The sequence below is a fragment of the Taudactylus pleione genome, unplaced genomic scaffold (assembly GCF_031769625.1).
Source record: "Taudactylus pleione unplaced genomic scaffold, aTauple2 ptg000018l, whole genome shotgun sequence".
NCBI lineage: Eukaryota > Metazoa > Chordata > Amphibia > Anura > Myobatrachidae > Taudactylus > Taudactylus pleione.
Genome location: NW_028284420.1, coordinates 5,355,901 through 5,500,079, shown reverse-complemented (window position 1 = coordinate 5,500,079; position 144,179 = coordinate 5,355,901). Strand labels below are relative to the sequence as shown.

At 43.0% G+C, this 144,179-nt stretch overlaps 1 protein-coding gene across 7 annotated transcripts; it reads left to right on the top strand.

Annotated features, from left to right (window-relative positions):
• Nucleotides 1-43,611: 43,611 nt before the first annotated feature.
• Nucleotides 43,612-134,664, top strand: ATP6V0A1 (ATPase H+ transporting V0 subunit a1). 7 transcript variants are annotated; one of them, XM_088442447.1, is made up of 22 exons: nt 43,612-43,630; nt 68,744-68,886; nt 74,593-74,671; nt 76,092-76,189; nt 79,858-79,986; nt 90,459-90,541; nt 93,425-93,551; nt 102,194-102,276; nt 103,130-103,223; nt 103,950-104,162; nt 104,340-104,490; nt 104,615-104,754; nt 105,940-106,103; nt 106,448-106,538; nt 107,577-107,695; nt 111,127-111,343; nt 113,750-113,857; nt 118,457-118,564; nt 123,386-123,478; nt 123,856-123,973; nt 126,433-126,604; nt 132,154-134,664. In XM_088442447.1, exons 2-22 carry the CDS (start codon nt 68,770-68,772, stop codon nt 132,245-132,247), a joined length of 2,598 nt encoding a protein of 865 aa, XP_088298573.1. In that variant the 5' UTR covers nt 43,612-43,630; nt 68,744-68,769; the 3' UTR covers nt 132,248-134,664. The 7 variants fall into 7 exon arrangements, with proteins under 7 accessions (XP_088298573.1, XP_088298577.1, XP_088298571.1 ...); XM_088442445.1 differs by lacking the exon at nt 43,612-43,630 and adding an exon at nt 43,988-44,171; XM_088442448.1 differs by lacking the exons at nt 43,612-43,630; nt 123,386-123,478 and adding exons at nt 43,990-44,171; nt 119,540-119,557.
• Nucleotides 134,665-144,179: the final 9,515 nt, after the last annotated feature.

Here is a 144,179-nt window from a genome sequence, read left to right as displayed (position 1 = left end):
TGCGTCCAAACTGACATCTAAAATGAAATAAGAGAGCATGTCTTGCAAAGTCTTCTATAAGCAATAAAACTGAAATAAAAAGTGATTATGGACCTGATACACAGGTGAATGCAGTAGCGGCTGCATATTTTACTGGAGTCGCAGGAGTGATAATATGCAAATGTTAGTCTTAGCCTACCTCTTCTGTACTGGTGTGCACTGAAATGTGCATGCCCTGAGATGACCACTCTCAGGGGTATATTTACTAAAGTGAAAGTTTTTAGAAGTGGAGATGATGCCCATAGCAACCAATCATATTCTAGCTATTATCTTCTAGAAGGTGCTAGCTAAATGTTAAGTAGAATCTTATTGGTTGCTATAGGCAACATCTCCACTTCTAATAACTCTCACTATAGTAAATATACCCCTCAGCGTTGTAACACCGCTGGTGCTTCTGGACAATCCACCATTTGCTCACCATCGTCACTTGCATCTTTCCATGGCAGGTGCAGTTTTTCTGTCTGAACATGACCTCTGTGGTTGTAGCTCTGCGTCTGGGAATGCAGCTGCTTTTACTGACACCGCCACGACACTCCATTAAAATGCCCCACACAACAGATTTTATTTGCATTCACTTTAGGCCACCTTCCAGTCACTGTCCAGGAATGCGCATCGCTTTGCCTCTCAGTTTCTGATACCTTCTCTCGCATATGTAACGGCACCTTAGTGCGTATACTCAGAGTAATGCCTGTGCAGTGGGGGTTTCCAGAATATTTTGCACATGTGCAGCAGCAAATAATCGCCCAACTACATGAGCATCAGCATTGCATGTGTTTTATGAGCAAATCTGAATCAGGTCCTATGTGCATTACTATTTGGGAAATACAGTCAGGTGCATAAATATTGGGACATTGACAGAATTTTCATATTTTGGCCTCTGTTCACCACCACAATGGCTTTGAAATGAAACAAACATGATGTGCTTTAACTGCAGACTTTCAGATTTAATTTGAGGGTAACTACATCCAAATCAGGTGAACAGTGTAGGAATTACAACGGTTTCTATATGTGCCTCCCACTTTTTAAGGGGCCAAAAGTAATGGGACTATCAGCTCAAAAGCTATTTCATGGACAGGTGTGGGCTATTCCCTCGTTATTTCATTATCAATTAAGCAGGTAAAAGGTCTGGAGTTGATTCTAGGTGTGACATTTGCATTTGGAATCAGTTGCTGTCGACTCTCAATAGGAGATCCAAAGAGCTGTCACTATCAGTGAAGCAAGCCATCATTAGACTGAAAAATCAAAACAAACCTATCAGAGAGATAGCAAAAACATTAGGTGTGGCCAAATCAACTGTTTGGAACATTCTTAAAAAGAAAGAACGCACCGGAGAGCTCAGCAACACCAAAAGAGTCGGAAGACCACAGAAAACAACTGTAGTGGATGACAGAAGAATTATTTCCCTGGTGAAGAAAAACCCCTTCACAACAGTTGGCCAAATCAAGAACACTCTCCAGGAGGTAGGTGTATATGTGTCAAAGTCAACAATCAAGAGAAGACTTCACAAGAGTGAATATAGAGAGTTCACCACAAGATGTAAACCATTGGTGAGCCACAAAAACAGGAAGACCAGATTACAGTTTGCCAAACAACATCTAAAAAAGCCATTACAGTTCTGGAACAACATCCTATGGACAAATGAGACAAAGATCAACTTGTACCAGAGTGATGGGAAGAGAAGAGTATGGAGAAGGAAAGGAACTGCTCATGACCCAAAACATACCACCTCATCAGTGAAGCATGCTGGTGGTAGTGTCATGGCGTGGGCATGTATGGTTGCCAATGGAACTGGTTCCCTTGTATTTATTGCTGATGTGACTGCTGACAAAAGCAGCAGAATTAATTCTGAAGTGTTTTGGGCAATATTATATGCTCATATTCAGTCAAATGCTTCAGAACTCATTGAACGGCGCTTCACAGTGCAGATGGACAATGACCCGAAGCATACTGCAAAAGCAACCAAAGAGTTTTTTAAGGCTAAAAAGTGGAATGTTATGCAATGGCCAAGTCAATCTCCTGACCTGAATCTGATTGAGCATGCATTTCACTTGATGAAGACAAAACTGAAGGGAAAATGCCCTAAGAACAAACAGAAACTGAAGACATTTGCAGTAGAGGCCTGGCAAAGCATCACCAGGGATGAAACCCAGCATCTGGTGATGTCTATGCGTTCCAGACTTCAGGCTGTAATTGCCTGCAAAGGATTTGCAACAAAGTATTAAAAAGTGAAAGTTTGATTTAGGATTGTTTCGTTTGTCCCATTACTTTTGGCCCCTTAAAAAGTGGGAGGCACATATAGAAACCGTTGTAATTCCTACACCGTTCACCTGATTTGGATGTAATTACCCTCAAATTAAATCTGAAAATCTGCAGTTAAAGCACATCTTGTTTGTTTCATTTCAAAGCCATTGTGGTGGTGAATAGAGGCCAAAATATGAAAATTCTGTCAATGTCCCAATATTTATGCACCTCACTGTATATGTGTGTGTGTGTAGGGGCTGGAAGAGCAGCTGTCTACAGCTCAAATAAAGTTCCACAAGGTAGTGGGAAAATCAGAAGAGGAGAAGAAGTTAAATAACATTCTGAAGTTGGATTCTGGACCTAATATGGCGTCCGATGTCTATGCTGAACCCAGTGTGGCAGAAGTACATAACCACAAGCAGCAATTGGTTCAAGTTGATCCTGAAAAGGTTGGCACGCAGAGTGATATGCTACCGGTGCCGAGTGTCTTGTGTGATGAGAAACGGACAAACAATGAATTGCGTGAACTAAGTAAGATGTTCCAGAATGATGTCTTTCAGCAGCAATGGGACCATAGAGATGTCCTCATTAACAATACCAGTGTACAAGAAGGGACAGAAGTATCGGAGTTGGGAAATTCCCCAAAGGTCCGTTTTGAAAAAGTGGATGAGATTCCTTGCAGTGACTTTCAGCTTGCAGTGATAGCTGAGGGTATGAAGTTCTCCAAAAGGGGCACAGGTCCAGATTGCAAAACTGTGTCCAAAGTTGATAATAAAGAACTGACGTATACAGATGGTGATTGCATGACCTGTGAAGCAAAGGTACAGGATGTACAGAAGTCTATGGAGATAGTGATGGATTCAAAGGATGAGACTCTCTTGTTGCCGAGTGTTCAGTGTGGTGAGAAGGTGACTCGATCACACAGTTTTGCAGGGCAAAGCAGAACCTTGGAGAAGGTTAATTCTGGGAGTCTCGTAAAGAATCATACTCATGTATGTGAAACAATGCCTTCATGCAAGTACAATGTAATTTGCAGCTGCTACTTCTGTAGCAGTGCTACTGATCACGAAAACAGCTGCTTTTGGAGCATCTGTCCCCGCACTGGAGTTGGATACTTAATTATTTTAGGGCCGCATAGATAATGAATAGGCCCCTAAATCACTGACAGAGGAGGTAGCTGAGGAGCTCCCTTATTTTCATTTTTTTTTTTATTTATTGTAAAGGGAGTATTACAACATCCATGTAGAAAATGTAGTTATATCAACCCTCCTAATATTAAGATGTTGCATGTTGTTATTTTGCATGCAGACTGCACCAGTAGGTCCTGTGCTGAAATCTAGGATTTGGCAATCGATGGGTGACTTTAAAATAAATACAATTCATAGACATTATAATCAAACTAGGTGCATCAAAATATGCACATACCTGTAGCACAATTTTTAATAGGGCTGGTGCAAGATTTCTTATGTCCTAGGTAAAGCTTCATCCTACTGAGCCTTCTCTCCCAGAACCCACTTCCCAGCTCCTCACACACTTGACTTTTGTAAAATAAAAATACTAACTCCTCCGGGGTAGTTAAATGGCAAGGATACCAGATGTACTGATGTCTGATGACGTATGTTGTCCAGGGGGAAAGTCAAGATTTCTAGATGGGTTCCAAATTCTAGATTTTAGAATAAGTAAAAAAAAAAAGATTTATAAACCAAATAAACCAGCAACTGATACTTATTTGATAATTTGTTAGAACCCTTTTAAATTAAAAATAAATAATTTAAGGCATAAAAATCACCATATTTTTCTTCATATGCCCCTTTTCCATCAGCATTTCTCTCACATGCCAACTAGTATCAACCAAGTTTACTCACATGCACCTGTTGGCCATCAGCTTTTCCCTCACATGCTCCTATACCAACCAGCTTTTCTCTCACATTCCCCTCTGCCCACCAGAATTTCCCTCACATGCCTGTCTGCTCACCAGTTTTTCCCTCACATAGCCATCTGCCAATTAGCTTTTCCCTCATGTGCCCATCAACTTTTCCCTCATATGCCAACTAGTATCAACCAACGTGCACCTGTTGCTGATCAACTTTTCTCTCACATGCCTCTCCAATATCTGCTGCAGTCCCCCATACATACATTCAGGGGTTCCTTAGTATTTGCAGGTAGCCCCCGAAAATAGGTGTTTTCGGCAGATATCCTAGAAATACTTTTGATAAATACTCACATGCACCTTAGTGAGATAGTAGACTGCATTCAAATAAATATTGTGTAAACTCACCAAATTGCTATTCCAAATGTGTGTATACAATAAGTGTACTTAGAAAAATATATAAAATAGGGAAATCAAGTTGTGTCTTAGTGAATAATGGTTTCACTATTGTAGGTTTCAAAGTAGAAATGATCTCTGGCATCAACAAAGACCATTGATTTACTCTTTCCATTTGGTTTTATATTGTTTCTGCAAAACTGGGAATCGAGCCACAAGCCTCCTGTACATGAATAGAAAATTCATACTTGAATAATGCCCCTCATATGTTCCCCTAGCTGCCTTTAGCTCTACATGTCTAAGCAACCTAAATGGTCTGTATCACACAAGTTCACAAATATTAAAAAAGTATATCTAAATGTATACAGAGTCAGGCCGTGGTGTGAGTAGTTATACTAAGTTGCTTTAATAGGAGCTAGTCAGTCTCCAACATAAATCACCAGAATATTATAAACCAAATACAGCAATCAGAGATATGGAACAGAAATAAAAAAAAAAAAAAACATCAATTTAATTATGCATATAAAGACATAAATAAATATATATTAATATTAGTATTAAAATTAGATAAATTGTAAAATCAATCACAGGCCAGACATGACTATGCATATATTAGGAGTAAATATTTAAACTGCTACCTTAGGTGGAAACTGTAAAGGCAAACTCAGAAAAAGACACCTGATGTAAAGTCAGGCTGTAGGTGGTGTTTACCAACTTATTGGAGATAATCAATTGGTCCAATTAGCGATGGTCCGGAATCCGCTAGGATTTAGTGCACAGAAGTATGGTGTCCCAGTCCTACAAAATAGCGGTGCAAATGCTGAGTTGTATTAGATAGTTTCCAAGTCCCAAATAAGCCGGGAGCAACTCCCCGCAGGCCAGGGTATGTCAACTGACGTGTTTCGCTATCAATCTGCAGCTTTGATTATCGCTACAAAGTTGGTGTCACAAGCTGCCGCGCTGCAAATGCTGTGCGGGCTGAATGCCGGGCAAGCGTTCGCTAAAGTCTCCTCCTTCCTCTTGTTAGGATCTGTGGTTGTAGCATATGGTTTGCAGTTCCGGCCTTAGCTGCTACTGAGGCTCTGCATTAATCACTGCCTGTCTGTGTGCAGCATCAGGTGCACACTAATACCCCTTTCAGACATACGACTCGGGAAATTTCCTGCTCAGACACGGGAATTTCTCCCGGGTATTTGGTTGAGACCCCCCTTTCACGCTACAGCGTCTACCTGGGAAATTCCCAGGAAGACCCCTTTCAGGCATAAGCTGTTTTTTTAGTTTTTAATATTACCTGCCTCTCCTCTGCCCCCTCCGGCTGCCGCTGATTATGTCATCATCATGCAGTAGGCAGCCAACCAATTACTGCAGCCATTTTATTTTATTATTATTAAATTATTTCTATCTGTCCTGGTGGTCCAGCGGGAGTGCAGGTGGCCCGCTGTGGCCTCCAGCGATCTCCAGCGCCGGCAGGTGTCCCCGGCATCCGGCTGGGGTTCTCTGTACAAAGGCATGGGGGGTGGTGAGCAGCAGCGCTGAGCGTCCTATAGGATGCTCTGCAGTGCCAACTCAATGTAAAAGCTGTTTGGTGCAGCCCAGGAGTAAATTCCCGGACCATTCAGACATAAGCAGGGTAATTTCCCGGGAATTAAGTCCAGGGAAATTCCCTGGTCAATTGAAGGGTCGGCTACCTGGGAATACGTCAGACATACGCAGCAACCCAGGAATTTGGCTGAGGCAGGCCAAATTTCCGGGATTCTCGGTATGTCTGAAAGGGGTATTATTGATTCTCCTGTCTGTGCACAGCCCAGCTGCACATTAGTTTGTCATTAGGGAGGCTTGCTCTGGTTGGGCCCTGTTTTTGTTAAATTCCAGCCAACACTTCACTCCATGCCGGTTATAGCATTTACTGTGTCTCCAGTGATATCAAGTCTCCTCGAAGTTTCAGAGTCCTGTCCTGTTGTGTTTTCCCACTACTGTTTGATCCATCCAGGCGGCCCGGTCTGCATATCATCTGCTGTTGCCACTTGTGTCATCTTGGCGGCAGCTTCTAAGGTACGCTGCCTAGTGTACCAGCGCCAGTGTCAACTCTGTGACATAGGCCGCACTTCAGCGTCTGAAGTGCGTATATCCCAATTTCCAGGGTATGCTATTTAGTGTACCAGCGTCAGTGTTAATCCAGTGACATAGGCCGCACCTTAGCGTCCAGAGTGCGCAACCCGGCGCACCATCACCAGTGTCAACCCGGCAACATTGGCAAATCCTTCTAGCCTTTGGGCACTTAACATCAGAGACTTCTGAGTCCTCAAGGCTGCCTCCACAGCCCAAAGGCTGCATCACATCTTCGGCCATCAGGCCACAACTAACCACAGCATTCCAGCCCTCAAGGCTGCCTCCACAGCCCAAAGGCTGCATCACATCTTCGGCCATCAGGCCACAACTAACCACAGCATTCCAGCCCTCAAGGCTGCCTCCACAGCCCAAAGGCTGCATCACATCCTCGGCAATCAGGCGACAACTAATCAAATCAATTCAGCCCTCAAGGCTGCTGCACGGCTGTATCCAGCCAAGATATACCAGCCCTCAAGGCTGTTGCAGGACTATTCCCTACTATCATGCCCAAGCCTTAACATTATAACCAGCCACACAAAAAGGGAATTTTAAAAAAAAATTTTGCATATCTTCTGTGACTGTAGCTATGGAGCAGCCCCTTATTCCAGCTTTAGCAGCCCAGATTCAAGTGCTCTCACAAAAGATTCAGGAGCTCTCTTTACGTATGGAGGACTTTCAGGCTTCCGCCACATATGCCGTTTCTAAGGAACCCAAAATTAATCTCCCTGATAGATTTGCTGGGGATCGCACCCATTTCCTGAATTTTCGAGAAAGTTGTAAACTCTATTTCCATCTCAGACCCTTATCCTCCGGATCTGAGATTCAGAGTGGGTTTAGTAATCTCACTCCTACAAGGAGATCCGCAGCCTCCGGCACAGACTGCGCTTCAATCCGTTGATGCTTTCTTCAATGCCATGAGAATTTTGTATGCAGATCCTGATATTTACACTCTGACCGAATCTAACCTGCGAGCTCTTCGACAGGGTACAGAAGATTATTCTACAGAGTTCCGGAGGTGGGTGGTGGTTTCTGGATGGAACGATCCGGCCTTGCATTGTCAATTTTGCCTTGGTCTCTTGGATGCCATTAAAGACATTTTGGTTCAGCATCCATCACCGAAGTCCCTGGATTACTTGATTTGATTAGCCAACCGGATTGAACGATGCCTCTGAGAACGCAAGAGGGAACGCAGTCTCTTGGTGCAGTCACCACTGTCATCCACAGGGCCAACGACTGACAAATTGAAGGAACGCATGCGGGTTGGAGGGCATCTGTTGAACTCCTGCCCTCACAGGCCAGTAAATGGGCTGGTCTAGGTGTAGACGAGGAGTTACACCTAGGCCTAGTACCTATCTCTTCAAAGAATTCTATTCTGGTTCCTGCAGTGGTGCATCTGTCTCAATCCACCCATTCCATCTCAGCATTTGTGGATAGTGGAGCTGCTGGAAACTTTATGGATTTTTCATTCTTCCAATCTCTAGGTGTGTCAGCAGTTCCGTTGCCTCAAGAAGTTCCTATCTGTGGCTTGGATGGTGGTTTGGTCGCTGATGGCATCATTAAGTTCAAGACACCACCTTCATCTCTCCGTGGGGGTTATGCACTCCGAGATGATTTCCTTCATTTGCTTCAGTGTCCTCTGGCTCCCGTTATCTTGGGTCTCCCATGGCTCAAGATCCATAATCCTGTCCAGGATTGGATTTCTGGAGATATCGTCAAGTGGAGTCTGGCATGCCATGCCCATTGTATATCATTTCCTATCTGGGCGATCCTTCCCTCAAGTTCTGAATCTCTTCCTGGTCTACCAGCTCAATACCATCAGTTCACTGATGTGTTTTCTAAATCCAAGGCAAATTCTCTGCAACCTCATCATCCATATGATTGTGCCATACATCTCTCATCAGGAGCCAGATTACCTAAGGGCTGCCTCTGTTCTCTTTCCATTCCTGAGAATAAGGCCATGGAGGAGTATATTGAGCATGCTTTAGCCAAAGGATTAATTCGCCCTTCTAAATCTCCAGTGAGAGCAGGCTTTTTCTTCGCCCAGAAAAAGGATGGATCATTATGCCCTTGTATAGACTACAGAGCACTGAATGAGATTACTATCAAAAACTCGTACCCTTTGCCCCTCATCTCTGTGCTGTTTGACCAACTCCGGCAGGCCACCATATTTTCGAAAATTGACCTTCAAGGAGCCTATAATTTGATCTGGATTAAAGCCGGAGACGAGTGGAAGGCAGCATTCAGTATACACACGGGACATTATGAATATCTTGTTATGCCGTTTGGGTTGGCCAATGACTCCAAGAGTTCCTTGGCAAATTTGTGCTCCTGTATCTAGATGACATTCTCATTTACTCTCAATTCATGCACCAGTATGTCCAACATGTCAGTCAGGTCTTACGTAGACGTAGAGAAAATCTCTTGTTTGCCAAATTGGAAAAGTGTGAATTTCATGTGAAGCAAGTATCTTTTCTTGGATATATCATCTCTTCCTGGGGCTTTTCCATGGATCCTGGGAAAGTGAAAGCAGTGATGGAGTGGGTCCAGCCTACCAGGTTGAAAGGCACCCAGTGATTCCTGGGGTTTTTCAATTGCTATCGGAGATTTATTGGCTCTTTTTCCACCATTGTTGCCCCCATTGTGGAGTTAACCAAGAAAGGTGCGGACACTTCCAAATGGCCTTCCCAGGCTCTCTGGACATTCAAGCTTCTTAAACTTGCATTCACCAGCGCTCCAGTCCTTAGTCATCCGGATCCAAGTCAGCCTTTTGTTGTCGCAGTGGATGCCTCGGAGATCGGAGCTGGAGCTATTCTCTCTCAGAAGGATCCGTTGGATGGCAAAATTCATCCATGTGCGTTCTTCTCATGCAAATTTTCCTCAGCTGAATGTAACTACGAAGTTGGCAACAGGGAGCTGCTTGCCATCAAGTTGGCTTTTGAGGATTGGAGACATTGGCTTGAGGGAGCCAAACACCAGATCTCCGTCCTTACTGACCACAAGAATTTGGTGTACATCAAATCAGCCAAAAGACTCAACTCCAGGCAAGCACGTTGGGCATTGTTTTTTACCAGGTTTAACTTCCTCATCTCCTTTCGCCCTGGGTCTAGAAACATCAAAGCTGACGCACTGTCCAGGAGCTTCACCCCAGTACAGCAGGATACTGTGGAGAAAGAGTCGATCAATCCCAGTTCCTGTATTCACGTGGCTCTGTCTCGGAACCTCGCTGAGGATTTATCTAGATTTCAAGGGGATGCTCCTCCCGGTAGGCTAGCCAATTGTTTGTTTGTTCCTGAGGGTTTGAGGATGGCCGTCTTGCAGGACTTCCACATGAAGTGAGCCTTTGGACATCCAGGCATCAATAAAACCACTGAATTAATTTCTCGTGCTGTCTGGTGGCCGTCCTTGTCTTCGGATGTGCAGGACTTCGTTTTGGCATGTGACATTTGTGCTCGTAACAAAGCTCCTTGGACTTCGCCTTCAGGACTGCTTCCTCTTTCTATACCCAGGAGGCCTTGGACACACATTGCAATGGACTTCATTGTGGATCTACCTCGTTCTCCCCGTTGCTCAATCATTTGGACCATCATTCACCGCTTCAGCAAGATGGCACATTTTGTTCCCCTGTCCAAATTGCCATCTGCTAAAGCACTTTCTGTTTTGTTCATGGAGCATGTCTTTTGTTTGCATGGAATTCCTAGTGACATTGTTTCTGACTGCGAGACACAATTCATTGCACGGTTCTGGAAATGTTTCTGCACTTCATTAGTTATCAGTCTCAGTCTGTCTTCAGGATATCACCCACAGTCCAATGGGCAGACGGAACATGCTAATAAAACCTTGGAACAATATCTACGTTGCTATGTCTCAGAGTGTCACAACGATTGAGTGTCCCATCTGCCCATGGCTAAATTTGCGTTCAACAACTCCTGCCACTCAGCATCTTAAGTCTCTCCATTCTTTTATGTGACTGGGCAACATCCTCGAGCCACTTCTTCAGTTTCTCCAATTCCTCTGTTTCATCAACAGTTTCCAGACTTCAGGGAATTTGGGCCAAGGTACATCGTAATCTCCTCAAGGCCTCTCGTCATTCTAAGAGCTTGGCAGATAGACACCTTCAGGAGGGGTGACTTGGTCTGGCTATCTACGAGGTATATCAAACTCTGGCAGCCTACTCACAAGTTGGGTCCTCGATTCATTGGTCCATTCCAGATCATTTCCCAGGTTAACCCAGTGGCCTGGGGATCAATAACACCTTTCATGCCTCTCTATTGAAGCCAGTGCATTTGGTCAGATAAATTTAGGGACAGAGTTTCTTCCAGCCCTGCTCCGGTGGTAATCCATGGTTAACAAGAATTCGTGGTTGAGAGGATTTTTGACTCTAAAGTCTCCAGGGGACGGCACAATTTTTGGTCTATTGGAAGGGCTACGATCCAGAAGAGCAGTCATGGATCCAGGAAGATGCCTTACATGCTCCCAGGCGGAAGAAGATGTTCTTTCAGGAGTTTCAACCAGGCTCTAGGGGTTCTTCAACCCCGCATCAAGGGGGGTACTGTCACAAGCCACTGTGCTGCCAATGCTGTGCAGGGTGAATGCCGGGAAAGCGTTCGCTGAAGCCTCCTCCTTCCTCCTGTTAGGATCTGTGGTGGCAGCATATGGTTTGCAGTTCCAGCCTTAGTTGCTACTGAGGCTCTGCATTAATTACTGCCTGTCTGTGTGCAGTATCAGGTGCACACTAATTGATTCTCCTGTCTGTGCACAGCCTAGCTTCACATTAGTTTGTCATTAGGGAGGCTTGCTCTGGTTGGGCCCTGTTTCTCTTAAATTCCAGCCAGCCCTTCAGTCCATACAGGTTATAGCATTTACTGTGCCTCCAGTGATATCAAGTCTCTTGATGATCTGTCGAAGTTTCAGAGTCTTGTCCTGTTGTGTTTTCCCACTACCGTTTGATCCATCCAGACGGCCCGGTCTGCATATCATCTGCTGTTGCCGCTTGTGTCATCTTGGTGGCATGGCATGTATTCCAGTTTCTACGGTACGTTACCTAATGTACCAGCTCCAGTGTCAACTCGGCGTCATAGACCGCACTTCAGCGTCTGAAGTGCGTAAATCCCAGTTTCCAGGGTACGCATTTAGTGTACCAGCGCCAGTGTCAACCCGGCGACATAGGCCGCACCTTAGCATCCAGAGAGCGCAACCCGGCGCACCATCACCAGTGTCAACCCGGCAACATTGGCTACTCCTTCTCGCCTTTGGGCACTTAACATCAGAGACTTCACAGTCCTCAAGGCTGCCTCCACAGCCCAAAGGCTGCATCACATCTTCAGCCATCAGGCCACAACTAACCACAGCATCCCAGTCCCCAAGGCAGCCTCCACAGCCCAAAGGCTGCATCACATCTTCGGTCATCAGGCCACAACTAACCACAGCATTCCAGCCCTCAAGGCTGCCTCCACAGCCCAAAGGCTGCATCACATCTTCGGCCATCAGGCTACAACTATCACAGCATTCCAGCCCTCAAGGCTGCCTCCAAATCCCAAAGGCTGCATCACATCCTCGGCCATCAGGCCCCAACTAATCAAATCAATTCAGCCTTCAAGGCTGCTGCACGGCTGCATCCAATCAAGATATCCCAGCCCTCAAGGCTGTTGCAGGACTATTCCCTACTATCATGCCCAAGCCTTAACAGTTGGTAAACACCACCTACAGCCAGACTTTACATCAAGTGTCTTTTCTGAGTTTGCCTTACAGTTTCCACCTATGGGAGCGATTTAAATATTTACTTCTAATTTATTGACAACTTTGTCTAACCTGTGATTGATTTTAGAATTTATCTAATTTTAATACTACTATTGAATATATATTTATGTCTTTATTTATATGCATAACTAAATTGATACATTTTATTTACTATCTGATCCATATCTCTGATTGTTATAGCGCTATATTTGGTTTATAATATTCAAGTTCACAAATATGACTAAAATAAATCAACTGCATACACCTATTAAGTTATTTATAGGATTTAAGTGTACTAATTCCATAGGACAACAGATTACCATTACTTATTCATTTTGGATCTTAAGAAAGTGTTTCTACATATTCAGTAGTTGGACAAATATGGAACCAGATACAAGGACAATAGAATTTCAAATTAAAGCAGTCCAAGGTCATAAACGGCCTGGTCATACATCAGTAAATATTTTAAGAAAGCATGTTCTCATTAACAGGTCAATTTATCCCATACAATAAGCGCTAAATCTTGTAGAAGCAGGCTGTTTTCACAGGATTTATGGCTGTCCTCCTAAGCTACTACCATCTCAAGATGGTGATAGTGTCAGGACCCTAAGGTTATCTGACAGAACACTCACCTGAAGTATCCAAGGGGAGGGTCCTGTGTAGGTAGTTACTCTGGAACAATTGTGGGTTCCTGTGGTTGTCTAATAAGAACAAAACAATCATTGCAACCACCTTGCTGAGCGAGGGAAAAAAAAACACTGAGAATGGGGAGCATGGCCTGACTGCTGAACGGAGTGGACGTGTTTCCCTACAACTCCCCGGATTGCTCCTCTAGTCATCCTGTTTGTGCTGGTCCACGCTGCCTTTGCAGGTCCTCTCTTCCTCACCTGACCGCATGCAGCCCCACTGGCCTCCTGTCCGGGCCCTGGGAGTGTTTTGCGGCCTACACATCCTCCAAAAACCCGAACATAAATTTTAGAGCTATGCGGACCGGTGCGGTTGCCGCTGTACATCGCCACGACCCCCCTACACCCTCCGGACTGTCAATGGCTGACTGGGACTCCAGGTGAGACTACACATATCCCCAGAGACATCCGTGATTGGAGCCATGACTCACGGGAGGTCACCATCTTCCCGCAGTCCCCCAGCCCTGTGACCCCCACTGCAGCTGCCCTCTTCCCTGGCACAGGCCCGGGACTCGGAGACCAACAAGGGACACCTATATACCTATCAGTCCTATGTGGGACCCCCTGCACTCCAGGACATGCTTGGACCCCTCCCACCTGTTCTGGCTACCTCCCTCCTGCTAAATTTGGTCCTCTGCTGACAGACTGCTTCCATGACCGCCCGCTGCAGCTGGGACATCGCTGCTGTATACAGAGTGGCTCCTACAAAATACTGGCGGCTGGGCCTCTTGACGCTTCTGCAAGTCTCGCTATACTGGGAGTCTCTCCTGCCATCTGAGGAATGCCCATTGCTTCGGCCACAGTGAGTACTTACCTGGCTCTGGGCAGAAATTATTAAGGAGCTCCCCTGTGATGCTCTTGTTCTACACTCCCTCTCCAGTTGCTCCTGGAACTTGGGGTGCCACACCTCTCTCATCACCTCTCCCTGAGCTGGCTGTGTGCACTCCTTCCTACCATTCCTACCTAACCTGAGCCTCCAACTCCGGGACTGCCTCTGACTCCCAATACAGCAGCTGCGCTGGTATATCCTGAGTCTCTGGTTTGCTAGAACCTGTTCTCTGCATCTCTACTACTCTCCTTATTGGCCCTAGCTCTGGATCTTTCAATACATTTTTGAAGATGTCGAGCTCCCCCCCCCACCTTGAGCTCTATCCCAAAGGCCTGTTCATGCAACTCTGTCCCTGAACTCCGGAAGATCACCTGCTCCTAGACCGGGCCCATCATGCACTAAAACTTCGCTCTCAATCTTCTTCTCAACCTTGAGATGTTATTCTATGTATGCACTACTTTACAACCAAAGAGACTATAATGAGGGAGAATCGCAAGATCCCTTCGGTCACCTTTAGGGATGCTATTCTCCAGATCTTTCAGGATGTTTCCCCTTTGACTCTTGCTAAACGTAGGGACTATAAACCTCTTACCACCCTGCTTCGCCATCATAACATAAGATACCATTGGTTTACCCCTTCCGCATTCTAATATGGCACCAGCACCAGTTACATGTTGCTCGATCTCTCCTTGAAGCTCAATCTCTTCTTCCAACACTGGGTATATCCGAAGAACTTGTCCCTACATCCTCCGCCCCCTTCCCCAAAGGTCTTGACAAATGACTCCATCAGAATGGTCTACTGTTTCTGCATCTTCCACTCCGATCCCTGAAACCCTCTTTACTGTTGCATTGTGTTTGTTTCATGGTGGGACCCCTTCACTTGTGAGGACACCCCCATTATGAATACTCTATACTGTAACCTCACTATTTCTTTTTGGAACTTTAGTCTATCGTTAATGTATGTACAGATGTTTATGTAGTTATACCTTGGTGAAGCTACTTTATAATTGTTAAAATGTATATCTATATATGTGCATATCCTTCGCTCCATAAGTGTTCAGATCCTGTCTATTAGTTTGTAGATAGGTCTTGCTTGGGATGATTCATCCCTCGATTCATTGCTATTCCTTGTTTATTATTTTTCATGTTTCTATTGCATTTTCCTTTCCTATTTATATGTTCCCCTCCTTATGTTGTTTTCCATTTTTACACAACTTTGGCTCACCTATACCTTCTCCTATTGTTTATGGTCTCCTTCCCTTTTTTGTTAATTTTTCTTTCTTTCCCTATACTCCACTTGTATGATATTGCACTGTTTTCTACTCGTACTTTTGCTACATCTAGGGCTTGTGGGAGGACCCTACCTTTTCCCTATGACATCACTATGAATATGCGGCCCACCTTTGCCACGCCCCTACAGGGTTTTGAACCCATTTGCTGACCTATGTGCTTTCTTAGTATATAGGCCCTCATTCAGAGCCGTACGCTCTGAGCAGAGCGCACGCTCTGAATGAGGGCCGTCCTCCATAACTATGGAGCGTCCCCCTGGACGCTCGTATAGCTGTGGGTCACCACCCACAGCCTATACGAGCGTGCAGTTTGATGGCCGCGATGGTCGTGACCATCGCGACCATCGAAACTGCGAGCCGGAGCCTGCGGTTGAGGTTTTCAACCGCAAGGCCCGGAGTGATTTTGGCTCTATCAGAGCCAAAATCACTCCCACTGACATCACTAGTGATGTCAGTGGGCCGGCTTCTGACGGGAGGCGTTCCCTTGGGAACGCCCCCGTCAGGGAGGCACGCCCTCGGCACGCCCACCAAAGGGGGCGTGCTGTCAATCAACATCGACAGCACGCCCCCTTTGAACAGACACAACGAGCGAAGGACTTTCCTTCGCTCATCGCGTCTGGCGCATGCGCACGACGGAGCTCCCGCCGTCGTGCGCATGCGCAGTGCATAACATTGACCCACTTGCGAGCGGACAGCCGTTTGCGAGTGGGTCTGAATCAGGGCCATAGTTCCCTTCCCCTCTGTCAGCACCCATGGCCTTGGGCTCTTGTGCCATCTTCCTTCTCAAACAGGGCAATCCTCTCCTTTCTATATGCCTAATGACGTGCTACTTTTGCTTACCTTTCCATCTTCAATTGTTTTCTTTTCTAGCTTTCCTCTCAACCATTGCGCATGGTTCTTAAGGTACTTTCCTTCAATATGAAGGTCCTCAACAGCCCCCGAAAGTGTAGCACACTCTTTACCACCCTTAATTTATACAAAGGAGACTTAGTATTTCTCCAAGAAACCCACTTTTTGCGAAATCTCCATCTAGAACTTTGCTCTAAAACCTATCCCACCACCTACCACGCTTGCGACTCTAGGCAGAAAAAAAGAAGCATTGCTAGCCTCTTTGCCCACCACCTCTTATGAAGATAAGGAGGGCCGCTTCCGTATCCTTGTGGGCACTCTTAACAATACTCGCTGTACTATTGTTAATGGCTATGCCCCTAACCAAGCCCAGTCTGCCTTTTTCACTAGAATAGATACCCTTCTCTACCCTTTAAACATGGTGTTTAAATGATACTATTCTTCATTCTCTTGATACAATCACCCGTCTCAATACCCTTCTTACAGATTATTTTCAATGAAATGTTCTCCCAGGCATTTCTTCCTCCACTCTCTGGTTGGCCCATTAAGCTCTTCTACAGGGGCATCTGATTAGTATAGCCTCTAGAACTAAAAAAAATACTTTCTAACTCGTACTAACTCCCTTCCCATCCAGCTCCAGCAACTGGAGTCACAACATAAACAGTTCCCTAGCCCTTCCCTTCAACAGGAGCCTGTCACTGTTCGGGATTCTCTTGCTCTCCTTTTTTCCCAACACGCAGCTAAATGTCTAAAATGGTTACACCAAACATTTTATGAAAAGGGAGATAAGGCTGATAAGATTTTGGAATCTAGGCTCCGTGCGGCACGAACTCATAAAAACATCCTCATGATTAAAAATTCCAAAAATTGCCTTCTTCACGACCCAGCAGCTATTCGTTCTAAATTCCAGAGCTTCTACAGTAACTTGTACAACCTGCAGTCTGCCTCACCCCCTGCTTCTGTCCCATTCAAAAATTTATTTCAGCTGCCAAGCCTCAGTTGTCCCATGAGGCAATCAGGGGTTTGAATGAAGAGATCTCGGAGAAGAAAATTGTAACTTCCATTAAACAGCAGAAGTCCGGCAAGTCCCCTGGACCTGAAGGCTTTACAGCTGCATACTATAAAAAATGTATGGGGAATCTGGTTTCCCACCTGCGCTCCCTTTTTAATGATGTTCTACATGGGGGTTCCTTCCCTACAGATATGCTCAAGGCCAGGATCGTCGTGCCTAAGGAGGTTAAGGACCCTCACAATTGTGCTAGTTATAGGCCTATCTCCCTCCTCAACCTAGATGTTAAAATATATGCCAAAATTTTAGGCAACAGACTTAACCAGGTCCTTTCCTCTTTGGTCCACTATGATCAGTTTGGCTTTGTGCCAGGATGTCAAGCTCGGCATAATACCCGTAAAACCATAGATATAATCCATACCATAAATTCTAGGAGGCTGTTATCCTTTCTCTCCATGCTGAAAAAGCACTTGATAGGATCTCCTGGAGCTTTATGTTCTAAACCCTACGATCATTAGGCATATCAGGAGACTTCCTGACTGGTGTCATGGCCCTCTATTCTAGTCCCTCTGCTAATGTCTCCATCAACGGCGTCCCTTACAACAGTTTCCTTATCTCAAATGGCACCAGACAGGGCTGCCCTTTGTCCCCTTTGATCTTCACCCTGGTGATAGAACCTCTGGCCTCCCTCATCTGACTGAACTCTAGCATCCATGGAGTGGAGGTTGGGAATAAATCTTCCAAAATCGCCCTTTTTGCTGACGACATGTTACTTACCCTCACTCAACCCCAGATATCTTTACCCAACCTTTACAAATTATTAGACCACTATGGTGTGCTCTCCGGATATAAAATATTTTTTTCTAAATCTGAGGCCATGCTCCACCATATCCACCACCAGGACCCTGAGGCCCTTAAATCATCCTACAACTTTAAATGGCAACATAGAAAAATCAAATACCTTGGGGTCTTTTTGACATCCTGTTATTATCTATTATAAAAATATCCACTTGCATAGCTATCTAACCGCTAGATCTCAACAATGACAAACACACTGACCTTAAATATACAACTTGCCTAGTGAGTATACAACTTTTAACCATGGGTGTGGGACACTTCTTCACTACAACGCTATTCTCTAAAACTACTTAACAAAACTAAACTTGCACAGCGCAGAACAATCACAACAAATCACAGAGTCAGGCCAACAAGAATCACAATAGACAAAGAAATAGTCCTCCATATATGTTTGCTTGACAATTCCCCATAAAACATGCAGTGTTTTCCTAATCAACATCACCTGTTGAGATGTGTCCTAGACAATTGGGAAGAATGACCAGCCTAAAGCCAATCACCCTCGGAGTATCCTTAAAGAGTATCCTGAAATTGGTGAGAAATAGGCCTATTTAATTGTCATGAAACAACACCCAACCAGAGGATGATGTGGAATCCTACAGTGCCACAACTTACTGCCAACACAACACAGTAGGTCTTAACGTGTCATACAGTTGCTGACCACTGACCCAATAGCGGCATGGGAGCTGGTAATTTCCTCAGCCATATGGGCATATAGGTGGGGTGAGGACTGGCCTAGCACCCTAATGGTAGACACTAGCCTTGTGCCTGATTACATTTAAGATATGGGCTAGTACCCAAAAGTAATCTTAGGCATGGGCTAGCACCCAAAATATTATTAGACCTACAGCCTTTTCGGGAACTTCTGCTTAGGAGTTGATGGCTGGCAAACCCCTCATACTCCAGAGCTTCCTTCCCTAATTAATTCCTCTGTTTTACAAATACTTTGGGCCTTCGGACTTACCACAAGCCAAACTGTAGCAGAAACCTATAGGACGATGTGGCATCTAGTTCCCATTGGTGCCACTGGTCTATTGCCCAACAGTGAATGAAGTAGATACCCTAGATGGTCTAGTGGAAATAAATTTAAATGCCCATTTGGGGTCTTAGCGGGTTCTGCATTTTCTGCTGGGCCCACAGAAAGTACTCTGCTTCTCCAGGCCTGTGTATCGGGGTTCTCCCTATGCTGACTTCACTTAGCCTTCCTCTTCCAACTCCATCTGCCATCAACTCTTCTACTGAGTTGCATCTTTAGTCTTCAGGGCTCTGGTCCATATCTGCAACATCCTTATTTCGTTTCACCGCTATAAAAGTGCCTGGGGCCACCTCGTGCCGGCTAATAAAAGCTGTCATAAATGGGCATGTGTTGATGCATGAATAGAGGTCCTGATTCAGATGTGGACACAGGGCCTGATTCAGACCCGCTCGCAAGCGCTATGCACTCGCAAGTGGTTCGATGGCCGGGCTGTGCGCACGAGCGAGCCCCAAAGCGAGCGAGAAATCACTCGCTCCAGCACTCGCATCCAAAAGGGGCGGCTGTCGATGTTGATCAACAGCTCGCCCCGTTTTGGAGGCGAGCAGGGGGGGTGGCTGGCCAAACGGAGGCGTTCCCGAAGAAACGCCTGCCGTTTGGGGGCGGCCCCACTGACATCACGAGTGTTGTCAGTGGTGAGCTTCCGGCTCTATTAGAGCCGAAAGCTCACTGGGGCTTGCGGGAACGAGACCCTACCACAAGGGTCTCGTCGCAAGCTCGATGGTCGCGACCATCGCGACCATCACCTGGTCGCTCGCAAAAGTTGTGGGTGGTCACCCATAGCTATGCGAGCGGCCAGGAGGCTGGTTTAAAAAAAAAAAAAAAACGGCCGCCCTGATTCAAAGTGAGCGCTCGCTTTTTGTGAGCGGCTCTGAATCAGGCCCACAGAACATACAGCAGCTATGTTTTTGGATGCAGCTGCTGTGTATAAATATTCTGATGTGCAGGTGGTGCCTGAAAGAAATAGATGACTCCTAATAGCATCGGATCACCAATGCGACCAATGGTTGCAATGGTGATCTGATGCTGCATCTTTGGATGTAGCATACTGACCTGCCATGCTATTAGATAAATAAATGAATACTGCGCTGGTGTGTCCCTGTCAGAAATAACAATTAATTGCATCAATAATGAATATCACATATATTTAATAAAAATAAATACATACAAATACATACATAAAAACGCTAGACAATAACAATGAGATTGGCCTCAGAATACCTATTGGTGTATTAATGGCTAATAGTATAGACACATTATCAGTAATAAATGTGTATACCACAATGGTATTCAATGGAGGTTATGAAATAGCAATGTCCCATATGCAAATAAATGCTAATCACGGATTGACAGCCGTGCTAATAAAGGAAATCCAGCACTTGATGTAGATAAACAATAGAGTCATATAATTAGAGCAGTCCTGGCCCGCAAGTGTGATAAAAGAGAAAGGACAGTTGGACAAATCCGATGACACCTGCTCAGATAGTTATAACCCACTTGAAATTTAGGAGATGGAGCCCCATGCAGGGGATTTACTCACGGAGCGTCTCTGGCTCAATGCTCCACATGTAGCAGGTAAATTGGCAGGCTGAGTCTGCCATGCTATTAGGAGTCGTCTATTTCTTTCAGACATCACCTGCAGTATTAGAATATTTATAAAGTGGAGACACTGTACTAACCCTAACCTCCCCGCTAGTGCCTAACCCTAACCTCTCCCCAGAAGTGCCTAAACCTAACCCCCCCTCCCCGCACCCTTAACCTAACCCTCCCGGGGGGGTGCCTAGCCGTATCCTCCCCCGGTGGTGCCTAGCTTAACCCTAACCCTCCCGGTTGCCAAACCCTAACCCCCCCTCCCACACGCGGCTAACAGCTCCCGACACCCGGCTTACTTACGTTCGGTATGCCAGGTGTCAGGATTTCCGCGTATGGCTAATGATAGGCGTCGATATTTAGATGGCTATCTGTAGTCCCATGCTGGGCTTTCAGTGTCGGGAACTCGGTGGTCGGCATTTCGACCGCCGGCTTCCTGACTACATCCCGTTTAACTGGCTGCATATTATTACATGACTTTGAAGCAGCCATTGCTATTGAGACGCTGCTACAGGTTACGCATATATTTATGCATCATTTGTCACAGAAGTTTTGCTGAAAGCTACTCATCTGCTTACTGATAAAAGCTCTGTAATTCTCAACATATCAAGCTATCCAGTATCTGATATTTATGGGTAATGATATATCATATACTAGCCTTTGAAGCCCTATGATTACTTTTTCATTGTAGAACTGGCGATCGGTTATACTTACCATTTATGCTGAAAGTGTCTGCTGTTTATGGATGCTGATACAAAGTATATGAGCATTTCAGAGCCATGTGGTTGTTTTTACATTGTATCCTATTTGAGAACTGGAGATCTGCAATACTTATGATTTATGCTGATTGACTAAAAAGGGAATTTGAATTACATTACTGTGACTGCTACATCCGATACTGGTTATTATTGTGTTATTATATTTTAATATTTCACCAGCTATCTTCTTTTTGTATATATAAAAAAATGTCTTGTATGTCGTTGATTGAATTGTGAATTTATTCATTCTCAAATTTTTTATATATACCTAATAAGTTAAATTTTAGATTTTAGCATTAGGGTTATAATTACACACACAAAAAAAGACTGTTACAACCATGTCGACATTCTGAGGTTGACCTAATGTTGACATTGTGCATGTTAACATAATATACCTCACCTGTTTAAGGTTGACACTATAAAGTGGAGACACTGTACTACAACTAATGGTTTTCCAGCTAATAGAAGTGCTCACCCTCCAAGCGGGATTTGGGCTTAAGCTGCACCCAGCAAGTAGGTCGCTGCCCTTTGGTCAGGTGGGAAATGGAAGAACACATCACAGGGGAAGCAAAGGAAAAAGATACTGGACGTTTGTACTGTGGTAATGTAATGAGTTCACATTCTGTGGATCCAGATGCAAGGCTGACACAGGAGAATGGCACTAGGAGATTGTACTTGGATGATGTACTAAGGTTGCAAAAGAAATGGTAGTTGCTCATATCAGCTTAATTGCATAACACAGGTGCTTGTAAAGGGCGGGGTTTACTCTGAACACAGAAAAAAAAGAGATTTGCCCCCCCAGCACACTGCAGCAAAAACAATACTTAAATCCTACATGATAATAGCGATTCAGAGGTATTAGTTACATACATTTGCAAATATATGAATAAGCGCCAGGCCAATCGTCAAGGCTCCTCTATACTGGCGTCCCTAGCATTAAGGGGTTCACGTCCGAGAAGCAAGGCACCCCAAAAAAATTCCAACCAAGGGCCATCCCCAGGGCATCACACGAAAAAGGGAAAAAGGTGATAGTGAAGTATAAAGAAAAGAAAAGATGTGTAAGTATAAATCAATAAGTGTTAATGAAATGAGAAAGAATTAAAATGACATAAATAATATACAAACAAATAGAAAAGTGATAAAAGTGTAGGATTTAAGTATTGTTTTTGCTGCAGTGTGCTGGGGGGGTACCATCGGATGCGATCGCAGCGCTTGTGGTTGGCCATACCCTACCACAAGCACTTCAGTGTAAAAACAAGCCAGGTGATGTGTACAATGACGCTGCCTCTTAATTATGCATGCCTCTGAAACGTTATTGAGACGCTCAGGCACGCCTGCGTTCACATCTTCACTCTCCCGTTTTAAATGGCCAGCTCCTGTCACCACCCACAAACGGCTTATCCTGTCACTCACTCTTCTGGGCAGCCTATGCGCAACGAGTGAACGCTTCTCGATTTCTCGCACTGGTTCACGCAGGCATACTGCGATGCGTATGCATGTGACAATCGGCCAGCTACGTGTGAACGCATCCAATCGAGCGCGTCTGAATCAGGTCCTAAGTACATACACTGCAGCTTCAGATGCAGAGCTGACAAAGGAGAATGATATTATGAGATGGTACTTGGATGTACTAAGGGCCTGATTCAGAGCCGGGCGCTATTTGCGGACGGTCGTTCCAAAAAAGGGGCTGGCTATTTATATTGAGCGCTCGCTCTTTGCAGTTTGTTGACGCCTCTATGTCTGAGCGAGCGAATGAAAAATGCGCTTGCTATTTTGTAAAGACGCCCCTTTGCCGTTCGCATCACACATCATCTCCGGTATTTATTAGATTAATCGGGTACATCGAAAAGGCATCTGGACTGCTCGCAGTGCTTGTGGTAGGTTTTTCTTACCGCTATCACTGTGAGCAGTTCAGGCTAAAAGACAACCAAGTGATGTGGTCGATGACTCTCCTTTACTAATTATGCACTCTCATTAAACGCCCTTTTGACCGTTAGGCATGCCTGCATTCGGATCTCCACTCCCCCGTTTTCAAGCACCTTCCCCTGTTACCACCCACAAACGGTACATTCTGTCAATCAAATTAGCAGCCCCTCGCTGTTTTGCGAGCGCATGATTTCCGACTGCAACGACTGGTTTGCGCATGCGCATTACGACCCATACACATGCGCAGTTGTACAAACATCGCTCAGAGCGAACGAGCGGCCGCTTACGAGCGGCTCTGAAGCAGGCCGTAAGTACGCACACTGTGACTTACGTAGAACTAGCACAGGAGAATGGTATGATGTGATGGTACTTGGATAACGTACTAGGGCCTGATTCAGACCAGTTTGCAAGGCGGTGTTTGCACGCAGCTGTCCGCATCAAAAGTATGCAAATCCCGCGATCGCTAGCAAGACATTAACACACCGACTATGTTTTGCCATGCGATCGCGGTATGTATTTAGATGCCCACTTTCCCTTAGTAACATACATCATCTCCAGGAAGTGTATTAAACAATCAGTAACATCCTCTGACATCGGACCCATATGCAACACTTGTGGCTAACCATACCACAAGCACTGCGAGTGCTGCCGTGTTTAATTCAGCCATGTGATGTGTACGCTGACGATGTGTCTTAATTATGCACGCCCCTGAAATGGCGTTCCAATGCACAGACATGCCTACGCTCGCACCACCACACTCCTGTTACCATCGACCACTCCCTGTCACTACCCACAAACGGCACATCCTGTCACTCATGCTTGTGGAGTGTAAGTGTACAGGGTGCGAACGCTTCCCGATCGCATGGACTAGATCGCGCACATGCACTGCATCTTGTACGCATGCGCAGATTGCAAACATCGGCAGGCTGCATGCGAATGCAGCCTTGCGACCAGGTCTGAATCAAGCCCTAAGTACACACACTGTGGCTTCAGACGCAGAACTGTCACAGGAGAATGATATGAGATGGTACTTGGATAATGTACTGAGGACCTGATTCAGACCCGCTTGCTAGATGCGGCTGCTTGCTCCCAGCGTATGGAAATTCAGCTAAGTGATGTCAAGGCATCCGCTCGCACAACAAGATATAAGCATGACTACTCTGTCTTGACGAGCGATCACTTTGTGTTTATAGATGCCCACCAGCCGGTCTTTAGCCGCCCACTAGCGCACGTCATCTCCAGGAAGTATATACAAGCATCGGAACATCGGGAACAATCGGATCTGACCACAGCGCTTGCGGTTGACTGTACCCTACCGCAAGCACTGCGAGCAGTTCAATGTAAGAAACAACCAAGTGACTTGTACTATGACGCTGCCTGTTAATTATGCATGCCTCTGAAACGGAGTTGAAACACTCTGGCACGCCTGCACCCACAACTCCACTCCCCGTTACTACTGCCCTGCCCCTGTTACCACCCACAAATGGCCTCTCCTGTCACTCATTTCACTGGGCTGTCTTGGCAGGGCGAGCGAGCACATTCCAATCGCTCGTACTAGTTTGCGCACGCGCACTGTGAACTATACGCATGTGCACATTAGCGAACATCGTCTGCAACGAGTAGCCACTTGCTAGCGAGCAGCTCTGAATCAGGCCCTAAGTACAAGCACTGTGGCTTGAGACGCAGAACTGGCACAGGAGAATGATATGAGATGGTACTTGGATAACCTACTAAGGGCCTGTTTCAGACCAGCTCGCTAGGATGAGTTCCCTCGTAGCTGGCCGATGTTCAAATTGTGCGCATCGCAGTGCGCATGCGCGACCCGCAGTGAGAGATCGGGAAGCGTTCTCACTGCGCATAGATGGCCCAGCAGAGTGAGTGACAGGAGAGGCCATTTGTGGGTGGTAACAGGGGCTGCCCACTATAAATGGGGGAGTGGATGTGGGAACGCAGGCGTGCCTGAGCGTCTCAATGCCATTTCAGAGGTGTGCATAATTAAGAGGCAGCGTCATAGTGCACGTCACCTGGCTGGTATTGACACTGAACTGCTCGCAGTGCTTGCGGTAGGGTATGGTCTTCCTCAAGCGCTGCGATCTCATCCGATAGTACCCTATGTACCGATGGTTGCTACACTTCCTGGAGATGACGTCCGCAAGTGGGCGTCTGCATACACTAAACGATCGCAAGACATAGTGGGCGTGCTAAAGCCTTGCTGTGCGATCGCCTGCCTTCTCAAATTTGCATACGCTGGGTGCGAGCATATGCATCTAGCGAGCGGGTCTGATTCGAGCCCTAAGTACACGCACTGTGGCTTCAGACGTCGTAGAACTGACACAGGAGATGACTCTAGGAGATTGTACTCAGTAGACATACTGAGTAAACACAACGTGAATAAACACTAGGACCTGGAGCGCTGCAACAGCAAGTCTTCACTGGAAGTAACAACAGCCTGTTGTCCAGAGCCTGGTTAAATACCCTAAGGTAGCAGTCCACTGGAGGATAGTGTCAGCTGACAGCAACCAATGCTAAACGTCTAATCAGGATATAGGCTGTCATGGCTGCGTCCATGACAGTTAACTGCAGAAACCATATCACGGAGCGAGCACATGGCTGTCCTAGCAGACCCCAGATATAATCCTCATCCTAAAGGTGGCCATACATCTGCGAAGGATCGTTGCGATGCAGGGATGCGATCGGAAACTTCCGATCATCCACCATCGATGTTCTGCAATCCATCGCCGGATCGCAGATATTTGCCATGTTAAATGTTGGCGATTTGACGATCGCTATAATTTTTTGATCGTGATCGTCAAATTGGCAAAATCCAACATGTTGGACTTCTGCGATGCCGGGTTGCAGCATCGCGGGATCGCGGCAATCCATCTCAGATGGATGGGGCCCATTACTTGTGCTTGCAATTCTGATGAGGATTGCAGAGTTAACTAATTAACGAAAAACAACATTGCTACCCCAGTGACAGAACTGGCACAGGAGAGATGGTACAAAGAAAGAAAACTCTCAAAAGAAGGCGCTATATATGAAACAAAGTTGGTAGCAGCTGTGAGGAGAGGTGTCAGGTCTCCTAATAATTCTCAGGGAATACAGAAACTAAAGATATATATTGAAATGTCGTCAACAAGAAAAATCCGTAAATTGTTTATCCTGAAATCAGGTGAATTTAATCAAAAGATATAAATTATAAAAACATGTACATATAAAAGTGGGAGCAATTATTCAAATTTCAGCTGGATTAGGCCCATACGTAATGGCAAGTAATGCAATAGTGCAATAATCAATGATTAGGCCAAAAAGGAATAATACTAATAAGCTGGAGTCCAAAGTGTTGCCCTCCAAAAATGGAGGTCTCCTATTGTGCTTAATAGATGGGGAATGCTTTCCCAAACTCCTATGGCTGGTGAATCGCAGCGGCTCTGTTATGATTGTTTCAATTCCATATAACAAAGTCTGTGTATTAGATGTTAAGTGCTCACCATCTTTTGGGAGTCACACGGCACGGAGAGAGCTGTAAGTAATACGTTGCAGGCTGATGGAATCCCGTGCAGGGGAGCCTGTATGTGGAATGCTGGAGTGCTCACCGTGTGGCTGAGGTGCTCCGAGATGACAGTCTGGCTCACAAAAGCAAATGAGTAAGCGTGCCAGACAGGCAGACTGCGGCTGGATTCAAACAACTCACAGTGAGGGGCAGCCAGTTTAGAATGATGCCGTGTAGCCAAATCCGTGCTGATGAGGGCTCCGATATGGTACTATGAGATAGCAGCATTTCTGACGCTCCACCCACGGCTTCGTCAGAAACTTATGCCACGCTCTCTAAAAGGACAGGTATATATAGGTCCTCCCAAGTTAAAAGGTTCAGCTGATACTCTATAATTGATGAATTAAAACAATATAACTATAAGATACAAAGATCAGTGGATACCAATTGGCAACAACTGGGAAACCTATTAACATGTTAGTGGATAGAAGGCAATCTATTGTATTTAAAAATATCATAATAAAAATAGAATGGATAACTTCAGAATTAAGGAAATATATAATAAATGAAATAAACATACAAATAAAGACATAAAATGTATATCTATAAATAAAAAAGTAAGAAAAAATGAAAAATTTAATGAATGAATGAATATATAAACAAAATTATAAAAAGAAAAATAATAATATAGATAATAATCATAATGATAAATAATAGAAAAAACATAAAACAAAATTCTAAAAGGCATCAGGTTAAATGATGGAATTAAGGTCCTGATTCTAACCCGCTCGCGAGCGCTGTACGCTCGCAAGCATGCGCGAGACCCGGCGAGCGACGGGGAATCAGCCACTCGGGGTCTCGCACCAAAGGGGGCGTGTTGTCAATGGTGAGTGACAGCACGCCCCCTTTGGTGGGCGTCAGGGCGTGGCTGCCAAACGGAGGTGTTCCCATGGGAACGCCTACCGTCTGAGTCCGGCCCCACTGACATCAGTAGTAATGTCAGTGGGAGTGATTTTGGCTCTGATAGAGCCAAAATCACTCCAGGGCTTGCGGCAGCGAGACCCTACCGATGGTCGCGATGGTCTTGACCATCGCGACCATCATCATGGACGCTCGCTATAGCTGTGGGTGGCCAAGTTGAGGTAGGAGGGCCCTGATTCAGAGCGAGCGCTCTGGTCAGAGCGTCCAGCTCTGAATCAGGCCCTAAGTTCCAAATTCTCGTGGAGACCTTCTGGGTGAAGGGAACCTAATCTAAACATCCATAAAACCTCAAGTTTTGGATCTCGTACCACCTCATGCATTGGAGGGGACTGATTCCAAACCTATCAACTGAAGACATTTGGGATCTGCCCCATGAACTTCACAGAAATGTCTGGACATTGTTTTTGAAACTTATTCAGGATGTTTCAGCGGTGTTCCATGAAACGAAGTTACAAGGATCTGGTGGTTCGTCCGACATAAGTGAGATTACAATCGCATTTCAACATATAAATGACATATTTTGAATCACAATTGATAAATGATTCAATCTCATATAGGGCCCGATTCAGAGCCGCTCACAAGCGGCTCGATGGTTCCCCACTGCTCACCCGCCGCGGTCGGCATGCGCATGTGGGAACCCCGCTGAGCGACTACAGTTCAGTCGCTACGGGGCTTGCAACAAGATGGGGCGGCTGTCGATGTTGATTGACAGCTAGCCCCGTTTTGTGGGCGGGTAAGGGGGGTGACCAGACAAACGCAAACGTTCCGTTAGGAACGCCTGGTGTTTGTAGGTGGGGTTACTGACATCACAAGTGGTGTCAGTAGTGGCCTTCCTTGCTCTATTAGAGCATGGAGTCCACTTGGGCTTGTCTTACCCCAGGGTCTCGTCGCAAGCCCGATGGTCGCGATAATCGCGACGGTCTCCAGCTCGCTCGCACAAGCTGTGGGTGGTCACCCACAGGTTTGCGAGCAGCCGGACACCAAAAAAAACGCCCAGATTCAGAGCGAACGGCTCTGAATCAGGCCCATAATTCAATCTCATATGATCTATGTTCATTGGCACAAGAAATGGACTTAGTATTATTCAAAACAAATTGACAGGTTGTACATCTTGTTTTTCCACATTTGTAGAAACCTTTTGGTCTATTAGTTTACCACTTAGTAGTATCTAGACTGGATTTTTCTATAGGTCTCAGGAAACTAGGAGCTAATAGACTTTTGAGTGATCTATTCTTTTAGGGATAAGTTTTCTCAAAATATTTTCATGCTTCACAATGTCATAATTTTTATTGATAATTCTCTTGACTTCTAAAGAGGAGTTATTGTATTTTGAAATAAAGGCTAAATCATAATTAGTCATTATATTTTTGGTAGATATTTTTATTATTGTTCTGGAATGGTTATCTCCTGTATGGAGAGACTGTCTATCGAAGGATCGAACATTCCATAAAGCCTTGGATAAAAGATCCTCTTCCTCTAAAAGAATCTAGGAGGACTGAAGCTTGAGTCTCAAAGGTTTCCAACCATGAACAATTGCGTCTAACTCTTAGCAATTGTCCCCTGGGCATGTTTTTCTTCCACGGGAGGTAATGTGCACTAGAATAATGTAAATAAGAGTTAGTGCCAACCTCTTTCTGATAATTAGCGCATATGATTTGAGACCCATCCATCTGGAGGGTCAGATCCAAAAAGGAAATGGAGCTCCTATGGTAAGTGAAGGTGAAAGAAAGATTAAGGACCTCATTGAGAGTCGGTCGTAAGCGGCCGCTCGGTCGTACGCATCCGATGTTTGCAAACCACGCATGCGATCCAAAATGCTGTCGATTGTACGGCTTACGAGCAGGAAGTGGCTTCCGAGAGTTGATTGACATGAAAGGCCGTTTGTGGGTGTTGACGGGGGTGGTGGTCTGAAAATGCAGGCGTTCCTCACCGTTTTCAGGGCGTACATAAATTTCCTGCTACGACCGACATAGAAGGCCGGAAGTAGTAAAACGTCACTCTACGAGCAGGTTAGAGGCCTGGCTGATCGTACAGCTTGAGGTTGGGTACGTGCTCTCTCAAACCTCAGAGTACAATCGATACTATCGAATGTTACTGATGTTAGGAGTGATGTTTCTATTTTGAACCACACAATGCAAGCAGCTAATAATCGTTTGTTGTAGCTAATAACACTGCTAATTGGCATGTAATTGATTCAGCTGCATTTGCATTAGCGAATAATAAGAATAAATATATTTCTTGGGGATGGCTTATTCTATGCGTTTTTTGTTAATTTTTGGTGTAATTTGCACACAGCACAAGCGGCCGCAACCATCAGAAGAAAATTAACATACAGCGACTGACAATGACTGACAACGATTGACTCGATCGCTAGCTGCTATCACTCGCTAGTAGAGGAGGTGCATTGTTCACGTATGGGCGTCACTTTGGTTGCGACCGACCGGCCGTGCGATCGCTTCCTTTTTCAGTTTTGCGGTCGTTAGGCGTACGACTGAGCGGCCGCTTACGACCGACTCTGAATGAGGGCCTAAATGTGTTAGAGTTCAAACAATTGACAAAAGACAGCTTTCAATGGCCTAAAACCAAAATTCCAGCAATTGACCTATGGAGGAAGATGATCTATAGTATTATTAAAAGGATAAAGACCAGGCAAGGTATTCAGTGACTTGCAACTTAAAAACAATAATATATACAAAATAATTATTGTTTGCGTTAATCATTATGATAATATTGCATCAGGTGACTTATAATAACATACCTCTACCTAATAATTATCCTGTGGGGGGGATGGAGATGTGTCTGAAAAATGCACAATGTGAACTGTGGGCACTGTGACATAATGTGAACTGTGGGAACCACAATGTGGCATAAAATGAACTAGAGCCACTGTGTGGCATAATGTGAACTGGGGGCACTACTATGAGGCATAAAGTGAAATAGGCATGAGGCATACAACGAACTGCTGTGGAACGAGGTTTCTCCCTAGCATTGGGGCCCCTTTCAAAATATTGATATGGGGCCCACAAAGTTCTAGTTACACACCTACTTGCATCCATGCTTTTAACCATTGTTTTTGCGCTTGCAAAATATGCATTTTCTATAATATATTTGCTATTATACATAAATAAACCTTCAAAAACCTCTTAATACAGCAGGAACATCACACAATTGCTTAAGGAATAATTATTTGATGCTATGAACCCTTATGGAGTTGTAGAGAGACCTTGAGCTAAATTTACCATGCTTTTCAAGGCCACAGTGTCCTCAGCGGTTTAAAGGTGCAAATAATACAATTCAAAACACGCTGGTTTTATACTGAATATAAATTCTCCTCTAAATTCAACCACTGAAGGCAACCAGGCAGAAACGGATGCCCAATGATCCAGCCACACCAGGCACGTTGTCTGAAGCACCGACTGCAGGGAAGCCAGTACAACCCCTAAGCTGGAAACGGTAACACCGAAAAAAGGCAAGATTATCCTGAGACTGAGGTGTCTTCGAGGTACTCTGTGTAGCTGACCCCATTGTTATTTCTTCATATTTTCTTCATACTTTTTCCTACCTTCAATTGTTCTATTCCGGACCATTTTGATTCACATTAATATATATAATTTTTCCTTTTTTCAACAAATCCTTCTGCTATACATACTCTCTCTCTGTCATTGCGGGATGCCACTCTCTGCTGTTTTCTGCCAACAAGGCAGCAAGCTGCAGGAACAACACACCGTATAGCATGCTATACCAACTGCAACCTAAGGGCCTGATGCTATTTGCGCTCGCTCGTTCAGAAAAAAGGGGTGGCTATTCAAATGAACCGTTCGCTCTTTGCGGTCTGTTCACGCCTCCATGTCTGAACAAGCGAACAAAACTTGCGGACGTTTATTTGAAAAATACGCCCCCTGGCCGCTCGCATCCTATGTCATGTCCACTATTTATTAGATTAATCGAGTACATCGACCAGCGTATGAACTGCTCGCTATTCTTGTGGTTGGTTTTTCCTACCACAATCTTGCGAGCAGTTCTGACTATAAAATAACCCAGTGATGTGGTCAGTGACGCTGCTGTATTAATTATGCACACCCATAAAACGCCCGTTTTGACCTTTAAGCACGCCTGCGTTCTGATCTCCACTCCCCGTTTTCAAGCACCTTCCCCTGTTACCACCTACATACGCCTCCTCCTGTCACTCATATTAGCAGGCATTCGCTATTTAGCGAACAAACGATTTTCGGCCGCACTGACTGGTTCGCGCATGCGTATTACGATCCGTACGCATGCGCAGTTGGGCAAACATCGCTCGGAACGAGTGTACTGTCGCTTACGAGCGGCTCTGAATCAGGCCCTAAGTCCCTTTACCCTTTAACAACTTTGGATTGTAATTACCATAATATCTGTCAACCAGAACTTATTTGACTCTCTACTGTATAAACTACTACCATTGCTCACTAATGTATGTATCTGAATACCCCCTTGCAAATACTCATCTACTGCAACATTTTGTATCTACTGAAGCATTTGAATAATGTTACTACATCTTTGATAGCGACCTATTGGCGGTCTCATGCAACTTCAAGCATTGAAGAGTGGTTCCATCATACAGACTACTATGTCAGTTGTTAGCAAACTCTTGTTGGTAATGGAAAAATACACTGATTATGTTGTAACTTGGTATATATAGATGCACTCACTGTGTGCAGCTACTCAGATGTTCCTCATAAAATAAAAACTTCCTATTCTGACATAGACCTCTGGAGCTTTAAATTGAGGCTAAACCCATACTAACCTATCTTCTTAAGCATACTTGCTGGCTTCAGTGCATTGTATTCCAGGGAAGTAGGTATCCAGGTGGGTGGCACAGCAGCCTGGTGCCACAGCCGAGCCATTGTGGTACTGCTACCCACTATTAGAGCAATTGTAAAGGCCACTAAAATGCAATTCAACATGAATAGTGTAAGCAGGACCCCAGGTCATCCGCTTTCAGAGGCTAGCCTACTCACCCAGAGTCTGGGAAAGAACCCTAACATTTGTAAGTCTCCCAGACATTCCGGGAGATTAGGCGAGTATGTTCTTAAGCACTCTACTTTCTCATACTTCTGCTCTTGAACTGGTCCTTTCCATCTTGCTTCCATTCCACTTCTTCCCAATACGTTTTAACATAAAATTGTGTTATGATCTGTTCTTTCATTCATATTTGGAGAAATGGTTATTGTCTTTGGTCTACTTGTGTGACTATTGATGTTACACCGTAGATATAAAACATAGAATATAATTTCATATTTTGGCCTCTATTCACCACCACAATGGCTTTGAAATGAAACAAACAAGATGTGATTTAACTGCAGACTTTCAGATTTAATTTGAGGGTAATTACATCCAAATCAGGTGAACGGTGTAGGAATTACAACGGTTTCTATATGTGCCTACCACTTTTTAAGGGGAAAAAAGTAATGGGACAAACTAAACAATCCTAAATCTAACTTTCACTTTTTAATACTTTGTTGCAAATCCTTTGCAGGCAATTACAGCCTGAAGTCTGGAACGCATAGACATCACCAGACGCTGGGTTTCCTCCCTGGTGATGCTCTGCGCTTGCGAGCGGGTCTGAATCAGGCCCTAACATCACTCTCACAAAACAGAAGTCTTTAGCACAGCACTTACATTCAGTAATCATGTGTCTCTCAACAGGCCTCTGACCTGTTTCCCAGGCAGTGAGAGACGGACTACCTAGACTGAAAGAGTTGGGTACGGGATGTCGGCATTCAGAATCCTGATGTTGGCATCTCAACAGGGTCACAATGCCGACAGAAAGAGGTAAGTATACTCTACTTCCCCTAACCCTCCCCCCCAGGGCCTAAATCTAACCTCCCTCCCCTGCAGCCTACACCTAACCCTCCCCCTCTAGTGCCTAACCCTAATCCTCCCCCTAGTGCCTAACCCTAACCCTCCACCTAGTGCCTAACCTTAACCCCTAACCCTCGCTTAACCTCAATACTTACTATCGGGATGCCCCCAGCACCGGCATCCCGATAGCCGGCATCCCGACAGTTGGGATAATAACTACATCCCGACTGAAACACCCTCTATCAGCCTCTCATATGTGGTCTGTCAAACAAAGCAATCACAACAATCACTAAAGTTCTTATCAGCATGAAAACAAAAGTGTATGCCCCTGACTACCTGCAAAAAATATGTCATAGGCCATATATGAATGTTTTCACGGAATGGGTATGAAATACCGCCGGCCGCATGAGCAGATTTCGAAGCAGCGGAAGCCCGACAGCGCTGGAAATCACGATCGTGGATAGGTGAGTATTTACTAACCTAACCTAACCCCCCTAACCCAAACCCTCCTTAGGGGTGCCTAACCCTAACTTCCCCCCCAAGTGCCTAACCCTAATCCCCCTCTAAGTGCCTAACCCTAACCACCCCCTTCCCCGCTACCTAAACCTAAGTCCCACGGGGGGGTGCCTAACCCTAAGTCCCCCCGGGGTGCCTAACCCTAACCCTCCCCCCCCTAGCCTAACCCTAACCCTCCCGGGGGGGTGCCTAACCCTAAGTCCCCCCCGGGAGCCCTAAACCTAACCCTCCCCCCCGCGGCTGTCCGCTCGCGGCGCCCGGCATCACTACGATCATGATGCCGGGCGCCGGTCTCCCGGCGTCGGGGAAATGCGGGCGTCTACATCTAGACGCCCGGCATTTCACTCTTGCCGGGATATGACAGTCGGGAAGCCGGCTGCCGGTATTTAGGCAGTCGGCTTCCCGATTGCTTCCCGTTTTCACAGTCTACATTTGTTTTCAACTGTGAGAGCACATCCATACCGCGCATATGCAAATCCGGCTAAGTGACGGCACGGCAGGCGATCGCTTGGCAAGGCATATGCACGCCCACTATGTCTTGGCGTGCGATCACTTTGTGTATGCAGATGCCCACCAGCCTGTCTTAAGATGCCCACTAGCGCACGTCATCTCCAGGAAATGTATGCATACATCGGTACATCGGGTACCATCGGAAGGGAACGCAGCGCTTGAGGTTGACTATACCCTACCTCATGCACTGCGAGCACTTCAGTGTGAAATACAACCAGGTGACGTGTACTATGACTTTGCCTCTAAATTATGCACGACTCTGAAACAGCGTTGCGACGCTCAGACACGCCTGCGTTCACACATCCACTCCCCTGTTTTTAATGGCCAGCCCCTGTCACCACCCACAAAAGGCTTCTCCTGTCACTCACTCTGCTGGGCTGTCTATGCGCAACGAGCGAGCGCTAACTGATCTTTCACACTGGTTCGTGCACTGCAATGCTTACGCATGCGCAGAATGTGAAAAATCACCCAGCTACGAGCGAACGCTTCTTAGTATCCGGGTCTGGATCAGGTCCTTAGAGCTCGATAAAATGCCCCCTCCTTTCCATCTTGCCTCTCCAGCTACAGACTAGAATCACACAAATCTTCATAGGTCAATATGCTTGCATCTGCTTCCTGAGTGATTTCACGCACATTATACTATGCAAACTTGTGTTGCTCACACTCTGCAGTATTGACAAAAAGTGCTTTTGCTTGTTAATTAAAGCAGGGCGGATTATAGGCGGGGTGGGTACCCAGGGGTCCCCACACATGGGGGCCCCCCACACTGCCGCAAACATTCCAGGCCACTCTGGACCCTCTCTGGCTGGCTCCCGGCAGCAGACAGCAGTGACAGCACACTCCGGGCCTAATTCAGACCCGCTCGCGAGCGCTGAGCGCTCGCAAGCGGGTCGATGTTGGCCAAGTGCGCATGCGCACGATGGAGGCGGCTCCGTCGTGCACATGCGCGAGACCCGAATAACGACGGCCAAGCCGTCGTTATGGGTCTCGAACCAAAGGGGGCGTGCTGCCGATGGTGAGTGACAGCACGCCCCCTTTGGTGGGCGTGCCGGGGGCGTGGCTGCCCAGACGGAGGCGTTCCCATGGTAGAGCCTAAAGCACTCCAGGGCTTGCGGCAACGAGACCCTACCGCAATGGTCTTGTCGCAAGCCTGATGGTCGCGATGGTCTTGACCATCGCGACCATCATTTTGGCCGCTCGCTATAGCTGTGGGTGGTTACCAACAGCTATGCGAGCAGCCAGGAGGCCGCTCTTAAATTCAGAAGGCCGGCCCTGATTCAGAGCGAGCGCTCTGTCAGAGCGTCCGGCTCTGAATCAGGGCCTCAGTTACTGATGAACCGTGGCTGACGATGGGAGCCCAGCCCCCTCACTGACATAATGCTGCGATTCACCGGTATATGGGTAGTAGACGGTGCCTAATGCTACGAAGTGCCTGCCCCCATCAGAAGCCCGATGTTGCCACAGGTAGTGTGAGTGTGCTCTCTGTCCCTTCCCTCCTCTGTCTCTCTCTCTCCCTTTCTCTCTTCCCTCCCACCAACACCTCCTCCCTCTCTCTCTCTCTCTCTCTCTCCTCCCTTTCTCTCCCCCCTCCCCCTCTTATGACCTGTCTCTCTCTCTATCTCCATCATGACTTCTCTCTCTCCCTCCTTCTCTCTCTGTCTCCCTCCCTCTATATATTTCTCTCTCCCCCTCCCTCTCTGTTCCCTCCTCCCTACCTCTCCCCCTCCCTCCTTTTCTCTCTCTTTCTTTCTTCCTGTCCTGCTCTCCCTCTCTCTCTATGTCTCTCTCCCTCTCCCTTTCTCTCTCTCTCTGTCTCCCTCCTTGTCCCTCCCTCTCTACTTTTCTGTCCCCAATCCCTCCTTCCTCTCTCTCTAATGGTGGGTACACACTGGGCGATATTACTGAGCGACTGCACAATGATGACATCGTAATCGAGCAGTCGCTCAGTAATCGTGCACAAATCGTGCACTTTCATGTCGGAAACGACCAGCGATGCACACTCCCGCTGGTCGTTTCCGACATTGTCCATCGCCTGAACATGCAGCACAATCTAACGATAACAACAGATTGGCATGTTCAGGAATGATAGACAGCGCCTGCACTTAATGACTGATCGTTCAGTGCAGACACTACAGGGGATCAGGAACGACGGTACGATTACAATGTCGTAATCGTACTGTCTTTCCTGATCGCCTAGTGTGTACGCACCTTAACCCTCCACTCAAAATCCTGCATTTGCTTCTGGCAGTGTACTAGATCATGTACAGTATGCTGCTGGGAGTCGGTTCCCAGTAGTGTTGTGGACATGATGTAGTATTCTGTGACCTTGCCGGTCAGTGGAAAGTCCGGAGACAAGATAAGGGGCAAGCAGTCGCTGCGTGGGGTGGTGGCAATTTTATTGATGGGGCCCCCACAAGTCTTAATCTGGCCCTGATTTATAGCTGCACTGGAACCTAGGAAAATGTTTTAATAAAGTGTCTCCTTTCTCGTATACAGAGCTTTAGGGGCAGCTGCCCCCTTTCTTCATGAAGTTCAACAGAAAATCACTTCCCAGTTGAGAAGGTATGTAATACCCCTTTCACATCGCTAATGCCATGTCGCACCCGGGATTTGTGCACGCGTCGATCCTGGGTGTGACCCGCCTGAGACCCCTTACACACTGGCGGCCTGACCCGGTACTAATGTCGAGTTGATGACGTCACCGCCATCGCTGCTGAGCCGGTGCTTGGAGATGAGATCATCTAGGAGCGCCGACTCTCCCTATGCAGTGAACAGGACCCGGGACGCCTTGACCTGGGTTACTCGTTCGCACCGCACTGTAAGCCGTGTTGAACTCTTATTCAACCCTGCTCACTACCCGAGTTGAAATGCTTGACCCAGGTTATTTCAACTGGCCCCTTTCACACTACACAGCAACACGGGTTGCTTCCTGCTTATGTACAGTAACCCAGGTTATTTGATTTTCCTAGTTGGTTGTACAGCTTTAAAAACAAATGTCCAATGCTATTCCTTCATGGAGAAAGATGAAAAGAGTAACAACTTTACCCCCCCCCCAAAAAAAATAGGAGTTTTAGAATATAAATATAGTTAATGTTTTAAAAGCAATTTAAAAGAAAGTTTAGGCCTTTATGTTGACTTCACAGGATCACTTAGGAAATATTGCCTGCAATAAACAACCCTTAATGCTGCATGATTTTTTTATTTCAACTACAACCCCCCCCCCCCCCCCTCCCCACAACTTAAATATGACACTTGGCTAGTTAACTTCCTCAGTGCAGTATGTAGAAGAGGTATGTCACATTTCACACCGCAGCATGATATTTAAAGCAAATAACTTACAAATAGCTCTAGTTGTTATTAGGGGGCCTGTTTATCGCACCATCGATACAGAACACACTTTGAGGGAGATTTTTCAAAGTTTAGAAAGAGATAAAGTATCACCCAATCAGCTCCTAACTGTCATTTTTCAAACACAGCCTGTAGTATGGCAGTTAGAAGCTGATTGGTTGGTACTATAGGGTCTATGTACTAAGCCTTGGAGAGAAATAAAGTGGACAGAGATACACCAATCATTCAGCTTCTAACTGTCACTTTACAAGCTGTGTTTGAAAAATGACAGATAGGAGCTGAATCCTTGGTACTTTATCTCCATCCACTTTATCTCACTCCCAGGCTTAGTACATAGACCCCTTTATCTCTCTCCACTTTATCTTTACTAACCACCCACCTTACCTCCCCAAACGCTTACTACCTGTCACTCACTTTACAAATGAGTCCTCTGCGCAAGCGCAAAACAGTACGGCTTACACGCATATGTAATGGCAAACAATTGCTCGATCTGCGTAAATATCTGAATTGCGTAAATCTCTGAATCATGCCCTTAATACAGTAATTCTACTGGCACAACTACACCTACGAGATATCCATCTTTCTTTTTAAAACTAACATTTGGCAATGGGACCTGGAAAAGTTTCAAGTTCAACTTTGGCTGCATAGAGTTTGGTGCATCCATTTGTCTCCAAGGGTGAAATGTATCAAACCCTGGAGAGAGATAAAGGGGAAATCTATCTAGCCATGGAGGAAGGTAAAGTGCAGAGAGATAAAGGGGTACATTTTCTAAAGATCTTTTTTATTTTTTCCGATTTCGATTTTTGGTCGATTTCTCGTCGATTTTGCAAATTGGACATAAACTAAAGTCAAAACCGACATCAAATCTAACAAAAAAACTCCCAACTTTTTTGGACCAACAATCAGTACTTTTACGCTGGCAATAGAAACCGGAGCTTTACTAAATGTCAGTTTTGAAATCAACCAAAAACTGACCAGAAACCGACTGCAGCCCCGACCAGCAAATAGACCTGCCTGAGGCAGGCGAGATTAGGAGAAGCACTGCACAGATCACTTCTTAGGATGGGTACATACTGCACAGATATATCTGCAGATGGTGGTTGTTCATACACACTGAACAACCATCATCTGTTGTCTGTGTGTTGGAGCGTGGCGGGTCCCTCTGGCCGAGGGCAGGTCCCACACTCCTCCCCGCGGCTGTCGCTGCAAGTGTGCGGGCGCTCGGCTGACCGCTCGTACACACAGCACGATGCCCCAATATATCTGCAGATATATTGGGCATCGGTTGTGCAGCACAGCTGAATTGATATGTCTGTGAACGACATCGTTTACAGATATATTGCTGGTACACACTGACCAACGGCCACCCAATATATTTGCCGATCAATTGATAGGCCAATATATCTCCCAGTGTGTACCCAGCTTTAGGCTTAAAAGCCCTGGCTGATTTTACATTATGGCAAGGGGAATCCACGATGTGGTCCCCATATTTAGCGCTAGAAGTTGCATAAGAAATAATTGCTTTCCAATCCAATTGTGGTTCCAAATCACAAAAAGTTATATTGCAATAAAAAGAAAGTTACACGCTTTGATCTAACACAATTAGCACAAAAAGCAAATAAATACAAAGGTACAAACTGATACATACGCGTCCAGTATGCAGTATTTCAATCCTGAATCTGCGGTCACCGTCACCCAAGGATATGGAGAAATGACTGACTACTGCCCCAGCTCACAGGCCTATATTCGGTACAGGTTTCAGAGACATCAAAGGCACAGAATAACAGATGCTCATTGGTTCTTGCTTCAGGTCACTCCGTTCATTGGTTAGTTCATATGGTATCACTGGGATCCCAGATCTGCAGATGTTGCTGTGTATGGTTTTCCCGCCGAAGAACTAATAAAAAAAGACAGTACATACAGAGATACATTCTAACCTATAATTCATATCTTGCAAACACATGCTGCGATTTCCTTGCCGATAGAACCAGAGATCTACAAATAAACAGGGATTTAGAATGGTACCAAACATGACATGTCTACTAGCTTCTGTACCTTAAATATCATATACGTACATTTCACAACATAATTATATGCTACTAAAACCTCTAATATTATGTTTAATGTGAGGGAACCTTTTTATACATATGCGCGTCCGTGTAATGTTCGTATGTATGTGAGTACGCATGTGAGCGTCTATGTGTATGCATATATGTTTATGTGTGTGTGTTATGTGCATCAGAGTATGTGTGATAGAGATATATATATATATATATATATATATATAAATATATATATATATTCCCAACTTTTATCCATCTCTGGCATATTTTAATATTTAGACATTGCCTGAACCAAATTCTACGGTGTAAATAAAGGTTTATTTCTAAGCAGGTGAGACCAACAGCTGTTTGCTGAAGTCACATCGTCTGGTAGCTAATTCAAAGGTTTTCCTCTGCCTATTCAAAGTCTAAATGCCAGTTCCTTTGAACAGCAGTAGTATCGAACAAAAGGTATACAATTGTTAACGATAAATTGGTTCCTGACAATTATTTTTAACTTTGCATTTAGAACCCTTCTCTGATCATATCACTATCTGTGTTACATTTTAATTAATATGTTACAGATATATTGTATTAGTATGCAGAGTTTCTCAATACATATGTAAACACCCACAGACATACACATTAAAACCTGTTTTCCACACTCTGACTAAACCTTGTAGTAATATAAATATATATTTGTGTGTATCGGAATTGCGCTGACGCAGAGTAGCATCCAAACAATTCGTCATCAGACCATAGACGACTAAACTGTCAGATAATATTTGTACAGCGATCATACTCAATTATTTGACTTCGACAAGTGTAAGCCCCCTGGCTGGTTCAGCCTGATGCTGGTTATAGGAATATAGGAGAAACCCCACTCAGTTTTTCCCCTCTATATTCCTGTGAGGTCCAGGGCTGATTATGGATGTAGGGGATGGTGGACCCCACATATTATAAAAAAAATAATTAATAATAAGACGCCTGCACAGATACTGGTGATCTGTGCAGTGCTTTTTTTTGGACAGGTTTGACCTTGTGTTTAAACTGCTATTTGGCGTCAATTTGAACTGGCTTCTCCTGTCACTCACTCTGCTGGGCAGTCTATGCGCAGCGAGTGAATGCTCCCCGAGTGTTTGCACTGGGTCGCTGACGCGCACTGCGATGCTTCCGCATGCCAGCTACGAGCAAAAGCTTCTTAGCGTCCAGGTCCGAATCAAGTCTTTAGTACTTAGACCCCTTAATCTCTCGCCACTTTAAATGGTGTTCCAGCTAATCAGCTCCCAACTGTCATTTTTCAAACAGATGACAGTTGGGAGCTGATTGGCTTCCGATATATGTAATTGTGGTAGGCACACCTGTCGCCTTCTAAGTTTTCCCGGGGAGGAGAAGCAGGTGTTGGTAGTGGGGCCAGACGGTTCACGTTACGAAGCCCTGCATAGAAACGCATCATTAGGTCCCGCCCCCTACTCACGGACCTGCCGAACCCCGGGAATATTCTCCCCATTATGCCCACTTCACAAGTGGGCAGAATGCGGGAGAAGTGCCTACTCTTCCGGGGGTGCGAGGGGGTTACCGGAAAAATTGGGGGCCTCCCGCAGGTCCCAGGAGGGGAGGCAAGTATGGTGGTAGGAAAACTTTGGGGTTTTTCATTTGTTTTAATGTTGAGTTTAATCTAAAATGTATTTGTATATGCCAACATCTGAGTTTCATCTGCGATAAGCAGGGGCACAGAGAGGAGAGTGGTTACAGATTACCTCTGCCTCTGTAGGGGCCTTGAAGTGCAGGGGAGGCATAACCATGACCACGCATTGCAGTGCAGCAATGCACCCCATAGGTTTGTATTGAATGAGGGTACAAAGACACACTCTCTCAAGTGGTCACACCACCCAGCACCTAGGTCTGTTGAAAGTCTCAGCCGCCATGGAAATAAGCACCTGATATTTATTTCTTGCAAAGATTGTTGTGGTTGTACACATGTGCTTACTGAAGGATTTAGTCCCTCATTCAGAGGTGCTCACAAGAAGCGAGCGCTCGTTCTGAATGAGGGTGGCTGCTTGTATGTTTTAGTGCGGCCTCCTGGTCGCTAGCTAAGCTGTAGGTTACCACCCACAGCTTTAGCGACCGACCAGGTTGATGGTCACGATGGTCAAGACCATCGCGGCTTGCGACGAGATCCTAAGGTTGGGTCTCGGCAACCGTAAGCCCCAGGGAGCTTCCTGCTTTGATCAAGCAGGAAGCTCCCCACGGACATCACTGCTGATGTCAGTGCGGCCGCCCGCAAAACGGCAGGCGTTCTGTCAGGAACGCCTCCGTTTGTGTTGCCAATCCCCCCGCTCCGCCTACAAAACGGGGCGAGCTGTCGATCAACATCGACAGCCGCCCCTTTTGTAGTGAGCTCCGGAGCGAGAGAATTTCTCTTCTCGCTCCGGGGCTTGGGCACGCGCAGTGCGGCCGCTGCTCGTGCGCAGGGCCTTAACATCGACCCGGTTGCGAGCGCTCAGCGCTTGCGACCGGGTCTGAATGAGGGCCTTAATGTGAGTAGATACTGAAGAGAAAAGCTTTTAATATGCCAATATTTTCGATATATTGCACAATGGAAAATGTTTTAATTTGTTTCTGAGTTGGGGTTAATAAAGGGTATGATCTTGAGCTGCATGCAAAAGCACACGCAGCAACGTCTTTTGGAGGTCGTCTGCCTGCGAGGTTATGCAAATGCCGCTATAAACTCCTTCCCTTGTGTACATGCATGCAGCTGAATGTGCAAGTTCTGAGATGCCCACTTTTACCACCCGTATATGCTGTATAACTGATTTGTGTGTCCTGATACACCATCATCGGTCAATCATCGCAATTTGCACCAGCCCTATGGCGGGTTCAGTTTCTCTGTCTGAGCAAGGCCTCCGATGCTTGTACCTGTGTGTCTGTGAATACAGCCACTTACATTGGCACGCCAGTGACACTCCCATAACACGCCCACTGACGGACCATGTTTGCATGCATATCTAGCCACCGCCCGGGCACACCCATCACTTTTCCACCATACTTCTAATACTGGCTGACCTGAATGCAACAGCGCCTTTGTGAGTACACTCTGGATGTACATAGGGGTGTATGTTAAAATCAGGAGAAGCACCCTCACACCAGAGCAGCAGGTGAATAGGTGGCGTGTGCATGCACACAGCATCTTCACAGTGCAGGATGAGTTAGGGATGGCCATTGACCATCGATGATTTCCAACCATGGATAGTTAACCATTGATGGCCAATGGTTTTGCCAACGATGGCAGAGATCCATGGTTCTCCAACATCAATGGCACAAAGCCCCACAATGTTTTTATTTTTTTTCCTCCACAGGGCAACCTGTGAAGCCCCACGCCTAAATCTGATTGGCCCGCTGCATAGTGACTACTAGAGTTGGGCTTACCATCGGTGGGCAAAACCATTGAATGTTTCCTGCCGATGGCTAGATACCGTCGAGGTTAACCACTGATGGTACCATCGATGGTGACCATCAATGATTAATCCACCGATGGCCATCTTTAGGGGAAGCCCAGAATATCCAGGAATGGTGTGCACGCCCCCAGAGTGATGGAAATAAGGATGTGCCACGAAACCACGCCTCCTTTTTATCTGGGAGTGATGGCCACGCCCCCGAATTTTACCTCCCATATGTTGGAAGGTATGTTTTAAACTTACTATTGTCTAATCATACAGGTTGCAATAACAATCGATTTTCAGGGTAAAATGAATTGCCGTGTAGCTGTAGACATCAGCTACGACTACGTCAGCAACCAAGAGTGAGTCATGTGGTCTCCACCCTCCTCAATGCGGCAGCGTAGATACCTCCCATCCCCCAGAAAGTCACATGATCTGCCACAGCTACGACAAGCGGCCATGTTCAGTGTGGGCAGCACATACTGAACAATCACACCTTGAGGATAACGTCTATGAATTGAAATACTGATATCATGTACGTCAGAGTCACCAAAACCATAGACATATAAGAAATATGAGAATTATGTAACGACAGCAAAATAAAAATGTAAATGATATAAGAAACAATGTGAAATCATTTTGAGCAAGTTACCAAACCGGGGTAACAGACGCTTCCCCTGCTAATGGCGGCTGGGTCTGTCAGTGACGTCACCACAGGGCCGGGCTCCAGGCTGGGGCAGGAGAAGGAGGAGGAGAGCAGCTGATGCTGTGCGGTGATCTGCAAGGTACGGGGGTACGGAATACATGGAATAAATGACAATATAATGGTGCTCACTAGTAAGAGAACCTGCGGTTAGGGCACCTATATGCCTTCCGGGATATATTGTATTTTAGATACTATCACCAGGAACCGGTCAGTGGCTAGATACAGACAGATATATATATAGGTGTGTGTGAATTGTATAGAGTAATAATAATGCATACAATATTGTGTGTCTGACTCCAAGAATATCGTTCATCTGCGTGTTATAAATCGTACTGGTTCGGTCAGATCCTAATTATATGGGACCTGATAAGAGCATGGATGGATTCACTGAATAGAAAGACGAGTTGCCATGCCAGATATGAATGGTGTTATATTACATTCTCATTTTCTCTTTACCTACTGTACACCTTTGCGCTTCTCAGTGACATGCTTTCAGGTAGACGGGGGCAAAGGTCCGTAAAGTATAGGTAGTCGTCCCGATCCTTCACCCCCCCAATATCCCTACAAAGCTGCTACTACTTTATTTTTCATTCTCTGTAGTGTAATAATCTGTTTACAAAAAAATAATAATACTGCTACATTTGTATTCATTTGGTTATAGGAGCTTGTATTTGACTACACAGAAAAATGATCATTCATGCAGATGGAGCAAAAACAAAATCCAGGAGAGGACAGTTATATACAGTGGGCTTGTTCTTCCTAGGGATCAGCAACTCCCTGTCATTTTATACAAGCAGAAAAATAGCAGCATTTTGTAGCTAAACAAATGTAGTGATTAACGGTTCCATGGTTATTCACTGCTCTTTATAACTGCATTTTTATCAAACAAGAATAGTGTAAATCAGATTAAATGGCATTGTAGTCAAGTTCAAAGGCATTCCATGATGTGAATAAAGTCTGCAATACTTATAGACCTGTACAAGGCATGCAGAACAAGTTCTTTATTTTCAATGTGAAGAGGGTGAAAGCCGTATCCATACAAAAAATACAGAAAAGGCTGGTTCCGCACTAAATTCATACACACATGGATTTTGCCGTGCTAAATATAGAGGAAGATCCATTCTGACTATACATAGGCTTGTCATATCATCATTTTAATTAAGGAGACATGTAAATTACACAGATTCTGTGGCTGATTAAAACCAGGTAAAATGGAGACTTGAAGTCAGCCAGCCACATCAATTGCGTAATTCATATGTGTCCTGAATTAAAGGGATGATGTGGCAAGCCTAAATATACAGAAAAAGCCATATACACACTACGTTAATAGAAAAAAAATCACTGATCCTTATTATTCTGCCTCACAGCACTGAGGTCATGGATTTGATTTCCACCACGCCCTACCTGTGTGGAGTTTGTATATTCTCCCTGTGCTTGCGTGGGTTTCCTCCGGGTACTCCGGTTTCCTCCCACACTTCAAAAAAATATACTGGTAGGTTAATTGGCTCCCAACACAAATTAACCCTGGTGTTTATGTGTGTGTGCGCATGTGATAAGGAACATAGACTGTAAGCTCCACTGGGGCAGGGACTGATGTGAATGGCCAAATATTCTCTGTAAAGCGCTGCAGAATATGTGTGCGCTATATAAATAAATTATATACTGAGGGCTGCTGGATTTACACTTCCCCGTCTGAAGTGTAGATCCAGCTCTTTCTGTATATTTAAAATGGATCTATCTTTTTCTGTGTGTATATAGCATGGATCTGGCTCTTTCTGTGTATTTAGTATGGATCCAGCTTTTTTGTGGATCTGGTAGTTTATGTGCATTTTGTATGGAGCTGGCTTTTACCCACGCCCTGCACTAGAGATTTCTAGAAACAATCGTCTTTCTACTTTTTCCATGTGCTAATGTACTTACTGTGCCCTCCAGTTTGGATGCACATAAATATAGGTATCATTGATACTTGTGGAGGCTGGACCCATACTCTGTTGAACTGGTTGAAAATGCTGAATAGAGATCAGTGATCTCAACTCTTAAATGGAACCGGTCACCAGTTTAGATTTTGCTGGTTTATATATTAAATAAACAGCAAAACTCACCCTGTTTTGTTTAAGTGTTTTCTGAGGGCCTGATTCAGCTTTGGGAATAGAGTAAGATATAGCAAGTAACTGTGCATCTTGGTAAAACCATGCTGCACTGCAGGTGGTGCAGAGAGATTAAAGACCCCCCATACATCAGAGATGGATCGCTGCGATCGGATCGGAAACGCAGACCGGCAGACATCGATGTTTCGCGATCCGTCGCAGGATCGGTGAAATTCTACATGTTAAATTTCACCGATCTGCCAATCATGATAATTTTTTGATCGTGATCGGCAAGTCTGTGAAATCCAACATGTTGGATTTCACCGATCCGCCGACCCGGCATCTCTAGATCGCCTTTAGATTTAAGAGGGGTGTGTCCAAACTGAAATCTAAATTGCAGTGTAAAAATAAAGCTGTGCATCTGTTGTAGGCTACATGCAAAAGCAGCCAGTATTTACCCAACATGCAAAAAAAAGTATGTATTTGCACCCATTGCATTGCAACCAGTGGCGCAAAGAGCTGCGCCGGGCTCGGGTAGCCACTCCCCCTTAGCCCGGCGCATAGCCAGTGGGGGGCGCGATCAGTGTGATCGCTCCCCACACAGGCATAGGAGACTGCTGCGGCTGCTGCTTAGCATATGCGAGTAGTCTCCCAGTGCAGCTCAGCACACAGCAGCGTGTGCTGGGCTGCTGTGATGTAAGAGTGAGGAGGGGCGGCGCTGGGCCCCTACAGCAAGCCCGGCCCTGGGTAATAAGCCCCTGATTGCAACATGGTTTGTCCAGGTTCACAATTACTTGCTATATCTTACTCTATTCCCAAAGCTGAATCAGGTCCTGAGTGCGTTAACATGCATCTCTGTGAAACAGACAACGGGTGCATGAAAGTGAGTACGTCCCTAAAAAAATTTTCAGAGCCTTGTAAACATGTTAGCAGTGATACATTATTCACAGTGACTTATAGTAATCTATATACATACAGTATAGAAAGATGTACACATTGCAGAAAAGATCTAATCATACCTATCCGCGGGAGATGCAATTTTCAGCTGCTAAATTTAAAACCACATTGAAAATAAGATACATTTCTTAACATATGTATTATGTACACAGTTTTTCATGTGTTTTACCGCTTTTCCCCACACACACTCTTCATTAAATAAAAAATGCTAGTAGAAACAGCTTCATATATGATTTACGCGCATGGTACAATGACACCAGTGCTTGGAAAACGATGCACATTTCTTTCTTTGTTCTTTCTCAGACTTGTGTAAGATTGTGAATCATTTGAAAGACAGGTCACTGTATCTGTAACATGAACTGCCCATTATTTATTTAGGTCAATGAGTACTTCTAATGTAGAATTCTTTGTGTGCTTAAAAAAAGCAAAGGCTACTTGTCATGGAGCTATTAACCTTGTTAAAGGTGGTGTATGCTCAAAATTAAAAAAAATAAAATGACAAGCAGAAATGTATATGTGTTCTAAATAATGAGTCACATGGAGAGATCAGCCCTACTGTCTTGTTAATTTACTATCTGATGTTATAGTTTTACCACTCCCAGTTAAAAATCGAAATGTGTGGGAAAGTAATTTTGGTAGCTGAAAGAAAGTAACTGGTTAACCCTGAAACCTGTAAATTCCTTGAGCAAATAAGACCTCTAGTCTACCAGACTTTGTTAAGGCATGTACAGGTCTCATTGATGCCTTGCAGTGCCCTGGCACTCTTTAAGCTCAGTCACATGCATCCAATTGTAAAGCGCAACGGAATATGCTGCGCTATATAAGAAACTGTTAATAAATGAATAAATCTTTGTAAATGATTTGTGGCAGGCTTTCTGTACTAACCATTGCTTGCTTCGGAGGTGGCTGTGGATGATTAGATGAGGCCCAGCTTTGTCTCCAATAACAATTTGTGCACTTGTGGAGCAGAGATGGGATTTGGGAGTAAAACTGGTGCTGTGAAGGCAGCAGTTGAGGTTCTGGTGGGGAAAGTACTGGGGTGGCTGCCCAAGTTCAGCATATATGAAATTCTTTGCAAACCTGCGCATGACTGTATAACTTTGAGAGGGACACTACAGAAACCTGTGCTATATGCTTTGATCTAAAACTGCATTCGATAACCCAGCCAGTGAAATGCCAGGCTGGACCTGCACAATACCCAATTACCATGGGCTTTAGCCAATGTGACAAATGTTTGTGTAGGAAAAAATAGTCCCAGTAGCTTTGCTTTGCAGATGGTCCAAAGTGGTGGCAAAGTAACTGGAGGAAGAGGGAAGTGGTCTGACTATATCGTTGTTATTGCTTCCTGTGCTAATACACATATTAGTTACTGTTTTCTTTTTTTGTGAAAGTATGAGTTAAGTATATTCTACCTCTCTATGCATAGATTACACCAAGTAATTCATGGAATCTGTGTATAATATATTCTGATCATTTTGGGGGTTCATGTAACATTGCACATACCCCTACACCTTGGCCACTGATTTGTAATCCTGATGGCATATAACAAACATGCTTAAAATTAACCAGATTTAGCATTCAATAATAATAGAAAAAGGCATTTACCCAATTTACATCTCATTGAAGAATTTCTTTAATAAGATTATCAATCAATCTTTCAGCTGTGGCATAAATTATTACTAGTATTCCTATTTATTTATATAGTGACACTACTGCCCAGCTCTGTATAGATAATATGAATAATTCACATCAGTTTCTGTCCCATTGGAGCTCAGTCTAATTTCCCTAAAACGCACTATAAATAGAGTTACTGAGAAATTTAGTCAGGGCACTAGGCTATTCTCTATAAGGACACTAGACTAAAGGAAGGTTTTCCACCAGATCCTCCTCCTTGCAATTTAATTATTACCAGTTATTTATATAGCGTGCACATATTCCTAGTTAAGTTTCCTTTCACACTGACAAAAATGTAACATAACCCTGTTGGTGTAAAATATGTCCACTTGCTTTATAAAGGTAAAATACCAATAGCCAGTTCATGGGAGGGTATAGCATTCTGTACATCCGTTTATGTAGTGTACCTAATAACATGCATTAATTGTCAGGGTTATTCTCTGTACACTGGACATGTGGGATAGCCTCTTAGAAAAAGGGAGAATCTGGACCATTTTTAATGTGTTGCACAAAAATAGACGTCTCAATTGGAAACATTTTGTGGCTCTGATCATAACCTAAAGGAAATTAATATTCAGTATTAAGTGGTTTATATTTCACACCTCAAGATCAGAGAAAATGTGCAAACTTAAACTTCTGGAAATATGATAAAAAAATGGATCATATACCGGTATATAATGTATACCTGCTGTCTTCATCACATAATTTATATGTTTGACATAGTAATTAATGTCTGAAATATACCAGACACACTGATTAGTTATCCAAGATGTCTGAATGCATAAACTACTTGAGTTACAGGGTACTAAACGGGTGAGAGATGAAGAATGGATACATTATAATAACTAGGGACGAAGAGAAGGAATGTAATGTTTAACACTGATGTGCCCTTTAACTGTACATGTACATGCTTTTGCTACTATATATTCTGATTGACTTGTGTCTGTTTCTGTGTCCTACCAACCAAAATTATAAAATGTTCAGGTCATAAGACTTTTTCCAATGACTAAATCACTAACTTGTACCAGCCACCCACCAGGCTATCAGGACCAGGCTCAAATAACGAAGCCTGGAGGACAATCTTTCCTTTAGCACTTGGCTTGTTTTGTTTGAGGCATAGAACAATCCTAATTACTTAACACCCTACATTGAGTGTGGGCACCAAAGCAGGTTGTGCATAGCTGGACCTGCTACCAATGTTTTTTCATTCTTCGCCCATATGGGTAAATATTTTTTTGTAATGCCATTGCCCCATCTAGCCAAAACAGTGCTTGTTTGAATGTGAATAGGATTGTTTATATAAAAACAGAAAAACTAAGGGCTATTTATCAGCTATATAAAGTCCAGACTTATATTTAGACCAATATTTTATATTTAATAGAGCAATTTGTTGGTTTATTCAGTTACAGCCAGCAAACAATATAAATACTTAACTAATACGTACATTGTAATGTTTGCCTTCATACTACAGAACATCTTGTTTGTACTGTATTGCCTTTTTCCATTGCATCACATCAATCCACTTTAATCATTCTTTTAATATATAATTCCTTCTCCCACTACTCACATACCTCTCTATATATTTCACTTTCGGAGCTGCGCTCATATACCAGCAGCACGGTTCTTTTACCTGTATTTTTTAACATTTTTTAACAACTGTCTCTACATCACACAGCCTCCACTCCAGTTTTCATATTACTTATTACCTCATCCACAGCATGGAGTAAGCACCCTTTCAGCAGTTTGAAGTAAGCACCCTTACTTCAAACACCCCCCATATTCAATGTACACATAATCCTCTAATCTATCCATCCCTATTCTCCCCCTCTTGTCTTCTCCACTTGCTGTTCCCCCTTTTTTCTCTCATCAGTCTGCTTTCCAACCATCTGCTTCTTTCCCCCGCCTTTCCTGTTCCTCCACTCTCAACCACCTCCCTCCCTCCCTCCATGGCCTTGCTACCCCACCACTAAGCCCCACTCCTTCCTGGTTCTGTCTGTCACCTCCAGGGCTGCCAAGAGAAATTCTGGGCCCGGATACAGCAACATCCTGTGGGACCACAGCATGTTGGGCATGGTTGCACCCGTTTGTGGGTGGGTCTAGCATGTGAGATATACCTACTCGAAGGAGCGTGACATAGCACCCAGCAGCTGGGACTAGAGTATTCACTACTGTATTAGGATGGCAGGATAGTCCCATTATAGCTGCATTTTTTGTATCAGGATGTATGTAGATGCTAAAATGTAACACACAATAATTAAAGTGCTACAGCTTTATTTTGTACATCTCTCATGTAAATAACACATAAACAAAATCTATTTTCTGTCATAGAGAAAGAATAACGAAGGACTTAATTTTGACATAACATCAGGTCATCTTAAACACACACATTCCGCAGCACATATCCTAATCCACTGCTCCATGCTCCTTCCTCACTATCTACCCAATCTGTGTCGCCCCTGTCTGCTTGCCCCTCCCCTTTAGAATGTGAGCTCTCACGAGCAGGGCCCTCGTCCCTCATGTGCTTCTCCTCCCCCTACTTATAGTTTTCATTTACTCTTAACTCCCCAATTGGCACCCAACATTTGGTTGCTAAGGCCCTGCTGCTTGTGTTATGCAGCTATGTTTATAAACCATGTCCTTGTCCTGCATTGTTTTGTATTACTATTAACTGTTTTTCTTGTGTGGTCATTTATATACTGTGTAAGGTGCTGCGGAACCTTTGTGGCGCCATATAAATAAAGGATAGTAATAATAACTATAAACCAACCAATTTACCTATTAGCTCATTCAGTATATTGGTCTTAAAGGCTGCCACCAACTCTTTTATCTTTCTTGCTACTTTTCCTTCACTTTATATTAGGGGTGAGCGGGTTCGGATTTCTGAAATCCGAGCCCCCCCGATCCGAGTCCGATCCGAGTCAGGCTCGACTTTTCCCGCCTGACTCGGATCTGAAATCGAGGCAAAACGTCATCATCCCGCCTTTCGAGTCTCGCGGGTTTTGGATCCTATATAAGGTACCCGCGTCGGCGCCATTTTCTCACTCGGCTGTGGACAGTGAAGAGGGAGGGTGGGAGTTAGGGCTGGCTGGGCTGTGTAGTGTACTGTAGTGTTGTAGTGCAGTGTAGTGTTGTGCTGTGCTGTGCTGTGTTGTGCTGTGCTGCTGTTGTTAATAGGGGCTGTGTCCACTACTTCAAAGTCCATAGGGGCTGGCTGGACTGTGTTGTGCAGTCAGTTCTCCATAGGGGCTGTGTCAACTCCAAAGTCCTGTGCAGTGTCCCAGTCCTAAAGGGGTGCTGTAGTGTTGTCCAGGGGGTGCTCTGTCCATCAGGGGTGCTCCCCCCAAGTGCTAAAAAAATATATTTTCTGTGTTTGTGAATTGTGTGCGTAGTAGCCGCACGTGCATCAACAAAGTAGTGCCAAGCGTGCGCCTGTGTCATAAGTAAAGGGCCGGCTGGCTTGACCGTTAAAGGGTGCTGTAACCCCCAAAGTACACTCCAGTCCAAACCAAAAAAAAAATTATTTTCTGTGTTTGTAAATTGTGTGCGCAGTAGCCGCACGTGCATCAACAAAGTAGTGCCAAGCGTGCGCCTGTGTCATAAGTAAAGGGCCGGCTGGCTTGACCGTTAAAGGGTGCTGTAACCCCCAAAGTACACTCCAGTCCAAACCAAAAAATATATTTTCTGTGTTTGTGAATTGTGTGCGCAGTAGCCGCACGTGCATCAACAAAGTTGTGCCAAGCGTGCGCCTGTGTCATAAGTAAAGGGCCGGCTGGCTTGACCGTTAAAGGGTGCTGTAACCCCCAAAGTACACTCCAGTCCAAAAAAATATATATTTTCTGTGTTTGTGAATTGTGTGCGCAGTAGCCGCACGTGCATCAACAAAGTAGTGCCAAGCGTGCGCCTGTGTCATAAGTAAAGGGCCGGCTGGCTTGACCGTTAAAGGGTGCTGTAACCCCCAAAGTACACTCCAGTCCAAACCAAAAAAATAAATATTTTCTGTGTTTGTGACTTGTATGCACTGTGGCTGCACGTGCATCAACAAAGGAGCAGCGCGAAGGGTGCGCCTGTGTCCCATAAGTAAAGAGCCGGCTGGCTCATTTCTTAAAGGGTGGTGTAACCCACAAAGTGCATTACTCTCCAGCAAAAATAAAAAAATATTTTCTGTGTTTGTGTGCGCTTTAGCCGCACGTATATATCAATATAACATAAATGGAGGACCAAACTTCCTCCGATAAAAATAAAATAGGGAAAGATCAAGAACCACTTCCTCCTAGTGCTGTTGCTGCTGCTGGGAGTTGTTCATCATCCCAGAGAGGAAGTAGGAACATCACTACTTTTACTAAACAATTGACCCTCCAACAGTCCCTAGCGATGAGGATGAAGTACGACAGCAGTCATCCTGAAGCAAAACGTATAACTGTGGCCTTGACTGCTATGTTGGTGTTAGACGTGCGTCCGATATCCGCCATTAGTGCAGTGGGATTTAGACAATTGATGGAGGTAGTGTGTCCCCGGTTCCAAATCCCGTCTAGATTCCACCTGCATCCTCAAAGCAGCAGCAACAAGCGTGCGTCTGTCTGTTAAAGGGTGGTGACACCCTCAAAGTGTGCTACACAAACAATAAAAATATTCTTCTTTTTTCTGTCTTTGTGAATTGTGTGGGCTGTAGCCGCACTTGCATCCTCAAAGCAGCAGTGACAAGCGTGCGTCTGTCTGTTAAACGGTGGTGTAACCCTCAAAGTGCTCCAAAAAATAAAAAAATATTTTTTTAATGTGTTTGTGACTTGTGTGCGATGTAGCCGCACGTGCATCAACATAGTAGCAGCGCCAAGCGTGCGCCTGTGTCATAAGTCAAGGGCTGGTTTGGACATCTGGTCCGGACTGAAGGACGTGCCAACAATTTCTGACAAGTCTACTGTCACTGCATATGATACTGTCCTCAAAGCAGCAGCGACAAGCGTGCGTCTGTCTGTTAAAGGGTGGTGACACCCTCAAAGTGTGCTACACAAACAATAAAAATATTGTTCTTTTTTTTTTTCTGTCTTTGTGAATTGTGTGGGCTGTAGCCGCACTTGCATCCTCAAAGCAGCAGCGACAAGCGTGCGTCTGTCTGTTAAAGGATTACATCGGTGACAGCATCCAAGTAGGCATGTCAGACAGTCCGTACCTGTACTGGCAGGAAAAAGAAGCAATTTGGAGGTCCCTGTACAAACTGGCTCTATTTTACCTGAGTTGCCCCCCCTCCAGTGTGTACTCCGAAAGAGTGTTTAGTGCAGCCGGGAACCTTGTCAGCGAAAGGCGTAGGAGGTTGCTTCCACAAAATGTGGAGAAGATGATGTTCATAAAATGAATTATCAACTCTTCCAGGGAGACCAGCCTCCAGAACGTACAGAGGGACCTGTGGTTGTGGATTCCAGCGGGGACGAATTAATACTCTGTGAGGATGAGGATGTACACAACACTGAAGAGGGTGAGGAATCGGTGGATGAGGAGGATGAGGACGACATCTTGCCTCCGTAGAGCCAGTTTGTGCAGGGACAGATTAATTGCCAGCTTGTTTTGTGGGGGCCCAAACGATCCAATCATTTCAGCCACAGTCGTTTGGCAGACCCTGGCGCTGAAATGTTTGGTTTGTTAAAGTGTGCATGTCCTGTTTATACAACATAAGGGTGGGTGGGAGGGCCCAAGGACAATTCCATCTTGCACCTCTTTTTTTTCTTTGTATTATGTGTAGTTTGGCGCCTAGTTTTTCAAACTGCCATCCTGTCTGCCACTGCAGTGCCACTCCTAGATGGACCACGTGTTTGTGCCGCCCACTCGTATCTCTTAGCATAGTCATCCAGCTACCTCGGTGCAACCTTTTGGACATAAAAACATTATTGTGAGGTGTGAGGTGTTCAGAATAGACTGGAAATGAGTGGAAATTAAGGTTATTGAGGTTAATAATAGCATAGGAGCAGAAAAACCCACAAATTCTGTGATTTTAGCTGTTTTTATGCTTTTTTTCAAAAAAATACAGATCCAAAACACAAAACCCAGAACCCAAAACACGGAAGGGTGGTTTTGGCAAAACCAATCCAGATCCAAAACACGAAGAAAGATCCAGATCCAAAACCAAAACACAAAACACGAAAAGTGGCCGATGCACACCCCTACTTTATATGTGTGGTTGGAAATGTGTCACATAAATATGTCACATGTGTCATTAAATTATCTATCTATCTATCTATCTTATTTAAAAAACGCGAAGCGTTGAAATAAAGTCATATCGTTTTTTCACTTTTATTCAAGTCTTAGGGTGCCATCTGACGTTGGTTTATATATATATATATATATATATATATATATATATATATAATGTGTGTGTATATAACATTTCAGGGGGGCGGTCTGGGGTGCAATAGATTTGTTTTATACATATAGAACTGACATACCAAGCTTAGCCATGTAATGGCTGGCACACTAATAGCATGAGTCTGCTGACCTTTGTGGCTTGTATTGTCCTAGCATTATAATATATTATATATATATATATATATATATATTTCCCCTTGATCCTAAGGACCCTGACGTGGAATGAGGGTGGAAGTGTTATCTTGTCTCAGCTGAAGTATCTGGCCTCCGATCGTAGAAACTTGTACCCTAGCGGGCTCACAATGCTTCAGGCACAGTGGCTCGATTCGCTTGCCACTGATTACTATTCCCCTGTGGCTAGTAACTGTTGACGTCAGGGTCCGTTCGGTGAAGGGCATCTAGGCACTATCCTAGCATTACCTTCTCTGTCTAGATGGGCAGCAGTCGAGAAGCTGACTGTCACAATCCCGACCGCCGGCTTCACGACTGTCTAATCCTGGCATGGTTGAAATGACAGGCGTTGAAATCCCGACGCCTGTCATTAGACCTACGCCGGGAGCCCGACACCCGGATTACCGATCGAAGGTAAGCCGGGCGCGGATAGCCGCGGGGGGGAGGGTTAGGTTAGGGGCTCCCGGGGGGGGGGACTTAGGGTTAGGCAATCCCCCGGGAGGTTAGGGTTAGGCTAGGGGAAGGGGGGGTTAGGGTTAGGCACCCTCGGGGGGAGGTTAGGGTTAGGCACCCCCCAGGAGACTTAGGGTTAGGATGCGGGGAAGGGGGGGTTAGGTTTAGGCACTTAGAGGGGGGTTAGGCACTTGGGGAGGAGGTTAGGGTTAGGCACCCCTAAGGGAGGGTTAGGGGGGAAAATTAGATTAGCTATACTTACCTTAATGGACGATCGGGATTTCCACCTCTGCCGGGCTGCTGCTGTCGGGATTTGAACCGCCGGCCATGCGGCTGGCGGTAAATCACACTGATTCCGTCTAGATTGTATACCAAAAGCAGGCACCTCTTTGCACTCTTTCATGTTGTCACCTTCCCCATCAACATTGTATGTTTTTGGTCTGTGTAATGTGTATTGTGGCACATTGAATGCTATTATGTAACCCTAAGCAATAATATTGCTTGTCAGAATTACCTTTTTCAAAGCATGCATAAAATCAAGGCAATTTAACTGGTTATACAGTCATTTGTACCTACAGTAGTTAGATCTTTAAATTCAAGGATTGTAATGTTTGTTTGTTTTCTGAGTAGATGAATGGCAGTGAAGATGTCTTTGTAATAAATGAGAGCTGTCATGGTATGTGGACTAAACTGTTCCTTGATATGTTTTTTTAGACTAAATTGCTGAGCTATCAAGCTGGAAGTTTATTTTGAAAGCCTATTATCATTCACATGCTTTTCAAGATTATAAAGTCAGAGGTGCCCTCCCTTATTCTATGACACTATCATCCAGCCTCCCAGATTGTGCTCTTAAAAGTCATGTTTTCCTTCTGACTTACCTCCCTCCACAAAAACTCTGCAGTCTCTTCCCTTTTCTCCCCATTTTGTCTCCTCATATCCTCTATAGACCAAGAGTGGGGAACCCTTTTTCTGCCGAGGGCCATTTTTATTTATATAACATTGTTTGCGGGCCTGGTGTAGGCCATGCCACCTCCTTGTGACGTCACACAGGTGCAGGGCCACAATTGCCGGTGATTACAGCAATACCCGGAGCACCCTGAGGCTGCTCCGGGAAGCTGTAAGGGCAGCGATGTGACCATCTGTAGCATGCTAAAGACACTCCAGGCAGCACTGCTGCATGGATTCTGGCTGCATGGTGCCATTCTAGGCTCGCTGCTATCCAGATGAGGGTAGCAGAAAAAAGCTCCAAGGACCAGACCAAATTAATCTGGGGGCCTTATACGGCCCCTGGGCCTGAGGTTCCCCATCCTTGCTATAGACTGTAAGCTCGTATGGGCAGGCTCTCTCCCCTTTCTCATCTCTACATAATTATGCTAACTGTCATTGTATTTATGTATCCATGAATTTATATACTGTATGTATTAATCTGTACTTGCATATCCTTTTGTCAGTTTTATCTTGTACAGCTCTATAGAACCCATATGGCGCCTTGTAAATTAAAGATAATAATATAAATATAAACCCATCAAAAAGCTGAATGTAGAATTCACATTTTATAAGGTAAATCCGGGGCTTCAGGCCAAGTTGTGCTGGTGAAGGCCTTAGATTCATAGGGATGTGTAGAACTTATGAGGCATTGTTATAGCGTTCCCTGATTTTGTCCAGCCATGCTTGAATAGGACATTTCTGTCACAATTTTCTGTGCGGAAAAGTAAAGCTAGGGTTAAAGGTGCACCAAATAATTTTAAAAGCCATCACATTCAGTTGTGTCTCAGGTGGATTCTTTAGCACGGTTAATCCGAAGTGAAAACCTGATTAATCTATTATTCCGTGAGCCAGGGCTATTTTTGAGGAAAAATGGGTTCAGGAACTGTGGGTGGAGCTATAGAAACACAATTATATGTATATTATATATACATATATATTACAGATTCATATGGGTTGGGTATGATATACCAACGTGTAGAATGCAGGCTGTCAATACACTGACAGCGGCATCCCGATGGCTACAATCCCGACTGGGGAACGGCAAGTAATGTTCCCCTGTCCTATTTACCCCTAACCCTCCTTTCCTGCACCCTAACACTAACCCTCACTACCCTGCACCCTAACCCTCCCGGTAAGTGCCTAAACCTACCCCTTCCCTCTTAGTGCCTAACCCTAACCTCCCCCGTCCTGCAGACTAAGCCTAAGTCCCCCCGGGGCGCCTAAGCCTAAACCCCCCCCCCCTCCCCCGGGCGTCTGCATCTCCAGCCATGTCGGGATTCTGATGCCGGTCTTCCCGCACTAATTGGGATTTCGGCATTCGGCATCCCGGCCGTCAGTCAATTGACCGCATCCCTATTCACTTATTTATACATCATTGTGAGTGTTTAAACATGGTGAGTGCTGGGTTTTCTGTTTTTATTTTTTTTTTATATTTATTTATATATATATATATAATTTTATTTTTTTTATAAAAGAACGCACTCAAGTTTTACTTTAAAGTCCCTTTTATCTTATGGAAAATAAATTTTGGCCTAGGACATTATGTCATAGTTAATGAGAGGTTCGTGAAAATTAGCACTGCCGTGAGCCCTTGGTGTGTCAGTTGTTCGCTTCCCACAGTGCCTCTTCTGGACTGTCATAGAAGAGATCTGCAATAATGTCCTGTAATAATAGTGGCCTCTTGTCTATGCCTACCTGTGCTCTATATTTTCGGTGTAGCTAACAGGGGCACCGAGAGGGGGGGGCGGGTGCTAATTACCTGGGCTTGATGGAAGGGCCCGGCGGGGGCCTGGGTCTGACACCGCCCCCCCCCTCTCCCTCTTCCTTCTCAGCAGCTGCAACAGTTTCCTTTGCCTGTGGGGGGAAGAGATCACACTTATGCCGTCGCTGGGTACACACATCGTCTAGTGTGTACACAGCATTACAGTCCAGTTTTTAATGATATCCATGCTTGAGTCCAGATGGTTAAATCAATTTGACTGAGGTACTAATTAAGTCACCTGTGCTCAAACATGGATAACCTTAAAACCTGGACTGTAACGGCAGAGTTAGTGGTTATTGTCTGCGGTGATCACCAGACAATTTCACTCTACACCAGTGTTTCTCAAACTTGCTCCCCATGGCAGGCTTTAAGGATATTCATGCTTGAGCACAAATATTTCTATCAAAATTACTTAGATACTAATTAAGTTACCTGTATTCAAACTTGTATATCTTGAAAATCTGGACAGGACAGAAAGTGCTATGATTCCAGTGATAAGGAGAGGGGGAGCAGGTTCTATTGCCCAAATCTCCCTCATCCTATTTTCAATAAACAAATGAGTACTCTCATTTGATGTGGCACGATGTATAGTTTTCAAAATGGTGTGCCCATTAGATTACTATTTTATTCATATACAGTACATTCGATTAGTATCATCAAAACTAGCAAAACAAAATGTGTAGAATTAAACAATGTATGTTTGTATGACTACTCTGATAGTAAAGAGTGAAAGCTACTGTAGAGTTGGATTGTCAACTTCAGCAGTTATTCCTCAGATAATCGCTTTCTGTTTATATGGCAGATCAGCTGATCACATGTGATATTTCCACAGACCCAGCGGCAATCTGACCTTATCTGCCATATACACTTTTAGGTAGTGACATTTCTTTCAAGTGATCCTAGAGGTAACATGAAGTATAAAGTTTTTGTGTGTGTGTTCACCAAGGTCCATGTAATATTTGAAAAGCCCTTGAGCTAAAAGTAAAACCATTTTAGATTTTGGAGCAAATTGTCCATTTAAGTGTACTTTCCACTTCTGTATGGCAAAGGCAACCATTTTGAGGTATGAAATAATACTCTTTTGATTTGTTAGCAGCTAGTGACTTACCTGTTTCACGAGGGCACATTCTGATGTCTCAAGTTCCTAGTAAAATAATAGACTTAAGCTGGGTACACACTTATGTAATAATCAGGCCCAACAGACGATTTACAACTCCAATAACATCAGACTGTGTACGGAGCACCCAGGACCGATATCGTTCTAAAACCAGTCGGCTCTGTTAATCTGATCTGGCCTACTACACCATTTGTTGGTAACAACGAGCAATTATCATGCTGGTAATGTAGGATGTAGGAATTTCTGGAAATCAGTCTCACATTGCTGCTGATAATTCATGTTAAGATGTCACCTTTGTGGGAGTTTAAAATCGGCAATGAAGTGACTTCTCTAGTATCGTATGAAAGTGAATGAACATTGTCAATGAATAAAAGACAAAGCGGCATATTCGATTAGGTGCGAAAAGTCCCGTACTTTTCGCATGCCGGACTATTCGCTGTCATCGCTGGTTTTCCATGCGTAAAAATATCACACGCGTCATTGCTTATCCCCGTATTCAATTAGAAAGCGGCGAAAACGGCACCCGGCAAATTCGGAACCAGTGAAAAGTATTTTAAAAATGGGGAAAACAGTCTGTACCCCCCGAAAAGCTGCACTAACATAGAGGATCACTATAGGGGTATTCTAGTTATTCTGGGTATTTTTTTCCCCCCCAAAAGCTTGCTATTAGCGTCTTTGCATAAGTGGTGAAGAATGGCATTAAGCAATATTTTTTTCAGCAAAATAACTATTCCCCATAAATTTGAGGTACATGAAAATGGGTGCTAGCATATTTTGAATTTGCTAATGTGAAGTTTTAAGAAACGTAAAAAAATCCACCTGCTGTAAGCACCTGTAATCTTAAAAACACCTGGGGCGTACTTGGGGACCCCCCTGGAGTCTATTTTGTTAGTTTTTAAGTTTTTCCCCCAACTTTGTTTTTTTTTTCGCCCCCAAAATGAAAGTACTTTTTTGGGTGTTCTTAAGTTTTTTTTTCAAACTTTTTTTTGACAGATTTTGCCTTTGGGGGGCTGTCCCAAGGGTGCAGGGTGGTTCCCACAAGTTTTTACCCCAAAACCCCAATTCTACACTTTTTTTCGTCCGCTTTCATAGGTGAATCTTTTTCGCAGATTCGAATGCATTGACTTTCTGCACCGGCGAAAAGTCTTTGGAATTGAATACAGGGATAAGTTTTCACATGACCGGTGAAACGTTTTACCCGAAGTCTGCTTTTCGCACCTAATTGAATACGGCCCAAAGGGGTAAATTTACTAAGATGGGAGTTCTATTAAGAAGTGATGTTGCCCATAGCAACCAATCAGATTCCAGGTATTATTTTCTAGAAGGTGCTAGATAAGTGAGAAGTAGAATCTGATTGGTTGCTATGGGCAACATCACTTCTTAATAGAACTCCCATCTTAGTAAATTTACCCCAAAGACTGTGTTTGCAGTGACACAGTCTTCAGTCATCTATTACTACATTGTGTCTTTTGTTCATGGCTTATCAATGAGTGAGGTGTAGCTGTACTGCATGTACATTTATAAACCCATAAACTTTATTTCATGCCCATTTATAAACCACTATCTTCTGTTTATACCAGGGGTGGGGAACCTTTTTTCTGCCGAGGGCCATTTTGATATATATAACATTATTTGCGAGCCTGGTTTAGGCCATGCCCTCTCCGCGTGCCGTCATATGGTAGGCGGGGCCACAATCGCCGGTGATTACAGCAATGCCCGGAACATTCTGAGGATGCTCCAGGGAGCTGTAAGGGCAGCGGTGTGACCGTCTGAAGCATCCTAAGGACACTCCAGGTGGCACTGCTGCATAGATTCTGGCTGCAGGGTGCCATTCTAGGCACCCTGCTAGGCAAATGAAGCTAGAAAAAAAAAGCTCTGAGGGCCAGAACAAATTATACCGAAGGGATTATAAGGCCCCGGGCAGTAAGTTCCCCAGCCCTGGTTTATACCTTCAGTGAGTACTTAGCAAGCAAAATACTGCACAACACCTGAGAGTTGTATGAGACTATTCCATGCTGCTGTAGCATCCCACATGATTAGGGTGTTGCCCTATATATGATAGCAGGAGGATACATGCCGACTTTTAATCTGCCCTCCCCGGGAGAAGCCTGGGGAGAGGTAGCAGTTGGGCAGTGATGGGGCGGGGCCAGACCAATTGCATCATTAGGCCCTGCCCCCTCGCGACAAAACTCCTGTGAATCTCGCATATTTTAATAGGGGCGGAGCCAAATGACGCAATTATAATAAACTTGTCATTAAGCCCCGCCCCCATTCTGCCCACTTCACTAGGAAGTGAGCGGGATGCGGGAGAAGTGCCTACACTGTCAGGAGTGCTGGGGGTTACCCGAAAAAACAAGAGCTTCCCGCAACTTTCGGGAGTGTAGGCATGTATGAGCAGGAGTCTTTCCAATGCTTATACAACCATCCTATACCCACCTACTGTATGATTGCAGTCACCTGTCTTGTAATACTTGTTGGTGTCGACATGTAATATGTCAACACAAGAATATCAATATACCATTTTTTTTTTGCATATTTTAGCCTAACGATACCCTCTAACCCTAAACCTATAAATAATACTAACATTGTCAACATTTTGACTGTGTTGACATTTGTGAATGTTGACATTTTATATGTCAACATACAGAACATGTCGACGTTCTGACCGGATACCTTTTGGGCTACACAATTTAAAGGTCTTTGAGCCTCTTGACACCAATTGAAATGGTTACCATTAGTGGACTAAAATCGTTGTGCATTCAGGAAGTCAGTTTGTGTGTAGTGATTCGATCCAAGAAATTTGCCAACCTTAGCAGTCACATGGTACAGTCAGTGAGAGCAAGATATTTGTAGTTCCATCTCCATCTATATATTTGACCGTGTTATACCTGTCAGGTCTTTGTCTACCTAGTGAGCAGTCACATGATCTGCAGTCTGCAGAGTGAGTTTGAGGCAGAGGGTGCATTGATACCTCCTTATTTAATTGATCGTTAGCTTTTTGCCTCCTGCAGAGGTTTGTATTCTGCCCAGTAAAAGTTTACTATATTAATCTGGCAGGTAGTTCATAGATAAAGAGTAATGGGGCCCATACATCATCAGGGGTAGCCACCCTGGTCCTCGAGAGCTACGAACAGTTCACATTTTCCAAACCACCTAACTGGTGCACAGGTGTAGTCATTACTGTCAGTTTCAAACATGTGGTGCATTCATTCCTAACAGGCACATTCTACAGATCCACAGGTGGCCTGGAAAACATGAACTGTTAGTGGCTCTCAAGGACCAGAGTTGGCTACCCTTCTAGGCTGTATCGGGGCAATTCCCCGTTCTGCTGGGGTCAGAAGACTGGAGAAATTCAACATGTTGGACAATCTTGATTCACTGATTCTGACCTGAAAATAGTCGGAATCTGTGAGTCGAGGATTTTTAATATGTTGAATTTTGCCAATACCCAGACAGATCGCTGATCATCGATGTCCACCCATCTGCGTTTTTGAACGTGGATTGGTGTTGGCAAAATGGGATATCGCCTGTAGATGAATGGCCCTCATAAGTCCCTTAAATATAAAAAGTTGTATTTTAATATTTAATTACAGCACCACTTTAGGGGTGTAATCATCCAAAGAAAATACTAAAGCCTGGTACACACTAGCCCACAGGTTCTCAAACTCGGTCCTCAGGACCCCAAACAATGCATGTCTTCCAGGTCTCCTCACAGAATCACAATTTAAATAATTATCTCCACTTGTGGATCTTTTAAAATGTGTCAGTGAGTAATAAATACACCTGTGCACCTGCTGTGTGACGTGTGTGGGGTCCTGAGGACCGAGTTTGAGAACCTCTGCACTAGTCGATGTGTGCACCCAGCGATTTTGGATGTGGCGGACCTGTCGTGGGGTGCCTACATACACACTTGCTGATGAATGCAACGTCGGTGGGGAGCGGGCCATGTTGCATTCGGCAGCATGGCATTGCTAACGATATCCCCACATTGGACTGCATGTACAGAGAGGGGATATCGTTAACGACCCGAGGGAGCGCACATAATTCGCCGGTAAGTGCATACACACTGGACGATTTGAATGATATATCGTTCAAAGATATCTTTATCGTTCAAATAAATCGTCCACTGTGTAAGAGGCTTTAGGGTGACATCACACAACCTGGAAAATGCCTGTTTTTTGTTGGTGACAACTTGCAGGTTGTGTGACAGTAAAAACAGAAATCTGTATGGACTGTAATGGGCACAGATATACAGAGATAATTCAGTTTAGAACCAATTCCCAGCCTTTAATAGGATCTTGCCGTTCACAGAGTTAAATTTTGTCATTATAGCCATTGCACTACAAAATGTTAAAGAATTTTGCCATAGGAATCAATTTATCCATTTCTGAGTCCGAGTTACACACTATAAATAAACACAAAAGTATGTACTAAATATGCACAGCTGTAAGACTGCAGACAGGAAGTACTAATGTAAAAAATGGTAATTCTTTAAAAAAAAAAAAAAAAAACCTTTATGGAAGCCTGAACCCTTGTGGTAGGGTCTCGTTGCCGCAAGCCCCAGAGAGATTTCGGCTCTCACAGAGCCGAAATCTCTCCCACTGACATTACTCGTGATGTCAGTGGGGCCGCACCCAAACGGAGGCGTTCACATGGGAATGCCTCCGTTTGGGCAGCCACTCCCCCGGCCCTCCCACCAAAGGGGGCGTGCTGTCTCTCAACATCGACAGCACGCCCCCTTTGGTACGAGACCCAGAGCGACGGTTTACCCGTCGTTACCCGGGTCTCGCGCATGCGCACGACGGAGCCGGCTCCGTCGTGCGCATGTGCATTGGGCCACCATCGACCCGCTTGCGGGCCATTAATCACCAAAACATTTTCACTGCATTTCAGGCCTGCCACAAAAGGACCAGCTGACATGTCAGTGATTCTCTCGTTAACACAGGTGAGAGTGTTGATGAGGACAAGGCTGGAGATCACTCTGTCATGCTGATTGAGTTAGAATAACAGACTGGAAGCTTTAAAAGGAGGGTGGAGCTTGAAATCATTGTTCTTCTTCTGTCAACCATATTTACCTGCAAGGAAACATGTGCAGTCATCATTGCTTTGCACAAAAAGGCCTTCACAGGCAAGGATATTGCTGCTAGTAAGATTGCACCTAAATTAACCATTTTTCAGATCATCGAGGAGAGAGGTTCAATAGTTGTGAAGAAGGCTTCAGGGTGCCCAAGAACGTCCAGCAAGCACCAGGACCGTCTCCTAAAGTTGATTCAGCTGCGGGATCGGGGCACCACCAGTGCAGAGCTTGCTCAGGAATGGCAACAGGCAGGTGTAAGTGCATCTTCACGCACAGTGAGGTGAAGACTTTTGGAGGATGGCCTGGTGTCAAGAAGGGCAGCAAAGAATCCACTTATGTCCATGAAAAACATCAGGGACAGACTGATATTCTGCAAAAGGTACAGGGAATGGCCTGAGAAGGACTGGGGTAAAGTTATCTTCTCTGATGAATCCCCTTTCAGATTTTTTGGGGCATCTGGAAAAAAGCTTGTCCGGAGAAGGAAAGGTGAGCGCTACCATCAGTCCTGTGTCATGCCAACAGTAAAGCATCCTGAGACCATTCATGTGCTTCTCAGCCAAGGGAGTGGGCTCACTCACAAGTTTGCCTAGGAACACACCCATAAATAAAGAATGGTACCAAAACATTCTCCAAGAGCAACTTCTCCCAACCATCCAAGAACAGTTTGGTGACGAACAATGCCTTTTCCAGCATGATGGAGAACCTTGCCATAAGGCAAAAGTGATAACTAAGTGGCTTGGGGAACAAAACATTTACATTTTGGGTCCATGGCCAGGAAACTCCACAGACCTTAATCCCATTGAGAACTTGTGGTCAATCCTCAAGAGGCGGGTGGACAGACAAAAGCCCACAAATTCTGACAATCTCCAAGCATTGATTAGGCAAGAATGGGTGGCCATCAGTCAGTATGTGGCCCAGCAGTTGATTGACAGCATGCCAGGGCAAATTGTAGAGGTCTTGAAAAAGAAGGGTCAACACTGCAAATATTGACTCATTGCATGAACTTAATGTAATTGTCAATAAAGCCTTTGACACTTATGCTTGTAATTTTACTTCAGTTTACCATAGTAACATCTGACAAAAAGTTCTAAAAACACTAAAGCAGCAAACTTTTTGAAAACCAATACTTGTGTCATTCTCAAAACTTTTGGCCATGGCTATAATAGTTACTTCAATTGATTAGATATCAGTTAGAATTTTTTTAAGCACTCACGTCAGCCAAACAAATGTAATAATTAGCAGGTCCAGTTAGTATATCACCAGTAGGGCTAAATGGGTATGGGATAAATAGTTAATGAGAAAGTTCCATCATAAATCTATAGCTCACAAAGCAAAACATGGGAATAAAAATAGACAGCGGTGTATAAAGATTATATTACCAACATGAGGGTGGCCACCCTGTAATCCAGACTTGAATCCTCGCTGGTAGCTAATAGAACTTTTTCATTAAATATCTCTTTAGCCCTACTGCTGATATACTAACTGGAGCTGCTAATTATTATGGGTCAATCCAAATATGTGCGAAGTGTGAGTTGCTGTTTTTCTCTGTGAATTCATATAGCAAATTCATTTTGCAATCTAATTAGCAACTATTTCTCACACTGAACCAGTCAGGGTAAACTCACATTTTTCCATGTGCACCTCCCTGAGGGTGTGAGATGGAAGGGAAAATCTTTATTTTAAGGTTAAAATGTCGCTGCACATATACAGTGCATCCAGAAAGTATTCACAGTGTTTCACTTTTTCAACAAATTTGTTATGTTATAGCCTTATTCCAAATTGGCATAAATAAATTTTTGTCCTGAAAATTCTACACTTAATACCCAATAATGACAACGTGTAAAAAGTTCTTTTTTTTTTTTTATTTTTTTTATTTTTGCAAATTTAATAAAAAAAAAAAAACCTAAGAAATCACATGTACTTAAGTATTCACGGGCTTTGCCATGAAGCTCAAAATTTAGCTAAGGTGCATCCTGTTTCCACTGATCATCCTTGAGCCTTTGGCAGCAATTACAGACTTAAGTCTTTTTGAATATGATACCACAAGCTTGGCACACCTATCTTTGGGCAGTTTCGCCCATTCCTCTTTGCAGCACCTCTCAAGCTCCATCAGGTTGGATAGGAAGCGTCGGTGCACCGCCATTTTGAGATCTCTCCAGAGATGTGGACAAAAATGAATTTATTCCACTTGGGAATAAGACTGTAACATAACAAAATGTGGAAAAAGTGAAGCGCTGTGAATTCTTTCCGCTTATTCAGTGAGTCAATTGTGGACAGCTGAAGAGAGCCCTTCCTCTACATAGAATTCTTAGGGTTCATCCTTCACTCTTCTGTCTCTGTTGGTATTGCAGGTTGTTATAAAATTGCTATGAGAATGTAAATACCGTCTAATATAAGGGGTTCCTTGTGATGCCTCTATCTTGTACAAGTTTGGGGCTTTATCGGCAATAATCTATGCAGACTAGTTTCTTTTTGAAGAGGTGTTGCCAGTGATATTATAGCCAGTTTACATAATTTAGGGGGGGAATTCAAGTGTTTTTTCGCCGGTAGCTCTGCCTAATGGGCGCCTAAAGGAGCAATTCAATTGTTTCTCCATTTGGACGCGACAGCCGTCGGTGCCAACATTTTTACTCGCACCCTCCTGAGCTAGCTAGCAGAAATGTGCAAAAAGTCCATGGTTTGGGGGCGCCCTAACCAGGACTTTAGATGGGTCTAGCTGGTTTACGCGGCTAAACCCTCTCTATTTGGGCGCGCCTTGCGAGATAAAGCACGGGTGCCCCCCCAAAAATTAATTATCGCCCCCCTATCTAGACAGGAGATAGGGAGCGATTTAATTATTTTATCGTACCCTAAGAGGTTGATGTTTCAAGTAGTGGAGAAGTTGCCCATAGCTACCAGTCAGCTTTGAGGAAGCATCTGTCATGTACATTCTATAACATATTAGTTAGATGCTGACTGGTTGCAATGGGCAACTTCTCAACTGGTCACTTCTCCATTTTTTTTTTTTTTTCTGTTTGATACATCAACCCCTTGATATGCTTTGTCAGTTGAGCAATGTCGGTGCCTTTCTCTTAAAGATAATTGTATTCCTGTATATTAAAAGAAAACGCAAGTTAAAAAAAAAAAATAACATTTGACTGGAGCTTTTTTAAAATATAGGGCGGTATTCAATTAGCGATGATATTGTCTCCGATTTTCATGTAAAAATGGAGAAAACTCTTCTCCATTTTGAGAAATGGGGAAAAATGTGCAAAATCCCTATTTTTGGGTAAAAATGGGAGGATTTCTTACAGAACCCTTTGGACAGCCCCCCTAATGATACTTTAGTGAATTTTTTTGTAAGTTGCGTATTTTGGCGAAAAACGACCGCTGAAATTTTGGTAGTTTTTTGTTTATTTTTTTTCGTGAAAAATGCGTTTAATGTATTGGGTCTGGTATTTCTGAGGGCCATAAATATGCGCCAAGTGTTTTAAACATTGCACGTGGCTGGCGCAGGCATTTTTTCTAGCGGTTTTAAAACACCGCCTGCGCCAGCCACGTGTGATGTTTAAAACACTTTGTGCATCCTTATGGCTCTCCGAAATACCAGACCCAATATGTTAAATGCATTTTTCATGAAAAAATAAATATTTTGACTGAAATTTCAGCGGTCGTTTTTCGCCAAAGTATGTAACTTACAATTTTTTTTCCCGCTAAAGTATCATTAAGGGGGCTGTCCAAAGGGTTCTGTAAGAAATCTCCAAATTTTTAGCCAAAAATAGGGATTTTGCATATTTATTTTTCACCTGCCCTAGGCTGGAGAAAAGTTTTCTCCATGTTTTAGGCGAAAACCGGAAGCTTTTTCGGCGTCATTAACGAAATCGGCCGATCGGATGGCCGATTTCGCCAATGACGGTAAAATCGGGCGATTTTGCCTCTAATTGAATACCCCCTTAGTTTTTTTTTTTTATATTTTTTTTTATAAATGTAGCTGTTTTGCTTTAAAGTTCTTTCTTTATTTATCTGTTTTTAGGTTAACCATCAGACTAATCTAGAAAGATGGGGGAACTCTTCCGAAGTGAGGAGATGACGCTAGCGCAGCTTTTCCTTCAGTCTGAAGCTGCTTACTGCTGTGTCAGCGAACTGGGAGAACTGGGAAAAGTGCAGTTCCGTGATGTAAGTTTACTGTACATCAGTGCTGCAGGGTCAGATTCTCATATGGATTTGACCTTGGTTATCATTCTATCAGTGAATTACTTTAAAAAAAACATAAATAGTATAAAATAGTTATATTCCACCTCTATGACGCAGGGCACTTAACAAAAACTGAGACCAATCTCCATTATAAATTGTTGCACCTCCCAGTTTATTATTATTATTACCAGTTATTTATATAGCGCACGCATATTCCGCAGCGCTTTACAGAGAATATTCAGCCATTCACATCCGTCCCTGCCCCAGTGGAGCTTACAATCTATATTCCCTATCACATGTACACACACACATACACACTAGGGGTAATTTTGTTAGGAGCCAATTGACCTACCAGTATATTTTTGGAGTGTGGGAGGAAACCGGAGTACCCGGAGGAAACCCACGCAAGCACAGAGAGAATATACAAACTCCACACAGTTAGGGCCGTCGTTTATTTTCCATTACCTACAAAGGAATTGGGCAGTTTTATTTTCTACATTTTTTTGGCTTTCTTCTACTTGTCTACATACTGAGGGGTACCATATGGTGCAAGTATTCACCTGACTCCCCCCTGCTCAGTGCATGCCCTAGAACTTCTCTGTATTCAGGGTGTCACAGGGCAGCAGTATGGACCCTCCTTCAGCAGCCTGTAATTTGGCAGGTCTGTACCACCAGCACATTATACAAACTAGTGACCTCCCTAGTCTACATCATGTTAGAGACTCCCAACTACAACTGGTTGATGATCCATAGCATCGGCTGCCTCTCATCTGATTTCAGCTCTTCTCTGACCTTCTCTATTTCAGGGAACTGTTAATTGTTTTTTTTTTTTAATTATTATTATCCACTCATTCTTACTGTGTTACTTTAGCCTAGTGAGTGGTAAGTTGGTTATCATACTGCCATGTATGTTTCCTATTCACATATATTCCCCTTTCAAGAGCACAAACAGAAACCCAAATCCTCCTCCTGGTGGTCCCATTCCAACTCTGTTTTCTTTGTGCTGAAATCAGTCTTGATATATATTTTCTGAATGGTAGTGTCGGGGCCCGAGAGAGCCCAGTTCATCACTGTTTTTCAAAAGTATTATCTTTGCAGGAAATAATGGAAATCCTTGAGGTGCAGAAATTGCATCCATCCCAATACAGACATGGGCTTCATCTTGTTCAGTCAATTGCATACAGCTCAAAAAGGCTCAAGAACGACCAGTAAACACAGTCTTGGAAGTACAAGAGCCCTTCCTCCCATCCAATCTCATAGTTATTTGTGATGAATCTCTTCTCATGTAGGGTAGTGAGACTAGAGTTGACAAGGCTTTGCCCAAAGTAAACTGAGCTTCAAAGTTTAAATCCATTGAGTCTCTCCAGTGTCTGCGATTCATAACATCACATGCTTCTAAGCATCAGAATCACTTCTAAAAGAGGATGCATCAATTGACCATCTACTAATGAGCTGTTATAAAGGAGATGTGTAGATCCAAAGAAATGTTTTCACGAGCCGGTGGTTTAGAGCACTTCTACAGGGTGACCTGGTTTTGATGGAATCTTCTGCAGCACATGTACACCTCCAGGTCTCCCAAATAACAGCAAAGACAATTCCTCTCTCAGACCCAGCTTTCCTTCCAGCACCACTCTTTGAAAAGGCTGGTGCGCTTTCTTGAAAGCCTTTTTACAACCTCTGAAGTTGATTTAAGCTGGCTTCCTGTATCCAGGATGCATTTTAGTGGTGTGTAGACTACTGTAGCTGAAATTTTTGGTTGAGGAGAATACATCCAATAAGCCGTTATTTATTTATTACCAGTTATTAATATATTGCACACGTATTCTGCAGCGTATTTCCTCTTCAAACTCAAATTGGAAAAGTTGCCACAGATGTGGAATAGTACTTTCCTCCTCATGAACACATCTAAGCATGTTGGTTTCAGCACGAGAGTTCCTATTGTTCGTTGGATAGTAAACTAATTTGGATATCCCAGTCAAGCTCCTTGGGGTTAATACAGTAGAAGGAATGGGATTGAAATGCCGACGGTTGAAATCCTGTCAGCGTGAGCCCGACAGCAGGAAATCCCAACAGCGGCAGGTAAGTGATCTAACCCTCCCCTCTCCCCCCCCCCCTAACCCTCCCTCAGGGGTGCCTACTCCCGGGGGGTTCCTAACCCTAACCTCTCCCTGGGGGTGCCTAATCCTAACCCTCCCCCATAAGGGTGCCTAACCCTAACCTCCCCCTCCCAAAAAAAACCTAATGCTAACCCCGCTAACTGCCCTAAACCAAACCCTCCCCAACCTTGCGGCGAACAGGATGGGCGCCCTGGACTTACCTCTTTCGTCACCCTGGATTCCGGCATCGGCATTATGATAGGCGCCGGTATTTCGACGCCTATCATAAATCCTTTGCCGGCATTCTGCAGTTGGGATGGTGACCGGCGGTCGCATAACTACATCCAACAGTGGAAGCCCGTTTAGGCTTCCAAACTGGCTGATACAAAATCTGCAGGTACTGACAAGTGATCCCGATCACTATAAACACCCTTTTCAGGTTTCTTTCTGGGTTGGACTTCATGGTACTCAATATTGTCAACTCATTGAACTAGACATATTTTTGCCCTCTCTTCCCCGACAATTGATTCCTATCCTGGTAACTATCAGGTAATGTATGAAGGGGTGTAGTAGGTAATACCATATGGTCGGCGGTTCAAATCCCGACAGCAGAAGCCCGACAGAGGTGAAGATCCCTATCGCTAATGAGGTAAGTATACTAAGCCTACTTTCCCCCCTAACCCTAAGCCTCCCTTAGGGGTGCCTAACCCTAACCTCCCCTCTAAGTGCCTAAACCTAACCCCCCCAGCCTAAACCTAAGTCTCCTCTGGGGGTGCCTAACCCTAACCCCCCCCTTCCCCTAGCCTAAACCTAACACTCCCCCTCACCCCCCCGCGGCTGTCCGCGCCCGGCTCACCTTCGTTCGGTATGCCGGGCGTCGGTCTCCCGGCATAGGTCTAATGACAGGCGTCGGGATTTCAACGCCTGTCATTAGTACTTTGCCGGGATTAGACAGTCGGGAAGCCGGCAGCCGGCATTTAGACCGTTTGCTTCCTGACTACATCCCGTATGAAGTTATGAACATATAGCATTGTCCCCTTTCCTGGTTCACCTCTTATTTTTTTAACAGTACTCCTAAAGTGTCTCTTCTGATTCTTAACAGATGAAGAGAAGCTGAGCTAGAGTCCCTTAAAGTTCTTTTCTTGTCTTCCCTATATCCTGTGCTGCACACAGCGTATTGTAATGCCATCCTGGCCATAAACCGTTTGAATTATCTCTTTTTGAGCCAACGGTGCCTTTTTCAAGTGACTTGTCTTTTGTCCCAAATTCTTTTACTTTTTTTGGGGGGGGGGGCGGGGGTCACTATAAATCTGTTGTCATCATAGTTAATTTATAAATTCCATCTCCAGTGTTGTGACCTAGTGGCATATCGCAACAATGCACTGGTTGTTCTGTGGCTGTCCAAATTTGAGTATCTGTTTCACCCAACTTTGCTGATCTTCAAAAGTCTTGGTAAGCTCACAATGGATGAGGATTGCTCATTGCCTGAGACTGGCCCATAGAGTCTTGCAGTCGTCCATCATCTAGCACAGGTATCTGAAAATACAAGAAACGTGTTCCTGATTAAAGTTTGTCAGCTTTCTCATTTCCTTCTATTCCTTAAGGGACTAGGGTTTTGGCATTTTAAAAGGGGTGAGCCATGTTTTGCTTTACTTGCGCTCTCCTAATTTTTCTTGAGCCGTAACTTCTTTAGAGGGTGTTCGGTTTGAGCTCCCTTATACTTTGAGAGATGTCTACTGTATTCTTCAATCTAGTCTCTACCAAGCATGTCTTTGGGCTCTTACAAGCAGTCTCTGTCAGGTTCCACAAGTACAAAGGGGTTCTGCAGATTTTAAATTTCTTTCAACCAAAGGGGTTTTCAGGTTTGCACATCAACCAGGATTTGGCTATGACATTCTTCTGTCTCCATTCTCTAAATTCGAAATAGTAAGATGAATCTTTACTTCCTTAATGTGTTTTTCTGTTCATGTTTTTTTTCCTGGACCCAGTAGTTCCAACGCTAAGACCTCCTGTGGTTCTCATTAATAACCACAGGAAGGGGATCAGTGCTCTTCCGCAAGGCTGTCAATATCTCATGCTGGATATGTATTTGCACTATGAGGGCTTAATATGTGTCATTGGTACCAATGTGCTTCATACTTACTATGTACTCAATCAGGGTAATTTCCCCACTTTAACCATGCACCACCATATTTTGGTAGAACACTTCTGCAGCGTTGCCACCTGGCTGTCCCTGCATTCTGACGTTAAGTTATGTCGACCCTGGACAGAAACATGCCAAACAACCTGACTAATGTAATGCTGAGCCCTGTAGTATGCTAAAGGATAAGATGAGAGAAATCCATACTACTCCACTGCTTGTTGGAATGTGACAGGCCTCTTTAAACAGTAAGCCTAGCAAACGGCCTATAGAACGGATACCACGGTCCACCCAGGTTACAAAAGGGCGTGTAGCCTGACCACATTTAAAGTCAGTATTTTGTATAAAGGAGCAGAAGATAGATTTGTGGGCGTTTTAAATAAGTTTTGTGTCTCAAAGTGTGCAATACTCTGTTGTTTTAAAAAAACAGGATTATCCTTCAATAATTGAGGGATGTCGTGGTCTGGAATATGCAGAAAGGAAACAAAACTACAGTCAGGGACAAAACCCGCTATCAAGAGCAGAGTCAGTATATATGTCCAAGTTATGTAGCCAATCCCGAAGATGGCGCAATAGGGCCCCATGATTATAGTAGGTAATATTAGGGAAATTTATACCTCCGTTGGTTTTATTTTGTTGCAATCATTTGAGGCTAATTTATCATTGTTTGTTATTCCAAATAAAGTTACTAAATGCCAATTTTTTTTCTTTTTAGTATTCACTAAAGTAAGTATAAGGGGAAGTGAAAGCATATGATACATCTTACTCAGGAAATATACCAGTTTCAATAAACTAGTTCTGCCTAGGTATGAAAGCTGGAGTCTGCCACCCGTCCAGTTCCTATTGCAGGATTGTCAGGCCCTTGAATATATTCATATGGTAAAGAAAAGAGGCATTTTTAGTAACCTGAACTCCCAAATAAGTAAAGCTGTTACATGCTTACTCAAAGTGAATACTAGCATGCCAGAAAGGGTGTGCACAAGTACAACCCAGTTTAAGGTACATGGCAGTAGATTTATCCAAGTTCACTTGTAGACCCAATATCGCCAAGAAATGTTGAAGTACACCCAATAAATGATGTAGTGAAGAAATGAGCTTAGACAGGTAAAGCAGTACATCTTCAGGGAAGGCCGTTATCTTTAATTCCTGAGTGTTCACAGAAATGCCCTGAATAATCAGTGATTGTTGAATTATACATAATAAACGGTCTAAGGACAAATTAAAAAGCAGAGGGGATAGGGGACAACCTTGCGAGTACCCCAAAACATCTGTACACTATCCTCCGCATCCCGTTTAACAAAAGAGAAGACATGGGGGAGACATAAAATGAAAACCATGCACTGGTAGTGCTTCCTGGTGAATGAGGTTTGGAAACTATGGTCTATAGGAAGCCACTTATTTGCTTTATTTATCAACGTAGGCATCATATTTATTTTTCACTTCTAAATGCAGTTAAATCCAGATGTCAACGTTTTCCAGAGGAAATTTGTCAATGAGGTCAGAAGATGTGAGGAAATGGACCGTAAATTGCGTAAGTTTTCAGCTCACTTGCCAAGCTACTAATTGATTTGTCTGAGAACCGTATACAGGGGAGGACCTGACCATCCTGCTTTTTGAAGCCACAGCTAAAATGATGCCCCTTTCATCCCTTACACCATTGATTCTTAACCTGTCAGTAATGCTGAAATAACGTGATGCCATTTTAGGCTGGTTTCCCATGATCCCTTTATTAAAATCAGTTGGGTTCAACCATTGCACGCACTAATTCTTGGGTTGGTGTCAAACAAGATTTTTATGTGCTCTGGTTTAGCTCTGTAGGGAAAGAATGCTTTTCTATTGAAGTTAATGTGTTTTACTTAAATAGTGCCATGCAAGCAGATTTTATCCTTGGGCAGCAGTTCTGAAGTAAATAACTATTTCTAAGAAACCTGTTATTGCTCCTGCACCTGTAACTGTAATGTTTAAATACCTCTTCAGAAACTGCTTATGTATTATGAAGAGCTTTTTTTATACAGTTTGACTCATTATGGTACCAACCTGCCTCTAAAGGCCCCCATACATCAGCAATTGATTGCAGCAATCGTGCAATTTGCAATCGATTGTGTATAAAACTCTGGGCCTGATTCAGAGCCGGACGCTATTTGCGCTCGCTCGTTCAGAAAAAGGGGCCGGATATTTAAATTGAGCGCTCGCTCTTTGCGGTCTGTTGACGCCTCTATGTCTGAGCGAGCGAACGAAACATGCGCTCGCTATTTTGTAAATACGCCCCCTGGCCGCTCGCATCCTACGAACATCTCCGCTATTTATTAGATTAATCGAGTACATCGAAAGGCGTCTGAACTGCTCGCAGTGCTTGTGGTTGGATTTTGGATTTTCCTACCGCAATCATGCGAACAGTTCAGGCTAAGAGACAACCAAGTGACGCTGCTTTGTTAATTATGTACACCCTTAAAACGCCTGTTTTGACCGTTTGGCACGCCTGCGTTCGGATCACCACTCCCCGTTTTCAAGCACCTTCCCCTGTTACCACCCACAAACGCCTCATCCTGTCACTCAAATTAGCAGGCACTCGCTATTTTGCGAGCGCTCGATTTCCGACCGCACTGACTGGTTGGCGCATGCGCATTACGACCCATACGCATGCGCAGTTGTGCGAACATCGCTCGGAGCGAACGAGCGGCCGCTTACGAGCGGCTCTGAATCAGGCCCTCTTTCCCTTTTTCAATCGATTGTGGCAATTCTGCAATCTGCAATCGATTGTGGCAATTCTGCAGTCGATTGAAAAAGGGAAAGAGTTTTATATACAATCGATTGCAAATTGCACGATTGCTGCAATCAATTGCTGATGTATGGGGGCCTTTAGTTCATGTAGGGTAGAGCCCAAGCACACTACATGATGACTCTTATCTCTAAAGGGCTGAGCAGTTTTAAGAGTGTTTCTCTTCTTACAGGATTTGTGGAGAAGGAGATTAAGAAAGCAAGTATCCCAATTCTCGATACAGGGGAGAACCCAGAAGTTCCCTTCCCTAGGGACATGATTGACCTTGAGGTGAGACTGAAAATCATTGCTTTATTAATTTGTGTGACATAATAAATAATATATTTAAAATTCAATTAAACTTTCAAAAATCAAAATATATTAAAGCTAGTGAATTCATAAATTTAGTTTGGACTCAACATCATTTTCACAATCGTTTGCTGACTGCTGCTGTCATTCTGCTGTCTCTAAAAGTGGGTATTTATTTACACAAGGAGAACAAATAAATAATTGATTTAACTAAGTTCGGTTTATTTTTTGCAGAATGCATTGTGCTCTATGTATGCGTTGCACCAAAATGATTTCCTCTGTCCTCCCTCCTGTTATGAAAGAGCATAATATATTAGCATATCAGCACACACTATGTGTAAATGTAGGACGGACCGATGTTTGCTTCCAGGCCTCCTACCTCTTAATTACAACTCCCTAGCCATGTTGTTACATTGGCTTGTACTAGGAAGCAAACTGAGACCATACATACCTCAGGTAATGAACACCATATTAATATATTACTCTTTCTCTGAGGCTGTGTGATATTGATAATTTTTATTAAGCACACACACATAATGCACAAAGCAAAATAAAATATACTTTCAAAAATGAAGAGAAAAGTACTTGTGGAGGCACACTTCTAGGTACAAATAAGCAAATTATTGATGAAAAATTGTATTAAACACTTGGGCTCACAAGTACACACTGACAAAAGGGTATATTTATCAAAGCTGGGAGAGTGATATAATTGAAAATAAACAAATTACCAACCAATCAGCTCCTAATTATAATTTTTTAAACACAGCCTGTAAAATGTAAATTGGAAGCTGATTCTCTCACAATTTTATCTCTCCCAGCTTTGATAAATACCCCCCATAGAACAAAATCTAACATTTAGGCTGAGTTGGGATATGTGCTGGACTGTCTAGTTAATTGAACCTGGACATACCATATGTCAGGTAAGGAAAGTCCCCTTATCACTTATAAACACATAGTTCACGAGACAACAATAAGAAAAGAAAGGCGAAAATTGTAGAGGTGATGAGCAATTACAGTAGAAATCCACTATTTAGGCTAAACATGTCCAGATGAGCACAGAGTTGGTCAGTAATATCCCTCTCAAATGTACAGAGAAACCCCGGAATTTGCCAGGGCATAGCAAAACGACCCAAGTCCGGCCTATGTCTTAAAGGTACCAACCTGGGTTGACAGACCCTGGCCTGTGCCCCTGGAGTCAACTAGGGGTTTTCCCGGGTCAATGACCTGGCTTATGTCTGAATGGTACGACCTGGGTTTTTAGACCTGGGTCGTACCTAGAATAAGCTCATTGACCTTTTCGGGGCTGCTTGAGGCAGATTCTGATGACCTCATCAGCGGAGTAAATAATGGCGACGGTTAATCTCCCTCTCGACTATAAAATGCTCCTTTCTCCTCTGGCTATCCCACTGTGCAATGAAGAACAGAGTGAGCAGCTTCATTCAGGCATCATTTGCTGTGTAATACAGCAAATCAACAACAGCAATCAAGGTTGTCAGGCTACACGTGCAATTCGTTGGCCATGATTACAGCCAGTCACTTTATAGCCAACCCTCACCTTTGCATGACCTCATTATTCTGAGCCAAAAAAGCGTCTCCTTTCAATGACAAAACACTGAAAAACCAGGGCAAACCCAGCTTATGTCTGAAAGGCGTAGACCCGGGAATTTCCCGGGTATGAGGTGTAGTGTGCAAGAGTGTCTGCAAGCAAAAACCCAGGTTGCAAATTCCTTGTCAAAGCCGTGTATTTGCCGGGGCGTGTGTCTTTGTCAAATAGAGGTATAAAGGGTAGGTATAATCATTAACAGTAGCTGTCCGGTATAATATGCTACAAAATAATAAATACTAGTTGCAATGACCGAACACAATAATAATCAACAATAAATAACAGTTTCAAAGTTGATGCATATTGATAAGGTAAGGTACTTCTTGTGTATTGTATTCATAATCATTAGCATCTAACAATCAATTATTAAGTATCTTAATAGCCCTAAATGACCACACTTGTATGAAATATTATGCATAACATCCAGATATAGCAAAATATAACAATGGTATACAAGTAGTTACAGTATGGGATCCGGTTAGAATGTTGACACCAGACTGTCGACAGTCAGAATGTCATCATGTACGTAAGGTCGATAAGAAAATGTCAACATGTTCATAATGTCGACACCAGGATGCAACAGTACATTTTTGTGTTATTTTCTATGGTTAGGCTAAAATATGCAAAAAAATTGTATGTTGACATGTCAAATGTCATAACATGTCGACATTTCTGAATGTCAACATATTGCTTGCTGACCTTTGTCCATGGCGACGTTTCATAACACATGCATACAGTTTATCTGAAATAATATCAAGAGCATCTAAAATGGCAGTAGTCATGAGTGTAGCTATAGTGGGTGCAGGGGGTGCCATTGCTATGGGGCTCAGAGGCTTAGGAGCCCACCACTGGGGCTTGATTCAATTGCGCCCAGGTCACAAAGTAGTCTACTAGGTTCCCTGAATTGCCCACTAAACACTGCGTGGCACTGAGGGCACTTTGTGGCATAACAGCAGTACAATGTGGCATATTGTTAACTTGGGGCACTACAATTTGACATTAGATAAACTGGAAGCACTGTGTGATATAATGTGAACTAAGGCACTACTGTGGGACGTAAAATTAACTCTGGCACCACTATAGGCAGTACTATGGCACATAAAATGTACAACTGCTGTGAAGACAGGTGTCTCGATGGAAGGGGCCCCTTCAAAATGTTGCTATGGGGCCCAAAAAGATCTGGTTGCACCCATGACAGTAGTGTCTTATATTAACATAAACTTTGAAAGATAATCAGATTAAATTTGGCAAGGACTGAGCCCTTTCAAGACTGTTAACTTCTGCTCTCTGTTGTTTGGCGAAGCATTGGATGGGGAATGAGAGAGTAGGTGCAGTGATTAGGTGAAAGTGAGAGTCTAGGACAGTACTGCATCTCCTGTCAGGCTAAACTCTGATGCGTGAGCACCACAGTACAGTGCCTGGGGAGACCACCGATGAGCTTTCACCAGAAGGTGCGGGGGTACACGTGCGCTGCAAGAGTTCCCAGAGACCGGAAGATGCATTTAGTCAAAGCAGGGCTTGTTTTCTGGACAGCCTTATGGACCATCTATTCCAGTTCTAGGATCAACTTTTTTTCTGTCTGTTGATACTTTTAAACAAACCTGACGGGTTTTAATTTATTATTTTCTTATTTTTATCAAAGTGATACAGTGAAGCAGGATGTATGTATGTGTAAGCTTGTTGGACGATAAGGGATCCTTCTTTCCCATTTTTAAGACCATATTTGTGCCTTTAAAACCTCAAATAAGCATTTTAGTTCTAAGAAAGCGGGTTACTTATATAGAAAGAAAGAAATTCATGTTTTAAATTACTTCTTAACCATAACCCCCAATACTACATTGGCAGCAGCCATCTTTTTTATGCCACTGGAATGCTGCTGAATCTGTTAATGTTGAAGTCATTAGCTCACCATGATTTATCGAAATACTTTTGTTTAGGAAGATGTTCCTTCTGGCTTGATTGTTTTGCTTTATTTTTACCATTTTTCCTTAAAAGGTCTTTTCTGTATTGCTGTTTAGGGTTTAATCATTTAATGTCTCCCTAACAGGCCAATTTTGAGAAGATTGAGAATGAACTAAAAGAGATAAACACCAATCAGGAAGCTTTGAAGCGGAACTTTCTGGAGCTAACGGAGTTAAAATACATTCTTCGGAAAACGCAACAATTTTTCGATGAGGTCAGCGTTTTTTGTTTCCTAATTTCAGAATAGTGTGCCCTACAGCAGGAAGGGTTCATCTATTTCCACAGTAATTAGAATTTTTTGCTGAACTAGATTAACATGTGCTCCTGTTTTCAGCCCACTATAACTTCTACTAGTCCTTTATACTGTATGTTCCTTTTATCAGATAAGAATGATGCTCCTGGTAGTAGGTTGGAGAGAATGTTTTATGGACAGTTATGTTTTTATATCTCATGCACATAGCCTATCTATCTATCTATCTATCTATCTATCTATCTATCTATCTATCTATCTATCTATCTATCAACCACATGCCTAATATTATGTACGTCTCCCTCTTGCCACCAAAACGGCTCTTAACCATTGAGGCATGAACTCCACAAAACCTGTGGTATCTGGCACCAAGACTTTAACAGGAGATCCTTTAAGTTGCGAGGTGGGGCCTCCATGGCTCGGACTTATTTTTCTAGCACATCCCACAGATGCTCAATCGGTTTCAGATCTGAGGAATTTGGAGGCCAAGTCAACACCTTGAACTCTTTGTCATGTTCCTCAAACTTTTCCTGGACAATTTTTGCAATGTGGCAGGGCGCTTTATCCTGCTGAAAGCGGCCACTGCAATCAGGGAACACTGTTGCCATGAAGGGGTGTTCTTGGTCCGTAACAATGTTTAGGTAGGTGGTACGTATCAAAGTAATATCCACATTATGCTATGTCACAAGACTTCTCAGACGAAATTGGGCAGAGCTTCACACTGCCTCCGCCGGCTTTCCTTCTTTCCGTAGTGCATCTTGGTACCATCTCTTCCCCAGGTAAATTATATACACGCACTTGGCCGTTCACGTAGCGTTCCCGCTAGGCTGTTTTAGCGGGGCGCGGCGCCCTGCCCTCCAGAAGGAGGGCAAAAAGCGCCCTGCCCTAACAGCCTGCGGGAGCCGTCTTCACCCGCGGGTCGCAGTGTCCCACGGGTGAAGAAATGTGCGGTGACCCGGTCACCGCCGGAGAATAGACGCCGGGCGCATGCGCCCGGCATCTATTCTCACTATCTGCAGGGCTTGGGGGCTGCCTGGCGTGTCCGTAAGTGCCAGGCACGCCCCCAAGAGTGACGAAAAGGGGATGCGTCTTAGACACGCCCCCTTTTCATTGACCACGGCCCCTTCTCGGTCGCGCGCGCCTTTGGCGTGCGCAAGATCGTGGCCTCTCTAGCTCCGGCACCCTGCCTCGCGCCGGAGCTAGAATGAACACTAGTTCACGTGATGTAAAAGAAAACATGATTTATCAGACCAAGCCACCTTCTTCCATTGTTCCATGGTCCAGTTTTGATTCTCACGTGCCTATTGTAGGCACTTTTGGTGGCGGATAGGGGTCAACATGGGCACTCTGACTGGTCTGCGCCTATGCAGCCCCATATGCAACAAGTTACGATGCACTGTTTGTTCTGTCACCTTTTTCATCATATCCAGCATTTACTTTTTCAGCAAATTGTGCTACAATAAAGGCACACATCCACTAGACAACGGCAAAAGACTGCACGATTACGACATTATAATCGTGCAGTCGTTTGTATGTCTGTGATGTGCCTTCACTGAACGAACAGTCGTTCAGTGAAGGCACATCAATAATCTGCAAATATCGTCAGGTTGTACAACATATTTGTACGATGATAGATGTCTAAACGACCAGCGGGAGACATATTTAAACATCTTTTAAACAATCTGCAAATGATTTTCAAGCGATTATCGAACGATAACAATATCGTTCAATCGCTCAATTTAATCGTCTAGTGGATGTGTGCCTTAACTCTCTTCTGTGGGAGACTATACGGGCTATCCATCACTCCCCATGCGGATGACCCTATCACTGATTAACTGGTTGTCCTTCCTTGGACCAATTTAGGTTGTACTAACACTGCATACCAGGAACACCCCACAAGACCTGCTGTTTTGGAGCTTCTGTGACCCAGTCGTCTAGCCATCACAATTTGGCCCTTGTCAAAGTCACTTAGATCCTTACTCTTGCCCATTTTACCTGCTTCCAACACATCAACTTCAAGAACTGAGTCTTCACTTGCTGCTCATGGCAATGCGATGTGAATAATCAAAGTTTTAATGAGGCATGATAGTGGGTGTCTGACAAATGGGAAATTCCACTTCCAAACATTCTTTTATCTATGGTGTTGTGTGTACTGGGAATACCTCATGGTAGGCATTACCACCCTCCATGGACAGCGCAGCGGCCGACCACGGGTGCTTAATAATTGTGACTAGTGGCGTCTGCCCAGAATTGTCTGTGGTAACAGGCAAGCGACACTGGCTCAAATCACATCCACATTTAATGCAGGAGGTACTAGACACATATCCAGCATGTCAGTGTAGCGTTTCTAGCTTCCATGGAATATGGGAGCAGAAAACCCACCAGAGTGCCCCTGTTAACACTACGGTAATGGACACATCGCCTTACCTGGGCTCATGACATCACTAATTGGACCCTGGAGGAATGGCAACATGCGTGGTCAGATGAGTCACAGTTCCAGTTGTTTTGTGCTGATGGTAGGGTTCAGGTGTGGTGCAGACCTAGTTGTCAGCAAGGCACAGTGCAGGCTGGTGGTGACTGTATAATGATGTGGCGTGTGTTCATGTGGCATGGGTTAGGTCCACTGGTACGCCTGAACACGTCATTGACCGGTAACCGCAACGTTTCATTGCTTATGACAATTTGCAGACCTTCATGGATCTCATGTATCCCCACAAATATGGATTATTCAAGCAGGATAATGCACCCTGTCATCAGTCCCAAGTTGTCCATAATTGGTTTGAGGAGCATTCTGGAGAGTTCCTACGAATGGTACGCCCGAACCCAATAGAGTATTTATGGGGACGTGAAGGAGTGGACCATTTGCACCCATGATCTTGCACCTACAAATATCAGGGAGCTGTGGGAAGTTACCCAGATGGAATGGGTCAACATCTCTGCAGAGGTCTTCCGTCTATTTGTGGAATCGATACCACATCAAGGTGCTGCACTTCGCTAGGCTAGAGGGGGTCCTACACAATACTAGGCATCTATCCCATGACTTTTGTCACTTCAGTGTATATAAATATATCTCTTTATATATTTATATCCTAATGTAATAGAAAAGGAATGCCGTAAGTGCTTGAACTGGACTTTTTCTTAGATAAAGCACCTATAAATACTGGCTGCAATCAGAGCATATCTGATAGTATCCCACCAAACAAGTACAAAGAAAAAAATATGCTGCTATAGTATTTGCCGCTAGAGGTCAATTTTAATAAATGTTTTTACTCAAATGCACAATATTGAAACCTAAAACAATAATTGAATCCTTCTAAAAAATATAAAATCACATAAATTGAATGAAACAGCAAAAAGCTTGTTAACATTCGTAAACACACTTCTCACACTCCTGTTTGTGTCCAAGGATTTAATCTTGTAAGATAGTATAAATAACAATATTTCTCATAACTCCAACCACTTCAACTGTAGAAATAGTCGCAGGTTCAGAAATAAGACAACTGTAAACAAATTTTTTTCACCTGATGATTATTGCAAAATTCTTCTTAACCATGTACAGTAACTGACAATTGTTTCATCACGACCGCATTTTTAATTTAATTAACTTTAAAAGGTATTTTTACAAATATTTTGTATAAAAATAAAACATATATATATATATGTGTATATGTGTGTGTATATGTATATGTATATGTATGTATGTATGTATATATATATATATATATATATATATATATATATATATATATATATATACATACACCTAGGGGATGTTTTGCTGGCATGTGATGCGACCTTTCCAGATGAAGCCCCTCCCTCTCCGGTTTAATCACATAGGACCACGCCAGTTAAGTGGTTAAATAAGGAGTGTGCTCCAGGTAGATATTTGTCAGTTATAAAGTTTATAATGACTCTTGATATTGCATGGAGCAAATATCTACAGCAACCACAGTACTGAGTGCTCCTTATAAGAAATTGCCCTTGAAGGAGGATGGTAACATCAATAAGTAGCAGTATTTCTATATGTTCACATATTGAGCGCTCACCTCACTTTAGAGAGCGATTCCTTGTGTGTTTAAGAACACAGCCTTTTGCGGTCTTTTTCAGGAGACCACACATGAGTGATGCTGTTGTGTCCTTGGCTGTGTATGTGTGGCTTGTCCAAAATAGCAATGTTCCATCAATGGGCAAGATAGTACAGGACTTGTCCAAATAGCAGTATTAATTCAGTGGAAACAACACATCAAGGGGTGAAGAGCGTAGTACCCTTAACACGTTTCGCTACATTCGGCAGGTTCTTCAGAAGGCCATCTACATTTAAAGTGGTTGGAGATTATGAAATACATTGCTATTTATATTTACTTTAAGATCTCAATCCTTGGACAAACCAGCGGGGTGAGAACTCAATAATATGTGTTTAAATATATTACCTAGTTTTATGAGATTTATTTAATCTTTTTTTTCTATTTTTGAATGATTCATTGATGTTTGTTTAAATGCATTTGTGCAATATTTTTTTTTTAAATTGCCCTCTATTGGTAATCACTATATCTACAGGCGTAATTTATTTTTTTCTATATAACCAAATGGTGTAATGTTAGGTGTCAGATAAAAGTTTCCTTTATTTGTAATTTGTACTGTAATCCTTTCTGCTAAAATGTATATTTCATTTATTTGCACAGCCTGCTTCTTTCGGGTTTCTCCTTCTATTGCTGCCTGCTTTCTTCTGTCCCTTCATCTATTGCTGCTGGCTTCTCTGTTTCTCTCTCAATCAGCTTCCCTCTCTCTTTCGCCTCCCTTCTCTCTCTTTCGACTCCCTTCTCTCTCTCTCTCTGCTCCGTTCTCTCTCTTTCGACTCCCTTCTCTCTCTCTCTGCTCCCTTCTCTCTCTCTCTCTGCTCCGTTCTCTCTCTCTCTGCTCCCTTCTCTCTCTCTCTGCTCCCTTCTCTCTCCTGGCTCCCCTCTTTGTCTTTCTTGCTGGCTCTTCTCTCTCACAGATTTCTTCTTTTTGTTTCACCCTCTATTGCTGCTAGTTTACTTCTGTTTCTCTCTCATGCGGGTTTCTTTGCTTTCCTTTTTCCCTTCCCTTCCCTCCCCCCCTCATTGCTGGCTTATGTTTTGTTTGTTAAGCCAGCAGCATTTTTAAAGTAATTCCTTAAAATCTGTCCAGGATTTTTACAAAAAAATGATTAACCAATATCTGAGCAAATATTGCAATTCTTAGTGTTATAGGGAGGTTTAAACGTGGTGGGTGGGTGTTAACTTCATAAAATGTAAGGTAAGTGCTAAATGAATACCCACCAATCCTCCCCTTCTCTATGGGCTGTGTACATGAATGCTGCTCATCTTTAGGTCGCTGTTTTCTATATGTGTAGTACATTAATATTGGTAAAAAAGGTAAGGTAGATTGCTATTCTGATTGGTGCACAGTCTGGGCCAATCAAAATAGGTCTTGTTTCTTTCAAAAAGTAGGTTAATGGCATGCAGGTGGTATCCTAGCTTCACCCTTTAACATCCCATCTTTCCACTGCTTCATTTAACTTCTTTGTATAGCTATAAATTACCCAAAAGGAAGACTGCATCCTATTAACTTTTAAGAGCTATTTATCCATATGAGAAATATTCCAGTACAGTGATGTGATTTTTTTATCCAAAGATCGTATAGTCCAAAAAACATAGGGCCTGATTCAGACCTGGTCGCAATAGCTGAGCGCTCGCAACCAGGTCGATGGTGGCCCACAGCGCATGCGCACGACGGAGCCGGCTCTGTTGTGCGCATGCGCTGTGGGCCACCATCGACCCGGCTGGTGCGAGACCCAGCTAGCGACGGGCACTCTGTCGCTCCGGGTCTCGCACTGAAGGAGGCGAGCTGTCGATTTGAGTGACAGCTCGCTCCGTTTGGTGGGCGGCCGGGGGGTGGCTGCCCAGACGGAGGCGTTCCCATGAGACCATCATCATGGCCGCTCGCTATAGCTGTGGGCGTTCACCCACAGCTATGCGAGCGGCCAAGAGGCCGCTCCAAAAAAAAAAAAAGCCTGGCCCTGATTCAGAGCGAGCGGCTCTGAATCAGGCCCATAGTTTTTAAATGTAAATAAATAATAGCTGCAGCTCGCTGATGATGTAATAGGCATAATTGTCATTAAGAGCACCATTTTCATGTCACTCCCTGTGAGGAGCACTGCTGTGCAAAATAATGGTGAGGGAAATACCCAGGGCAGAGTGGAAAAAGAGAGGAATAATTTTAAAGGTGTTTTCTAAAATTTTAAACATGATGCTCGAGATTCATTTTAATTAAAAATTAGAGCCTTTGCTAGAAAACACAAATTCCCAAAGTATTGGGCTAAAACGTCACTTATATTTGTCATTTTAACTCAGGAGTACAATAAGGCCCTATTTGTCCTGGGATCATCTTCAAGATGACCTGTTGTGTTATTCAATTGGAAATGTTAAAAAGATGGTGACTCTTCACTAATCAGAAAAAAAATAGTGTAATATTCATTTAGTGTTAATATAGAGCAATAACCAAATTGTATTGATTTACATTTTTGCTGCACTTATAGGGTGCAGCCTTCTATATATGAGGGTGGTTCAATAAGTTAGGTAACAAGAACTCTCATTTCTGTAATGTTCTCTATTTCACTCATGGCCATTAGTCTGTGCCTCATATCAGTCTGACTGTCCCAATATCATTTGTAAGATGGCAGAAACTTGTCCAAACATTGAGGTGCGTAGTGTGATTAGATTTTTGCATCTAATGGGCACATCAGCAGCTGAAATTTATCACCAACTTGGCGAGGTGTACAGTGATAACATAATTTCACAGAAACGGGTTTTGGTTTGGTACACTGCCTTTGATAACGTGCTTGGCCGCCCAGATCGCTGCTAATCTTGAACATCTGTCCTGCCGTTATCAATGTCAGTGCAACAAACCAAAACCTGTTTCTGTGACCAGACGTTATCACCGTACACCTTCGACAAGTTGGCCATGAATTTCAGCTGCTGATGTACCCTTTAGATGCAGAAATCTGATCACACTACGCACCTCCATGTTAGACCATGTTTCAATTAGCCCTGCCATCTTACATCTGATGTTGGGATAGTATAACCTATATGAGGTGCAGTCTAATGGCCAGAAGAAGTGGTCTACCTGCTCTGGCTTGACGGGAAATTATAATAAAATCGAGAATATTACACACGTGAGAGGTCTTGTTACCTTACTTGTTGAACCACCCTTGTATCTTTATATTTGTGCTATATTTTTTGTAAGTTTCCTTATGTGTTTCATAGTTTATAATTTTGAACATGTTACATTTTATTTTCTTACCATAAAATATTCATCACTTATATTTTCATTCTTTATGTTGTTGCCCTTCACCTACAGTTAATCCTAAATCTGACCATATACAGTATCTGTACACTATTATTGATGAAAGGTTTTGGATTGCATTTCTTTATGGCTTTCAGGTCAGGGCTAAATGGGTAGTCTTACCCATAACCGCTAACTGTGGTTACTCCTAACATTAGCAAGAGATAATGTGTAGGCGGTTCCATACGGGACTGGCTGCCACATATATTTACAGCTAATCATAGATATTTGTCCTTGGTTGCATGAAAGCAATCTAAGGTCATAGCTGTCCAGAGTCGGACTGTCCCACAGGGGTACAGGGAAAATCCCCTGTAGGCCCCACCCTCTCCTCTAGAGAACAGAAACTAGGTGGAGCAGGATCATGGATGAACTTTGGTGCTTGTTTTGTTTGTATGGAAACTAAACCAAGATTAGCCCTCCTGCTAGTCAATGTGGTTGTCCTGACATACCTCTGCCCCCCTCCTTTATAAAGGGCCATGTTATTTGCATGTATTCTCAAGTGTTTGACCAAGTACCTCTGTGGTGGCTGGCCACACTCCTTAATCTTGGGCCCCTACCACTGCATTTCCCGGTGGGCCCTTCATTTCCCCGGTCCAACACTGCAGCTGTCTATGTACTGTAGTCCAGCCTCCTGCAGCAGACAACAGTAGGGTTACAGCTTTAGAATACCTGTCTTTGTGTTGATAGAGTGCCATTTTACATATATATTCTTTAATTATTGCTTTGTCCGCACTGCTATTTTGTTCAATGCCTATCCCTTTTGTCTTATGTCATCATTGTCTCCAAGCATTTAATATTAAGGTTTCCAGGCACATTATTGTAATTCACCTTTTTAAGATCCATTTCATGCCAATTCATTGTTTTTGTCTAGTTTCTGTAAAGGCAAGTATTGGCAGCCATTTTAACTTATTTCTGATACTACTTATTGCAAGGCTTTGAATAATTGAGTGCAAAAGGAAATATTTTAATATTTTACCATATTTTATATAATGAATTAATTGTAGAAGGTGTTAATACAGAATTGTGGACCAAGCATCTGTGTATATGCAATTCCCCAATTTTCTGTGTGTCACATTGTGACTGCCGATTGGTTTCTCCCTCTAGTGAGGTCTGGAGCTTGGAAATAACTTTTTTTTCTGTTTTATTCTGTTTTCTTGCATATTATTCTGCCATTTGTGGCATAATAATTTACAGTAGGCAGGATTCAATTAATGGTGGATACAGCTGATGCTAATATGTGACTGTATATACTATCAAATCAACATCATCCTGGATCCCTTAATAATTTATTGCTATTAAAGGCTTCCTAATTGTGTTCATATTTGTCCACTACATTCTTTTTTGACCAATCTATTCTCCTCCATATTAGTGGCAGTTTTTTTTATTTTTTTTATTTTATTTTCTCTATGGCTTATAATATTTGTGTGTCATTTAATTTGACCCGCGGAAGAGTACTGTGCACAGTGTTGTGTTCTCCATTTGATGTCGCTTTTTGCAGATAAATGTTTGTTTGAATAAAGCCAAGAATTGCTGCAAAATAGGTCTGAATAACTCCCGTAAAGGAACCAGGGAGCCATTTCTTTCAATATAAACTGGATTTAAAATTTTTTTTTTTTAAATGTGGCTTGTGTTTGCCATTATTCACATTTTGTTATTTGCCTAGCCCTTTTATTACAGTGATTAGTGGGCTGCTCTACACAGAAGTAGTAGGTCGGATGAAAAATTCAAAAGAATTCAGACTGTTAATTCAATACAAAATAGTAGCATCACAAGAAGCTACATTAACTACAGTACTAAAACCTTAACAAAGTGATAGAGCTACTATACCTTGGCGCAAATAAGGGATTTCAAGCTGCCCAACTCCAGTCTGGGTTAACACCCCTAAACTAAACCCCAAAACAGATCAAATAATAATACAAGAGGTGACTAGAATTTTGGCGCTATCCCACTAATGAAGCATTTACTATTTGGCACAAAAGATAAAATAAACAAACAACAAACAAACACTTCCCTTAATGCGATGATCACTTTCTTGGTTCAATGGGAAGTATCAAGTTATAAGCAGATGTTTTCCATATATGTAAAACAAAGCGTGATAACGCAACATAGTGCAATGAAATACAGTTTAATAGACTGAAAAATTCACAATATGTTCAACATTTACACTCTGATAAAAAACAAGTTATTGAACATTTATCAGTGTAAATGTTGAACATATTGTGAATTTTTCAGTCTATTAAACTATTTCATTGCACTATGTTGCGTTATCACGCTTTGTTTTACATATATGGAAAATATCTGCTTATAACTTGATACTTCCCATTGAACCAAGAAAGTGATCATCGCATTAAGGGAAGTGTTTGTTTATTTTATCTTTTGTGATGAATAGTAAATGCTTCATTTGTGGGATAGTGCCAGAATTCTAGTCCCTTCTTGTATTATTATTTAGTCCTAAAACCTTGTTTTGTTATATTGCTGGTAGCAGATTTCATGTGTTCATTCAAGATTGGAATGACAGCAAGTGAAGCAAATCTGTTTTCTTTAAAGATTCAGTAATTGACTATTGATTTTATAAGTATGATTATAATTTACCCAGAATCCTTTGCTCTGACGTTCATTCCTATTCTGCAGCCTCTGCAAGGAACATTCTTTCTTCCAGGGTCTATGTATTTATGCAATCATCTTTTTTTAGATAGTTTAGTAGTTTTTATTTTTCCCCATTCATGTCAGTAATCTGGGATGTTACATAGGATATTTCAAAAGGTAAATAAATACCTTTCATTAAATGCCTTCTAGATTTTCTGTCATTGGGGGTGCACAGTTAACGTTCTTTTCCACACATACATATCATAGCATAGGTTTCAGCGAATAGCGATGGAAGTCTGTGCCTCTGTCTAGATTAATTTAAGAAGTGACTGCCTTTATACATAGACCTCCCCTCCTAATCTGTGTGTACCCTCTTCGCCTGGCTCTCTTGCCTTACACCACATGGCTCCCTGCATGCCACTAACTGTTTTGATTAGTTATTAATTGGTTTGTGAATTCAGGCTCAATTGCATCATCATCAGCAGATGGCGGATCCCGACCTACTGGAGGAGTCATCATCACTCTTGGAGCCGAGCGAGATAGGAAGAGGAGCCCCACTAAGACTTGGGTATAGTACAGACTTTAGAGCTTTTATCATCTTCAGTATTATTGCATGGTTGTCTTACCTTTTGCGAACACACTGTTGTCTTACCTTTTGCAAACACATGGATCTTAGGGCATGTGACCTCCTTATTATAGAGGGTGGTCCACAGTTTCTATATAAGTGAAATGAAAACTTCTTAACAAAATATAACTTTATTCACAAAATATACACCACATGGTTGCCATTACTTTGAAGACACAAACAGATGTGATTATGTTCTCCGTTAACTTAACTTAAAAAGTGGCTTCATCATCAGTAAATAAGTTCCCAGGTGAGAAGTTTATGCATGACATCTACTGGCACTGCTTTCTGCTTTCAACCTTTATGTCTCAAACGCACATAGCACCACATCGGTTGTAACTTCATCAATTGATGTAGCCTATATGGACAACCATTTATTGGTTTGTCTGTAACACTTCCAGGCTTTTTGAACTTCTCTAGTTTGTGTGTGTGTTTTTTCCATGTTTCCTAATAATCAACCTTACAACAGCTTCCTGATCTGACCATCAGAATGATTTGTATGCATTTGTCTTTTGACAAATGCATTCTTGAAGGGTAATAGTAAAATCATTCAATATACCCTGAAGTGTCAAAAGCCATAGGATATATGCCTACTATTGTGTAGGACCCCCTCTAGCCCGGCGAAGTGCAGCAACTCGACGTGGCATCGAATCCACAAATGGACAGAAGACCTCTGGAGAGATGTTGACCCATGCCATCTGGATAACTTCCCACAGCTCCTTGAATTTGTAGGTGCAGGATCTTGGGTGCAATGGACCTCTCCACCATGTTCCAAAGATATGCTAGATTGTGTTCATGTTGGGCGAACGGGGTGGCCACACCATTCGTCCAAACTCTCCAGAATGCTCTTCGAAACAATTATGGACAACTTGGGACTGATGACACGATGCATTATCCTGCTTGAATATTCCATTGTTGTGGGGGTACATGAAGTCCATGAAGGCTGCAAATGGCCATTAAGCAATGCAACGCAGAGGTTACCGGTCATTTACATGTTCAGGTGGACCAGCGTACCCAACCCACACCATGTGAACACACCCCACACCAATATGGACCACCACCAGCCTGCATGGTGCCTTGTTGACAACTGGGATCCATGACCTCATGGGATCGGCACCACACCTGAACCCTACCATCAGCCCAAAACAACTGGAATCATGACTCATCAGGCTACACCACATGTTGCCAGTCCTCCAGGGTCCAATTAGCGTCATCACGAGCCCTGGTTAGGCGCTGTCAGGTGTCGTAGTGTTAACAGGGGCACTCTGGTGGGTCTTCTGCTCCCATATCCCATGGTAGCTAAAGAGCGCTGCAATCACCTGCTAGATATGCTTTTGCTACCTCCTGCATTAAATGTAGATGGGATTCGAGCCAGTGTCGCTTGTCTGTTTTCACGGACAATTCTGGCCAGACACCGCTAATCACGATCAATAAGCACCCATGGTCAGCCACTGCGCTGTCCACGGTGGGTGGTAATGCCTTCCATGATGTATTCCCAGTACCCACAGGACACCATAGATCAAGGAATGTTGAAAGTCTGCACAACTTTGGAAATGGAAAGTCCCATCTGTCTGGCACCCACTATCATGTTTCGTTCGAACTTCGATAATTCACATCGCCTTGCCATGAGCAGAGTAGCCAGTGTTCAGTTGACTCACGAGATGTCAGATTACAACTGATGCAGGTCTGGGCATTTCCAAGATGTCACAGAATGGTGACATCACCTTCCATAACTTTACATACTGCTATCCCATGACTTTTGGCACTTCAGTGCATAAGTAAAGCGTATTTTTGAAATAAAGTTAAGTGTTAATATTCCCCTTGTACTGTATGATGGCTTTTGGGCCACCTTGTACATGTGCCTGGATACATAACTTTCACCTTCTCCTAATATTCAGAGATCAGTACCAAAACCTACTAATACACAGATAGCTTCTTGTCACCTTAACTTAATTCACAGACAACATGACATGTACTTCTCACCTCCTTCTAATACACAGATATCATGACCTGTTTCTCTCTCACCCTGTTATACACAGATAACAGGACTTCTGTTTAACCACCTGCCTGGCATCAGCTCTGACCACTCCAGGCTGGGATTTCTCTTTCAGAAGAGCCTGCTGGAAGCTAATCTTCCAGCAGCTTTCGAGCTCAGCTCACCTGGCCAGCCCCGCAGCAGCAACTGCCCCAGCCTCCTCTTGCCGGCTGGGTTTCAGAAGGGGGGAGCGTTCCTAAAAGGATCGTCAACCCATGGCTGTAGGAAGACAGTGTTCTTTCAGCCTGAACCCATGGGATCAGTGCCGGGGGTCGACTGCGGTAGGTGACCCTGAAAGGATCGCACACCACCTGCACTGGCTGCATTGCAATTTTAACTTTATATTTGATAATAAAATACTGAAATTGGTTTAAATAGCTATTATGTACATAATCTGATAATAAAAAGATTACAATTATGGGGTATATTTGGAAAAAATATTAGCCAGTAAAGTGGTTAATACACAGACATCATAACATGTACCACTAACCTCCTCATAATAGACAGACATCATAACATGTACCACTCACCTCCTCCTAATACACAGCATCAGAACAGGTACCAGTCACCTCTACTTAATACACAGATCTCATGACAGGTGTCTCTCACCTCCAATGGATACCCAGACATCAGAATGTTCTCTCACTTCCTCCTAATACATAGGACATTATGATATGCACCTCTCACCTCCTCCTAATACACAGACATTGGGGTACCTCAACTCAAAGTACACAGGACTCCAGAAAATGACAATCTATTGACATGACTTGCACTATTTAATACCCTTTCAGTTTTGTGGCTGGAGTGATTAATCGTGAAAGGATTCCCACCTTTGAGAGGATGTTATGGCGAGTTTGCCGCGGCAATGTGTTTCTGCGACAAGCGGAAATTGAAAACCCATTGGAAGATCCAGTGACAGTAAGAGGACTTTCTCTACTCGTATCATGTAACTTATGAATATTTTGCTCCTGCATAATGTTTGTCCTCTTGCAACCTGCAATTTAATCTCTACATATAAGTAGGTGGTGAGTTGCATGCCAGGATGTATGTTGGCACTTCACATTTTGTGTGATGGCTTTTGACTGAAGAAAAGCATGATGTTATTCCTTGGATAGTTAAGTCAGTGACTATCTTTTATTATTACATTTAATGCTATATAATTATAATAAGGACACGTTGGTGTTACAAACTATTGAGCTTACTATGAGTTGAGCTTTTGCGGAGCCTGAATTATTGCTTGTTGATCCCTATTTCAAATAAGTGTGAAATGTCATTAATTTTATTGTTCTTACCCTCACTGCTTTTCCCACTTCTTCAAGAATCCAGCTACATTCTACTACACATATTATAAATTGTCAAACTGCTTCTCACATATTGGGCCATATTCAATTTGAGGCAAAAACCCGTTATCTTAACTTATCTTAATAAACCCGTTACGTAATTTTCGCCTATTGTCATTATCCCTGTATTCAATCACAAAGACTTTTTGCCGGTGCGAAAAGTCAATGTAAAAAAACGGGGATAAGTTTTCTCCAGCCTTTAGCTGGCGAAAAAAAGTGCAGAATTGGAGTTTAGGGGTGCAGGCTTAAAAAAAATAACTTGCACCCCTGGGAATGCCCCTAAAAACGATGTGTGTAAACAAAAAAAGTTTAAAAAAAAATAGGGACATCCCAAAAATGTTTTAACATTTTGGGGTTAAAAATAAATAAATAGGGAAAACACTTGTAAAATGGATAAATTCAATCCAGAGGGGTCCCCATGTATGCGGCAGGTGTTTTCTTCATTGCTTGTAGTAGTGTGCTTTTTTGAAGAATTGTTAAAAATCATTTTAGGGACTTAAAAATATTCTCGCACCCATTTTCATGTACCCCAAATTTGATGGGCATAGTTACTTTTCCCCTAAAAAATTGCTAAATGCTCTTCTGCATCATCTTCTTCAAAGCCACATTTATGCACCTGCCGCTGCTATTTAAAAACCCGACTTCCCTTCAGCAGGCAAAAACGGGGGTACCCATAGTGATCCCCCATGTCTGGACATCTTTAGGGGGGGCCAAGGATGATTTCCCGAAAATTCCCGTGTTTTTTCGCCACATCAAGTTTCGCCGGTTCCCGTTTTCGCGTCCTTTCAAATTGAATACGGGGAATATCAGGCACTTGCGCAATACTTTTCCGCCTAGAAAACAGGCGAAGGAGGTGAAAAGTCCAGCAGGCGAAAAGTCAGGACTTTTCGCCTCAAATTGAATACGGGCCATTGTTGCAGTATGAGTCTAAATCAGTAGGATCTCTTTATTGCTGTGAAGTATGCTTTTACATAAAGCTAAACAACCAACAGATCCTAAAAATCTGAATCAGGCGCAATAATTTTTGAACTAATATAGCAGATGTTTATCCTAATAACAGCTCCCAAAAAGTATTCTCTGGCTACTAGATAATGGACAATATTGAAAGACTATTCAAGACCAAGCAGTCATTACACCATACAAAGGCATGGGTAGGTATAACAGCAACCAACCAGCTACAGTTCCTTACTACACAACTGATCACTGGCTGATGCAATTTGTAAACAATTTTATATGTTTAGATCAGGGAAGGGCTGGTCAGGGGAGAAGGAAGGCTTTTCACAGATGAATCCTGACACAGAGAGGAATGGGATTTAAATAACTATATACAGAATCTAGGTGGCAGAATAGCTCTTTATGTAAAAGACCATAAAGGCACATAGGGAGCGCTTAAAACACTTATTTAATATAATTGTATAGACATTTAGGGGCAAATTTACTAAGATGGGAGTTCTATTAAGAACAGGGTTGCCTACCCTCCCGATTCGGGCGGGAGCCTCCCGATAAACGGGTGCAGCTCCCGCCCCCCCCGGAAAGGCAGGCAAGCCTCCCGCATGCCGCCGATCCCCTGTCTCCCTCCCCGTCAGTACCTGAGAAACCCCCTTCAGCGGGGGGCCGCTGACGCGATTCGTGTCATTTTGGCCCTGCCCCCTGCTTCACAATGCCTGTATTTCGGCATTGTGTAGCGGGGGCGGGGCCAAAATGACGCGATCGCGTGGCCCCGCCCCTGTCACACCCGGAAACGGCCTTCAGCCCGCCTGGCCACGCCCCCCTTTGCTGGCCACGCCCCCTGTTCTGTCGATCTGGCTGCTCCCTCCCGGAAGGAGCAGCCAGATAGTCGGCAAGTATGATTAAGAAGTGATGTTGGCCATAGCAACCAATCAGATTCCAGGTATTATCTTCTAGAACAGTGATTCCCAACCTCAGTCCTCAAGGCACACCAACAGTCCTGGTTTTGGTGATATCCATGCTAAAGCACAGATGGTTAAATCAAAATAACTGAGGTTCTAAATAAGTCACCTGTGCTCAACTATGGCTATCCTTAAAGCCTGGACTGTTAGTGTGCCTTGAGGACCGTGGTTGGAAACCCCTGTTCTAGAAGGTGCTAGATAAATGAGAAGTAGAATCTGATTGGTTGCTATGGGCAACATCACTTTTTAAATAGATTTCACATCTTAGTAAATTTACCCTTTATACTCTAAAAGCTAAATATCACATAGAATTTCTAAAATACATACATATATTAAAGGCTAAAAAATGAATGAATACATAGAGAGCCAGGTGTTCCAATAGCTGGATATTAAGCCACTTAGTAAGCTCCGTAGGAAAAAATCCACAGCATAATAATTGACGGAAAGAATTCCAATAGTAATAGTCACATTGTGTCTGAAAAACTGGCATATATCTCAACCTCCCCGTTGTAAGATCAGCTCACCACCTGCTCTCTATGTATTAATTCATTTTTTATCCTTTAATATAAATTCTATATGATATTTAATATAATTGTATAGACATTTATACTCTAAATAAGTGTTTTAAGCGCTCCCTATGTGCCTTTATGGTCTTTTACATAAAGAGCTATTCTGCCACCTAGATTCTGTATATAGTTATTTAAATCCCATTCCTCTCTGTGTCAGGATTCATCTGTGAAAAGCCTTCCTTCCCCTCTGACCAGCCCTTCCCTGATCTAAACATATAAAATTGTTTACAAATTGCATCAGCCAGTGATCAGTTATGTAGTAAGGAACTGTAGCTGGTTGGTTGCTGTTATACCTACCCATGCCTTTGTAGTATGGTGTAATGACTGCTTGGGTGTGCTTTCTCTGTTAATGTTATATTATCCATTGTGCAGCCAAGGAAGTGCTTTCTGAGTGAGATCAGACCCCACTGATTAACAAACTGACTTCCTTACTCATATCACAATAACCAGCACACAAATACAGGAAGGTCTTCTGTCTATCTACCCTAAGGCAGCTGTGCTCTGGAGCCCTATTCTTCTGCATTCTTCATCATAGGGCTGATCTAGACAACCTGTTTTCATATTTTATTTTATCGATCTACAGGTTGAGTCTCCCATATCCAAATATTCAGAAATACGGAATATTCCGAAATACGGAATATTTTTGGCATGACTGAGATAGTGAAAACTTTGATTTTTGATGGTTTAATGTACACAAACTTTGTTTAAGGCACAAAATTATTAAAAATAAAGTATAAAATGACCTATAGGCTGTGTGTATAAGGTGTATATGACACATACATGAATTTCATATATGTACACAAACTTTGTTTGAGCCACCAAATTATTGAAAATATTGTATAAAATTACCTGCAGGCTGTGTGTATAAGGTGTATATAAATCATAAATGTATTTTGTGTTTAGATTTGGGCCCTATTCCTAAGATATTTCAATATGGTATGCAATTATTCCAAAATACGGAATATTCCTATATCCAAAATACCCCTGGTCCCAAGCATTTTGGATATGGGAGACTCAACCTGTATTCATATTTACTGATTGGTCTTAGATATATCCATAGGCACATTTGTATAGTTTTCACCCACCATCTAGAACGTTGACTGAAGGAAGAATAACCTGCACAGAAAGCCTTGCACTATATGTTCTAAAGGGTATATTTCTCTGCGGGTTTGACCTCAAAATTTAAAGTACCTCTAATATTAAGAGCAACGCCCAGCTTGTTTTGCACTTAATATTTGTCCCTCTTTAGATTTTGAGGTCAAACACTCTGTTTCGTTATTATACCCCCCTAAAATACACCTTTTGTGAATATAATGCATGAGAGGTGATAGCGCATGCAAACACTTTAATATTTCCCTTTTATTGCACTACTAATTCAGAGTTTGGCAGTGCTTAAAGTGGTCCTAGAGAAGTGGTGGAACTCACCGCCCCTCTCAGTGTTTTTGTAATAAAGGTACAGTGCGAGCTGCAGGTGTGCGCCAAAAAGGGGCATGGTCCCAAAAGAAAGGGGCGTAGTCACACAATAGTATTCCCAATTCAAATTACGCCACACAGTAGCACAATATTGATTCACATTACACCACATAGTAGTGTCCCTTATTCATGTATGACACACAGCGGTGCCCCTTTTACACAATGCCCACATTTGTGCCCCTTATACACAATGCCCACAGTAGTAGTGACCCTTATATAGTGCCCCTTATATAATGCCCACAGCAGTAGTGCCCCTTACACACAATGCCCACTGTAGTGGTGCCTCTTATGCAATGCCCACTGTAGTGGTGCCTCTTATGCAATTCCCACTGTAGTGGTGCCTCTTATGCAATGCCCACTGTAGTGGTGCCTTTATGCAGTGCCCTCAGTAGTGGAGCCCCTTATGGAGTGCCCCCAGTAGTAGCAGTGCCCACTGTAGTGGTGCCCCTTATGCAGTGCCCTCAGTGGTGGTGCCCCTTATGCAGTGCCCCCAATAGTGGTAGTTCTCCTTATGCAGTGCCCCCAGTAGTGGTAGTGCCCCTTATGCAGTGCCCCCAGTAGTGGCAGTGCCCCTTATGCAATGCCCACTGTAGTGGTGCCTCTTATGCAATGCCCACTGTAGTGGTGCCTCTTATGCAATGCCCACTGTAGTGGTGCCTCTTATGCAATGCCCACTGTAGTGGTGCCTTTATGCAGTGCCCTCAGTAGAGGAGCCCCTTATGGAGTGCCCCAGTAGTGGCAGTTCCCCTTATGCAATGCCCACTGTAGTGGTGCCCCTTATGCAGTGCCCTCAGTGGTGGTGCCCCTTATGCAGTGCCCCCAATAGTGGTAGTTCTCCTTATGCAGTGCCCCCAGTAGTGGTGGTGCCCCTTAAGCAGTGCCCCCAGTAGTGGTGGTGCTCCTTACGCAGTGCCCCCAGTAGTGGTGGTGCCCCTTATGCAGTGCCCCTTATGCAGAACCCACAGTAGTGGTCCCCCTTATGCAGTGCCCCCAGGAGTGGTGCCCCTTATGCAGTGCCTCTATGTGATGCCCCCATTAGTAATCCCCCTGTAATAGTGCGCCAGTAGTAGTGTCCCCAATAATAGTGCCCCCTGAGTAATGCCACTGTAGTAGTGCCTCCAATAGTAATACCCCCAATTGTAATTCCCCCAGTAGTAGTGCCCCCTGAGTAATGCCCCAATAGTAGTGCTCCCTGAGTAATGCCCCCTGTAGTAGTGCCCCCCAGTAGTAATACCCCCTATAGTGAAGCTGCTTACACACAAAAAACCTAATACTTAAGCCCCACTACCGCGTCCGCTGCCATCTGGTCCGCCTGGCTGCTTCTCTGAAGTTTGAACTTATTTCCCCTGCGCGCTAGGGACCTGGAAGTGACATGCAGTGATGGCGAAAGTGCGGATCCATGCCCATAAAGTTCACCTAGAGAAGAAACTTGTCCCCTCGAGGGCTCGCTTCGCTCACCACGCTTTGGGCACTGTGGCTCGCTATGCTCGCCTCAAGAGTATATTCCCCTTCTATGTCCCCATGGATGGTAGGGAATGATGTTGGACAGTAGCTGATTACATCAGGGTCCTCTCCGAAGGCAATCTAGACACTACCCTCCTCTGAGCTATTGGAGAGACGTCATGACGCCTCTCCCATAGTGCACTGCACACTGTGGAAGCCGGAGCTCAGGTATGTGAGTTCCAGCCTCCGGCTGGTGCTGCAGGGAGGAAACGGGGCCCCCGCTGGTAACAAAATCTCAGCAGGTGCCCGGCAAATGAAGTCTCTCTGCGGCGTCGGGTTGAGGGGGGTTGGAGGATGTGGAACTGGTTCTGTCTCCAAATACAAGTGACAGATGCAGTTCCGGCCCACTTTATCCCCTGCTTTCAGTGCTCATGTTCAGCTAGTGCGGAAATGTTAGACACCCAGGCTGCACAAGGTACACGTGTTCTGACTTAATGCTCCAGCCTACAATTATTTGTTATGTTGCTTTGTGGAGGATTTTCATGGCTAATGTTTATTTCTATCATTTAAAAAAAAAAAAAAAAAAGTTGCTGTTTAAACGGTTTGCCCAATCTAGTCTGACAGTTGCTAAATGATATATAATTACGCAACTGCTCTTTTCTATTTTAATATACAGTACAATAATATTGCTGTATCTTCTAACTAAATTTACAATGTTATGATATATCTCATTATGATTTCGACTTATTCTATTCTATTACACCACTTGTGTTATTAGAAAATTTGATTCAGTGCAAACGCAGGGCCTGATTACACAGGTATATTTTTTATTTTGGCCCTGTTATTTCCACGTTTAGAAGTAATGAACCTCTTACTCTGGCAAGGAAGCCAAATGCTCCCTAAATGAGTCATTGTACTTAGGCTGCTTATCTGCAGAGAACATTCGGTGGGCAGTGCTCGCTGCCAGAGCCAAATCCCATCTTTCTGTTGTGTGTATTGGACAACCTGACTCTGAAGATAAGACATTGGCACATGGCCACAGTTCATTGCCTGACCACTATACACATCATGTACATACTGATCTGCATCTAACGGTTCATTTGTGACAGCGGAAGCGTGGAGGGTTATGTGATGTGGCAATGCGTTTGCATCCAGCTAGCTTAATGCTGGACAGAACATTGCAGAACTGTTGTTTTACAGTATTGTCGGTCAGGCTGTCTCCTCTTAACCTGCTAGAACCAACCAACTAACTAGTAGAGTTTCCCATTGAAAGTGAGAACGTTCTTAAACAAAATGTATTCAGAAGAAGAAAAAAATACCAGCATGATGCACACATACTGAAATTAGACTTAGGCCTCACAGCTGCTGTGTGATATCTACTGTTACATAGCCGCACAACTATCTGTACATGTGTGACTATCTGCTGCCCGAGAGGGGATACATAGATACCCGGAACACTTACTGCGACACACCTACCATGCCCTCATTTCCTGTACCTGTGCTACACTGTTATGTGAGAGTCACTACACAGCTGTGGAACAGTGGCTGAGACACACCTACTGTTACATACTGATATGTGAGAGTCACTACACAGCTGTGGTACAGTGGCTGAGACACACCTACTGTTACATACTGGTATGTGAGAGTCACTACACAGCTGTGGTACAGTGGCTGAGACACACCTACTGTTACATACTGGTATGTGAGAGTCACTACACAGCTGTGGTACAGTGGCTGAGACACACCTACTGTTACATACTGATATGTGAGAGTCACTAAGCAGCTCTTTAACAGTGGCCGAGACACACCTACTGTTACATACCTTAATTTCCTGTACCTGTGCTACACTGTTATGTGAGAGTCATAACACAGCTGTGGAACAGTGGCTGAGACACACCTACTGTTACATACTGATGTGAGAGTCACTAAGCAGCTCTTTAACAGTGGCCGCGACACACCTACTGTTACATACCTTAATTTCCTGTACCTGTGCTACACTGTTATGTGAGAGTCTAAACACAGCTGTGGAACAGGGTGAGACACACCTACTGTTAACATAGCATGGCAGTACACAGCTTGTGAAGTTATGTTATGTGTGGTGAGAAGGTCAAAACAGCTACCTGGAACCATAAAAGCCATATATTTTTAATGTTTGGAGTTCTCAAATTACTCCAACCCTCCTCCCATTTGACTGAAAAATGCCACGACAGATGTGGATAGTAGCAGCGGAACCACAAATATTGGGGGTACTAGCAACCGATCACTGTTATTAGCAATCAAACTCTTATGATTACACATTTTTCCATGTTTTCAAATGCAGAATTGCGACACCACCCGATATGTATCAGTCTGGGATCATTTGCGTAAATGTATATAAGGTGGATTTTCTTCTCAGTAAAAATTAAAAATAATGGCTCCTAGTTCTTTTCTGTTCTACAGCACAAGTGGGATTTGTGAACTAACCTTCTGTAGAATTGTGGCTTTTATTTTTTTTACTATGTATAATTATTTGCTGTGGCTACAACTTTATAGGCTTTGGCATTTTCATTGTGCATATTAACATCCCCATCTCCACGGTGTGAATAGTTCCGTACATGGAAGGTTCCCAAAGTTCCTTAGCAATTTAAAAAAGGCTTCTTAATTGTCTTGTGTTTGCAACCTAACTTATCTAATTACACATAATACAGCATTACTAGTAGATATTATGATAAGGATATTTATAATTTTTGTTTACATTATTTGTATGTGTAACTAATAGATCTTACCAATTCCAATAGCCATGATATTCAGTGTATGATCATTATCTGTGTGCTTAAATCTCACAGGGGGACAGTGTTCATAAATCCGTTTTTATCATATTCTTCCAAGGGGACCAGCTGAAGAACAGAGTTAAAAAGATCTGTGAAGGGTAAGGGAGGATCTTTAATAAGTTAGAACATGTCTTGTGTGACAGCATGTAAAATAATGTCACTATTCTATATTGTCTTCTATTTAGCGTCCTACTGTATTTAAATGAACTAGATGATAGGTGTTCAGGTTACATGGGAATGCCAGGTATTCGCTAATGTTTAACCTTTGACAGGAAGGATTTGCCTTGCCACCATGCCTTAGGTTTGAGTTGCTATCAGAAACTTGCCATTACTGACCACTCCTGCTGGTTTAATCCATCCCCCTATCCCAACTGATTATTTATTCTACCACGAGAATCAGTTGTGCTTCTGTTCTTAATTTAAGAGTTCAGCCCCCCGTGCAACCACAGCCAGGATGATGGGGTCACCATCTCCTCTCCACCCTGGCACCACTATGTCTAGACTTGCCTAAACTAACCTTCAAGAGCACTGATTGAGGTTTAGTAGCACCTCCAAGACAAAATTCAGTCCAGAAATCACCTCTGTGCTGCCTTAGTCAGACCAGGTAGGCAGCATCACCTGGTATCCCGGGATCCATTCACAGATCCTTCCCGGAATTTAGGGGAAGAGATGTTATTACATAATTACTTGGTGATATTGGTTGTGTTTTGTTAAAAACAACCTAGGTTTTATTGTAGCTTTATTTATTTTAGCAAAACAGTACAATGATAAAAAATCTCACATTGATGTTCAGGAATGTAGAAGTAGAGAGTGAAGTATATTACAGTAACTCCCATCTTTCTAATTTTTATGCTACTGCATCTATTCATACACCCTTTATGTGTTGTAGCTCAGCCTGTGTGTTCCTACTTATCTCAATAATACATGTTTTATTTCCCTTTCTGTCCTCAGGTTCCGAGCTTCTCTCTATCCTTGTCCAGAGACACCACAAGAGCGCAAAGAAATGGCTGCTGGAGTAAACACAAGAATCGATGATCTTCAAATGGTAAAACCTTAAACAGGATGTCCACATAAAGAGATATTCATTATATTGCGTCTCCTAAGGCCGTGCTGTTTTCATGGGGGGGAAAGTGAGAGTAGTAAGTCCACACATTTACATTGCATTATCTTGCTGGCATCATCAGTTTGGAACAGGGTGGCAGAGAAAGCTCACTGGGACCAAATTGCTCACCTTACATTGCAACATAGTTTGTCCAATTGCAAATTTGTTTTATTTAGTTGGATTTGCTCCTAACACTACGTGAAACCCCAAGGTCATATTACATTTAAATGAGAAAAAAAAAAAAACAATGAAAACTTCTCCTGTAATCTGTAGACTTTAGTGAGAGGTTATGGAGTTTGAGTTATATGTATTAAAGAGATTAATTTTGTGAGTGTTTGTTTTTTTAAAAATAACATATGGTAATTCCCTGCACTTCACTGACTAGAGGTTCCCATGTCATAGAGTGCCCATTATGCTCATCAGTATATGTGGACATTGTTAAACTCTTATGGGGATGTACTGGAAGGGCTGATGTACAGAAAGAAAGCTGGCACTGAAGAGACTTGTCCTATTAGCATTCAAAGCAAGTGGGCAGAGTTCAGTGAGTCCAGCACCAGTCATCCTCAGTCAGCAGCACCAGTGTTAGTTTTATCATCTGTTAGAAACAACTGCAGATTGGGATCCGGGTTGACGAAGCAATGTCCATTTTTCTGTCTTTGCACTTTTAAGGTCCTCAATCAAACTGAAGACCATCGTCAGCGTGTCCTCCAGGCTGCTGCCAAGACAATACGTGTGTGGTTCATCAAGGTCCGAAAGATGAAGGCCATTTACCATACATTGAACCTGTGCAACATTGATGTGACCCAGAAGTGCCTAATTGCAGAAGTCTGGTGCCCTGTGGCTGATCTGGATTCCATCCAATTTGCTCTCCGAAGAGGAACAGTGAGTGTTGTCATACCATCTCCCAGTACCTTTCCATTGTATACATCCATAGTCCCTATTAAAGAAGCTTACATGATCATATTAATATATATGCTACCATAGTTATTTATTTTGTAATTTCACTAATTTCAATAAACAGGTTTTTGCTATACAAGTGTACATTTATATCTCATTTAGGAACATAGTGGATCAACTGTCCCTTCCATCCTGAACAGAATGCAGACTAACCAGACCCCACCAACCTACAACAAGACCAACAAATTCACTTATGGTTTCCAAAACCTAGTGGATGCCTATGGTATTGGAAGCTACCGGGAGATAAACCCAGGTAAGCCCAATGCACTAAATAGATCCATTATTGGTTAAAAATATATGATACAGTATTTATTGAATTAATCTATGGGATAAGTGGTCAATACTCATGTTTTAATGCGGCGTTCCCTCCCTTGTAGCTCCATATACAATCATCACGTTCCCCTTCCTGTTTGCTGTGATGTTTGGTGACTTTGGACATGGTGTACTGATGACACTATTTGCGGTTTGGATGGTCCTGAGAGAGAGCCGAATTCTATCCCAAAAGACTGATAATGAGGTACATTATATACTCTCACACATGGCTCTTTACCTATGTGCGAAAAGAATTAGATACAAATAGGATGGGCACTGGTATTATTCAAAAGGATAATTATATATAAAAATAAAGTCCCATGGCCTAATTGGTCCCATTTTTTCTATTGCAGCATTTATCTGATTTTTCTTAGTTTTGCCTATACAGCTACTACTATGACTGAATACCATGGCTATCACCGGTTCTTAGTGGAAATTCTGGTCAATTTAAAGCATAGAAATGTGTACACACCTTTACCGAGATCATGCCAAATAGCCGCATTTGGTGCCCCATGGACTTAACCACGTCAAGTGTCCCCCTAGAGACATTTCCTCAAAATATGCATCTTATTTGCATCACTAATGCTGACCATCCACTACAAGATGTGGGGACGACGGCACGATTACGACGCCGTCGTCTCCCGCGGGGTGAAGTGTATACACTGAACGTTCAGAGTATGCAGATCAATCATCCCCGAACATGGCAACCTGGCGGTGGTTGTCAGGTTGACCGTCATATTCGGGCGATGATTGATGTTAAAAACGACCAGCGGGCGCGTGCATCGCTGGTCATTTTTAACATTTTACTGCCCGATTTGCAGGCGATTACCAAGCGATGGAGCGATAACGACGGTCGTTATCACTCAATCGCTAGGTTTAATAGCCTAGTGGATGGGCAGCATAATGCAACAAAAGTACAAAATTGGGGCATCAAGACATGATGCTGGCATTTTGTGTACTTCTATGTGCGAATTAGTTCTGGGTAAAAAGGCAAAAGACCGTTCCAATAGCCCAGACCACTGCCATTCACCTTTGCTGCCGCTAGTCTGTTTCCACATGGGAGAGAGCCAGACAGCGCTGAAGGTGATCAGCAGTGGCCCCGGCTATACTGTATATTCATGAGGGACCCCACAAAAGTACTACTATAGCTAAGGGAAGCTATTTAGTAAAATTGATCTTTAATTCAGAAAACTGCTTTAACATGTTTGACTTGTATATTATGGTCCGAACTTCCTAGTTTTGATCTTAGAGTCCTTAATAAGTCCTTTCCCAAGGTTCATGCAAATGTTGCCCAAAGTGGATTAGCGCAACCCAGCTATATATTTTATTTGAAGCATTCTATATCTGTGTTCGTGTTTTGTATTACCTTAGTCTTCTCTTTTATGCACAGCTCTTCAATATGGTGTTCAGTGGTAGATATATTATTCTTCTGATGGGGGCCTTCTCTATCTATACTGGCCTCATCTACAATGACTGCTTCTCTAAAGCTCTCAACATGTTTGGTTCCTCATGGAGTGTTAGACCAATGTTCACCAGCCCAAAGGCCAACTGGACGTGAGTATCAGAGCAAATGGTCACTGGCAAATATAGTATTCAGATTCCTAAATTCACACACACACATCACTCATGCTGTAATAATATGGTATCTGGTGTATTATTTTTAGTTACATGAGCTAGATTCTACAAAAGTCAAACTGTTTCCTGGTTCTGGGGGAAAAAGAGACATTAACACCTAACTTGAATGGAATATCTAATCTACAATATTGTTACTATTTGATTGGTATATATCTAACAATAAACAGAGCAATAATATAAATACGTTTTTAATGGCATTTTGCAAATACATTTGTGTCTTACCTGAAAGCTACTTACCAGTACAACTCACCCCCACTTTGTAGGGAAGACCTTCTGAAGGTTGTACCGGTTCTGCAGCTGGATCCAGATGTGAATGGAGTGTTCAATGGACCTTACCCGTTTGGCATTGATCCGGTAAAAGTCTTACAACTCTCATTTCTCAACACAAAGGGGTAAATTTACTAAAGTGAGAGTTTTTAGAAGTGAAGATGTTGCCCATAGCAACCAGTCAGATTCTAGCTATTATATTCTAGAAGATGCTAGTTAGATGTTAAGTAGAATCTGATTGGTTGCTATGGGCAACATCTCCACTTTTTAAAAACCTCACTTAGTAAATATACCCCCAAATCTTAGTGTAGTACTAGGCGGGTAATTGCAGAATTTTGCTTTTTATACTGTTATGGAGGGGTAGCCTAGCAAAGATGCATTTTGTTCATCAGTCTGAAATTGTTAATTCGCAATAACGGAATTATGGGTTAATTTACCAATTTCTTTAATGTATTAAGTTTAGTAGTTATCCACATCAATGTATTAACGGTGTTCCATAATATGGATTCCATTTTAGCAGGGAACACCACACACCTTTCCTCCCTGTTGCTATAGGTGCTTTTACGCTATAACAGGGGAAACCCATACCTTGTGGTTTCCTGGTTTTGATGGAAAACAGACCCAGGCTGCCCAGCGCTGGAGCATGTTGCAGATTGTACGGAGCCAATTCAATTACACGCGAGGTGTCCCGGAATGGCTTTGTAACATAGGTTACTTGCTGATTCCTACTTGCAACCCATGGAAGTGCGAGCAGAAATGAACTACTTAAATACAATTGCTGCTATATGCGCAGGGCACTTGCGAAGCTCTCTGCATGTAATTGGGCTATAGTCTGTGATTTAAACTGTGTTTTTATTTCGCCACTCTTACTAGTTTTTTAGGAATATTAAGTATCTGAATTCCATGGTGATTTACACAATCTGCTCCTGTCCTATACCTTATGCTGCAGGAAGCTGTGATTTTAGGGATTGTGCTCTGTGTGTTTTATTATTTATTTGTGTGTTATATGCAATCACCCTTTACTTTGTAAATCACTGCACAAAATCCAAATTATATACAACCTCAGCAAATCAACCATTACTGTATTTAAGTAATTACTTTTCCATTATTGTATCTGTAATACAGATTTGGAGCATAGCAACTAACAAGCTGACCTTCTTGAATTCCTTCAAAATGAAAATGTCGGTCATCCTCGGCATCATACATATGCTTTTTGGGGTCACCCTCAGCCTACTGAACCACATGTACGTATAGATGTAGTCTGTAGTTCTAAATAGTTGCCTATTCTATTTCATGTCACAATTCTTACTATGGCGCTTTGACCTGTGCTTTCTTCTTCTATTCACTCCTCCTGATCTACTTACCACACTTAGTAAACTTAGTAAATCATTGGGAATTATAAATTACTGTGTACATCTGAATTGTTGAGGTCACCAAGCTGCCCATGATCCAAGATCTGAGTTTCCTTTCTGGTCACCATCCTTAGCCCCTTAAAGACTGTAGGTGTTATATAGCTTTGTGATTCAAGCTAATTTTGCTGATTTATCTGTGTGTCTGTGTACTTTTATAAGTACTATGTACAGTGCATCTGGAAAGTATTCACAGCGCTTCACTTTTTCCACATTTTGTTATGTTACAGCCTTATTCCAAAATGGAATAAATTCATTTTTGTCCTCAAAATTCTACACACAATACCCCATAATGATAACGTGTAAAAAGGTTTTTTTGAGATTTTTGCAAATTTAATTAAAAAAAACAACAACTAAGAAATCACATGTACATAAGTACATGTGACAAAAATGAATTTATTCCATTTTGGAATAAGGCTGTAACATAGCAAAATGTGTAAAAAGTGAAGTGCTGTGAATACTTTCCGGATGCACTGTAAATCTGAGATGACTGCATATATGCTTTCTGGGCACACACTGCTAACTTAGGTCCTCATTCAGAGCCACTCGCTAGCGGCAGTACGCTCGTTCCGAGCGATGTTCGCACATCTGCGCATGCGTACGGTTTTTAGTACGCATGCGCAAACCAGTCAGTGCGGCCGAAAATCATTTGTACGCAATATAGCGAGTGCCTGCTATTTTGAGTGACAGAATGAGGCGTATGTGGGTGGTAACAGGGGAAGGTGCTTGAAAACGGGGAGTGGAGATCCGAACGCAGGCGTGCTTAAAGGTCAAAACGGGCGTTTTATGGGTGTGCATAATTAATACAGTAGCGTCAATGACCACGTCACTTGTTTTTTTTTTTAACTCAGAACTGTTCGCAAAATAGCGGTTGAAAAAACCAACCACAAGAATAGCGAGCAGTTCATATCCTGTTCGATGTACTCGATTAATCTAATAAATAGCGGACATGACGTATGGTGCGAGCGGCCAGGGGGCGTTTTTATCAAATAAACGAGCGTATGTTTTGCTCGCTCGTTCAGACTTAGAGGTGTGAACAGACTGCAATGTGCGAACGGATCATTTGCATAGCCACCCCTTGTTTTTGAACGAACGCAAATAGCGAACGGCTCTGAATGAGGGCCTTAGTCACCTAGATAAATATGTATTTTTAGTTTACCCAGTTTCAATAAGTGAAATGCATGTACTCAAAATTCAGTTTTTTTCCTATTTATTGTGATTCTTTGGGGTCAATTCAATTAGCGTGAGTGGGCGAGTTGCCGTTGCAACAGCGTGTAACCACCAGCATCAGCACCTTAAATCAGCCCCCTCCACATCCGATCTCACCGCAGAGTTGTGGTTTATTGTATACAGACCTATGGGGCTGCGAAAGAAGTCGCAGGTTCAGAGCGACTGTAAGTGCGGCATGTAGCCACATTTACTTGTGGGGTGAGCCACCTCGTGGCTAATTGAATTAGCCCCTGGATGTATTTGTTTTTCATTTGTAAATTGTTTTCCTTTTGTAATCACTTTTATTGTGACCCGTTAGGGATGATATGTAGTTATTTTTGTTAATACTTTTAGAGTGTGTGAACACAATCTGAGATCTAAGATCATGTTACAGTATGTTGACAAATGTTCTGTAACACTGACATAGTTTGGAAGGCTTATAAGACCCAAGGATTCTACCTCCCAGAGGGACACCCTCAGATGATGAATCACAGGAGATTTCTTTTTCAGGGTCCATAGGGGATCCACAAGGATACCATGGGGTGCCTGTGGTTGGAGTGATCCGGGCACCAAACAGTTAAGCTTTAGCTCCCATGATGCCCCAGTCCTCCTCCACATATACCCCGCCCCCAGCCAGGGACATCCCATGTCCAAAGATAGAGTCAAGCAGAGGAGCGCCTGTCCCAGGCTACAATTCTTTTTTTTTTTTTTTTCACAATAATTTTTATTGAAATTTAATACAAATAAATGGGGGGTAAAGAAAAAAAAAAAAAGAGGGAGGAAGGGAAGCCAGGTATCTCGCATAACCAAAGGGTCAAAATCCACATATTACATGACTAAAGCATATATATATATATATATATATATATAAAAAATTAACAGAAACAAGGCCTAATATTGGTCTAACATATCACATATCGCACTAAGGGCCTGATTCAGAGCCGGACGCTCTGACCAGAGCGCTCGCTCTGAATCAGGGCCCTCCTACCTAATATTGGAGCGGCCTCTTGGACGCTCGCATAGCTGTGGGTTACCACCCACAGCTTATGCGAGCGTCCATGATGATGGTCGCGATGGTCAAGACCATCGCGACCATCGGGCTTGCGACGAGACCCTGCGGTAGGGTCTCGCTGCCGCAAGCCCTGGAGTGATTTTGGCTCTATCAGAGCCAAAATCACTTCCACTGACTTCACTAGTGATGTCAGTGGGGCCGGACCCAGACGGTAGGCGTTCCCATGGGAACGCCTCTGTCTGGCAGCCACGCCCACCAAAAGGGCCGTGCTGTCACTCACCATCGACAGCACGCCCCCTTTGGTGCGAGACCCCGAGCGACGGCTACCCTGTCGCTCGCCAGGTCTCGCGCATGCGCACGACGGCGCTCCCTCCGTCGTGCGCATGCGCATTTGGGTACCATTGACCCGCTTGCGAGCGTCCTGCGCTCGCGAGTGGGTCTGAATGAGACCCTAAGATCCTCAGGAGCGCTATAAATAGTAGATTGTCCCTGTTCTTCTCTATACTCTCCCCATCTTAAACATTTCATGGATGGAAGAAGCAGTGGAGAAATATTTACTATCCATTGTTTCAATTAGAAAATGTTTTTTGAACTTTATTTTCAATTACTGCAATACTGTGTACAGAGGCAGTCTTCCACAACTGGGCGATAGATGTTTTAGTGGCTACCAAAATTTGACCCATGAATATCTATCTCCACGGGACAGCCTCCCAGAATAAAAGTGACTGGGCTACAATTGTACCTGTGTATGTGTGGTCATCAGCCCAGTTTAATTTGGGTGGTTTAGTCCATGTGCTGATGGATGTACTGGATATGTCCTATATGGCCACACGTGTAAACCACCAGACAAACTATGGCCCTTTGTGGGCACATTTGATTTGCTAATATGACTCCCCATATTATGAAGTACTCAACAAAGTGCCTAAATTAAACTTTGGAATGGTGATGTATACTTTCACTGGTAAAATAGAAACAGTACAGATGGATATAGCATGAATGCATGTGCCCTAAACATGAATGTCTGCTTATGTTTTTGTCTTTCTAGATACTTCAAGAAGTCTTTGAACATTTATCTTGGATTTATCCCTGAGATGATCTTCATGTTGTCTCTGTTTGGTTACTTGGTCATACTCATACTTTTCAAGTGGTGCGCCTATGATGCTGCCACCTCCAAGACTGCTCCTAGCCTCCTAATTCACTTCATTAACATGTTCCTCTTCAACTACAGTGATGAGACTACTCCAATGCTTTATAGCGGGCAGGTAGGAACTTGGCATCAGGGTAATGTATGTTGGCTGTACTGATTTGTTTTTTTTACTCATTATTATTTATAATGTAATGCATCTTAAATGTAACACTTTCAGGGGGCAGCTGATATAGTTTTTATCTATACTATCTTGGACACACCATCTTGCATGGAGGTGTCCTGCATTATGCTATATACTAGTGGGTAGATCCTAAGGCAAATATATGGTGGGGCAAGGAGTTTCTTAATCTGTTGACAATACTTGCAAAAGGTCCTTGTCTACATTTCTTTATGTCTACATGTAAGCCAAGCAACAGTTCAGGCTGGAATTGGAGAACATTATTAAGTATTCTGTAGATTGAAGAAGGGTTCCTTCCAGATCCATATACCAAATCATGTTTATTTCCACTAGAATGTTCCTTAGAATCAAAGCATTTCTAGGTGCATTTCTTGAGACCACAGGCTGCTTCTTCCACAGCTGAAAAAGAAGCCCTTCTGGACCTCTAAATGGGAGAACTACTGTCTCAGGGCATGAAAATGATTGGTACTCATCTTCACTTCTCCTGCAATCCCTGCTCGCACTCCATGTATGATCCCTGGGAATATCAGATATTCTTTTTTTTATATCTGCCTACAGGTTCCCAAAATACAGAAATGTTATTTAGTTGACCACTAAATAGCTGCAGTCATCATCCATGTCCCAAAAAAATAAGAGGGGCCAGGTTTTAGTCCCATCTTTTCCTTATGCCTGAAGTAGGTCCTTCCTATCTGTGTTAGATCTGAATGCCCACAACAGTTTCCTTGCAGGAGATTCATCTACCTGTTCTCACTCACTCTGCTGGTTCTATGCATCGTATGGGAGGTCAGGCGAGAGTGGAAGGTGGTGTTCATCATTCCTGATTAGCATCTTCCTCTCTTTGTCCCTATTCATCACTGCCTATCAGAGCTATTGTTAAGTGTAAGGACCTTGCCAACCCAATTATTAAGAACATGAGGGAGACAGATTCACCCTCTTCCCTTATCTAGCAAAGATTTTATACCCTAGATCAGTGTTTCCAAACCTCGGTCCTCAAGACACACGAACAGTCCAGGCTTTAGTGATATCCGTGCTTGAACACAGATGTTTAAATCAAAATACTAATTAAGACACACTCAGTTATGGCTAGCCTTAACTGAGTGTACTAATTAAGACACACTCAGTTATGGCTAGCCTTAAAACCTGGAATGTTAGTGTGCCTTGGGAACCCCTGCCCTCAGTAGCGGCTCCAGGCACGGGCAAGCAGGTCTGTCGCCCGGAGCGCTACTGTTTCCGGAGGGCGCAGGAAACGCCCACCTCCGTCCCAGTGCTTTAGGACATATTTAAGCTCACGGGGAGGGAGCGGAGGAGGGAAGGGGCGGCAACACAGGACGGCGCTGGGCGCAGCACAGCCTAGCGCCGGCCCTGCCTGCCCTAGCTGTTTTTCGCTCTCTCCTTTTCCTCCAGATAAGTCTGGAAAAATGCCCTTTCAGTATTTTATTCATCACCAGTTTTTAGTCTTTCTTGGGCAGTATCTTATAGGTCTCTGGGGAGATTTGCAGAAGAAAGGAACAGAGGAATAGGGCTGTAATAGGGTAGACAATGAGTCATCGTTTCTTTCATATGCCCTGTTTCCTAGGATAGGAAGCAGTCGGGAAGCCGACGGACGGAATCCCGACCACCGGCTTCCCGACTGTCTAATCCCGGCAACGGCAAAATGACAGGCATCGAAATCCCAACGCCTGGCATTTTACCTACGCCAGGAGCCAGACACCCGGCTTACCGATCGAAGGTAAGCCGGGTGCGGACAGCCGCAAGGGGGGAATGTTAGGTTAAAGGCTCCCGGGGGGGACTTAGGGTTAGGCACCCCCGGGGGGAGGTTGGGTTAGGCACCCCCGGGGAGACTTAGGTTTAGGCAGCAGGGAAGGAGGGGGGTTAGGTTTAGGCACCCTTAAGGGAGGGTTAGGGGGAGAGGTTAGGTTAGTTTATACTTACCTTAGTGCAGTCGGGATTTTCACCCATGTCGGGCTGCCGCTGTCGGGATTGAATCGCAGGCCATGCGGCCGACGGTAAGTCATACCGAGCCCCCTAGGATAGCTTAGAAGATAGCTAGTTAACAGTATATACACAAATTCCCTTTTACTAGCTATTTAATACATGGAAGATTTTCAGATGGGATCTACAATTGCTCTTATGAAGCAGTAAGGTTAAAATAACAACAGGAATTTTATGCGAGGCTATAGATAGGGATTTGTAGTACATCAAAAATCAGCACAACACTATGCTTAAATACTTTATTTGTAGTTGGGATAGTATGCGTAATAGAAAAAAACACATACACACGCACACACCATCACCATCATTAGCAAGGCGTCCCTGAGTTATTATAGTCCTTCTGTCTTCCAGAAAGGATTGCAGTGTTTCCTGGTTGTGTGTGCCATGCTGTGCATACCTTGGATGCTGGTCTTTAAGCCTGTTGTGCTACGCCGCCAATACTTGTGGAGAAAGCATTTGGTGAGTACCTGACACATACCAAATAAGCCTGTGTTTTTGTGCCAATAGCTTACCACTGCACTGTCACATGGGGCCTGCTTCGCTCTGAGAACATAGTGACTATGCGGTGATAAGGGCTCCTGACTTTCAATGAGATCACACTAGCACAAGCACAACTACAAAAGCTATAAACATATCTACAATAATGGGTTGGGCTATGTCTGAATAGCTACCAACTGACCTAGAGTAGATAACACACAGAAACACACATACACTGAACCCATTGAGCTGCAAATTCTATCTATCTATCTATCTATCTATCTATCTATCTATCTATCTATCTATCTATCATATATATATATATATATATAATAATCAGTGAACTCCCTACTGTAAATGATAAGGGTGTGGAGCTTCACGGAGAACTTATCTAACCATATAAATGCACATGACCAAATGCTTTTAAGCGGGTCATATAGATCCGTATTTTTTCTAAATTGGTAATCATTTACAGTAATACATGTTCTATATAATAAACACGTTTTCCTAATGATTACTAGCATGACATTAGAACCCACCATTTAGACGGCATCATTTATGTAATAAGCAATGATTGTTTTTACATATTACTGTATGGGATGTTTATAATCTTTTGTGCTTATGTGCACATATCATATATAATAAAAACAAACCCAGAACAATTCATATACTGTAGCAGAGCAAGAAAGTGGAACAAAAAGTTAATGTGTAAGTAATAAATCCCTACTCTTAAAACTTTATTGTGTGGAAACTAGTTATTCTACAGGCTGTATATTCTGTAATGTTTACAAAGTAACCTTAGAAATGCTCTGTTCCACATTTATTGCAAGTGTTCTAAAATCTTCCAGAATAGTTAGGTCACAAAGAGAGGAATTCAGTTAGCAGCTGTAATGTACAGTGGGTGAAAAAGGGTGGTAGCCTCAGGCTTTATAACACCCGGGGCTATTCAATTAGAGACCCTTTATCTTCCTATATAAATTACTGTGTTAATGCGCATTAACCCATAGAATCCGGGACTTATGGGTTAACACGGTCGCGGCACCAGCAAACAGGCTATTTAACGTGGCTTTCTTTTTTGCGCCAGCTCTGGCTTGAAAAAAAATCCTTGTTAACTGCGGACTGCAGGTTGCCTTCATTTCTATTTGAATAGCCCCGCTGCTTCAATTAGCCTGTGGTAAATGACCACAGCTAATTGAATTTCCCCCAAAGTGTCCTGTTTCACTGAAGTCTATAGCTGATACCACAGATGAAATCTCTTTCTATAATTAGTTTTAACCAGAAAAATGTAGCTCTGAGGGGGCAATTCAATTATTTATCGCTCCTGTCTACAGTGACTGGGAGCTGTTCAATTGTTTGCCAATCTGCCCAGCACTGGCCGCGAAGGCCGCATTCTCACGCCCTAATGCATGGGATTAGCCGCATTAAGGTGCTTCTCCCATGCTAAATGCCAGGCGCGCTGCAGTTATCTTCTGCCAGCACTCGCGACCAGCCCCCAAAGCCCATTACTTTCTGCTCGCATCCCCCTGAGATGTGTGCAGCCTCTAAATATATTCAATTCAGTGTCTTGCAGAAACTAGCATGCAAGATGCCTTAAGATCCAGATAGCAGCGGATCTAATAACACTGGATTTCAAAACATCAGTCAGACTCTCCACTCACTGTATGGGGCCTCTAAAAGTGAAGAATAACATTATAAATCTTTGGACATAATTATAATAATAAAACAGTAATTAATGAAAAAGTAGAAAAAAAAAAAAACATATGCTGGCGCCCTAGTAACACCCTCCTTGTGCAAAATTTAAATATTCTTTGGCTGAAAAAAGCAAGTGACTGCTCCTTAGCTAAATGTGCTGCACTGCGGGAGGGGCAGATGTGAAATGTGAGATTAGAATTTGGGAAGAGTGCGTCCAAACTGAAATCTAAACTGCAGTGTGAATATAAAGCTGTCCAGCATTATACATGCAAAAGCAGCCAGTGTTTAACCGAAATAAAAAAGTATTTGTACCCCTTACATTGCAACTTGGGTTTTCCAGAATCAGAGTTACTCGGATTTCTGCTTTGCTTCTAATTCAGAATCATCCCCTGTGTGGAAGCCTTGTGCACCTGTGTAAGAATGCCTAAGGGGCATATCCAATTAGCCGCGAGTTGTTGTTTTTTGGTGCAAAGTTTTTAGTATTCAATTAGCCACAAGATTTTCGGCACCGGTAATTTTCAATAGGAATTACTGCAGCTTCAGAGCAGGTGCAAAGTTTGGGAAAATTGTCAATTAAAGGTATAATGTCGAGACTTAATTCAGAACCCCTGGGACACCCCCTAATGATTAATTAGGCAATTGGAAGTTTTCAATTAGCTTAATTGGGCCAATAATTACTGTATATATCATTATTGGGGTAGTGTTCTGCAAAGTGCAGAATAATGGGATAAAAGATGTGGTACAAGTATTTGGGGGGTGCTCCATGGATGGGTTAGGTGTGTTTTTTTTTTATGCACCCCAAATTTAACTACAGCATTTATTTTAACAAAAAAAAGATTGATTTCTACAATTTTTTCACTGTTATAAAAAAAATACACAAATCAGCTATTTGAACCATTTTAAATGCTAAATATATATTTTTTAGGACAGTAATAGACAAACTATACTGTTATCTAGTATTTTTTTTAAACTTCCCATGGGTTTTTGAAAAAACAAAAATTATTGCGTCCACTTTTTTTCAATTGAATAGTGCCAGGATTGGGAGCATGCATATCCGCGATAACTAAAAAATGGTTGCGACAGCCATATTAAGTTTTAGTTCTTATGGCCAATTGAATATGCCCCTAAAGCTGCGTACACTCGGTACGACTTTGCAGGACGATATGAACGATAACTATATCGATCATATCGTCCATTATTTGGCCCCTTCCAACCCCCAAACGACGGACGATGCGTGGGCACGGATGGTCGATAACGACCATCGCTCGTGCATGCAGTCCAACCTGGTCGATATCTACTAGGTTACTATAGGGACCCGCGTCATTATTGTCGTTTGGGGGTTGGTGGTGTGCTGGATGATTGATATTGATCATCCAGCACATGCAGGATGATCAGACAACGATATCGTTATCGTTGTCTGATCTGACCGTGTGTATGCACCGTAAGTGTTACACTCTGACAATTTCCCCAAATTGACCCATCCGTCACAATTTCCACACATTTTCTCTTGCTTGTAAACTTAGAAATGATGCACAATGGTTACATTGAACCCAGGTATGACTATTTGTAAAGAGGTTTTTAATGATGATTGATAAGCTACAAACAAGTCAACCACCCCAAACACACACTGTTTTCTCATTGTATGCCAATGTAGAGACCCATAGAATAATATTATAAATATACCCTTATATGCGGTGAAGGTTAAACTCTTACCAACTGCATGCAGATCAGGTATTAAACTAGTTGAACTTATAGACTTGACATAATACAAAGAAGTAGGAGGTAGGCAGGATTGTAGAAAGAGAGAGGTATATACTGATATGTGTACATAACATGCACAAAATAATATTTGTAATATGAATATATATGAATTGATGTGGTATTTACAGTGTCTATAAAGAGGTCTAAGTAATAGTTCACACATTTTGGAGCTTTAGAAATGTCTTTGAAGTTGTTAAAGGAGAACACCATGCTAAAATGACACATTAGTTGGATTTGCATTGAGATATCACACAGTCCTTAAGATATGGACAGTACTATAGATAGTTTCCCCCAAGGCTCCAATGATCCAGCTCTGTTCTTTACTGCCGTCTATTCAAACACCTCCTCAGTGAATTCTGAGCATTTCAATGACCTTGACAACATTGCTGCTTGTCTGACACAGGCAAGGGGTAGTAGGAGAGAAGAGAGCAGTGCTGGACTGTTGGGGTCTTCAGGGGCCGCATAGACATTTATACCTTAAAGACTTACACTCAACAAACTTTTCAGTTGTGAGTGTAATTCTTATGTGACTTGCTATGCAATTTCACACCTTTGTAAAACTAGATGCTCAAAATAAGCAAATATATTAGTATGAGGCCATATAGACCCTCTCTTCAAAAATCCCCTAATGAGACCTCTGTTAGTCATTGTTTGTGCCATTCATTGTCTACTGTCTCTATGCATTCCAGCATGTTCTCTTTCCTAGAGGGTGGGCTAGCTTTTCCTTTTGTGTTTTATAAATTAATAAGGTTAACGCCACCACCATGTTATGGGATAAGAGATGCAAACACCCTTATATTAATGTGTGTGTTGGCAGGCCCCCTCTTATCACTTAAGTGGCAAGTAGCGGTAACGCTATTAAATTATAAATCAGGGTTTCTCTTTGAAAAAGTGCTGATAGGGGATGATTAATTGAACTTTTTGTGTTATGTAAATGTTTATCCTTGTGGCCAGTTAGTGAGAACTCAAAGGAACTGGCTGAACTAATCCCAGCTTGTAGACTGGTTGAATTGCTTGGTTATGTTATAAACAGATGTTGGAATATGGGATGGGGAAACAGAGCATGCTGATTGGCTGAAAGCCCTGACCCTGATTTATAAATACCCCTCCCCGCACCCACTAATCCAGGGTACGCATAACTTCGGAGGTATCCGCGTTGGTAATGGGCCCACAGAAGAAGATGCCGAAATTATTCAGCATGACCAGCTGTCCATACACTCGGAAGAAGGCGAAGAGGTAATATATTTTATACACTCCCTTTACTCCTTCGCTGCTAGAGGAGCCCATAGTGCTTTCATCTGCAAAGTGTTGCAGGCACAGCTGGCAGTGAAGGGTTCAAATGAAGCTCATGTGAGAAGAACATTGCTTTGAAAGGTCAGTCCCTCATATCTGTATAGCTTTCCTTTTAACCACGGCCTGTATTTTATACTCTTTGAACCCAACTATTTTACAGACAAGATACTGAGATACTATTCTCCTGCTTCTTTCCAGATAGAATTCATAACTATTTTTCAAAGTGCTTTATATTTTCATGTTTCCATCAAGAGAATGCTGTGATATTAAACTGACACATGAACTTGGTTGATGGAAAAGAACCAGTGTAAGAACGTGGTCACCTTAATCTGTTGTAGAACAGACCCCTCTTTCCAGAGGGAAGTACTAATTAGAAAATACTAAATGACTTGTACAGTGGTTCAAGCTCATGGCAGCCACACATTTTCCCCAGTTAGCAACTTGCTAAAGAGGAGGAATATCAGCAACGTATGCAGGCATAGCAAATGTTCATTTAATATAGTCCTCCTTTCATCTACGCACAGTGGAGGCAGTCACATAGCTTGGAGTCACTGAGGATAACCAGTTTCTAGTGGATTGATAGATGGAATATGAAAACAGTGGCTGCCTCTGCTGTATGTAGGGGACTGGGTCAGTAAATGACTGTGAGTAACCGATTCAAACACTGATTGTTTTCCATCATAAGCATAGATTGAATAGCCTATCCATTCATTGTCTGTTAAACACAAGCTTTCAAATCTATTTCACCTATGGCAACTCTATAAATATCTCTGTTCTAAAACTCTAAGTATTATTATTTTCATTATTGTCTTTTAGAGTTTTTTAGAGGGACTGAATTTTGAAAGTGATATTTTATCGCTAACCTGTATTTCTTTCTATTTTAACCCTGTATTAAATCTGGATTTATATTATTCCAAGCCTGCCGTGGAGGAAGTGGTAAGAGTCACGTCCATTGTGCATGCTGTCAATCAGCCACGGATCCTGCAACATGGTTTACTCATCATTGTTTCCATTTAACCATTACAGAATAACATTTTAATTTCTTATGTCCGCTTGGTGGGCTTTGTGAGGGGCTTCAGGAATCGGCTACAGTGTAACTGCAACCATCCATCCATCTCCACACCAATCTTGCTGCTCATTTGCTTTGCGTTCCTTGACAAACCTAAAAGTGCAGCTCTTACAAGATAACTTTAATGTATGCAGCACTATAAAATCTGGAATTATATTAATTAGCTAGCTACCAAACTGACTATTAAGTCTTCTTGCTGAAATCCAAACGGTCTATTGCAAAGTATCTACACTGCGGAATGGTTTCGCTTTTCCATACGCTTCAAAGGCATCCTTTTGAGAAAAAAATAATAATTTTTAAACCGTAATGTCAGTAATTTTTTCTCCATGTTATTTCTACATCTGAGAATACTGTGCTGGTAGTAACCGACCAATGCATCATTGTATGCAACAGGAAACTGCACTTTTAAATTGAGTATGTCAAGGCTTAACTTAAACAAGAATACAGTACAGATGTGTCTTCATACATTTAGCCTATACTGTGAGACGCTGGTGCGAGTGAGCTACGCCGAGCGGTGTAGCTTCTCTTTCTCTCGAATGTGTGTTCTCACAATGTGACAAAACTGCTTCACATGATGGAACTGATTCATGTGATATAGGACACTTGTATATCTGTGTGTGACTGAGGCTGAATCTGTACAACAGAATTTATTATAGAAAAACCCTCGGCCGCTGAATTGTAACACTTCGTATACAGATTTAGACTCAGTCGTACACAGTTATACATATGTAACATATCAAATTAATCAGTGCAGTCCCGTGAAGCGGTATGTTACATCCAATTGCGACTAAAACACATTATCGGGCTATAAAGACCTGGCGCTGAGAGGGTAATAGTGTATGAGGATACATCTGTGCATAAAATACAGTATATGTATATATAATCCTATACATATATGTATGTGATTAGTATTTATTTTGCATTTTAGAATGTTTAATTTAGTGCTTTTATGTGTGTAAATACATGTTTTTCTTTTTATTCCTTTTTGCTATAAAAACATACAATTTAAAAGCAGATAAGAATCACATCTAGTCTGCCCATTCTTATTTTTAAAAACCCTAAACCCTATTTGGACCTTCACTTGTTTCAGATTTACTACACGTATGTATACATGTTTGTGTGTGTGTGTGTGTGTGTGTTTATATACACACGAGTGTGTGTATGTGTGCATATATGTATTATATATATATGTAATATATATATATATATATATATATATATATATTTATATATGTTTGTGTGTTGTGTTTGTTTGATTGTTTTCTATCCAGTAGAACATTATACCCCACAATATTATTTTTGTTTACATTTTATTTAAAACCAGAGATCACAATAAAAAAATGCAATGCTAGAAGTTAACATCCAGAAAGCTGAAAGGCTTGTAGTCCATAAAGCAATTGAAAAAAATTATAATAGGTTTGTGCTGTAATCAGGTAGAACGACCAAGTCATGTGGATAGATATAGTTGTGCCGGAGTCAGGTGGAATGACCGGATTATGTGGATAGATATAGTTGTACGGCAGTCAGGTGGAATGACCGGATTATGTGGATAGATATAGTTGTGCCGGAGTCAGGTGGAATGACCGGATTATGTGGATAGATATGGTTGTGCGGGAGTCAGGTGGAATGACCGGATTATGTGGATAGATATGGTTGTGCGGCAGTCAGGTGGAATGACCGGATTATGTGGATAGATATGGTTGTGCGGCAGTCAGGTGGAATGACCGGATTATGTGGATAGATATAGTTGTGCCGGAGTCAGGTGGAATGACCGGATTATGTGGATAGATATAGTTGTGCCAGAGTCAGGTGGAATGACCGGATTATGTGGATAGATATGGTTGTGCGGCAGTCAGGTGGAATGACCGGATTATGTGGATAGATATGGTTGTGCGGGAGTCAGGTGGAATGACCGGATTATGTGGATAGATATGGTTATGCGGCAGTCAGGTGTAATGACCGGATTATGTGGATAGATATGGTTGTGCGGCAGTCAGGTGGAGTGACCGGATTATGATAGATATGGTTGTGCGGCAGTCAGGTGGAATGACCGGAAAATATAGATTTTGTAAAACAACCTAATCTGCACTTACACTCCTTTTTTCATGATTATTTCATTTTTGATTCTAATATGGCTGTAAATCCTCATGTTTTCTATTGGAGACTTGAGAAAAATTGAAGTGAGTTTAAAGAGCAAGTAAAGCTGCTAGTCCACATAAAATTATATTTATGTATATTGATAGAGATAGACATATATTATTAAGATGAATAATATACAATTATTGGGGTGCTAATACATAAGTAAATAAATTCACAATACCGCCTTAACATGGACACACACTATATTGGCCGATCCGTAATGCATCGCAACAACCATCATATAGCGTGTACACCCAAATTCACCCAGTTCATCGTCTGGCTGCCAGGAGGCGGAGCTTTGCTAAGTGAGCAGACACACAGTGACTAATAGCTTTGCAGACTTGACTTGCTGTGTGGATTGGTTGATTCATTCACAAGAACAAGTCTAGTGATGCTACAGCAATGCGGTTTCAGCTTTTTAACCCATATGAGATACCATCAGGACCCTGTCCTAAATGGATCGCACTTTGCTGGGTTTTTTTTCTTAGCAGAGGTATAGTGGAGTGTTAGGGCTATACTGACCAATGTCTTCAGTATCATATAATTTGTGTGTATATTTAAGAGCCCAGCTTTGATGGAGATCAAATGCACTTTGTGGAGATGTTGCCACTGGGTATTTTGATATATTGCCGTAAATCTCATTTTCTGCTTTTTCTGTTCCCCATAGCCGCCTTAGAAACTTGACTCTAGACTCTTTTGAAGGGAGAAAACCTAGATTTAATAATTCCAAGTTATAGAGACTCTCTTATTTTCTGATTTTAACTTCACCATTGAACTTGAAAAGTTCTGATAGATAGTATATATTTTTCCATCTTTAGTTCTAGATTATCTTGAATTAGCTAAGGCAATCAATCCATAGTTACAGAAAAGGCCATCTATCGTTCATTACTGTATTTTTTATGCTTTAATAGAACAGTGTCCTCTACCTGAATAGCCATAATTGTCATCATTGCATGTCAGTTTGGGATGGATTTTAATGCAATAATGACCATCTGGACAATACCACAAAATCTTTTTTTTTTTATGACACCAGTTTAATAAATTGTCACTTATACAGCAAGCGGAATTAAAACAGATACTAAGAATTATATTCATCATACAAAATAAGAGAAATTGTCCTGTGCAAAATTGGGGCATTTTCAACTGTCACACAGATGCCCCCTCCCCCACACACACTTTATATGAGCCCTGTCTGCCCCTCCCCTTTAGAATGTGAGCTCTCACGAGCAGGGCCTTTGTCGCTCATGTGCTTCTCCTCCCCCTACTTATAGTATAATTTACTCCTAACTCCCCACAACGGCCCCTAACACTTGGTTGCTTATGTCCTGCTGCTTGTGTTATGTAGCTATGTCTATAAACCATGTCCTTGTCCTGCATTGTATTGCACGGCTATTAACGGTTTTTCTTGTGTGCTCATTTATGTACTGTGTAAGGCGCTGCGGAACCTTTGTGGCGCCATATAAATAAAGGATAATAATAATAATGAGCCGTTGCCGATCCTCATGCCTGACACCTAGTATTCCTGCCCTTATCTTATGTACTCACTCCATTCCCAGCTCTCCACCCAATTCTCCTATCAACAAGATTCTGTAGTGATTGCTTCTGAGGAGTTAGAGCAGGAGGAAGTTGTTATGGTAACAGTCCAGTCTGTAAGTACCAATCTCTTCCACACAAAACAAAGGGTGACCAGCATAACTGATTTTTTTGTTTTTAAAACTAGAATAGTCTATTAGCATGTCTCCAGATTAGATCTTTCTTCCCTTGCACCAGTTATCAGCCACGGGTGAGCATTCATTTTGGTCACTGTGACAACTCTCAGACTTTGTTTTGTTAAACCCCTGGCCGGGTCACCAGTCCCGATACGGCATCTTCATTCACCTCTCCTGGTTGTGGGCAGCTGTCAGACACGTTTCTACCACTGGTGAACACACGTATGGACTTCCTTCACCACTTCAGTGCAGACAAGCTATGCTTACTCTTAAGATCGTTCAATGTAACAGGTTTCCTTATTCTCTCTATCCTGCAGTTTAATTTTGGCGATGTTGTGGTGAACCAGGCCATTCATACAATTGAATACTGTTTGGGGTGCATTTCTAATACTGCCTCATATCTACGGCTCTGGGCTCTGAGCCTGGCACATGCCCGTAAGTAACTCTCACAGTATTTTGTGTATTCTGAACATGCTTGTGTAAAAGTTAAAATAAAAACATCCCACGTGTTGCCATAAAGTATGGGAAAGGTTATGTGTAAAACAAAAGCTGAGAAAAAAATAAAAAATCTGTCTTGTTAGTCCTTCAAAATGAGATATGGGTGCCAGCAGAAGGCTTTTGTGCCATCCCGGTGCCTCCCACCTGGGTAAGGGCAGTTATATGGCAATTTACAATACAATAAGGCAATTTAAAAACAATGAAGGTAAAATATTGCAATGTACAAATGTTTAACAGGGAATGAATGTACGCTCTCCACCAAAGTAATACAAAATGAGGCCAGAATGAAGTGAGGAAAAGGATTTAATTCATACTTTTGATGACATATGCAGCCTTAAGCGTCTGCATGGATACATGCTCCTGTAGATGTGCTGGGCAGTTAAATGTGCAAAAATATGCATTTTGGTTTGACAGTACATAATTGTCTCGCTGTGTCGACAACCTTTATGGCAAATAAGTGGTTTCATGTTGTTGCCATGGGAAGTCCAGAGACAATCAGTAACACATCTACCAAACCTATAGAAGGCTAGCTAGTGATGTCACTACTTTACCAAACCTATAGAAGGCTAGCTAGTGATGTCACTACTTTACCAAACCTATAGAAGGCTAGCTAGTGATGTCACTACTTTACCAAACCTATAGAAGGCTAGCTAGTGATGTCACTACTTTACCAAAACTATAGAAAGGTAGCTAGTGATGTCACTACTTTTCTTTTTTTAAACAAAGTTAGTACTGTATCACACAGTTAACAGGGACGGGATGTACAGCCATGGCCAAAAGATTTGAGAATGACACGTATTGGTTTTCACAAAGTTTGCTGCTTCAGTGTTTTTAGACCTTTTTGTCAGATGTTACTATGTTATACTGAAGTAAACTTACAAGCATTTCATAAGTATCAAAGGCTTTTATTGACAATTACATTAAGTTTATGCAAAGAGTCAATATTTGCAATGTTAACCCTTCTTTTTCAAGACCTCTGCAATTCGCCCTAGGCATGCTGTCAGTCAACTTCTGGGCCACATACTGACTGATGGCCACCAGTTCTTGCCTAATCAATGCTTGGAGTTTGTCCACCCGCCTCTTAAGGATTGACCACAAGTTCTCAATGGGATTAAGGTCTGGGGAGTTTCCTGGCCATGGACATAAAAATTCAATGTTTTGTTTCCCGAGCCACTTAGTTAGCACTTTTACCTTATGGCAAGGTGCTCCATCATGCTGGAAAAGGCATTGTTCGTCACCAAACTGTTCTTGGATGGTTGGGAGAAGTTGCTCTTGGAGGATGTTTTGGTACCATTCTTTATTCATGACTGTGTTCTTAGGCAAAATTGTGAGTGATCCCAATCCATTGGCTGAAAAGCAACCCCACACATTAATGGTACGTACACACTTGCCGTTATTACTGAGCTATTGCACGATTACGACATCTTAATCGTGCCATCGCTCAGTAGCGTGCACAAATCGTGCACTTTTATGTCAGAAACGACCAGCGATGCGCACGCCCACTGGTCATTTCTGACATTGTCCATCGCCTGAACATGCAGTCCAATCTGCCGATAACGTCAGATTGGCATTTTCAGAAATGATGGACTGTGCTTGACTCTTTGCATAAACTTAATGTAATTGTCAATAAAAGCCTTTGACACTTAAGAAATGCTTGTAATTTTACTTCAGTATAACATAGTAACATCTGACAAAAAGGTCAAAAAACACTGAAGCAGCAAACTTTGTGAAAACCAATACTTGTGTCATTATCAAAACTTTTGGCCATGGATGTAGTTAGCAGGACCGGTGGCTGGGATACCGCCGGTCTGAATCCCGACGGGGGAAGCCCAACACAGGATTTAAGATAGGCATCGGAATTAATCCCGACACCGGAATCCAGAAGGAAGTCATCCCGAACGATATAAGCCCGGGCATTTTAGCGGTTAGCCACGGGGGGAGAGGGGTGTTAGGTTTAGTCAACATAGCATGGTTATGTTTTTTTTTGGGGGGGGGGGGGGTTAGGCACTAAGGAGGGAGGGTTAGGTTTAGGCACGAAGGAAGGAGACTTTAGGCCACTAATGGGGAGGGATACCGACCATCAGGATGCCGCTGTCGGTATTTGACAGGAGGCATCCCGTCTGTCGGTATTACATTCCCATTCCACAGGGACTCTATACGTGGCGTAGTGCATCTAAAAGTGACTCACACGGTGCACTGTATATAAATATAGCACACTAATCGTCCTGCCAGGACATTGTATTGTGAATAGGACTAGGAAGTAAGCGGTTTTAGCAGTTTGTTTCCTTACACTCCTTTGAAGACTGCGTGAAAATAGTGTGTTAGTTCCCTTTTAAATAAAAGTGAATACATGTAAGATTAGGATTATAATGGTCATTGCTCTGCTTGTACTCTAGAACTGTCTGAGGTCCTCTGGACCATGGTGATGCACGTGGGCCTGAACGTGAAGAACCTGGGCGGGGGCTTTCTCCTGGTCTTTGTATTCGCCGCTTTCTCTACGCTCACCATTGCTATCCTGCTAGTCATGGAGGGGTTGTCTGCTTTCCTGCACGCCCTCCGTTTGCACTGGTAAGTGTCAAAAACCCCATTCACTCATGTTTGTCTATAAAACAGAAATGGTATTCCTTTAACATTATAACTGCATTGTTTACACTGAATACAGATGTTTCATTATTATGATTATTAAATAAGATTCTGCTGGGGACACACATTTCACTTTAGAGGGAGAGAGCTAATCATAGCATTATTTCTGTTTATTAAAGATTAAATTTTAGGGGGTATTTTTGCACTTGATTGAAGTATAATTAATAATAATAATGTTTAGTATTTAGGCAGATGGAGAGTTGAGATCTATGTCATGTATATGCTGCCCTTTGTCCCAGACCAGAGATTGCGTGAGTGTAGAGCAGCTCTAAATAAAGCTGGGAATGTCAGTGAAACCCGAGGAGCTGTGACTGTTGTGTATGCAGGACAACCCAACCTGTCTGGGAGAAACATGGTGTCACTGCTCCTTACACCTCCGCTGTATATTATAGTCACCTCGCTTGTAACAGGATGATGAATGAGGCATAGAATTTTCTGGTATGAGCTGACAGTAAAGAAAGGAGAGGCACTTACTCCAATGACATTGACATGAACTTCTTCATAGTCAGAGGGCACTGAATGGCAGGGCGTGGGTTAAAATACAACTGACAAGAGTCTTTATCCCCCTTTTAGGTTGAATGTAGGGAATACGCTCTGCTTCTTCTATTATTGTTCATCTTTATATCTCGTGCCCATTCTGCGATAATACCTTCACAGGGCCATGAATTTAACTTTTGTAGACATCTGTATCTTAGGTTGAATGATCCTTTAAAGTTTAGCATGTGTCCACAGAAAGAGCATGTCCACTTTAACTAGCAGCCAATTAGAAATGAGTTTTTATCTGAATATTGCAAGTAGGACAATGAAAGCAAGTGTCTGATTGTTTGCTATGGTTCAATGCAAATGAGCCCAACTGTATTCTGGAATCTACAGCGTTACCATTACACGGGCGTTTGTGTCCCAACCTGCTGTCACAGATACTGGCGTATCTCTTTGGCTATGCATAGTCTAGATGGGAGATGCCACTGCTTTCACTACTCCAGCTGCATTTTTTAAAATATAATTTAAAATCCACACAGAACATAGATCCCCTAGGGGAGCCTAGGGAGGGGTAACACATTAGTATGTAAAGAATACCTGACACCTAACTTTTATATTTTTAATTGTCTAATGTGATATCTTACACAGAACTGTGTAAAGAGAACCATGGTAAATCTCCTAATTACCAGTATAAGGGGAGGGTGGGGCAGGTAGGTTAGCATCCAGCCCATGAGGCTGAGTGGGAGACGCTGTATGGCATACATCTCTACAATGCCCTTACTACGATAAGTTCCCTTTAGAGCTGCGGTGGGCAATATGCGGCCCTCCAGCTGCTGTGGGACTACACATGCCACCAGGCCCTGTCACAGTTCTGCTATCAGGGCATGCTAAAACTGTGGTAGCACATGCTGGGATGTATAATATAACAGCAGGTGGAGAGACGCTTATTGTCCATCCCTGTTCTAAATAGAGTACGATTCAGCTCATCTAAACTATTAGCAAATTGGTTTCTGACTTATTTGGGTCCACATTGTATAATCCATGTCAGATCCCCCAACCAGTGGTGTAACTAGGGTATTTGGAGCCTTGGGCAAATTGAAAAATGGAGTGCCCCCAGTAGTGGTCCCCCTTATGCAGGCCCATTCCATAAGCACCTTAATGCAATGCCCCTAGTGTTGGTCCCTCTTATGCAGGCCCACAGTAGTGGTCCCTTTTATGCAGACTCCCATTAGTGCCCCCAATAGTGATCGCCCCTTATACAGTGCCCCCAGTAGTGGTCCCCCCTGTGCAGTGCCCCTTATATGGTGCCCTTAGTAGTAATCCCCCCCATGCAGTGGTGCCCCCTGTGCAGTGCCCCTTATATAGTGGCCCCAGTAGTAGCCCCCACCCCCCCGAAGCAGTGCCCCCTTTTATGTAGGCCCCTTGTAAGGTGCCCCCAGTAGCGACTCCACCCCCCCCTATACAGTGCCCCCTGTAGTGTTCCTCCCTATGCAGTAGTCCCCCCACAGAATTGCCCCCAGTAGAAGTCCTGCCCCCGGTAGTGGTGTCCCCTCCCCCCCTTTTCCTCCTGCAGTGCAGACAAAAGAAAAGCAACAAAAACCCCCACTTACCTGAATCCCCAGCAGCAGTCCGCATTTCCGACCTCCCGAGCTGGCCCGCTCTACATTATGGGAGAGACATCATGACGTCTCTCACATTACCCACTGCGGGAGCCGGAAGATGGAGCTCATGAGTGAGCTCTTGCCCGGCTCCGGCAGTGGGCGAAGCAGTCAATGAAAGTCTGTTTGACACTCATTGGCTATTAAATAAAACAAACACACAGCCGCCGGCACGCGGCTGTGTGTTTGTTACTTATTGTGTAGTGCTGACCACACTCCATTCGGTCAGCACTACACTGACCACGGTGTCCTGGACCACGGCCGGCGACGCCCAGGGCACACGCCATGCTCGACCCCCCCCTTAGTTACGCCACTGCCCCCAACATTCTTCCTTCACTGCCTGTGTATCACTTTAATATACATGTCTGCTGGAGAAGAGCAGAAACATTATGGTCTCTTGAGGATGAAATCAGTTTGTGATACTGACTGATGTCTGTTCTGCTGTCTACCCCTTCTGGTCAGGACCATGCTTTTCATTATTATATGGCAGCAGTTGCAATGGGTAGCTTTACATGTCACTACCTCATTTACAAGTGGAGTTTAAAAAGCAAACAAAAAACCCTCCCCCTTGATAGTATATAATGCAGCTCCTCTTCTTCTCCTGTCTCTAAGCTCAATAGGTAAAGCAGTGGATTAGTTTCTGTGGTGCAGGGGTTTGTCTTCTCATAGGTCTCCATGATGCAGCATCTGATGCTTCAAGCTGAAGACGTTCGCATTTGAAAAGCACCATACTGATGCAGGTAGGATGTAAGATATTCAGGACAGCTCTCTCCATTCCTTCATATGCAATGTGAGAGCTGTCCTGAATATCTTGTATCCTACCTGGTATAAGTATGGTGCTTTTCACATGTGCATGTCTTTACGCACATCCTCGGCTTCAAGCATCAGATGGTGCATCATCTGGGAACAACATGCCAGCTGCATCCAACCAGATGGAAGACACCCGCTTGAGTTAAATCCCTAAATTAGTGGTGTTGTCATATGATAAACTTTATACCTGAGTCGAGTGTTAGATTAGTAATAGAGTAGTTTGTACTATTGTTGAGCCTGTTGGAAGAATATACAGCAAGACTAAAGGAAAGAGTCAGCCTCTAGAATAGGTTAAAGGGGAAGGGGGTTCTGAGCACCAAGAAACCCCTCCTGCCAGACGCAAGAAAAGGCACCATGCTATTAAGCCCCTCCCGGCAAACTGCAGCGATTTGCTGGTCAGTTGGGAGGTGGAGCCAATATAATGCGATTTAATTAGAATCGTGTAATTGGCCCGCCTCCTCCCGATTGACCCGCGTATCGCTGCATTTTGGCCTGCCAGGTCCCGTCCCCATCCATCTACAAACTGCAAGGCAAGTCAGAGCGTGTGTGTGTATATAAATATATATCTAGCAAGCAGGAATAGAGTGACCATAGGTGTCCAAACCACATTAAAATATGACTGAGAACTGTGTTTAAAAAATATATAACATCCAATTTATTACAAACAGAATATAATGTAGCAGTTCAAAGGAAAAAAAAAAAAAAGTCATTAAAATATATAGCACAGGAAAAGATTGAATAAGAAGGTATTACAACAGCAAGCAGTAGAAATGAAAAATCTCACAAAATAATGAATGGCATGAAGATTAAAAAAAATTAGCAACTTAGATTCTTATCTTTTTCTTGTTATTTGCTATTGTACGTAACGTTAGCTGCGCAGTGGTAAATTAACAATAAGGGTCTGATGCACAGCTGTTGGCCATATAGGTATACAATGATCTTTATTTAAAAACACAAAACATAAAATTGTATTCTGTCTGTAGGCAGGGCTGTGCGCCTCCACTTGGCAGCTTTTACGCGTTGTTTACGACAAGTCATCATCATCTGTCCGTTATTCACATTACACCACACATTACTGTCCGTTTTTCACATTACACCGCACAGTAGTACAATTTATACACGTTACACCACAGTAGAGCCCACACACTGCGCTCCCCTTCCCACATCCCACACACTGTAGTCCCCTTCCCCATATTACACAGTGCTTCCATTCCCCCAGGCAGAACCCACACAGTGATCCCCTTCTCCCATCCACATCCTATACACTGCTCCCCTTCCCCCTTGTGTTGCCATTCCCCTCCTCCTCCTAATCCCACGTCCTCCGGCGGCCACGGCTCCCCTCACTGCAGTGCACTTAACTTCCAGACTGTGTCTTCTCCCCTCCTGACTACAACTAGTGGCTCACACTTACTTGAATCTTCTCTTCACGGCTCCTCACAGACACTCTTTCTTCTTCAGCGCGCTCGTAACGTCATGCACACCAGGATAAAAAAACAAAACAAAATTTTATTGTGCCAGGTCATGTGATCCCGGCCCTCCGTGCCTGATTACTGCAGTGCAGCAACGCAAGCACAGGGGAGCCTGGCCATCAGTGCAGCGAGGGCACTGATCCTGTCAGGGTGGAGGAGAGGGAGCAGCTAGAGATGGGTCCGAGGTGGAGGGGCACGGGGATACTTGCGGGCTGCGGCTAGGACCTGCTGCCGCCGCCAAGACTGTGATTTAAAAAAAAAACATGGGGACTCAGCAGCGCCCTCCAGGGGCCAGCGCTCCGGGCGACGGCCCTGTTAGCCCGCCCCTAGAACCGTCCCTGTACATGGCCTTTGTTAGTACACCCATTGCCACCTCCAGGTGCAGGCAGAGTGATGCATTTCTGCATGGGCACTGATGTGTGAGTTCAATTTGAACATTCACAGAGCAAAATACTGCTGTTACTGGCGTAGTACGCACTTCCATCACCCCTAAGTCTCTTCAGAACAACAAAAATGGTTACATTCTCGACCTTGTAGGACAGCTATATCCCTAGTCTAACACTGTTATACTGTATGTAACAAAAGGCTACTTTTTAAATACAGTACAGGTTGAGTCTCCCATATCCAAAATGCTTGGGACCAGGCGTATCTTGGATAATGGAATATTCCATATTTTGGAATATGTGTATACCATAATGAGAGATCTTGGGAATGGGACCCAAATCTAAACACTGAACGCGTTTGTGTGTTATACACACACAGCCTGCAGGTAATGTTATACAATATTTTCAATAATTTTGTGCATCAAAAAATGTTTGTGTACATACATGAAATTAATTTGTTTCATATACACCTTATACACAAAGCCTGAAGGTCACTTTATACTAAATATTTTTTGTTAGAATTTTGTGCTTTAAACAAAGTTTGTGTACATTGAACCATCAGAAAGCAAAGGTTTCACTATCTGTCATGCTAAAAATATTCCATATTTTGGAATATTTGGATATGAGAGACGCAACCTGTAATAACTTTTATATTTTTCTTATTTATCTTTCAGGGTGGAATTTCAAAACAAATTTTATATTGGAACAGGGTTTAAGTTTATGCCCTTTTCATTCGAGAGCATCCGAGAGGGCAAGTTCGATGACTGAGTTTCCACCATCAGTTGTGCTACTCTACCTCCCTGTAATGTTTTCCTGTCATGGTGTATTGATGTGAAACCTCGCCTATCATTCATGCTTCATAGACCTGCTGTAGTCTTAAGATGGTTATAGTTGTACAGGAATCTGTGTTCATTAAGCAGCCTACTAAATAAAGAGGAAATACAGCCTACCATGAAGGGTGAATAATTCTTAAAAATACCAATATTTTTAATATGCAGATCAACCAGTTTCTTTATCTTCACATCCAGATTTTCTTCTGCTATTCTCCTCACCACCTTCTACCTCATTATTTTGTTAAGTAATGATACATTTTAGCGGTCATGTCTGGTATTGCAGTAAATAATCTAATTCAGTAATGATTTCTAAACAAGGTTGGATGGTTTAAAACAAATTTTTTTTTTTTTTTTAAACACACTAGTTTTTTTTAATTATTATTATTATGCTGTGACTACAGGCATGGCGCCATGGTATTATTCCATATTCTTGTTGCTTGTGGTCTTCATTTGAGTGAGCTGAACCAATACAGTAAATTCACACGCAACAGAGAAATAGGGAGGGTGAACCAGATCAGAGAGGTACTAAATCTACCTAGCATCAGCTAAGACTCCACAAACTCCTCCCCTAACAGTCCTATAGGACAGGAGAAAACCACAACTAACATTCTCAATCTTAAAGGGTGAACATCTCCAACACATTAAAGAGGCAATACACAGAGAAACACCTCATGGTTTAATCTCCTTTTATGGTTTTTTCAATTAAAAACCTTCACTCCTACTGAGCTGAATGGAAGGAAGAAAGACAGGGCTAAATGTAATAGCTTGTGATCTTCAGCCACTGCGGAGATTTGTGAATCTCTTCGTATTTTTTAGATGGCAATTTTTTAAGGGCTAAACCAGCTTGATTTAGCCTTTAAAATGATTGCCGCTTTATAAAATATGGGGAAATTTACATATATATCTCCACAGCGGCTGAAGATTGTAAGCTTTTACATTTAGCCCTTAGTCTGGCTCTCTTTTGTTGTTATATATATATATATAAAAAAAAATAAATCTTAAATTTGGATTGTTAATGTTAGAAAGCATTAAAACATGGTTGCTCAAGGTTTGTAATACATAGCAATGTTTCAAATAAAAAATCTAATAAGCAGGATTACTTTTTTTTTGCATTGAAACATTAATGCTAAAAATTCTTTTTTTTATTTTCAAACCCTGTTTCTAAAAGACTACAACTTTAATATCCTGGGAGATGTACTAAGCCTTGGAGAGAGATAATATACCAACCAGTCAGCTCCTGTCATTTTCCAAACACAGCCTGAAATATGACAGTTATGCTGGATACCCAGCTGCCGACATATTGGCCGTTCAATTGAACGGCCAATATATCGTGTGATTGTCTGACAGTGTGTACCAGCGACATGGTTGTTCACAAACATATTGCATCGACTGTGCAATAGATATGTATTACCGCCTCCCTTAAGGGTGCCTTTCCCCCGGGAGCCCTGACACCTAACCCATATGTTCTGCACAGACTGCCGATATATCTGCAGATCAGTCGATATGCAGATATATCGGTCAGGTGTGTACCCACCTTAAGCTGGTTGGTACTTTCTCTCTCCACTTCATCTCTCTCCAAGTACATTAATTCCCAGGCATTTAGTTCCTCGACATAACTTTATTTCATCCAAATGTATCAATATTGTAAGAGTACCATAATAGCAGAATTTTGTTGACTAGCTTCCTATCTACCTCGGGTAAGCTACAGTAGTCCACAAAAATGTCACTTATAGCTTTTACTTTGTGAGTATTTCTCATATACTGCCCCAATCTGCTAGGTGTCTATAAGAGTACACGTACAGTACCAACACAATATTGTTGGAGGTGTTTGCAGTTTGTGCATGTATTTTACCAATAAAAAAAACAGTAAATGTAAGACAAAGTAAACTTTTGTTTATTGAACCTTGTCATGGCTATTTTACTTTAAACCACAACCCCAAAAATGTCACTAGTTAAAGAAATGCTACTGAATTGGTTTTAAGGTTAGGGGTAGCTGCAGATTTGTTTTTTTAAGCGTATCAATTGCCACATTAGAGACAGCCATTTTGTGGGCTAAGATAGACCGAAAATTCTCAGTTTACTATGAACTAGTGACCTCACTGTGGCATTTTGTGCCCAAGTGCACTCACCAATTCATAGAGAATTGATCAGTAACATGCTAATGATATTGGAATCAGCATTCCTGAATTTAACAGTTTGGTTACTATGGTGATGTTCTATCATTGCCATATATGTTTACATTAGTGCTGTCACTCTTTGCTGATGTCATTTGTATGACCTTATTGCTGCTGTGAATCGGTGAATGAAGTGTTCCTCATTGTAATAAACCTTTAATTTATGACAACCCAAAAATAGTCTTTTGTGTCGTTTTGTTCTTACTTTGCAAAAATGACTAATGTGCATTTCATGTATCCCTCACACATCATCTTGGTTTTCTGGACCACAGGCAAAACTTCCCAGCTGCTAGCCAAGGAAGGCCTTGTGCCTTGAGAAGGATTGTTTCATAGAGATAATTGATCTCCATATAGTAATGGAAAGACTGCATGAGGCCAGTATACTCTACCTTTCCATCTTTGCCTTAACATCTGTTTCTGTAAAGAACCACATGTATTGTCCAATTATAGCAATTCAAGTATTCATTATCGGAGAAGAGGCTGATATTTATTTTATCAAATACTTAAAAGTATTTACATTTTCAATTGTTACAAAATAATAATAAAAAAATAGGAAAAATAGTATAAAAACTAGCACATATCTGAACATAGTATCGGTAGCCAATATGGAAAGTATAGCCTAAAGTTAGTCAGACATATATTATACAATCAAACAATATCAATGATAATACAGTGAGTAAGATGTGGACTGTTGGTGGTACAGAGACAAAGAAACTTTTGGAACCTTTAAGCAGTATCATGAAAGGGATGACAAGAGCATAATGGGAATCTTCCCATAGGGACCAGGCTTTATAACATTTTATGTACCAGACACAAAAATGTTAACGAGAAACAGTCACCCAAGAGGGAAACTTAGGGGGATCAAAAGCCACCCATGTTTGGGCAATATATACCCGGGCCAACGTTAAGATTATTCACGTATAATTGTATTTGGGCAGAAAGAGTTTCTGCCCCAATAGAAGAAAGTACGTGGGGGTTAGTAAAGAAATTTGGATACCCGTATTCCATACACAAGTAACCACCCTAGACCAGAAGGACGCCACACAAGAACAGGATCAAAGAAGATGCTAGAAATCAGAAGAGGGGTTAGCACATTTGGGACAGGAGTCCTTAGAAGACCCTCCAAACACAAAGCTTACTTGGTGTCAAATAGACCCTGTGCAGAATATAAAGTTGGATCTGCTGAAACCTGGCATATGCTGTTGCATCTCGAGGAGAACCTAGGAGAGCTTTCCAATCATTATCAGATAAAACACCCAAATGTAGGTCCCAATGAGTTCTAAGGTTGCATAAACCTGCTCTAGTAGAGGAAAAAAAAAAGAGGAATATGCTAGTGCGGGAAGCAGTCAGGAAACAGACAGTCGAAATTCTTCCTGACTGTGCAATCCCGACGGGACTAATGACAGGCGTCGAAATCCCATCGCCTATCATCCCGACGCCCGGCATGCCGAACGAAGGTAAGCTGGGTGTGGACAGCTGCGTGGGGGTGGGTAGGTCGGGTCAGGCACATCCCTGGGAGACTTAGGTTACGGGGGTTTAGGGTTTTGGGGGTGGGGGGGGCGCAAGAGGGTTAGTTATACTTACTTTACTTCCCAAATCGGGATCTTCACTGGTGCTGGGCTTCCGGTGTCAGGATTTGAACCGGTGGTCATTCATACCAATCCCGCAAGTGCAGAGGTTCCCAAACTCTGCCGTTACAGTCCCTCTTTTAAGGCTATCCATGACTTAGCACAAGTGACTTAATTAGTACCTCAGTCAATTTGATTTAACCATCTGGACTCGAGCATGGATATCTTTAAACCTTGACTGTAATGGCTGAGTTTTGGAATCTCTGTGCTAGTGAAACAGTCCGTCCAGGAGAGTATGGACTAATAATCAACCTGGAGTTTCAGAGAAGACGGGAACTGTACCTCCCCACTGTGCACAGGGAGAGCATGTCGGAGCTGAAGATACCTATAAAATAAATGTGCTGGAAGACCATATGTAAACAATAAATATGCAAATGAGTGGAGAATCCTATCTTGATACAATTGACCGATAGCAGCCACAGCATATGACCGCCATATTGAGCGACCCTTAAGCCCACAGATCTCTGGAAAAACAAAATTATTTCAAATCAAAGAACACAAATCAATTACAGGATCCCCCAAAACTTTTTCTGCAGTGAGCCAAACTTGACAAACTTGTAGCAACAATGGTGGGCTTTGAAAAAAATTATGCCCAAGCCAGCAAAAACTGTAAGGGGGTAAAATTCAAACCTACCTTCTCAAGGAGAACCAGAGGAAGGTCCCCTTGATCTAAAGGGTTAGCCCACTCTTTCAACTGTGTTAACTGAGCAGCAAGATAATAAAGGTGCAAATATGGTGCATACCACCTTCCTCTCAAGGCCGACAGAGGGTCTTGTGGGCTATACGCAATCTTCTATTCCCCCAAACGAAAGAGGTAATACAGCTAGAAATTATAATAAATTGGGATAGAGGGACATACACAGGAGAATGTTGTAGTATATACAAAAATTTGGGCTGAATTATCATCTAGATCAACACGGCCAGTAACTAAAAGAGGAAGCTTATGCCAAATATGAGACTTGTTTTTTAAATATTCAATTTGGGGGGTAAGATTTAAAGATATACATTCGGCAGGTGAGTGGGAGACCTGTATACCAAGATATTTAAATTATGTAAACCACCTGAGAGGGAGATCATATGCAGAAGGCTGAGAAGTGGTAGAGAGAAGAGGGAAAACAACAGATTTATACGAATGACTGAGTATAGTCCAGAACCCTCCACTAACTCAAGGAGAACAGGCAGAGAACTCATACAAGTTTAGAACAAAATCATATAATCAGCATATAAACCATTTCTTACCTCTTTACCCACAATGCTAGGACCAGATACTTCTGAGGAGGCTCTGACTGCACAAGCCAGTGGTTCTATAGCAAGGACAAATAGCAAAGACCACCACGGGCAGCCCTGCCTAGTCCCCCTCTAAAATAGGAAAGTCTTAGTAACAAAACTGTTAACACTAACCCTGGCAGCCGTGCAGGAGTAAAGGAGCTATGAATTTTGGCTCTACCCCAAATCTAGAAGGCCCCACTCTACTGAATCAAGTGCACAGGATGTGTCCAAGGACTCAACCACCGCCTCATTCATCACATCAGCCTGTTGTGGGTAGATAAATAACCTTCTGAGGTTAATGGCAGTGAATCTCCATGGCATAAAACCAGTTTGATCAGGATGAACAATTTCAAGTACAACTTTATTAAGCTGGAGAGCTAGAATTTTAATATCAGTGGATAGCCGTGAGATGGAGGCGATATGAGTCAGGGTAAAGTGGGTCCTTGCCCAGCTTCGAGATCAATACAATCATGGCCTCTGCCATGGAGGGAGGAGAACCAACATCCAACAGGTTCTCAAATATTTTCAGCAACTTGTGGACAAAAAAACCTCCAAATGAGTACTATATAATTCAATGGGAAGGCCGTCTACACCAGGGGCCTTATTATTAGGGAAGGACTTGGCAGCATCTTCCACTTCCTCCAATGTAACAGGGAAAACCTAAATATTGCTGATGCGAGTCAGACAGAGTAGGTAAAATGATCTTTCCTAGATAGGATGACTGCTCGGACTGAGAGTAGTGAGCTCTAGTCTTGTAAATATCTACATAGTGGGCACAAAATACAGCAGCAATAGAGGGGGTGTCCTCATGAATCGTTCCAACAGCTTCTTACATTCTATGCTCCGTGGTAGGAGAAACCTCAGCTCTAGCCAAATATGCCAAATATTGCCAGTGCGATCACCTTGTATATATTAATCATAGGTTGTAAACAGCAGACACCTCAGCAGTTTTTCTATCAAGAAATCAGTCCACTGCTTATGTACAACGAGCCATTCCACCCTGCCGGCTGGGAGATCACTATCAAGATAGACCGCCTCAAGAGCTCTACTTTTACTCTCCAGCTTTTCCTCATGCTTTTTATTAAAAACTTTTAGCTGTGCAACCCTAGAGATAAAAGAGCCTTCCAAAAACATCTTGAACGAGTACCAAACCAAAGGGGTTGAATCAGAAACCGGTTTCATATAATATAATATTATATATATATATATATATATACACACACACACACACACAATAAAAAAAAAAAAAGTTACCGCCATGCTGCAAGGAGTTAAGAGGCTACTCCCATCTGCCCCAACCGGATTTGATTCAGTCTCCAAAGGAAGCGTCCCTGGAAAACACAAGGTATAAGGACAACAGCAGAGGGAAATGCTCCAAGACACCTCTTGACAAATATTCCACCCAAGAAACAGAGGGGAGTAAAGATATTATGATATTAGGGCCATATCTATGTGAAAAAAACATTATGGGATCCAGGAAAACATGAACAACAACAAACTAATGGGAAGCGTTGGTGCCAGGCATCTATCAGATCCATTTCTGAGATTAGATGTGAAAATGGAATCTGACCTTCCCCCAGTGGCTAAAGGCCCTTCCCTCCATCTATAGAGATATTAATCTAACACAATATTCAATTGTACTCTATCCCCAAGACCAAGTTTTAATTTGCCGTATAACTAAGGAGCGTTTAATCTTATCATTAAGGCCCTGTACATTGATAGAATAATCAACATAGAAAAAACAATCATAAGTATAAAAACACATAAAAACCCAACCACCCCAACACAGGTATACCTAGACCCTAACAAAAAAAACTAAACCTTAAACTAACTCAAACCCACTGCGGAAACAAAACAAAAAAGGAGGGAAGCTATAGCCGTAACATAAAGGACATGAGGTCCCCAACCTAACAGGATCTAGCCAATAGAGAAACTTTTGAAATTGAAAATTAAAACATATAGCAGAAAATTAGGGCCCAACATAAAGCTCCTACAACTGCAGTAGATATAAACCATACCGGAGCAGAAGAGAAAAATTAACCAATAAACAGTAAATAAATTGCATCAATCAGTAGAGGATAAATGCAGTATCAAACATCCAATGTAAGAGAGTCCATCAGGGCAGAGCATCATGATTCGGCGCCTGTAAGCCAATCTAAGTTGAAGACTCGCGTGGAGAATCTAAGCAATGCGTATATCAACCAGCAATCACTTGAAGCTGAGCAGGGAATAACATGCAGTACAGGAGTTGTAGATCTTGTATTGGACATATTACCTGAAGAAACTGGGAGCGAGAGATTTGGGGATGTAGTCGGTCGGGATGTCGGCACAGAATGCCGACGCTGGAATCCCGACGTTAAGTATTAGGGTTAGGCTGTGGGGGGGAGGTTAGGACACTTCGGGATTCTAACCACCGGCACCCCGACTGTCGGGATCCCGAACTCAACCCGATATTTGGACATCAGCAGAAAAGTCTTGAAATACGGCAACTCAGTGACCATTATATTCCAAAGGGCCTTTGATTCTGGCCAAATGGAGAATGGAACCACGGTCCTTGTAATGAAGAACTTTAGCAATAAAAGTCTGTAGATGTGTGCCAGGTGGAAGAGGACAAGGTAGCGATTCGATGGGCTTGTTCGATTACAAACTACGAGGTAAAGGAATCTCATCGAACATGGTTACCAGCCAAGATTCCAGAAATTGTTCGAGATTTGTACCTTCCGCTTTCTCAGACAGGCCTACAAACGGTCATTGGTCCTACGGAGGCGACCCCCTATATATCGATTAAATACTGCTGACAGGCGGCCATTTGGGTTTCCAGAGAAGTCAGTCTTCCCGGGACAGGAGCACTAATGTCCTCTAGAATGAATTCTCCATCTCCCCAAATCTGTCCCTCATTTTCGGCATATCTTGCAGTTTAAGGGAAATGTCAATATGGACCTCTGCCACTCTGTCCGCCAGCCTATTCTCGGAATCAGTAATGGCCTGTAATAATTGATTCATGGTGACTTCAATATATGCAGCCATACCAGGAAGTGAGGGAGCAGTCTCCGAGACAGAAGGAGTTGACGCTTTAGTCGAGGTGGGGGAAGGACTCCCTGGGCAAACTTTGACAACATAGCAGCAGCAGAAGCATGTGACCTCGGCACAAATAGGTAAATAGAACAGAAAAAAACTGTTACAAAATCAGGTCCAGGAGAGAGATGGATGATCAACAGGGAAGCAGGAATCTTATTATGTTATAGTTCCTACATTCACACAAAATGTAGTATGTCATCACATTGGCACACTGCACCCATCCAAATAAAAATAAAACATCTCCTACAGCCATGGCCAAAAGTTTTGAGAATGACACAAGTATTGGTTTTCACAAAGTTTGCCGCTTCAGTGTTTTTAGACATTTTTGTCAGATTACTATGGTATACTGTAGTAAAATTACAAGCATTTCATAAGTGTCAAAGACTTTTATTGACAATTACATTGTTTATGCAAAGACTCAATATTTGCAGTGTTGACCCTTCTTTTTCAAGACCTGGCATGCTGTCAATCAACTTCTGGGCCACATACTGACTGGGTCAGGCACCTACCTCGACTGTTAGGGTTAGGCACCAAGAAGGAGGTAATGATATTGGATCAGAACCTCTATATACCCCTGCCTGTACCTTCTAAAATCCTTCCTATAAACTTCTAAGGATGACGCTAATTTGCATACGCAGTCTTACAGTGAATAAAGACTTAGACCTGGAATCTGTGGTTCCAAAGCACAAGTGTTATTCAAGTAAAAGTTCAGACAGTTACACGCAATTGATACAGACACAATTTAGGCGCAAAAGGAATTATACACACCCAAGTACAGTATACATACGCAGCGCTTCCGGACCCGAAGATAGGCATCAACAAGAGACCCCTCGTCATTCAGCATGAAGACTAAGAACCCAGCGTTTGAGCACACATATTTATACCTCCCCAGAATAGACAGGACAATAGAGAAGTTTGTTGCTGATGTAATTGGTTCCCAGGGGAGAAGCATCTGTTACAGAGCATTTAACAGGCTGGTTCAAATAGACTCTCCCTGCCTCTAACAGCTGGGGATCTTTCCCTTCCCGCCCCCTGCAACACCCTAACAGTTGTTCATGAAATATACATTATGTTGCTTGTAGTCTCTGCGATCCATAACTCGAGAATGCATAATGCGATCTCCCCACCGATAACACTGGAATACTGTGGAAAGAGTACGCATCAGTACGAAACCAAACACGACTTGTTTAGCATGTATAATACCTTAGTTATCAAATATTTTTATTTCTCAGCATTTAAACTAACTGAACCAACTCAAATCATATACTTTAGAGCTTATTAAACCTATAAAAAAATATGAATGTGAATATGTAATGTGTGAGTATTCGGGGTTTGATATAAGGACGCTAGTTAACTTGGGGCAGATGCGTGCGCATAAAGCTAATAAAACAGCGGTTTCATACAAAGTGCTTTGCATTCGCTAATATGCGACTAGTTAACAGCGCAATTGTGCATATTAATGTGTGTATGAGAAATGGTGAAAGATGCAATCGCATGGTGCTAATAGTATTATCGCCACATGTACTAAAATGTGAGTTTATCTAAAATGGCACTTAGGGGGCCATTCGCAAAATGGCGTCTTGCGATCTCATTTTCAAGATGGCATCTTGTAGCCAATCGCAAGATGGCGTCGTCGCGATTAAATCTTAAACTGAACTTGTCTCAGCCAATTATTCAGCTTCGACAGTCCACCCTTTGATAGCAAACAACATGCTATCACAATCTGCTATTAGAATTTAATTTAGGCTTACATTTACATATTATTTAGTGTTATTATGGGATGGCACAAGGTGGTTCTTAATCCATCAATAATGTGTCTCTGGGTGGGGACATAAAACTACTATTATACGCACACCGCGGATCTTGGAAGATCATGTGAAAGGTGTGAGAATGCACCAGTCTTATAACAGCAGTCTTGAAGGGGAATTGAGACTTTACATTATCTGAAGTGTTCTATAAATAACATTTCAATAATACATTCTATGCATGTCTAAATATAATACATCAAACGATAGTATTTCCTAGTTCAGGGTTGTAATGCAGTTCTATATTTACCTCGGTATACATATTGTCATTACTGACCACCATCATAGTTTCATTCATACGTTTTACTCTGTTTTTAAATTTTCCACACTTCAACACAATAGGAACACACCGGACGCATATGCCAATTATTATGCTGACAATCAGTATAAGGATTAAGAATTTGCCTATGCTGGCGATCACTTCCTGGACCCATTCCCCTAGACCTGAGAACCATTTTACTGGGTTCAGCCATGAAACCCATCCTTCTATCTTCTCCCCTACTTCAGCCACCGAAGCGTTATGGTTCTTACGAAACTCCCATTTTAGCTGCAGAATTTCATCCATCTTTTGGTCTATCACCTCGTTGGGGTCGCTGGTATCATTGGTGACATAGGTGCAACCTTTTACTCCAAATTGGGTGGCCAATGTTACGCAAAACCCTCCAGTAACAGCAGTTAAATAATTCAGCACTAGCCTGTGTTGCACTAATTCTTTCTTGTACGCTTGCAATTCTCTCCCTGTGTACCTGAATGTGTCATCGTACATCTCGTGATATTATCTATCAATTTAGCAAGTTCCTGGATATATCTAAAATTTAATGTACCCCGAGCGATCCTGGTGGGATCCAATGCGACTAAAACTTGAAAGCCAGTTGTCTCACTGATTAACTGAGTGGCTTTATGTACGTCACCAGGTATCATATTTCTTTTGCCTCTGTGTTCATATTGTGTGTGAAGATATGGTGACGGTGTGTTTTTATGCATTTCAACATGTGTGAGGGTCATAACTTCTGGGACTACTCTTCCCAGGTAACACAAAACTCGGGGTGAGCCATTTATATGCTTTTCTTCCACAGATGAAATATACATTATCAGGGAGAACATAAGGAATGGTATGCATCATTATCATTAAGCACATTTCCCTTGCAAACAATCCTATTTCTGGTTCTTCCATCTGGTGCATGCAAGTTTCTGGCTGTATTATTTTAGCACAATAACCATATGGCACCTTACCAATCATTTCTTTAGTGGAAATCAATGGAGCGTAACAGATCATGGTTTATGGACTCATTATCAGCTCTTTGTGAGAAGGTCATCGTCTGATTATTGCCCGTCACTTCCCAACTCCCGGGTCTATTGGGGTTGGTTATGTTTAAGCACAAAAGTGATCTATTTACTTGGAATTGATGGAGTTTGAAATGAGGTGGTTTGGATGAGAGAAATTTTCCATCCAAGGTTTTCCCTTTTTGCAATTCTAAAATTTCCATGGTATTTAGCGGAAATGGCACCAACCCTACGTTATGCTGTCCCTGTGGCACATGTGAACACACCCAGCAATCAGTTTGATTGAACACTTTGCCTACCATGCCATGATAATCCTCTAGAGGATACCCACCCCAGTATGGATTATATTTAGGTTGGCACCGTTGGATACAGTTCTCATCAACTAGGGACCCACAAAGCTCACAAATACAGGAATCTTCAGACGATAAACCGCCACACCTTCCCCGAATATCCAGAATGACAGCTCTCTTAACAATAACAGTACTAAGATTGGTCAGACACTCCCCTGATTGGCATTGCACTCCTCCTGACTCCACCCCATCAGCACTGCCATCAGCTCCCGTTTCCTCAATCGGTCCCCCATCACAGACACTGGATATCCCCGAACTGACCAGGATGGTGAACACTCT

Coding starts and splice junctions, on each gene's coding strand:
- ATP6V0A1 (XM_088442447.1), top strand. CDS start 68,770: ATGGGGGAACTCTTCCGAAGTGAGGAGATGACGCTAGCGCAGCTTTTC. Junction 103,224..103,949: donor GAATCGATGATCTTCAAATG/GTAAAACCTTAA, acceptor TGCACTTTTAAG/GTCCTCAATCAAACTGAAGA. Junction 107,696..111,126: donor CTCAGCCTACTGAACCACAT/GTACGTATAGAT, acceptor TTGTCTTTCTAG/ATACTTCAAGAAGTCTTTGA.